Raw genomic sequence first — 139233 nt, forward strand, 5'->3', positions numbered from 1 at the left:
CCCCTTGTCCTGAGAGAGGAGTTCTCCCCGTGAACTGAGAGGGGAGTTCTCCCCGTTTCCTGAGAGGGGATTTCTCCCCGTGTCCAGAAAGGGGAGTTCTCCCCGTGTCCTGAGAGTGGAGTTCTCCCCGATGTCCTGAGAGGGGAATTCTCCCCGGTGTCCTGAGAGGGGAGTTCTCCCCGTGTCCTGAGAGGTGAGTTCTCCCCCGTGTCCTGAGAGGGGAGTTCTCCCCCGTGTCCTGAGAGAGGAGTTCTCCCCGTGTCCTGAGAGGGGATTTCTCCCTGTGTCCTGAAAGGGGAGTTCTCCCCTGTCCTGAGAGGGGAGTTCTCCCCGTGTCCTGAGAGGGGAGTTCTTCCATTGTCCTGAGAGGGGAGTTCTCCCCGTGTCCTGAGAGGGGAGTTCTCCCCGGTGTCTTGAGAGGGGAGTACTCCCCGGTGTCCTGAGAGGGGAGTTCTCCCCGTGTCCTGAGAGGGGAGTTCCGATGTGTCCTGAGAGGGGAGTTCTCCCCGTGTCCTGAGAGAGGAGTTCTCCCCGTGTCCTGAGAGGTGAGTTCTCCCCTTGTCCTGAGAGGGGAGTTCCCCCGTGTCCTGAGAGGGGAGTTCTCCCCGTGTCCTGAGAGGGGAGATCTCCCCGTGTGCTGTGAGGGGAGATCGCCCCGTGTCCTGAGAGGTGAGTTCTCCCCATGTCCGTAGAGGGGAGTTATCACCGTGTCCTGAGAGGGGAGTTATCCCCGGTGTCCTGAGAGGGGAATTCTGCCCGTGTCCTGAGAGGGGAGTTCTCCCCGTGTCCTGAGAGGGGAGTACTCCCCTTGTCCTTGAGAGGGGAGTTCTCCCCGTGTCCTGAGAGGGGAGTTCTCCCCGTGTCCTGAGAGGGGAGTTCTCCGCCTGTCCTGAGAGGGGAGTTCTCCCCGTGTCCTGAGAGGGGAGTTCTCCCCGTGTCCTGAGAGGGGAGTTCTCCCCGTGTCCTGAGAGGGGAGATCTCCCCGTGTCCTGAGAGGGGAGTTCTCCTCGTGTCCTGAGATGGGAGATCTCCCCATGGTTTCCTGAGAGTGGAGTTCTCCAGGTGTCCTGAGAGGGTAGTTCTCCCAGTGTCCTGAGAGGGGAATTCTCCCCCGTTTCCTGAGAGGGGAGTTCTCCCCGTGTCCTGAGAGGGGAGTTCACCCTGTGTCCTGAGAGGGGAGTTCTCCCTGGTGACCTGAGAGGGGAGTTCTCCCCATGTCCTGAGAGGGGAGTTCTCCCCGTGTCCTGAGAGGGGAGTTATCCACCTGTCCTGAGAGGGGATTTCTCCGCCGTGTCCTGAGAGTGGAGTTCTCCCCCGTGTCCTGAGATGGGAGTTCTCCCTGTGTCCTGTGAGGGGAGTTCTCCCCCTGTCCTGAGAGAGGAGTTCTCCCCCGTGTCCTGAGAGGGGAGATCTCCCCGTGTCCTGAGAGGGGAGTTCTCCCCGTGCCCTGAGAGGGGAGTTCTCATCGTGTCCTGAGAGGGGAGTTCTCCGCATGTCCTGAGATGGGAGTTCTCCCAGTGTCCTGAGAGAGGAGTTCTCCCCCATTTCCTGAGACGGGAGTTCTCCACCGTGTCCTGAAAGGGGAGTTCTCCCCGTGTCCTGAGAGAGGAATTCTCCCCGTGTCCTGAGAGGGGAGTTCACACCGTATCCTAAGAGGGGAGTTCTCCCCGTCTCCTGAGAGGGGAGTTCACCCCGTGTCCGGAGAGGGGAGTTCTCCCCGGTGACCTGAGAGGGGAGTTCTCCCCGTGTCCTGAGAGTGGAGTTCTCCCCGTGTCCTGAGAGGGGAGTTATCCCCCTGTCCTGTGAAGGGATTTCTCCGCCGTGTCCTGAGAGTGGAGTTCTCCCCCGTGTCCTGAGAGGAGAGTTCTCCCTGTGTCCTGAGAGGGGAGTTCTCCCCCTGTCCTGAGAGAGGAGTTCTCCCCCGTGTCCTGAGAGGGGAGTTCTCCCCGTGTCCTGAGAGGGGAGTTCTCCCCGTGCCATGAGAGGTGAGTTCTCCCCCTGTCCTGAGAGGGGAGTTCTCCCCGTGACCTGAGAGTGGAGTTCTCGCCGTGTCCTGAGAGGAGAGTTCTCCCCGTCTCCTGAGAGGGGAGTTCTCCACTTCTCCTGAGAGGGGAGATCTCCCCATGGTTTCCAGAGGGTGGAGTTCTCCCGGTCTCCTGAGAGGGGAGTTCTCCCCGTGTCCTGAGAGGGGAGTTCTTCCCCGTTTCCTGAGAGGGGAGTTCTCCCCGTGTCCTGAGAGGGGAGTTCACCCTGTGTCCTGAGAGGGGAGTTCTCCCCGGTGACCTGAGAGGGGAGTTCTCCCCGTGTCCTGAGAGGCGAGTTCTCCCCGTGTCCTGAGAGGGGAGTTATCCCCCTGTCCTGAGAGGGGGCTTCTCCGCCGTGTCCTGAGAGTGGAGTTCTCCCCCGTGTCCTGAGAGGGGAGTTCTCCCCGTGTCCTGAGAGGGAAGTTCTCCCCCTGTCCTGAGATAGGAGTTCTCCCACGTGTCCTGAGAGGGGAGTTCTCCCCTTGTCCTGAGAGGGGAGTTCTCCCCGTGTCCTGAGAGGGGAGTTCTCCCCGTGTCCTGAGAGGGGAGTTCTCCCCGTGTCCTGAGAGGGGAGTTCTCCACGTGTCTTGAGAGGGGAGTTCTCATCATTTCCTGAGAGGGGAGCTCTCCGCGTGTCCTGAGATGGGAGTTCTCCCAGTGTCCTGAGAGGGGAGTTCTCCCCCATGTCCTGAGAGGGGAGTTCTCCCCCGTCTCCTGAGAGGGGATTTCTCCCCGTGTCCTGAGAGAGGAATTCTCTCCGTGTCCTGAGAGGGGAGTTCTCCCCGTGTCCCGAAAGGGGAGATCTCCCCGTGTCCTGAGAGGGGAGTACTCTCCTTGTCCTGAGACGGGAGTTCTCCCCGTGTCCTGAGAGGGAAGATCTCCCCGTGTCCTGAGAGGGGAGTTCTGCCCGTGTCCTGTGAGGGGAGTTCTCCCCGTGTCCTGAGAGGGGAGTTCTCACCGTGTCCTGAGAGGGGAGTTCTCCCCGTGTCCTGAGAGGGGAGTTCTGCCCGTGTCCTGAGATGAGAGTTCTCCCCGTGTCCTAAGAGAGGGGATTTCTCCCCTTGTCCTGAGAGAGGAGTTCTCCCCGTGTACTGAGAGGGGAGTCCTCCCCGTTTCCTGAGATGGGATTTCTCCCCGTGTCCAGAGAGGGGAGTTCTCCCCGTGTCCTGAGAGTGGAGTTCTCCCCGATGTCCTGAGAGGGGAATTCTCCCCGGTGTCCTGAGAGGGGAGTTCTCCCCTTGTCCTTGAGAGGGGACTTCTCCCCGTGTCCTGAGAGGGGAGTTCTCCCCGTGTCCTGAGAGGGGAGTTCTCCGCCTGTACTGAGAGGGGAGTTCTCCCCGTGTCCTGAGAGGGGAGTTCTCCCCGTGTCCTGAGAGGGGAGTTCTCCCCGTGTCCTGAGAAGGGAGTTCTCCCCGTGTCCTGAGAGGGGAGTTCTCCCCGTGTCCTGAGAGGGGAGCTCTCCACGTGTCCTGAGAGGGGAGTGCTCCCTTTGTCCTGAGAGGGGCGTTCTCCCCGTGACCTGAGAGCGGAGTTCTCGCCGTGTCCTGAGAGGAGAGTTCTCCCCGTCTCCTGAGAGGGGAGTTCTCCCCTTCTCCTGAGAGGGGAGATCTCCCCATGGTTTCCTGAGAGTGGAGTTCCCCCAGTGTCCTGAGAGGGGTGTTCTCCCAGTGTCCTGAGAGGGGAGTACTCCCCCGTTTCCTGAGAGGGGAGTTCTCCCCGTCTCCTGAGAGGGGAGTTCACCCCGTGTCCTGAGAGGGGAGTTCTCCCCGGTGACCTGAGAGGGGAGTTCTCCCCGTGTCCTGAGAGTGGAGTTCTCCCCGTGTCCTGAGAGGGGAGTTATCCCCCTGTCCTGTAAAGGGATTTCTCCGCCGTGTCCTGAGAGTGGAGTTCTGCCCCGTGTCCTGAGAGGAGAGTTCTCCCTGTGTCCTGAGAGGGGAGTTCTCCCCCTGTCCTGAGAGAGGAGTTCTCCCCCGTGTCCTGAGAGGGGAGTTCTCCCCGTGTCCTGAGAGGGGAGTTCTCCCCGTGCCATGAGAGGTGAGTTCTCCCCCTGTCCTGAGAGGGGAGTTCTCCCCGTGACCTGAGAGTGGAGTTCTCGCCGTGTCCTGAGAGGGGAGTTCTCCCCGTGTCCTGAGAGAGGAGTTCTCCCCGTGTCCTGAGAGGGGAGTTCTCCCCGTGTCCTGAGATGTGAGTTCTCCCCTTGTCCTGAGAGGGGAGTTCCCCCGTGTCCTGAGAGGGGAGTTCTCCCCGTGTCCTGAGAGGGGAGATCTCCCCGTGTGCTGTGAGGGGAGTTCGCCCCGTGTCCTGAGAGGTGAGTTCTCCCCATGTCCGTAGAGGGGAGTTATCACCGTGTCCTGAGAGGGGAGTTATCCCCGGTGTCCTGAGAGGGGAATTCTGCCCGTGTCCTGAGAGGGGAGTTCTCCCCGTGTCCTGAGACGGGAGTACTCCCCTTGTCCTTGAGAGGGGAGTTCTCCCCGTGTCCTGAGAGGGGAGTTCTCCCCGTGTCCTGAGAGGGGAGTTCTCCGCCTGTCCTGAGAGGGGTGTTCTCCCCGTGTCCTGAGAGGGGAGTTCTCCCCGTGTCCCGAGAGGGGAGTTCTCCCCGTGTCCTGAGAGGGGAGTTCTCCCCGTGTCCTGAGAGGGGAGATCTCCCCGTGTCCTGAGAGGGGAGTTCTCCTCGTGTCCTGAGATGGGAGATCTCCCCATGTTTTCCTGAGAGTGGAGTTCTCCCGGTATCCTGAGAGGGTAGTTCTCCCAGTGTCCTGAGAGGGGAATTCTCCCCGTTTCCTGAGAGGGGAGTTCTCCCTGTGTCCTGAGAGGGGAGTTCACCCCGTGTCCTGAGAGGGGAGTTCTCCCTGGTGACCTGAGAGGGGAGTTCTCCCCATGTCCTGAGAGGGGAGTTCTCCCCGTGTCCTGAGAGGGGAGTTATCCACCTGTCCTGAGAGGGGATTTCTCCGCCGTGTCCTGAGAGTGGAGTTCTCCCCCGTGTCCTGAGATGGGAGTTCTCCCTGTGTCCTGTGAGGGGAGTTCTCCCCCTGTCCTGAGAGAGGAGTTCTCCCCCGTGTCCTGAGAGGGGAGATCTCCCCATGTCCTGAGAGGGGAGTTCTCCCCGTGCCCTGAGAGGGGAGTTCTCGTCGTGTCCTGAGAGGGGAGTTCTCCGCGTGTCCTGAGATGGGAGTTCTGCCAGTGTCCTGAGAGAGGAGTTCTCCCCCATTTCCTGAGAGGGGAGTTCTCCACCGTGTCCTGAAAGGGGAGTTCTCCCCGTGTCCTGAGAGAGGAATTCTCCCCGTGTCCTGAGAGGGGAGTTCACCCCGTATCCTAAGAGGGGAGTTCTCCCCGTCTCCTGAGAGGGGAGTTCACCCCGTGTCCTGAGAGGGGAGTTCTCCCCGGTGACCTGAGAGGTGAGTTCTCCCCGTGTCCTGAGAGTGGAGTTCTCCCCGTGTCCTGAGAGGGGAGTTATCCCCCTGTCCTGTGAAGGGATTTCTCCGCCGTGTCCTGAGAGTGGAGTTCTCCCCCGTGTCCTGAGAGGAGAGTTCTCCCCATGTCCTGAGAGGGGAGTTCTCCCCCTGTCCTGAGAGAGGAGTTCTCCCCCGTGTCCTGAGAGGGGAGTTCTCCCCGTGTCCTGAGAGGGGAGTTCTCCCCGTGCCATGAGAGGTGAGTTCTCCCCCTGTCCTGAGAGGGGAGTTCTCCCCGTGACCTGAGAGTGGAGTTCTCGCCGTGTCCTGAGAGGAGAGTTCTCCCCGTCTCCTGAGAGGGGAGTTCTCCACTTCTCCTGAGAGGGGAGATCTCCCCATGGTTTCCAGAGGGTGGAGTTCTCCCGGTCTCCTGAGAGGGGAGTTCTCCCCATGTCCTGAGAGGGGAGTTCTTCCCCGTTTCCTGAGAGGGGAGTTCTCCCCGTGCCCTGAGAGGGGAGTTCACCCTGTGTCCTGAGAGGGGAGTTCTCCCCGGTGACCTGAGAGGGGAGTTCTCCCCGTGTCCTGAGAGGGGAGTTCTCCCCGTGTCCTGAGAGGGGAGTTATCCCCCTGTCCTGAGAGGGGGCTTCTCCGCCGTGTCCTGAGAGTGGAGTTCTCCCCCGTGTCCTGAGAGGGGTGTTCTCCCCGTGTCCTGAGAGGGGAGTTCTCCCCCTGTCCTGAGATAGGATTTCTCCCACGTGTCCTGAGAGGGGAGTTCTCCCCGTGTCCTGAGAGGGGAGTTCTCCCCGTGTCCTGAGAGGGGAGTTCTCCCCGTGTCCTGAGAGGGGAGTTCTCCACGTGTCTTGAGAGGGGAGTTCTCATCATTTCCTGAGAGGGGAGGTCTCCGCGTGTCCTGAGATGGGAGTTCTCCCAGTGTCCTGAGAGGGGAGTTCTCCCCCATGTCCTGAGAGGGGAGTTCTCCCCCGTCTCCTGAGAGGGGATTTCTCCCCGTGTCCTGAGAGAGGAATTCTCTCCGTGTCCTGAGAGGGAGTTCTCCCCGTGTCCTGAAAGGGGAGATCTCCCCGTGTCCTGAGAGGGGAGTACTCTCCTTGTCCTGAGACGGGAGTTCTCCCCGTGTCCTGAGAGGGAAGATCTCCCCGTGTCCTGAGAGGGGAGTTCTGCCCGTGTCCTGTGAGGGGAGTTCTCCCCGTGTCCTGAGAGGGGAGTTCTCACCGTGTCCTGAGAGGGGAGTTCTCCCCGTGTCCTGAGAGGGGAGTTCTCCCCGTTGTCCTGAGAGGGGAGTTCTGCCCGGTGTCCTGAGAGGGGAGTTCTGCCCGTGTCCTGAGATGAGAGTTCTCCCCGTGTCCTGAGAGGGGATTTCTCCCCTTGTCCTGAGAGAGGAGTTCTCCCCGTGTACTGAGAGGGGAGTTCTCCCCGTTTCCTGAGAGGGGATTTCTCCCCGTGTCCAGAGAGGGGAGTTCTCCCCGTGTCCTGAGAGTGGAGTTCTCCCAGATGTCCTGAGAGGGGAATTCTCCCCGGTGTCCTGAGAGGGGAGTTCTCCCCTTGTCCTTGAGAGGGGACTTCTCCCCGTGTCCTGAGAGGGGAGTTCTCCCCGTGTCCTGAGAGGGGAGTTCTCCGCCTGTACTGAGAGGGGAGTTCTCCCCGTGTCCTGAGAGTGGAGTTCTCCCCGTGTCCTGAGAGGGGAGTTCTCCCCGTGTCCTGAGAAGGGAGTTCTCCCCGTGTCCTGAGAGGGGAGTTCTCCCCGTGTCCTGAGAGGGGAGCTCTCCACGTGTCCTGAGAGGGGAGTGCTCCCTTTGTCCTGAGAGGGGCGTTCTCCCCGTGACCAAAGAGCGGAGTTCTCGCCGTGTCCTGAGAGGAGAGTTCTCCCCGTCTCCTGAGAGGGGAGTTCTCCCCTTCTCCTGAGAGGGGAGATCTCCCCATGGTTTCCTGAGAGTGGAGTTCCCCCAGTGTCCTGAGAGGGGTGTTCTCCCAGTGTCCTGAGAGGGGAGTACTCCCCCGTTTCCTGAGAGGGGAGTTCTCCCCGTCTCCTGAGAGGGGAGTTCACCCCGTGTCCTGAGAGGGGAGTTCTCCCCGGTGACCTGAGAGGGGAGTTCTCCCCGTGTCCAGAGAGTGGAGTTCTCCCCGTGTCCTGAGAGGGGAGTTATCCCCCTGTCCTGTGAAGGGATTTCTCCGCCGTGTCCTGAGAGTGGAGTTCTCCCCCGTGTCCTGAGAGGAGAGTTCTCCCTGTGTCCTGAGAGGGGAGTTCTCCCCCTGTCCTGAGAGAGGAGTTCTCCCCCGTGTCCTGAGAGGGGAGTTCTCCCCGTGTCCTGAGAGGGGAGTTCTCCCCGTGCCATGAGAGGTGAGTTCTCCCCCTGTCCTGAGAGGGGAGTTCTCCCCGTGACCTGAGAGTGGAGTTCTCGCCGTGTCCTGAGAGGAGAGTTCTCCCCGTCTCCTGAGAGGGGAGTTCTCCCCTTCTCCTGAGAGGGGAGATCTCCCCATGGTTTCCAGAGGGTGGAGTTCTCCCGGTCTCCTGAGAGGGGAGTTCTCCCCGTGTCCTGAGAGGGGAGTTCTTCCCCGTTTCCTGAGAGGGGAGTTCTCCCCGTGTCCTGAGAGGGGAGTTCACCCTGTGTCCTGAGAGGGGAGTTCTCCCCGGTGACCTGAGAGGGGAGTTCTCCCCGTGTCCTGAGAGGGGAGTTCTCCGCGTGTCCTGAGAGGGGAGTTATCCCCCTGTCCTGAGAGGGGGCTTCTCCGCCGTGTCCTGAGAGTGGAGTTCTCCCCCGTGTCCTGAGAGGGGAGTTCTCCCCGTGTCCTGAGAGGGGAGTTCTCCCCCTGTCCTGAGATAGGAGTTCTCCCACGTATCCTGAGAGGGGAGTTCTCCCCGTGTCCTGAGAGGGGAGTTCTCCCCGTGTCCTGAGAGGGGAGTTCTCCCCGTGTCCTGAGAGGGGAGTTCTCCACGTGTCTTGAGAGGGGAGTTCTCATCATTTCCTGAGAGGGGAGTTCTCCGCGTGTCCTGAGAGGGGAGTTCCGATGTGTCCTGAGAGGGGAGTTCTCCCCGTGTCCTGAGAGAGGAGTTCTCCCCGTGTCCTGAGAGGGGAGTTCTCCCCGTGTCCTGAGAGGGGAGTTCTCCCCGTGTCCTGAGAGGGGAGTTCTTCCATTGTCCTGAGAGGGGAGTTCTCCCCGTGTCCTGAGAGGGGAGTTCTCCCCGGTGTCCTGAGAGGGGAGTACTCCCCGGTGTCCTGAGAGGGGAGTTCTCCCCGTGTCCTGAGAGGGGAGTTCCGATGTGTCCTGAGAGGGGAGTTCTCCCCGTGTCCTGAGAGAGGAGTTCTCCCCGTGTCCTGAGAGGGGAGTTCTCCCCGTGTCCTGAGAGGGGAGTTCTCCCCGTGTCCTGAGAGGTGAGTTCTCCCCTTGTCCTGAGAGGGGAGTTCCCCCGTGTCCTGAGAGGGGAGTTCTCCCCGTGTCCTGAGAGGGGAGATCTCCCCGTGTGCTGTGAGGGGAGTTCGCCCCGTGTCCTGAGAGGTGAGTTCTCCCCATGTCCGTAGAGGGGAGTTATCACCGTGTCCTGAGAGGGGACTTATCCCCGGTGTCCTGAGAGGGGAATTCTGCCCGTGTCCTGAGAGGGGAGTTCTCCCCGTGTCCTGAGAGGGGAGTACTCCCCTTGTCCTTGAGAGGGGAGTTCTCCCCGTGTCCTGAGAGGGGAGTTCTCCCCGTGTCCTGAGAGGGGAGTTCTCCGCCTGTCCTGAGAGGGGAGTTCTCCCCGTGTCCTGAGAGGGGAGTTCTCACCGTGTCCTGAGAGGGGAGTTCTCCCCGTGTCCTGAGAGGGGAGTTCTCCCCGTGTCCTGAGAGGGGAGATCTCCCCGTGTCCTGAGAGGGGAGTTCTCCTCGTGTCCTGAGATGGGAGATCTCCCCATGGTTTCCTGAGAGTGGAGTTCTCCCGGTGTCCTGAGAGGGTAGTTCTCCCAGTGTCCTGAGAGGGGAATTCTCCCCCGTTTCCTGAGTGGGGAGTTCTCCCCGTGTCCTGAGAGGGGAGTTCACCCCGTGTCCTGAGAGGGGAGTTCTCCCTGGTGACCTGAGAGGGGAGTTCTCCCCATGTCCTGAGAGGGGAGTTCTCCCCGTGTCCTGAGAGGGGAGTTATCCACCTGTCCTGAGAGGGGATTTCTCCGCCGTGTCCTGAGAGTGGAGTTCTCCCCCGTGTCCTGAGTTGGGAGTTCTCCCTGTGTCCTGTGAGGGGAGTTCTCCCCCTGTCCTGAGAGAGGAGTTCTCCCCCGTGTCCTGAGAGGGGAGATCTCCCCGTGTCCTGAGAGGGGAGTTCTCCCCGTGCCCTGAGAGGGGAGTTCTCATCGTGTCCTGAGAGGGGAGTTCCCCGCGTGTCCTGAGATGGGAGTTCTCCCAGTGTCCTGAGAGAGGAGTTCTCCCCCATTTCCTGAGAGGGGAGTTCTCCACCGTGTCCTGAAAGGGGAGTTCTCCCCGTGTCCTGAGAGAGGAAATCTCCCCGTGTCCTGAGAGGGGAGTTCACCCCGTATCCTAAGAGGGGAGTTCTCCCCGTCTCCTGAGAGGGGAGTTCACCCCGTGTCCTGAGAGGGGAGTTCTCCCCGGTGACCTGAGAGGGGAGTTCTCCCCGTGTCCTGAGAGTGGAGTTCTCCCCATGTCCTGAGAGGGGAGTTATCCCCCTGTCCTGTGAAGGGATTTCTCCGCCGTGTCCTGAGAGTGGAGGTCTCCCCCGTGTCCTGAGAGGAGAGTTCTCCCTGTGTCCTGAGAGGGGAGTTCTCCCCCTGTCCTGAGAGAGGAGTTCTCCCCCGTGTCCTGAGAGGGGAGTTCTCCCCGTGTCCTGAGAAGGGAGTTCTCCCCGTGCCATGAGAGGTGAGTTCTCCCCCTGTCCTGAGAGGGGAGTTCTCCCCGTGACCTGAGAGTGGAGTTCTCGCCGTGTCCTGAGAGGAGAGTTCTCCCCGTCTCCTGAGAGGGGAGTTCTCCCCTTCTCCTGAGAGGGGAGATCTCCCCATGGTTTCCAGAGGGTGGAGTTCTCCCGGTCTCCTGAGAGGGGAGTTCTCCCCGTGTCCTGAGAGGGGAGTTCTTCCCCGTTTCCTGAGAGGGGAGTTCTCCCCGTGTCCTGAGAGGGGAGTTCACCCTGTGTCCTGAGAGGGGAGTTCTCCCCGGTGACCTGAGAGGGGAGTTCTCCCCGTGTCCTGAGAGGGGAGTTCTCCCCGTGTCCTGAGAGGGGAGTTATCCCCATATCCTGAGAGGGGGCTTCTCCGCCGTGTCCTGAGAGTGGAGTTCTCCCCCGTGTCCAGAGAGGGGAGTTCTCCCCGTGTCCTGAGAGGGGAGTTCTCCCCCTGTCCTGAGATAGGAGGTCTCCCACGTGTCCTGAGAGGGGAGTTCTCCCCGTGTCCTGAGAGGGGAGTTCTCCCCGTGTCCTGAGAGGGGAGTTCTCCACGTGTCTTGAGAGGGGAGTTCTCATCATTTCCTGAGAGGGGAGTTCTCCGCGTGTCCTGAGATGGGAGTTCTCCCAGTGTCCTGAGAGGGGAGTTCTCCCCCATGTCCTGAGAGGGGAGTTCTCCCTCGTCTCCTGAGAGGGGATTTCTCCCCGTGTCCTGAGAGAGGAATTCTCTCCGTGTCCTGAGAGGGGAGTTCTCCCCGTGTCCTGAAAGGGGAGATCTCCCCGTGTCCTGAGAGGGGAGTACTCTCCTTGTCCTGAGACGGGAGTTCTCCCCGTGTCCTGAGAGGGAAGATCTCCCCGTGTCCTGAGAGGGGAGTTCTGCCCGTGTCCTGTGAGGAGAGTTCTCCCCGTGTCCTGAGAGGGGAGTTCTCACCGTGTCCTGAGAGGGGAGTTCTCCCCGTGTCCTGAGAGGGGAGTTCTCCCCGGTGTCCTGAGAGGGGAGTTCTGCCCGGTGTCCTGAGAGGGGAGTTCTGCCCGTGTCCTGAGATGAGAGTTCTCCCCGTGTCCTGAGAGAGGAGTTCTCCCCGTGTACTGAGAGGGGAGTTCTCCCCGTTTCCTGAGAGGGGATTTCTCCCCGTGTCCAGAGAGGGGAGTTCTCCCCGTGTCCTGAGATTGGAGTTCTCCCCGATGTCCTGAGAGGGGAATTCTCCCCGGTGTCCTGAGAGGGGAGTTCTCCCCTTGTCCTTGAGAGGGGACTTCTCCCCGTGTCCTGAGAGGGGAGTTCTCCCCGTGTCCTGAGAGGGGAGTTCTCCGCCTGTACTGAGAGGGGAGTTCTCCCCGTGTCCTGAGAGGGGAGTTCTCCCCGTGTCCTGAGAGGGGAGTTCTCCCCGTGTCCTGAGAAGGGAGTTCTCCCCGTGTCCTGAGAGGGGAGTTCTCCCCGTGTCCTGAGAGGGGAGCTCTCCACGTGTCCTGAGAGGGGAGTGCTCCTTTTGTCCTGAGAGGGGCGTTCTCCCCGTGACCTGAGAGCGGAGTTCTCGCCGTGTCCTGAGAGGAGAGTTCTCCCCGTCTCCTGAGAGGGGAGTTCTCCCCTTCTCCTGAGAGGGGAGATCTCCCCATGGTTTCCTGAGAGTGGAGTTCCCCCAGTGTCCTGAGAGGGGTGTTCTCCCAGTGTCCTGAGAGGGGAGTACTCCCCCGTTTCCTGAGAGGGGAGTACTCCCCGTCTCCTGAGAGGGGAGTTCACCCCGTGTCCTGAGAGGGGAGTTCTCCCCGGTGACCTGAGAGGGGAGTTCTCCCCGTGTCCTGAGAGTGGAGTTCTCCCCGTGTCCTGAGAGGGGAGTTATCCCCCTGTCCTGTGAAGGGATTTCTCCGCCGTGTCCTGAGAGTGGAGTTCTCCCCCGTGTCCTGAGAGGAGAGTTCTCCCTGTGTCCTGAGAGGGGAGTTCTCCCCCTGTCCTGAGAGAGGAGTTCTCCCCCATGTCCTGAGAGGGGAGTTCTCCCCGTGTCCTGAGAGGGGAGTTCTCCCCGTGCCATGAGAGGTGAGTTCTCCCACTGTCCTGAGAGGGGAGTTCTCCCCGTGACCTGAGAGTGGAGTTCTCGCCGTGTCCTGAGAGGAGAGTTCTCCCCGTCTCCTGAGAGGGGAGTTCTCCCCTTCTCCTGAGAGGGGAGATCTCCCCATGGTTTCCAGAGGGTGGAGTTCTCCCGGTCTCCTGAGAGGGGAGTTTTCCCCGTGTCCTGAGAGGAGAGTTCTTCCCCGTTTCCTGAGAGGGGAGTTCTCCCCGTGTCCTGAGAGGGGTGTTCACCCTGTGTCCTGAGAGGGGAGTTCTCCCCGGTGACCTGAGAGGGGAGTTCGCCCCGTGTCCTGAGAGGGGAGTTCTCCCCGTGTCCTGAGAGGGGAGTTATCCCCCTGTCCTGAGAGGGGGCTTCTCCGCCGTGTCCTGAGAGTGGAGTTCTCCCCCGTGTCCTGAGAGGGGAGTTCTCCCCGTGTCCTGAGAGGGGAGTTCTCCCCCTGTCCTGAGATAGGAGTTCTCCCACGTGTCCTGAGAGGGGAGTTCTCCCCGTGTCCTGAGAGGGGAGTTCTCCCCCGTCTCCTGAGAGGGGATTTCTCCCCGTGTCCTGAGAGAGGAATTCTCTCCGTGTCCTGAGAGGGGAGTTCTCCCCGTGTCCTGAAAGGGGAGATCTCCCCGTGTCCTGAGAGGGGAGTACTCTCCTTGTCCTGAGACGGGAGTTCTCCCCGTGTCCTGAGAGGGAAGATCTCCCCGTGTCCTGAGAGGGGAGTTCTGCCCGTGTCCTGTGAGGGGAGTTCTCCCCGTGACCTGAGAGTGGAGTTCTCGCCGTGTCCTGAGAGGAGAGTTCTCCCCGTCTCCTGAGAGGGGAGTTCTCCCCTTCTCCTGAGAGGGGAGATCTCCCCATGGTTTCCAGAGGCTGGAGTTCTCCCGGTCTCCTGAGAGGGGAGTTCTCCCCGTGTCCTGAGAGGGGAGTTCTTCCCCGTTTCCTGAGAGGGGAGTTCTCCCCGTGTCCTGAGAGGGGAGTTCACCCTGTGTCCTGAGAGGGGAGTTCTCCCCGGTGACCTGAGAGGGGAGTTCTCCCCGTGTCCTGAGAGGGGAGTTCTCCGCGTGTCCTGAGAGGGGAGTTATCCCCCTGTCCTGAGAGGGGGCTTCTCCGCCGTGTCCTGAGAGTGGAGTTCTCCCCCGTGTCCTGAGAGGGGAGTTCTCCCCGTGTCCTGAGAGGGGAGTTCTCCCCCTGTCCTGAGATAGGAGTTCTCCCACGTGTCCTGAGAGGGGAGTTCTCCCCGTGTCCTGAGAGGGGAGTTCTCCCCGTGTCCTGAGAGGGGAGTTCTCCCCGTGTCCTGAGAGGGGAGTTCTCCACGTGTCTTGAGAGGGGAGTTCTCATCATTTCCTGAGAGGGGAGTTCTCCGCGTGTCCTGAGAGGGGAGTTCCGATGTGTCCTGAGAGGGGAGTTCTCCCCGTGTCCTGAGAGAGGAGTTCTCCCCGTGTCCTGAGAGGGGAGTTCTCCCCGTGTCCTGAGAGGGGAGTTCTCCCCGTGTCCTGAGAGGGGAGTTCTTCCATTGTCCTGAGAGGGGAGTTCTCCCCGTGTCCTGAGAGGGGAGTTCTCCCCGGTGTCCTGAGAGGGGAGTACTCCCCGGTGTCCTGAGAGGGGAGTTCTCCCCGTGTCCTGAGAGGGGAGTTCCGATGTGTCCTGAGAGGGGAGTTCTCCCCGTGTCCTGAGAGAGGAGTTCTCCCCGTGTCCTGAGAGGGGAGTTCTCCCCGTGTCCTGAGAGGGGAGTTCTCCCCGTGTCCTGAGAGGTGAGTTCTCCCCTTGTCCTGAGAGGGGAGTTCCCCCGTGTCCTGAGAGGGGAGTTCTCCCCGTGTCCTGAGAGGGGAGATCTCCCCGTGTGCTGTGAGGGGAGTTCGCCCCGTGTCCTGAGAGGTGAGTTCTCCCCATGTCCGTAGAGGGGAGTTATCACCGTGTCCTGAGAGGGGACTTATCCCCGGTGTCCTGAGAGGGGAATTCTGCCCGTGTCCTGAGAGGGGAGTTCTCCCCGTGTCCTGAGAGGGGAGTACTCCCCTTGTCCTTGAGAGGGGAGTTCTCCCCGTGTCCTGAGAGGGGAGTTCTCCCCGTGTCCTGAGAGGGGAGTTCTCCGCCTGTCCTGAGAGGGGAGTTCTCCCCGTGTCCTGAGAGGGGAGTTCTCACCGTGTCCTGAGAGGGGAGTTCTCCCCGTGTCCTGAGAGGGGAGTTCTCCCCGTGTCCTGAGAGGGGAGATCTCCCCGTGTCCTGAGAGGGGAGTTCTCCTCGTGTCCTGAGATGGGAGATCTCCCCATGGTTTCCTGAGAGTGGAGTTCTCCCGGTGTCCTGAGAGGGTAGTTCTCCCAGTGTCCTGAGAGGGGAATTCTCCCCGTTTCCTGAGTGGGGAGTTCTCCCCGTGTCCTGAGAGGGGAGTTCACCCCGTGTCCTGAGAGGGGAGTTCTCCCTGGTGACCTGAGAGGGGAGTTCTCCCCATGTCCTGAGAGGGGAGTTCTCCCCGTGTCCTGAGAGGGGAGTTATCCACCTGTCCTGAGAGGGGATTTCTCCGCCGTGTCCTGAGAGTGGAGTTCTCCCCCGTGTCCTGAGTTGGGAGTTCTCCCTGTGTCCTGTGAGGGGAGTTCTCCCCCTGTCCTGAGAGAGGAGTTCTCCCCCGTGTCCTGAGAGGGGAGATCTCCCCGTGTCCTGAGAGGGGAGTTCTCCCCGTGCCCTGAGAGGGGAGTTCTCATCGTGTCCTGAGAGGGGAGTTCTCCGCGTGTCCTGAGATGGGAGTTCTCCCAGTGTCCTGAGAGAGGAGTTCTCCCCCATTTCCTGAGAGGGGAGTTCTCCACCGTGTCCTGAAAGGGGAGTTCTCCCCGTGTCCTGAGAGAGGAAATCTCCCCGTGTCCTGAGAGGGGAGTTCACCCCGTATCCTAAGAGGGGAGTTCTCCCCGTCTCCTGAGAGGGGAGTTCACCCCGTGTCCTGAGAGGGGAGTTCTCCCCGGTGACCTGAGAGGGGAGTTCTCCCCGTGTCCTGAGAGTGGAGTTCTCCCCATGTCCTGAGAGGGGAGTTATCCCCCTGTCCTGTGAAGGGATTTCTCCGCCGTGTCCTGAGAGTGGAGGTCTCCCCCGTGTCCTGAGAGGAGAGTTCTCCCTGTGTCCTGAGAGGGGAGTTCTCCCCCTGTCCTGAGAGAGGAGTTCTCCCCCGTGTCCTGAGAGGGGAGTTCTCCCCGTGTCCTGAGAAGGGAGTTCTCCCCGTGCCATGAGAGGTGAGTTCTCCCCCTGTCCTGAGAGGGGAGTTCTCCCCGTGACCTGAGAGTGGAGTTCTCGCCGTGTCCTGAGAGGAGAGTTCTCCCCGTCTCCTGAGAGGGGAGTTCTCCCCTTCTCCTGAGAGGGGAGATCTCCCCATGGTTTCCAGAGGGTGGAGTTCTCCCGGTCTCCTGAGAGGGGAGTTCTCCCCGTGTCCTGAGAGGGGAGTTCTTCCCCGTTTCCTGAGAGGGGAGTTCTCCCCGTGTCCTGAGAGGGGAGTTCACCCTGTGTCCTGAGAGGGGAGTTCTCCCCGGTGACCTGAGAGGGGAGTTCTCCCCGTGTCCTGAGAGGGGAGTTCTCCCCGTGTCCTGAGAGGGGAGTTATCCCCATATCCTGAGAGGGGGCTTCTCCGCCGTGTCCTGAGAGTGGAGTTCTCCCCCGTGTCCTGAGAGGGGAGTTCTCCCCGTGTCCTGAGAGGGGAGTTCTCCCCCTGTCCTGAGATAGGAGTTCTCCCACGTGTCCTGAGAGGGGAGTTCTCCCCGTGTCCTGAGAGGGGAGTTCTCCCCGTGTCCTGAGAGGGGAGTTCTCCACGTGTCTTGAGAGGGGAGTTCTCATCATTTCCTGAGAGGGGAGTTCTCCGCGTGTCCTGAGATGGGAGTTCTCCCAGTGTCCTGAGAGGGGAGTTCTCCCCCATGTCCTGAGAGGGGAGTTCTCCCTCGTCTCCTGAGAGGGGATTTCTCCCCGTGTCCTGAGAGAGGAATTCTCTCCGTGTCCTGAGAGGGGAGTTCTCCCCGTGTCCTGAAAGGGGAGATCTCCCCGTGTCCTGAGAGGGGAGTACTCTCCTTGTCCTGAGACGGGAGTTCTCCCCGTGTCCTGAGAGGGAAGATCTCCCCGTGTCCTGAGAGGGGAGTTCTGCCCGTGTCCTGTGAGGAGAGTTCTCCCCGTGTCCTGAGAGGGGAGTTCTCACCGTGTCCTGAGAGGGGAGTTCTCCCCGTGTCCTGAGAGGGGAGTTCTCCCCGGTGTCCTGAGAGGGGAGTTCTGCCCGGTGTCCTGAGAGGGGAGTTCTGCCCGTGTCCTGAGATGAGAGTTCTCCCCGTGTCCTGAGAGAGGAGTTCTCCCCGTGTACTGAGAGGGGAGTTCTCCCCGTTTCCTGAGAGGGGATTTCTCCCCGTGTCCAGAGAGGGGAGTTCTCCCCGTGTCCTGAGAGTGGAGTTCTCCCCGATGTCCTGAGAGGGGAATTCTCCCCGGTGTCCTGAGAGGGGAGTTCTCCCCTTGTCCTTGAGAGGGGACTTCTCCCCGTGTCCTGAGAGGGGAGTTCTCCCCGTGTCCTGAGAGGGGAGTTCTCCGCCTGTACTGAGAGGGGAGTTCTCCCCGTGTCCTGAGAGGGGAGTTCTCCCCGTGTCCTGAGAGGGGAGTTCTCCCCGTGTCCTGAGAAGGGAGTTCTCCCCGTGTCCTGAGAGGGGAGTTCTCCCCGTGTCCTGAGAGGGGAGCTCTCCACGTGTCCTGAGAGGGGAGTGCTCCTTTTGTCCTGAGAGGGGCGTTCTCCCCGTGACCTGAGAGCGGAGTTCTCGCCGTGTCCTGAGAGGAGAGTTCTCCCCGTCTCCTGAGAGGGGAGTTCTCCCCTTCTCCTGAGAGGGGAGATCTCCCCATGGTTTCCTGAGAGTGGAGTTCCCCCAGTGTCCTGAGAGGGGTGTTCTCCCAGTGTCCTGAGAGGGGAGTACTCCCCCGTTTCCTGAGAGGGGAGTACTCCCCGTCTCCTGAGAGGGGAGTTCACCCCGTGTCCTGAGAGGGGAGTTCTCCCCGGTGACCTGAGAGGGGAGTTCTCCCCGTGTCCTGAGAGTGGAGTTCTCCCCGTGTCCTGAGAGGGGAGTTATCCCCCTGTCCTGTGAAGGGATTTCTCCGCCGTGTCCTGAGAGTGGAGTTCTCCCCCGTGTCCTGAGAGGAGAGTTCTCCCTGTGTCCTGAGAGGGGAGTTCTCCCCCTGTCCTGAGAGAGGAGTTCTCCCCCATGTCCTGAGAGGGGAGTTCTCCCCGTGTCCTGAGAGGGGAGTTCTCCCCGTGCCATGAGAGGTGAGTTCTCCCCTGTCCTGAGAGGGGAGTTCTCCCCGTGACCTGAGAGTGGAGTTCTCGCCGTGTCCTGAGAGGAGAGTTCTCCCCGTCTCCTGAGAGGGGAGTTCTCCCCTTCTCCTGAGAGGGGAGATCTCCCCATGGTTTCCAGAGGGTGGAGTTCTCCCGGTCTCCTGAGAGGGGAGTTCTCCCCGTGTCCTGAGAGGGGAGTTCTTCCCCGTTTCCTGAGAGGGGAGTTCTCCCCGTGTCCTGAGAGGGGTGTTCACCCTGTGTCCTGAGAGGGGAGTTCTCCCCGGTGACCTGAGAGGGGAGTTCGCCCCGTGTCCTGAGAGGGGAGTTCTCCCCGTGTCCTGAGAGGGGAGTTATCCCCCTGTCCTGAGAGGGGGCTTCTCCGCCGTGTCCTGAGAGTGGAGTTCTCCCCCGTGTCCTGAGAGGGGAGTTCTCCCCGTGTCCTGAGAGGGGAGTTCTCCCCCTGTCCTGAGATAGGAGTTCTCCCACGTGTCCTGAGAGGGGAGTTCTCCCCGTGTCCTGAGAGGGGAGTTCTCCCCCTTCTCCTGAGAGGGGATTTCTCCCCGTGTCCTGAGAGAGGAATTCTCTCCGTGTCCTGAGAGGGGAGTTCTCCCCGTGTCCTGAAAGGGGAGATCTCCCCGTGTCCTGAGAGGGGAGTACTCTCCTTGTCCTGAGACGGGAGTTCTCCCCGTGTCCTGAGAGGGAAGATCTCCCCGTGTCCTGAGAGGGGAGTTCTGCCCGTGTCCTGTGAGGGGAGTTCTCCCCGTGTCCTGAGAGGGGAGTTCTCACCGTGTCCTGAGAGGGGAGTTCTCCCCGTGTCCTGAGAGGGGAGTTCTCCCCGGTGTCCTGAGAGGGGAGTTCTGCCCGGTGTCCTGAGAGGGGAGTTCTGCCCGTGTCCTGAGATGAGAGTTCTCCCCGTGTCCTGAGAGGGGATTTCTCCCCCTGTCCTGAGAGAGGAGTTCTCCCCGTGTACTGAGAGGGGAGTTCTCCCCGTTTCCTGAGAGGGGATTTCTCCCCGTGTCCAGAGAGGGGAGTTCTCCCCGTGTCCCGAGAGTGGAGTTCTCCCCGATGTCCTGAGAGGGGAATTCTCCCCGGTGTCCTGAGAGGGGAGTTCTCCCCGTGTCCTGAGAGGTGAGTTCTCCCCCGTGTCCTGAGAGGGGAGTTCTCCCCCGTGTCCTGAGAGAGGAGTTCTCCCCGTGTCCTGAGAGGGGATTTCTCCCTGTGTCCTGAAAGGGGAGTTCTCCCCTGTCCTGAGAGGGGAGTTCTCCCCGTGTCCTGAGAGGGGAGTTCTTCCATTGTCCTGAGAGGGGAGTTCTCCCCGTGTCCTGAGAGGGGAGTTCTCCCCGGTGTCCTGAGAGGGGAGTACTCCCCGGTGTCCTGAGAGGGGAGTTCTCCCCGTGTCCTGAGAGGGGAGTTCCGATGTGTCCTGAGAGGGGAGTTCTCCCCGTGTCCTGAGAGAGGAGTTCTCCCCGTGTCCTGAGAGGGGAGTTCTCCCCGTGTCCTGAGAGGGGAGTTCTCCCCGTGTCCTGAGAGGTGAGTTCTCCCCTTGTCCTGAGAGGGGAGTTCCCCCGTGTCCTGAGAGGGGAGTTCTCCCCGTGTCCTGAGAGGGGAGATCTCCCCGTGTGCTGTGAGGGGAGTTCGCCCCGTGTCCTGAGAGGTGAGTTCTCCCCATGTCCGTAGAGGGGAGTTATCACCGTGTCCTGAGAGGGGAGTTATCCCCGGTGTCCTGAGAGGGGAATTCTGCCCGTGTCCTGAGAGGGGAGTTCTCCCCGTGTCCTGAGAGGGGAGTACTCCCCTTGTCCTTGAGAGGGGAGTTCTCCCCGTGTCCTGAGAGGGGAGTTCTCCCCGTGTCCTGAGAGGGGAGTTCTCCGCCTGTCCTGAGAGGGGAGTTCTCCCCGTGTCCTGAGAGGGGAGTTCTCCCCGTGTCCTGAGAGGGGAGTTCTCCCCGTGTCCTGAGAGGGGAGATCTCCCCGTGTCCTTAGAGGGGAGTTCTCCTCGTGTCCTGAGATGGGAGATCTCCCCATGGTTTCCTGAGAGTGGAGTTCTCCCAGTGTCCTGAGAGGGGAATTCTCCCCCGTTTCCTGAGAGGGGAGTTCTCCCCGTGTCCTGAGAGGGGAGTTCACCCCGTGTCCTGAGAGGGGAGTTCTCCCTGGTGACCTGAGAGGGGAGTTCTCCCCATGTCCTGAGAGGGGAGTTCACCCCGTTTCCTGAGAGGGGAGTTATCCACCTGTCCTGAGAGGGGATTTCTCCGCCGTGTCCTGAGAGTGGAGTTCTCCCCCGTGTCCTGAGATGGGAGTTCTCCCTGTGTCCTGTGAGGGGAGTTCTCCCCCTGTCCTGAGAGAGGAGTTCTCCCCCGTGTCCTGAGAGGGGAGTTCTCCCCGTGTCCTGAGAGGGGAGTTCTCCCCGTGCCCTGAGAGGGGAGTTCTCATCGTGTCCTGAGAGGGGAGTTCTCCGCGTGTCCTGAAATGGGAGTTCTCCCAGTGTCCTGAGAGAGGAGTTCTCCCCCATTTCCTGAGAGGGGAGTTCTCCACCGTGTCCTGAAAGGGGAGTTCTCCCCGTGTCCTGAGAGAGGAAATCTCCCCGTGTCCTGAGAGGGGTGTTCACCCCGTATCCTAAGAGGGGAGTTCTCCCCGTGTCCTGAGAGGGGAGTCCTCCCCGTGTCCTGAGAGAGGAGAACTCTCCTTGTCCTGAGAGGGGAGTTCTCCCCGTGTCCTGAGAGGGAAGTTCTCCCCGTATCCTGAGAGGGGAGTTCTCCCCGTGTCCTGAGAGGGGAGTTCTCCCCATGTCCTGAGAGGGGTGTTCTCCCCGGTGTCCTGAGAGGGGAGTTCTCCCCGGTGTCCTGAGAGGGGAGTTCTGCCCATGTCCTGAGAGGGGAGTTCTCCCCGTCTCCTGAGAGGGGAGTTCTCCCCTTGTCCTGAGAGTGGAGTTCTCCCCGTGTCCTGAGAGGGGAGTTCTCCTAGTGTCCTGAGAGGGGAGTTCTCCCCCGTTTCCTGAGAGGGGAGTTCTCCCCATGTCCTGAGAGGGGAGTTCTCCCCGTGTCCTGAGAGGGGAGTTATCCCCCTGTCCTGAAAGGGGATTTCTCCGCCGTGTCCTGAGAGTGGAGTTCTCCCCTGTGTCCTGAGATGGGACTTCTCCCTGTGTCCTGAGAGGGGAGTTCTTCCCCCTGTCCTGAGAGAGGAGTTCTCCCCCGTGTCCTGAGAGGGGAGATCTCCCCGTGTCCTGAGAGGGGAGTTCTCCCCGTGTCCTGAGAGGGGAGTTCTCATCGTGTCCTGAGAGGGGAGTTCTCCGCGTGTCCTGAGATGGTAGTTCTCCCAGTGTCCTGAGAGGGGAGTTCTCCCCCATGCCCTGAGAGGGGAGTTCTCCCCCGTGTCCTGAAAGGGGAGTTCTCCCCGTGTCCTGAGAGAGGAATTCTCCCCGTGTCCTGAGAGGGGAGTTCGCCCCGTATCCTAAGAGGGGAGTTCTCCCCGTGTCCTGAGAGGGGAGTTCTCCCCGTGTCCTGAGAGAGGAGTACTCTCCTTGTCCTGAGAGGGGAGTTCTCCCCGTGTCCTGAGAGGGAAGTTCTCCCCGTGTCCTGAGAGGGGAGTTCTCCCCGTGTCCTGTGAGCGGAGTTCTCCCCGTGTCCTGAGAGGGGAGTTCTCCCCGTGTCCTGAGAGGGGAGTTCTCCCCGTGTCCTGAGAGGGGAGTTCTCCCCGGTGTCCTGAGAGGGGAGTTCTCCCCGGTGTCCTGAGAGGGGAGTTCTGCCCATGTCCTGAGAGGGGAGTTCTCCCCGTCTCCTGAGAGGGGAGTTCTCCCCTGTCCTGAGAGGGGAGTTCTACCCGTCTCCTGAGAGGGGAGTTCTCCCCGTGTCCTGAGAGGGGAGTTCTCCCCGGTGTCCTGAGAGGGGAGTTCTCCCCGGTGTCCTGAGAGGGGAGTTCTCCCCGTGTCCTGAGAGGGGAGTTCTCCCCCATGTCCTAAGAGGGGAGTTCTCCCCCGTGTCCTGAGAGGGGAGTTCTCCCCCGTGTCCTGAGAGGTGAGTTCTCCCCGTGTCCTGAGAGAGGAATTCTCCCCGTGTCCTGAGAGCGGAGATCTCCCCGTGTCCTGAGAGGGGAGTACTCTCCTTGTCCTGAGACGGGAGTTCTCCCCGTGTCCTGAGAGGGAAGTTCTCCCCGTGTCCTGAGAGGGGAGTTCTCCCCGTGTCCTGTAAGGGGAGTTCTCCCCATGTTCTGAGAGGTGAGTTCTGCCCGGTGTCGTGAGAGGGGAGTTCTGCCCGTGTCCTGAGAGGGGAGTTCTCCCCGTGTCCTGAGAGGGGAGTTCTCCCCTTGTCCTGAGAGAGGAGTTCTCCCCGTGTCCTGAGTGGGGAGTTCTCCCCGTTTCCTGAGAGGGGAGTTCTCCCCGTGTCCAGAGAGGGGAGTTCTCCCCGTGCCCTGAGAGCGGAGTTCTCCCCTGTGTCCTGAGAGGGGAATTCTCCCCGGTGTCCTGAGAGGGGAGATCTCCCCGTGTCCTGAGAGGTGAGTTCTCCTCCGTGTCCTGAGAGGGGAGTTCTCCCCCGTGTCCTGAGAGAGGAGTTCTCCCCGTGTCCTGAGAGGGGATTGCTGCTGTGTCCTGAGAGGGGAGTTCACCCCTGTCCTGAGAGGGGAGTTCTCCCCGTGTCCTGAGAGGGGAGTTCTTCCCGTATCCTGAGAGGGGAGTTCTACCCGTGTCCTGAGAGGGGAGTTCTCCCCGGTGTCCTGAGAGGGGATTACTCACCGATGTCCTGAGAGGGGAGTTCCCCCGTGTCGTGAGAGGGGAGTTCTCCCAGTGTCCTGAGAGAGGTGTTCTCCCCGTGTCCTGAGAGGAGAGTTCTCCCCGTGTCCTGAGAGGGGAGTTCTCCCCGTGCCATGAGAGGGGAGTTCTCCCCTTGTCCTGAGAGGGGGGTTCCCCCGTGTCCTGAGAGGGGAGTTCTCCCCGTGTCCTGAGAGGGGAGTTCTCCCCGTGTACTGTGAGGGGAGTTCGCCCCGTGTCCTGAGAGGGTAGTTCTCCCCGTGTCCGTAGAGTGGATTTATCCCCGTGTCCTGAGAGGGGAGTTCTCCCCGTGTCCTGAGAGGGGAGTTCTCCCCGTGTCCTGAGAGGGGAGTTCTCCCCGGTGTACTGAGAGGGGAGTTCTCCCCGGTGTCCTGAGAGGGGAGTTCTGCCCATGTCCTGAGAGGGGAGTTCTCCCCGTCTCCTGAGAGTGGAGGTCTCCCCTTGTCCTGAGAGAGGAGTTCTCCCCGTGTTCTGAGAGGGGAGTTCTCCCCGTGTCCTGAGAGGGGAGTTCTCCCCGTGTCCTGAGAGGGGAGTTCCCCCCGGTGTCCTGAGAGGGGAGTTCTCCCCGGTGTCCTGAGAGGGGAGTTCTCCCCGTGTCCTGAGAGGGGAGTTCTCCCCCATGTCCTGAGAGGGGAGTTCTCCCCCGTGTCCTGAGAGGGGAGTTCTCCCCCGTGTCCTGAGAGGGGAGTTCTCCCCGTGTCCTGAGAGAGGAATGCTCCCCGTGTCCTGAGAGGGGAGTTCTCCCCGTGTCCTGAGAGGGGAGATCTCCCCGTGTCCTGAGAGGGGAGTACTCTCCTTGTCCTGAGACGGGAGTTCTCCCCGTGTCCTGAGAGGGAAGTTCTCCCCGTGTCCTGAGAGGGGAGTTCTCCCCGTGTCCTGTAAGGGGAGTTCTCCCCGTGTCCTGAGAGGGGAATTCTCCCCGTGTCCTGAGAGGGGAGTTCTCCCCGTGTCCTGAGAGGGGAGTTCTCCCCTGTGTCCTGAGAGGTGAGTTCTGCCCGGTGTCCTGAGAGGGGAGTTCTGCCCGTGTCCTGAGAGGGGAGTTCTCCCCGTGTCCTGAGAGGGGAGTTCTCCCCTTGTCCTGAGAGAGGAGTTCTCCCCGTGTCCTGAGAGGGGGGTTCTCCCCATTTCCTGAGAGGGGATTTCTCCCCGTGTGCAGAGAGGGGAGTTCTCCCCGTGTCCTGAGAGCGGAGTTCTCCCCTGTGTCCTGAGAGGGGAATTCTCCCCGGTGTCCTGAGAGGGGAGTTCTCCCCGTGTCCTGAGAGGTGAGCTTTCCCCCGTGTCCTGAGAGGGGAGTTCTCCCCCGTGTCCTGAGAGGGGATTGCTCCCTGTGTCCTGAGAGGGGTTATCTCCCCTATCCTGAGAGGGGAGTTCTCCCCGTGTCCTGAGAGGGGAGCTCTTCCCGTGTCCTGAGAGGGGAGTTCTCCCCGTTTCCTGAGAGGGGAGTTCTCCCCGTTGTCCTAAGAGGGGAGTACTCACCGGTGTCCTGAGAGGGGAGTTCTCCCCGTGTCCTGAGAGGGGGGTTCCCCCGTGTCCTGAGAGGGGAGTTCTCCCCGTGTCCTGAGAGAGGAGTTCTCCCCGTGTCCTGAGAGGGGAGCTCTCCCCGTGTCCTGAGAGGGGAGTTCTCCCCATGCCATGAGAGGGCAGTTCTCCCCTTGTCCTGAGAGGGGAGTTCCCCCGTGTCCTGAGAGGGGAGTTCTCCCCGTGTCCTGAGAGGGGAGTTCTCCCCGTGTACTGTGAGGGGAGTTATCCCGGTGTCCTGAGAGGGGAGTTCTCCCCGGTGTCCTGAGAGGGGAGTTCTGCCCATGTCCTGAGAGGGGAGTTCTCCCCGTGTCCTGAGAGGGGAGTTCTCCCCTTGTCCTTGAGAGGGGACTTCTCCCCGTGTCCTGAGAGGGGAGTTCTCCCCGTGTCCTGAGAGGGGAGTTCTCCACCTGTACTGAGAGGGGAGTTCTCCCCGTGTCCTGAGAGGGGAGTTCTCCCCGGTGTTCTGAGAGGTGAGTTCTGCCCGGTGTCCTGAGAGGGGAGTTCTGCCCGTGTCCTGAGAGGGGAGTTCTCCCCGTGTCCTGAGAGGGGAGTTCTCCCCTTGTCCTGAGAGAGGAGTTCTCCCCGTGTCCTGAGAGGGGAGTTCTCCCCGTTTCCTGAGAGGGGATTTCTCCCCGTGTCCAGAGAGGGGAGTTCTCCCCGTGTCCTGAGAGCGGAGTTCTCCCCTGTGTCCTGAGAGGGGAATTCTCCCCGGTGTCCTGAGAGGGGAGTTCTCCCCGTGTCCTGAGAGGTGAGTTCTCCCCCGTGTCCTGAGAGGGGAGTTCTCCCCCGTGTCCTGAGAGAGGAGTTCTCCCCGTGTCCTGAGAGGGGATTGCTCCCTGTGTCCTGAGAGGGGAGTTCTCCCCTATCCTGAGAGGGGAGTTCTCCCCGTGTCCTGAGAGGGGAGCTCTTCCCGTGTCCTGAGAGGGGAGTTCTCCCCGTGTCCTGAGAGGGGAGTTCTCCCCGGTGTCCTGAGAGGGGAGTACTCACCGGTGTCCTGAGAGGGGAGTACTCCCCGTGACCTGAGAGGGGGGATCCCCCGTGTCCTGAGAGGGGAGTTCTCCCCGTGTCCTGAGAGAGGAGTTCTCCCCGTGTCCTGAGAGGGGAGTTCTCCCCGTGTCCTGAGAGGGGAGTTCTCCCCGTGCCATGAGAGGGGAGTTCTACCCTTGTCCTGAGAGGGGAGTTCTCCCCGGTGTCCTGAGAGGTGAGTTCTGCCCGGTGTCCTGAGAGGGGAGTTCTGCCCGTGTCCTGAGAGCGGAGTTCTCCCCGTGTCCTGAGAGGGGAGTTCTCCCCTTGTCCTGAGAGAGGAGTTCTCCCCGTGTCCTGAGAGGGGAGTTCTTCCCATTTCCTGAGAGGGGATTTCTCCCCGTGTGCAGAGAGGGGAGTTCTCCCCGTGTCCTGAGAGCGGAGTTCTCCCCTGTGTCCTGAGAGGGGAATTCTCCCCGGTGTCCTGAGAGGGGAGTTCTCCCCGTGTCCTGAGAGGTGAGCTCTCCCCCGTGTCCTGAGAGGGGAGTTCTCCCCCGTGTCCTGAGAGGGGATTGCTCCCTGTGTCCTGAGAGGGGTGTTCTCCCCTATCCTGAGCGGGGAGTTCTCCCCGTGTCCTGAGAGGGGAGCTCTTCCCGTGTCCTGAGAGGGGAGTTCTCCGCGTGTCCTGAGAGGGGAGTTCTCCCCGTTGTCCTGAGAGGGGAGTACTCACCGGTGTCCTGAGAGGGGAGTTCTCCCCGTGACTTGAGAGGGGGGTTCCCCCGTGTCCTGAGAGGGGAGTTCTCCCCGTGTCCTGAGAGAGGAGTTCTCCCCGTGTCCTGAGAGGGGAGCTCTCCCCGTGTCCTGAGAGGGGAGTTCTCCCCATGCCATGAGAGGGGAGTTCGCCCCTTGTCCTGAGAGGGGAGTTCCCCCGTGTCCTGAGAGGGGAGTTCTCCCCGTGTCCTGAGAGGGGAGTTCTCCCCGTGTACTGTGAGGGGAGTTATCCCCGTGTCCTGAGAGGGGAGTTCTCCCCGGTGTCCTGAGAGGGGAGTTCTGCCCATGTCCTGAGAGGGGAGTTCTCCCCGTGTCCTGAGAGGGGAGTTCTCCCCTTGTCCTTGAGAGGGGACTTCTCCCCGTGTCCTGAGAGGGGAGTTCTCCCCGTGTCCTGAGAGGGGAGTTCTCCACCTGTACTGAGAGGGGAGTTCTCCCCGTGTCCTGAGAGGGGAGTTCTCCCCGGTGTCCTGAGAGGTGAGTTCTGCCCGTGTCCTGAGAGGGGAGTTCTCCCCGTGTCCTGAGAGGGGAGTTCTCCCCTTGTCCTGAGAGAGGAGTTCTCCCCGTGTCCTGAGAGGGGAGTTCTCCCCGTTTCCTGAGAGGGGATTTCTCCCCGTGTCCAGAGAGGGGAGTTCTCCCCGTGTCCTGAGAGCGGAGTTCTCCCCTGTGTCCTGAGAGGGGAATTCTCCCCGGTGTCCTGAGAGGGGAGTTCTCCCCGTGTCCTGAGAGGTGAGTTCTCCCCCGTGTCCTGAGAGGGGAGTTCTCCCCCGTGTCCTGAGAGAGGAGTTCTCCCCGTGTCCTGAGAGGGGATTGCTCCCTGTGTCCTGAGAGGGGAGTTCTCCCCTATCCTGAGAGGGGAGTTCTCCCCGTGTCCTGAGAGGGGAGCTCTTCCCGTGTCCTGAGAGGGGAGTTCTCCCCGTGTCCTGAGAGGGGAGTTCTCCCCGGTGTCCTGAGAGGGGAGTACTCACCGGTGTCCTGAGAGGGGAGTACTCCCCGTGACCTGAGAGGGGGGTTCCCCCGTGTCCTGAGAGGGGAGTTCTCCCCGTGTCCTGAGAGAGGAGTTCTCCCCGTGTCCTGAGAGGGGAGTTCTCCTCGTGTCCTGAGAGGGGAGTTCTCCCCGTGCCATGAGAGGGGAGTTCTACCCTTGTCCTGAGAGGGGACTTCCCCCGTGTCCTGAGAGGGGAGTTCTCCCCGTGTCCTGAGAGGGGAGTTCTCCCCGTGTACTGTGAGGGGAGTTCGCCCCGTGTCCTGTGAGGGGAGTTCTCCCCGTGTCCGTAGAGGGGAGTTATCCCCGTGTCCTGAGAGGGGAGTTGTCCCCGGTGTCCTGAGAGGGGAGTTCTGCCCGTGTCCTGAGAGGGGAGTTCTCCCCGTGTCCTGAGAGGGGAGTTCTCCCCTTGTCCTTGAGAGGGGACTTCTCCCCGTGTCCTGAGAGGGGAGTTCTCCCCGTGTCCTGAGAGGGGAGTTCTCCGCCTGTACTGAGAGGGGAGTTCTCCCAGTGTCCTGAGAGGGGAGTTCTCCCCGTGTCCTGAGAGGGGAGTTCTCCCCGTGTCCTGAGAGGGGAGTTCTCCCCGTGACCTGAGAGCGGAGTTCTCGCCGTGTCCTGAGAGGAGAGTTCTCCCCGTCTCCTGAGAGGGGAGTTCTCCCCTTCTCCTGAGAGGGGAGATCTCCCCATGGTTTCCTGAGAGTGGAGTTCCCCCGGTGTCCTGAGAGGGGTGTTCTCCCAGTGTCCTGAGAGGGGAGTACTCCCCCATTTCCTGAGAGGGGAGTTCTCCCCGTCTCCTGAGAGGGGAGTTCACCCCGTGTCCTGAGAGGGGAGTTCTCCCCGGTGACCTGAGAGGGGAGTTCTCCCCGTGTCCTGAGAGTGGAGTTCTCCCCGTGTCCTGAGAGGGGAGTTATCCCCCTGTCCTGTGAAGGGATTTCTCCGCCGTGTCCTGAGAGTGGAGTTCTCCCCCGTGTCCTGAGAGGGGAGTTCTCCCTGTGTCCTGAGAGGGGAGTTCTCCCCCTGTCCTGAGAGAGGAGTTCTCCCCCGTGTCCTGAGAGGGGAGTTCTCCCCGTGTCCTGAGAGGGGAGTTCTCCCCGTGCCAAGAGAGGTGAGTTCTCCCCCTGTCCTGAGAGGGGAGTTCTCCCCGTGACCTGAGAGTGGAGTTCTCGCCGTGTCCTGAGAGGAGAGTTCTCCCCGTCTCCTGAGAGGGGAGTTCTCCCCTTCTCCTGAGAGGGGAGATCTCCCCATGGTTTCCGAAGGATGGAGTTCTCCCGGTCTCCTGAGAGGGGAGTTCTCCCCGTGTCCTGAGAGGTGAGTTCTTCCCCGTTTCCTGAGAGGGGAGTTCTCCCCGTGTCCTGAGAGGGGAGTTCACCCTGTGTCCTGAGAGGGGAGTTCACCCCGGTGACCTGAGAGGGGAGTTCTCCCCGTGTCCTGAGAGGGGAGTTCTCCCCGTGTCCTGAGAGGGGAGTTATCCCCCTGTCCTGAGAGGGGGTTTCTCCGCCGTGTCCTGAGAGTGGAGTTCTCCCCCGTGTCCTGAGAGGGGAGTTCTCCCCGTGTCCTGAGAGGGTAGTTCTCCCCCTGTCCTGAGATAGGAGTTCTCCCACGTGTCCTGAGAGGGGAGTTCTCCCCGTGTCCTGAGAGGGGAGTTCTCCCCGTGTCCTGAGAGGGGAGTTCTCCCCGTGTCCTGAGAGGGGAGTTCTCCACGTGTCTTGAGAGGGGAGTTCTCATCATTTCCTGAGAGGGGAGTTCTCCGCGTGTCCTGAGATGGGAGTTCTCCCAGTGTCCTGAGAGGGGAGTTCTCCCCCATGTCCTGAGAGGGGAGTTCTCCCCCGTCTCCTGAGAGGGGATTTCTCCCCGTGTCCTGAGAGAGGAATTCTCTCCGTGTCCTGAGAGGGGAGTTCTCCCCGTGTCCTGAAAAGGGAGATCTCCCCGTGTCCTGAGAGGGGAGTACTCTCCTTGTCCTGAGACGGGAGTTCTCCCCGTGTCCTGAGAGGGAAGATCTCCCCGTGTCCTGAGAGGGGAGTTCTGCCCGTGTCCTGTGAGGGGAGTTCTCCCCGTGTCCTGAGAGGGGAGTTCTCCCCGTGTCCTGAGAGGGGAGTTCTCCCCGTGTCCTGAGAGGGGAGTTCTCCCCGGTGTCCTGAGAGAGGAGTTCTGCCCGGTGTCCTGAGAGGGGAGTTCTGCCCGTGTCCTGAGATGGGAGTTCTCCCCGTGTCCTGAGAGGGGATTTCTCCCCTTGTCCTGAGAGAGGAGTTCTCCCCGTGTACTGAGAGGGGAGTTCTCCCCGTTTCCATGTGAGGGGATTTCTCCCCGTGTCCAGAGAGGGAAGTTCTCCCCGTGTCCTGACAGTGGAGTTCTCCCCGATGTCCTGAGAGGGGAATTCTCCCCGGTGTCCTGAGAGGGGAGTTCTCCCCGTGTCCTGAGAGGTGAGTTCTCCCCCGTGTCCTGAGAGGGGAGTTCTCCCCCGTGTCCTGAGAGAGGAGTTCTCCCCGTGTCCTGAGAGGGGATTTCTCCCTGTGTCCTGAAAGGGGAGTTCTCCCCTGTCCTGAGAGGGGAGTTCTCCCCGTGTCCTGAGAGGGGAGTTCTTCCATTGTCCTGAGAGGGGAGTTCTCCCCGTGTCCTGAGAGGGGAGTTCTCCCCGGTGTCCTGAGAGGGGAGTACTCCCCGGTGTCCTTGAGAGGGGAGTTCTCCCCGTGTCCTGAGAGGGGAGTTCCGCCGTGTCCTGAGAGGGGAGTTCTCCCCGTGTCCTGAGAGAGGAGTTCTCCCCGTGTCCTGAGAGGGGAGTTCTCCCCGTGTCCTGAGAGGGGAGTTCTCCCCGTGTCCTGAGAGGGGAGTTCTCCCCTTGTCCTTGAGAGGGGACTTCTCCCCGTGTCCTGAGAGGGGAGTTCTCCCCGTGTCCTGAGAGGGGAGTTCTCCACCTGTACTGAGAGGGGAGTTCTCCCCGTGTCCTGAGAGGGGAGTTCTCCCCGTGTCCTGAGAGGGGAGTTCTCCCCGTGTCCTGAGAAGGGAGTTCTCCCCGTGTCCTGAGAGGGGAGTTCTCCCCGTGTCCTGACAGGGGAGTTCGCCCCGTGTCCTGAGAGGGGAGTTCTCCCCGTGTCCTGAGAGGGAAGTTCTCCCCGTGTCCTGAGAGGGGAGTTCTCCCCGTATCCTGTGAGGGGAGTTCTCCCCGTGTCGTGAGAGGGGAGTTCTCTCCATGTCCTGAGAGGGGAGTTCTCCCCGTGTCCTGAGAGGGAGTTCTCCCCGGTGTCCTGAGAGGGGAGTTCTCCCCGGTGTCCTGCGAGGGGAGTTCTGCCCATGTCCTGAGAGGGGAGTTCTCCCCGTCTCCTGAGAGGGGAGTTCTCCCCGTGTCCTGAGAGAGGAGTTCTCCCCGTGTCCTGAGAGGGGAGTTCTCCCCGTGTCCTGAGAGGGGAGTTCTCCCGGTGTCCTGAGAGGGGAGTCCTCCCCCATGTCCTGAGAGGGGAGTTCTCCCCCGTGTCCTGAAAGGGGTATTCTCCCCGTGTCCTGAGAGGGGAGTTCTCCCCGTGTTCTGAGAGGGGAGTTCTCCCCTTGTCCTGAGAGGGAAGTACTCTCCTTGTCCTGGGACAGGAGTTCTCCCCGTGTCCTGAGAGGGAAGTTCTCCCCGTGTCCTGAGAGGGGAGTTCTCCCCGTGTCCTGTAAGGGGAGTTCTCCCCGTTTCCTGAGAGGGGAGTTCTCCCCGTGTCCTGAGAGGGGAGTTCTCCCCGTGTCCTGAGAGGGGAGTTCTCCCCGGTGTCCTGAGAGGTGAGTTCTGCCCGGTGTCCTGAGAGGGGAGTTCTGCCCATGTCCTGAGAGGGGAGTTCTCCCCGTGTCCTGAGAGGGGAGTTCTCCCCTTGTCCTGAGAGGGGAGTACTCTCCTTGTCCTGAGACGGGAGTTCTCCCCGTGTCCTGAGAGGGAAGTTCTCCCCGTGTCCTGACAGGGGAGTTCCCCCGTTTCCTGAGAGGGGAGTTCTCCCCATGTCCAGAGAGGGGAGTTCTCCCCGTGTCCTGAGAGCGGAGTTCTCCCCGGTGTCCTGGGAGGGGAAATCTCCCCGGTGTCCTGAGAGGGGAGTTCTCCCCGTGTCCTGAGAGGTGAGTTCTCCCCCGTGTCCTGAGAGGGGAGTTCTCCCCCGTGTCCTGAGAGAGGAGTTCTCCCCGTGTCCTGAGAGGGGATTGCTCCCCTGTCCTGAGAGGGGAGTTCTCCCCGTGTCCTGAGAGGGGAGTTCTTCCCGTGTCCTGAGAGGGGAGTTCTCCCCGTGTCCTGAGAGGGGAGTTCTCCCCGGTGTCCTGAGAGGGGAGTCCTCACCGGTGTCCTGAGAGGGGAGTTCTCCCCGTGTCCTGAGGGGGGAGTTCCCCCGTGTCCTGAGAGGGGACTTCTCCCCGTGTCCTGAGAGAGGAGTTCTCCCCGTGTCCTGAGAGGGGCGTTCTCCCCGTGCCCTGAGAGGGGAGTTCTCCCCATGCCATGAGAGGGGAGTTCTCCCCTTGTCCTGAGAGGGGAGTTCCCCCGTGTCCTGAGAGAGGAGTTCCCCCCGTGTCCTGAAAGGGGAGTTCTCCCCGTGTACTGTGAGGGGAGTTCGCCCCGTATCCTGAGAGGGGAGTTCTCCCCGTGTCCGTAGAGGGGAGTTATCTCCGTGTCCTGAGAGGGGAATTCTCCCCGGTATCCTGAGAGGGGAGTTCTGCCCGTGTCCTGAGAGGGGAGTTCTCCCCGTGTCCTGAGAGGGGAGTTCTGCCCGTGTCCTGAGAGTGGAGTTCTCCCCGTGTCATGAGAGGGGTGTTCTCCCCGCGTCCTGAGAGGGGAGTTCTCCCCGTGTCCTGAGAGGGGAGTTCTCCCCGTGTCCTGAGAGGGGAGTTCTCCCCTTGTCCTGAGAGGGGAGTTCTCCCCGTGTCCTGAGAGGGGAGTTCTCCCCGTGTCCAGAGAGGGTAGTTCTCCCTGTGTCCTGAGAGGGAAGTTCTCCCCGTGTCCTGAGAGGGGAGTTCTCCCCGTGTCCTGAGAGGGGAGTTCTCCCCTTCTCCTGAGAGGGGAGTTCTCCCCCGTGTCCTGAGAGGGGAGTTCTCCGCGTGTCCTGAGAGGGGAGTTCTCCCCGTGTCCTGAGAGTGGAGTTCTCCCCGTGTTCTGAGAGGGGAGTTCTCCCCTTCTCCTGAGAGGGGAGTTCTCCCCCGTGCCCTGAGAGGGGAGTTCTCCGCCTGTCCTGAGAGGGGAGTTCTCCCCGTGTCCTGAGAGTGGAGTTCTCCCCGTGCCCTGAGAGGGGAGTTCGCCCCGTGTCCTGAGAGGGGAGTTCTCCCCGTCTCCTGAGAGGGGAGTTCTCCCCCATGTCCTGAGGGGGGAGTTCTCCGCGTGTCCTGAGAGGGGAGTTCTCCGCGTGTCCTGAGATGGGAGTTCTCCCAGTGTCCTGAAAGGGGAGTTCTCCCCCGTGTCCTGAGAGAGGAGTTCTCCCCGTGTCCTGAGAGGGGAGTTCTCCCCGTGTCCTGAGAGGGGAGTTCTCCCCCGTGTCCTGAGAAGGGAGTTCTCCCCGTGTCCTGAGAGGTGAGTTCTCCCCCGTGTCCTGAGAGGGCAGTTCTCCCCCGTGTCCTGAGAGGGGAGTTCTCCCCGTGTCCTGAGAGGGGAGTTCTCACCGTGTCCTGAGAAAGGAGTTCTCCCCGTGTCCTTAGAGGGGAGTTCTCCCCATGTCCTGAGAGGGGAGTTCTCCCCGTGTCCTGAAAGGGGAGTTCTCCCCGGTGTCCTGAGAGGGGAGTTCTGCCCGTGTCCTGAGAGGGGAGTTCTCCCCGTGTCCTGAGAGGGGAGTTCTCCCCTTGTCCTTGAGAGGGGACTTCTCCCCGTGTCCTGAGAGGGGAGTTCTCCCCGTGTCCTGAGTGGGGAGTTCTCCACCTGTACTGAGAGGGGAGTTCTCCCCGTGTCCTGAGAGGTGAGTTCTCCCCGTGTCCTTAGAGGGGAGTTCTCCCCGTGTCCTGAGAAGGGAGTTCTCCCCGTGTCCTGAGAGGGGAGTTCTCCCCGTGTCCTGACAGGGGAGTTCGCCCCGTGTCCTGAGAGGGGAGTTCTCCCCGTGTCCTGAGAGGGAAGTTCTCCCCGTGTCCTGAGAGGGGAGTTCTCCCCGTATCCTGTGAGGGGAGTTCTCCCCGTGTCGTGAGAGGGGAGTTCTCTCCATGTCCTGAGAGGGGAGTTCTCCCCGTGTCCTGAGAGGGAGTTCTCCCCGGTGTCCTGAGAGGGGAGTTCTCCCCGGTGTCCTGCGAGGGGAGTTCTGCCCATGTCCTGAGAGGGGAGTTCTCCCCGTCTCCTGAGAGGGGTGTTCTCCCCGTGTCCTGAGAGAGGAGTTCTCCCTGTGTCCTGAGAGGGGAGTTCTCCCCGTGTCCTGAGAGGGGAGTTCTCCCGGTGTCCTGAGAGGGGAGTCCTCCCCCATGTCCTGAGAGAGGAGTTCTCCCCCGTGTCCTGAAAGGGGTATTCTCCCCGTGTCCTGAGAGGGGAGTTCTCCCCGTGTTCTGAGAGGGGAGTTCTCCCCGTGTCCTGAGAGGGAAGTACTCTCCTTGTCCTGGGACAGGAGTTCTCCCCGTGTCCTGAGAGGGAAGTTCTCCCCGTGTCCTGAAAGGGGAGTTCTCCCCGTGTCCTGTAAGGGGAGTTCTCCCCGTTTCCTGAGAGGGGAGTTCTCCCCGTGTCCTGAGAGGGGAGTTCTCCCCGTGTCCTGAGAGGGGAGTTCTCCCCGGTGTCCTGAGAGGTGAGTTCTGGCCGGTGTCCTGAGAGGGGAGTTCTGCCCATGTCCTGAGAGGGGAGTTCTCCCCGTGTCCTGAGAGGGGAGTTCTCCCCTTGTCCTGAGAGGGGAGTACTCTCCTTGTCCTGAGACGGGAGTTCTCCCCGTGTCCTGAGAGGGAAGTTCTCCCCGTGTCCTGACAGGGGAGTTCCCTCGTTTCCTGAGAGGGGAGTTCTCCCCATGTCCAGAGAGGGGAGTTCTCCCCGTGTCCTGAGAGCGGAGTTCTCCCCGGTGTCCTGGGAGGGGAATTCTCCCCGGTGTCCTGAGAGGGGAGTTCTCCCCGTGTCCTGAGAGGTGAGTTCTCCCCCGTGTCCTGAGAGGGGAGTTCTCCCCCGTGTCCTGAGAGAGGACTTCTCCCCGTGTCCTGAGAGGGGATTGCTCCCTGTGTCCTGAGAGGGGAGTTCTCCCCTGTCCTGAGAGGGGAGTTCTCCCCGTGTCCTGAGAGGGGAGTTCTTCCCGTGTCCTGAGAGGGGAGTTCTCCCCGTGTCCTGAGAGGGGAGTTCTCCCCGGTGTCCTGAGAGGGGAGTACTCACCGGTGTCCTGAGAGGGGAGTTCTCCCCGTGTCCTGAGGGGGGAGTTCCCCCGTTTCCTGAGAGGGGACTTCTCCCCGTGTCCTGAGAGAGGAGTTCTCCCCGTGTCCTGAGAGGGGCGTTCTCCCCGTGCCCTGAGAGGGGAGTTCTCCCCGTGCCATGAGAGGGGAGTTCTCCCCTTGTCCTGAGAGGGGAGTTCCCCCGTGTCCTGAGAGAGGAGTTCCCCCCGTGTCCTGAGAGGGGAGTTCTCCCCGTGTACTGTGAGGGGAGTTCGCCCCGTATCCTGAGAGGGGAGTTCTCCCCGTGTCCGTAGAGGGGAGTTATCTCCGTGTCCTGAGAGGGGAGTTCTCCCCGGTGTCCTGAGAGGGGAGTTCTGCCCGTGTCCTGAGAGGGGAGTTCTCCCCGTGTCCTGAGAGGGGAGTTCTCCCCGTGTCCTGAGAGTGGAGTTCTCCCCGTGTCATGAGAGGGGTGTTCTCCCCGCGTCCTGAGAGGGGAGTTCTCCCCGTGTCCTGAGAGGGGAGTTCTCCCCGTGTCCTGAGAGGGGAGTTCTCCCCTTGTCCTGAGAGGGGAGTTCTCCCCGTGTCCTGAGAGGGGAGTTCTCCCCGTGTCCAGAGAGGGGAGTTCTCCCCGTGTCCTGAGAGGGAAGTTCTCCCCGTGTCCTGAGAGGGGAGTTCTCCCCTTCTCCTGAGAGGGGAGTTCTCCCCCATGTCCTGAGAGGGGAGTTCTCCGCGTGTCCTGAGAGGGGAGTTCTCCCCGTGTCCTGAGAGTGGAGTTCTCCCCGTGTCCTGAGAGGGGAGTTCTCCGCGTGTCCTGAGAGGGGAGTTCTCCACGTGTCCTGAGAGTGGACTTCTCCCCGTGTCCTGAGAGGGGAGTTCTGCCCGTGTCCTGAGAGTGGAGTTCTCCCCGTGTCCTGAGAGGGGAGTTCTCCCCTTCTCCTGAGAGGGGAGTTCTCCTCCGTGCCCTGAGAGGGGAGTTCTCCGCATGTCCTGAGAGGGGAGTTCTCCCGTGTCCTGAGAGTGGAGTTCTCCCCGTGTCCTGAGAGGGGAGTTCTCCCCGTGTCCTGAGAGGGGAGTTCTCCCCGTGTCCTGAGTGGGGAGTTCTCCCCCATGTCCTGAGTGGGGAGTTCTCCCCCATGTCCTGAGGTGGGAGTTCTCCGCGTGTCCTGAGAGGGGAGTTCTCCGCGTGTCCTGAGATGGGAGTTCTCCCAGTGTCCTGAAAGGGGAGTTCTCCCCCGTGTCCTGAGAGAGGAGTTCTCCCCGTGTCCTGAGAGGGGAGTTCTCCCCGTGTCCTGAGAGGGGAGTTCTCCCCCGTGTCCTGAGAGGGGAGTTCTCCCCTGTGTCCTGAGAGGGGAGTTCTCCCCCGTGTCCTGAGAGGGGATTTCTCCCCGTGTCCTGAGAGGGGATTTCTCCCCGTGTCCTGAGAAAGGAGTTCTCCCCGTGTCCTGAGAGGGGAGTTCTCCCCGTGTCCTGAGAGGGGAGTTCTCCCCGTGTCCTGAGAGGGGAGTTCTCCCCGTGTCCTGAGAGGCGATTTCTCCCCGTGTCCTGAGAGGGGAGTTCTCCCCTTCTCCTGAGAGGGGAGTTCTCCCCCGTTTCCTGAGAGGGGAGTTCTCCGCGTGTCCTGAGAGGGGAGTTCTCCACGTGTCCTGAGAGTGGACTTCTCCCCGTGTCCTGAGAGGGGAGTTCTGCCCGTGTCCTGAGAGGGGAGTTCCCCCCGTGTCCTGAGAGGGGAGTTCTCCCTTTCTCCTGAGAGGGGAGTTCTCCCCCGTGTCCTGAGAGGGGAGTTCTCTGCGTGTTCTGAGAGGGGAGTTCTCCCCGTGTCCTGAGAGTGGAGTTCTCCCCGTGTCCTGAGAGGGGAGTTCTCCCCGTGTCCTGAGAGGGGAGTTCTCCCTGTGTCCTGAGAGGGGAGTTCTCCCCGTGTCCTTAGAGTGGACTGCTCCCCGTGTCCTGAGAGGGGAGTTCTGCCCGTGTCCTGAGAGGGGAGTTCTCCCCGTGTCCTGAGAGGGGATTGCTCCCTGTGTCCTGAGAGGGGAGTTCTCCCCTGTCCTGAGAGGGGATTGCTCCCTGTGTCCTGAGAGGGGAGTTCTCCCCTGTCCTGAGAGGGGAGTTCTCCCCGTGTCCTGAGAGGGGAGTTCTTCCCGTGTCCTGAGAGGGGAGTTCTCCCCGTGTCCTGAGAGGGGAGTTCTCCCCGGTGTCCTGAGAGGGGAGTACTCACCGGTGTCCTGAGAGGGGAGTTCTCCCCGTGTCCTGAGGGGGGAGTTCCCCCGTGTCCTGAGAGGGGACTTCTCCCCGTGTCCTGAGAGAGGAGTTCTCCCCGTGTCCTGAGAGGGGCGTTCTCCCCGTGCCCTGAGAGGGGAGTTCTCCCCGTGCCATGAGAGGGGAGTTCTCCCCTTGCCCTGAGAGGGGAGTTCCCCCGTGTCCTGAGAGAGGAGATCCCCCCGTGTCCTGAGAGGGGAGTTCTCCCCGTGTACTGTGAGGGGAGTTCGCCCCGTATCCTGTGAGGGGAGTTCTCCCCGTGTCCGTAGAGGGGAGTTATCTCCGTGTCCTGAGAGGGGAGTTTTCCCCGGTATCCTGAGAGGGGAGTTCTGCCCGTGTCCTGAGAGGGGAGTTCTACCCGTGTCCTGAGAGGGGAGTTCTCCCCGTGTCCTGAGAGTGGAGTTCTCCCCGTGTCATGAGAGGGGTGTTCTCCCCGCGTCCTGAGAGGGGAGTTCTCCCCGTGTCCTGAGAGGGGAGTTCTCCCCGTGTCCTGAGAGGGGAGTTCTCCCCTTGTCCTGAGAGGGGAGTTCTCCCCGTGTCCTGAGAGGGGAGTTCTCCCCGTGTCCAGAGAGGGTAGTTCTCCCTGTGTCCTGAGAGGGAAGTTCTCCCCGTGTCCTGAGAGGGGAGTTCTCCCCGTGTCCTGAGAGGGGAGTTCTCCACTTCTCCTGAGAGGGGAGTTCTCCCCCGTGTCCTGAGAGGGGAGTTCTCCGCGTGTCCTGAGAGGGGAGTTCTCCCCGTGTCCTGAGAGTGGAGTTCTCCCCGTGTCCTGAGAGGGGAGTTCTCCCCTTCTCCTGAGAGGGGAGTTCTCCCCCGTGCCCTGAGAGGGGAGTTCTCCGCCTGTCCTGAGAGTGGAGTTCTCCCCGTGTCCTGAGAGTGGAGTTCTCCCCGTGCCCTGAGAGGGGAGTTCTCCCCGTGTCCTGAGAGTGGAGTTCTCCCCGTCTCCTGAGAGGGGAGTTCTCCCCCATGTCCTGAGGGGGGAGTTCTCCGCGTGTCCTGAGAGGGGAGTTCTCCGCGTGTCCTGAGATGGGAGTTCCCCCAGTGTCCTGAAAGGGGAGTTCTCCCCCGTGTCCTGAGAGAGGAGTTCTCCCCGTGTCCTGAGAGGGGAGTTCTCCCCGTGTCCTGAGAGGGGAGTTCTCCCCCGTGTCCTGAGAAGGGAGTTCTCCCCGTGTCCTGAGAGGTGAGTTCTCCCCCGTGTCCTGAGAGGGGAGTTCTCCCCCGTGTCCTGAGAGGGGAGTTCTCCCCGTGTCCTGAGAGGGGAGTTCTCCCCGTGTCCTGAGAAAGGAGTTCTCCCAGTGTCCTTAGAGGGGAGTTCTCCCCGTGTCCTGAGAGGGGAGTTCTCCCCGTGTCCTGAAAGGGGAGTTCTCCCCGGTGTCCTGAGAGGGGAGTTCTGCCCGTGTCCTGAGAGGGGAGATCTCCCCGTGTCCAGAGAGGGGAGTTCTCCCCTTGTCCTTGAGAGGGGACTTCTCCCCGTGTCCTGAGAGGGGAGTTCTCCCCGTGTCCTGAGAGGGGAGTTCTCCACCTGTACTGAGAGGGGAGTTCTCCCCGTGTCCTGAGAGGGGAGTTCTCCCCGTGTCCTGAGAGGGGAGTTCTCCCCGTGTCCTGAGAAGGGAGTTCTCCCCGTGTCCTGAGAGGGGAGTTCTCCCCTTGTCCTGACAGGGGAGTTCGCCCCGTGTCCTGAGAGGGGAGTTCTCCCCGTGTCCTGAGAGGGAAGTTCTCCCCGTGTCCTGAGAGGGGAGTTCTCCCCGTATCCTGTGAGGGGAGTTCTCCCCGTGTCGTGAGAGGGGAGTTCTCTCCATGTCCTGAGAGGGGAGTTCTCCCCGTGTCCTGAGAGGGAGTTCTCCCCGGTGTCCTGAGAGGGGAGTTCTCCCCGGTGTCCTGCGAGGGGAGTTCTGCCCATGTCCTGAGAGGGGAGTTCTCCCCGTCTCCTGAGAGGGGAGTTCTCCCCGTGTCCTGAGAGAGGAGTTCTCCCCGTGTCCTGAGAGGGGAGTTCTCCCCGTGTCCTGAGAGGGGAGTTCTCCCGGTGTCCTGAGAGGGGAGTCCTCCCCCATGTCCTGAGAGGGGAGTTCTGCCCCGTGTCCTGAAAGGGGTATTCTCCCCGTGTCCTGAGAGGGGAGTTCTCCCCGTGTTCTGAGAGGGGAGTTCTCCCCGTGTCCTGAGAGGGAAGTACTCTCCTTGTCCTGGGACAGGAGTTCTCCCCGTGTCCTGAGAGGGGAGTTCTCCCCGTGTCCTGAGAGGGGAGTTCTCCCGGTGTCCTGAGAGGGGAGTCCTCCCCCATGTCCTGAGAGGGGAGTTCTCCCCCGTGTCCTGAAAGGGGTATTCTCCCCGTGTCCTGAGAGGGGAGTTCTCCCCGTGTCCTGAGAGGGAAGTTCTCCCCGTGTCCTGAGAGAGGAGTTCTCCCCGTGTCCTGTAAGGGGAGTTCTCCCCGTTTCCTGAGAGGGGAGTTCTCCCCGTGTCCTGAGAGGGGAGTTCTCCCCGTGTCCTGAGAGGGGAGTTCTCCCCGGTGTCCTGAGAGGTGAGTCCTGCCCGGTGTCCTGAGAGGGGAGTTCTGCCCGTGTCCTGAGAGGGGAGTTCTCCCCTTGTCCTGAGAGGGGAGTACTTTCCTTGTCCTGAGACGGGAGTTCTCCCCGTGTCCTGAGAGGGAAGTTCTCCCCGTGTCCTGACAGGGGAGTTCCCCCGTTTCCTGAGAGGGGAGTTCTCCCCATGTCCAGAGAGGGTAGTTCTCCCCGTGTCCTGAGAGCGGAGTTCTCCCCGGTCTCCTGGGAGGGGAATTCTCCCCGGTGTCCTGAGAGGGGAGTTCTCCCCGTGTCCTGAGAGGTGAGTTCTCCCCCGTGTCCTGAGAGGGGAGTTCTCCCCCGTGTCCTGAGAGAGGAGTTCTCCCCGTGTCCTGAGAGGGGATTGCTCCCTGTGTCCTGAGAGGGGAGTTCCCCCGTGTCCTGAGAGGGGACTTCTCCCCGTGTCCTGAGAGAGGAGTTCTCCCCGTGTCCTGAGAGGGGCGTTCTCCCCGTGCCCTGAGAGGGGAGTTCTCCCCGTGCCATGAGAGGGGAGTTCTCCCCTTGTCCTGAGAGGGGAGTTCCCCCGTGTCCTGAGAGAGGAGTTCCCCCCGTGTCCTGAGAGGGGAGTTCTCCCCGTGTACTGTGAGGGGAGGTCGCCCCGTATCCTGAGAGGGGAGTTCTCCCCGTGTCCGTAGAGGGGAGTTATCTCCGTGTCCTGAGAGGGGAGTTCTCCCCGGTGTCCTGAGAGGGGAGTTCTGCCCGTGTCCTGAGAGGGGAGTTCTCCCCGTGTCCTGAGAGGGGAGTTCTCCCCGTGTCCTGAGAGTGGAGTTCTCCCCGTGTCATGAGAGGGGTGTTCTCCCCGCGTCCTGAGAGGGGAGTTCTCCCCGTGTCCTGAGAGGGGAGTTCTCCCCGTGTCCTGAGAGGGGAGTTCTCCCCTTGTCCTGAGAGGGGAGTTCTCCCCGTGTCCTGAGAGGGGAGTTCTCCCCGTGTCCAGAGAGGGGAGTTCTCCCTGTGTCCTGAGAGGGAAGTTCTCCCCGTGTCCTGAGAGGGGAGTTCTCCCCGTGTCCTGAGAGGGGAGTTCTCCCCTTCTCCTGAGAGGGGAGTTCTCCCCCGTGTCCTGAGAGGGGAGTTCTCCGCGTGTCCTGAGAGGGGAGTTCTCCCCGTGTCCTGAGAGTGGAGTTCTCCCCGTGTCCTGAGAGGGGAGTTCTCCCCTTCTCCTGAGAGGGGAGTTCTCCCCGTGTCCTGAGAGGGGAGTTCTCCCCGGTGTCCTGAGAGGGGAGTACTCCCCGGTGTCCTTGAGAGGGGAGTTCTCCCCGTGTCCTGAGAGGGGAGTTCCGCCGTGTCCTGAGAGGGGAGTTCTCCCCGTGTCCTGAGAGAGGAGTTCTCCCCGTGTCCTGAGAGGGGAGTTCTCCCCGTGTCCTGAGAGGGGAGTTCTCCCCGTGTCCTGAGAGGGGAGTTCTCCCCTTGTCCTTGAGAGGGGACTTCTCCCCGTGTCCTGAGAGGGGAGTTCTCCCCGTGTCCTGAGAGGGGAGTTCTCCACCTGTACTGAGAGGGGAGTTCTCCCCGTGTCCTGAGAGGGGAGTTCTCCCCGTGTCCTGAGAGGGGAGTTCTCCCCGTGTCCTGAGAAGGGAGTTCTCCCCGTGTCCTGAGAGGGGAGTTCTCCCCGTGTCCTGACAGGGGAGTTCGCCCCGTGTCCTGAGAGGGGAGTTCTCCCCGTGTCCTGAGAGGGAAGTTCTCCCCGTGTCCTGAGAGGGGAGTTCTCCCCGTATCCTGTGAGGGGAGTTCTCCCCGTGTCGTGAGAGGGGAGTTCTCTCCATGTCCTGAGAGGGGAGTTCTCCCCGTGTCCTGAGAGGGAGTTCTCCCCGGTGTCCTGAGAGGGGAGTTCTCCCCGGTGTCCTGCGAGGGGAGTTCTGCCCATGTCCTGAGAGGGGAGTTCTCCCCGTCTCCTGAGAGGGGAGTTCTCCCCGTGTCCTGAGAGAGGAGTTCTCCCCGTGTCCTGAGAGGGGAGTTCTCCCCGTGTCCTGAGAGGGGAGTTCTCCCGGTGTCCTGAGAGGGGAGTCCTCCCCCATGTCCTGAGAGGGGAGTTCTCCCCCGTGTCCTGAAAGGGGTATTCTCCCCGTGTCCTGAGAGGGGAGTTCTCCCCGTGTTCTGAGAGGGGAGTTCTCCCCTTGTCCTGAGAGGGAAGTACTCTCCTTGTCCTGGGACAGGAGTTCTCCCCGTGTCCTGAGAGGGAAGTTCTCCCCGTGTCCTGAGAGGGGAGTTCTCCCCGTGTCCTGTAAGGGGAGTTCTCCCCGTTTCCTGAGAGGGGAGTTCTCCCCGTGTCCTGAGAGGGGAGTTCTCCCCGTGTCCTGAGAGGGGAGTTCTCCCCGGTGTCCTGAGAGGTGAGTTCTGCCCGGTGTCCTGAGAGGGGAGTTCTGCCCATGTCCTGAGAGGGGAGTTCTCCCCGTGTCCTGAGAGGGGAGTTCTCCCCTTGTCCTGAGAGGGGAGTACTCTCCTTGTCCTGAGACGGGAGTTCTCCCCGTGTCCTGAGAGGGAAGTTCTCCCCGTGTCCTGACAGGGGAGTTCCCCCGTTTCCTGAGAGGGGAGTTCTCCCCATGTCCAGAGAGGGGAGTTCTCCCCGTGTCCTGAGAGCGGAGTTCTCCCCGGTGTCCTGGGAGGGGAAATCTCCCCGGTGTCCTGAGAGGGGAGTTCTCCCCGTGTCCTGAGAGGTGAGTTCTCCCCCGTGTCCTGAGAGGGGAGTTCTCCCCCGTGTCCTGAGAGAGGAGTTCTCCCCGTGTCCTGAGAGGGGATTGCTCCCCTGTCCTGAGAGGGGAGTTCTCCCCGTGTCCTGAGAGGGGAGTTCTTCCCGTGTCCTGAGAGGGGAGTTCTCCCCGTGTCCTGAGAGGGGAGTTCTCCCCGGTGTCCTGAGAGGGGAGTCCTCACCGGTGTCCTGAGAGGGGAGTTCTCCCCGTGTCCTGAGGGGGGAGTTCCCCCGTGTCCTGAGAGGGGACTTCTCCCCGTGTCCTGAGAGAGGAGTTCTCCCCGTGTCCTGAGAGGGGCGTTCTCCCCGTGCCCTGAGAGGGGAGTTCTCCCCATGCCATGAGAGGGGAGTTCTCCCCTTGTCCTGAGAGGGGAGTTCCCCCGTGTCCTGAGAGAGGAGTTCCCCCCGTGTCCTGAAAGGGGAGTTCTCCCCGTGTACTGTGAGGGGAGTTCGCCCCGTATCCTGAGAGGGGAGTTCTCCCCGTGTCCGTAGAGGGGAGTTATCTCCGTGTCCTGAGAGGGGAATTCTCCCCGGTATCCTGAGAGGGGAGTTCTGCCCGTGTCCTGAGAGGGGAGTTCTCCCCGTGTCCTGAGAGGGGAGTTCTGCCCGTGTCCTGAGAGTGGAGTTCTCCCCGTGTCATGAGAGGGGTGTTCTCCCCGCGTCCTGAGAGGGGAGTTCTCCCCGTGTCCTGAGAGGGGAGTTCTCCCCGTGTCCTGAGAGGGGAGTTCTCCCCTTGTCCTGAGAGGGGAGTTCTCCCCGTGTCCTGAGAGGGGAGTTCTCCCCGTGTCCAGAGAGGGTAGTTCTCCCTGTGTCCTGAGAGGGAAGTTCTCCCCGTGTCCTGAGAGGGGAGTTCTCCCCGTGTCCTGAGAGGGGAGTTCTCCCCTTCTCCTGAGAGGGGAGTTCTCCCCCGTGTCCTGAGAGGGGAGTTCTCCGCGTGTCCTGAGAGGGGAGTTCTCCCCGTGTCCTGAGAGTGGAGTTCTCCCCGTGTTCTGAGAGGGGAGTTCTCCCCTTCTCCTGAGAGGGGAGTTCTCCCCCGTGCCCTGAGAGGGGAGTTCTCCGCCTGTCCTGAGAGGGGAGTTCTCCCCGTGTCCTGAGAGTGGAGTTCTCCCCGTGCCCTGAGAGGGGAGTTCGCCCCGTGTCCTGAGAGGGGAGTTCTCCCCGTCTCCTGAGAGGGGAGTTCTCCCCCATGTCCTGAGGGGGGAGTTCTCCGCGTGTCCTGAGAGGGGAGTTCTCCGCGTGTCCTGAGATGGGAGTTCTCCCAGTGTCCTGAAAGGGGAGTTCTCCCCCGTGTCCTGAGAGAGGAGTTCTCCCCGTGTCCTGAGAGGGGAGTTCTCCCCGTGTCCTGAGAGGGGAGTTCTCCCCCGTGTCCTGAGAAGGGAGTTCTCCCCGTGTCCTGAGAGGTGAGTTCTCCCCCGTGTCCTGAGAGGGCAGTTCTCCCCCGTGTCCTGAGAGGGGAGTTCTCCCCGTGTCCTGAGAGGGGAGTTCTCACCGTGTCCTGAGAAAGGAGTTCTCCCCGTGTCCTTAGAGGGGAGTTCTCCCCATGTCCTGAGAGGGGAGTTCTCCCCGTGTCCTGAAAGGGGAGTTCTCCCCGGTGTCCTGAGAGGGGAGTTCTGCCCGTGTCCTGAGAGGGGAGTTCTCCCCGTGTCCTGAGAGGGGAGTTCTCCCCTTGTCCTTGAGAGGGGACTTCTCCCCGTGTCCTGAGAGGGGAGTTCTCCCCGTGTCCTGAGTGGGGAGTTCTCCACCTGTACTGAGAGGGGAGTTCTCCCCGTGTCCTGAGAGGTGAGTTCTCCCCGTGTCCTTAGAGGGGAGTTCTCCCCGTGTCCTGAGAAGGGAGTTCTCCCCGTGTCCTGAGAGGGGAGTTCTCCCCGTGTCCTGACAGGGGAGTTCGCCCCGTGTCCTGAGAGGGGAGTTCTCCCCGTGTCCTGAGAGGGAAGTTCTCCCCGTGTCCTGAGAGGGGAGTTCTCCCCGTATCCTGTGAGGGGAGTTCTCCCCGTGTCGTGAGAGGGGAGTTCTCTCCATGTCCTGAGAGGGGAGTTCTCCCCGTGTCCTGAGAGGGAGTTCTCCCCGGTGTCCTGAGAGGGGAGTTCTCCCCGGTGTCCTGCGAGGGGAGTTCTGCCCATGTCCTGAGAGGGGAGTTCTCCCCGTCTCCTGAGAGGGGTGTTCTCCCCGTGTCCTGAGAGAGGAGTTCTCCCTGTGTCCTGAGAGGGGAGTTCTCCCCGTGTCCTGAGAGGGGAGTTCTCCCGGTGTCCTGAGAGGGGAGTCCTCCCCCATGTCCTGAGAGAGGAGTTCTCCCCCGTGTCCTGAAAGGGGTATTCTCCCCGTGTCCTGAGAGGGGAGTTCTCCCCGTGTTCTGAGAGGGGAGTTCTCCCCGTGTCCTGAGAGGGAAGTACTCTCCTTGTCCTGGGACAGGAGTTCTCCCCGTGTCCTGAGAGGGAAGTTCTCCCCGTGTCCTGAAAGGGGAGTTCTCCCCGTGTCCTGTAAGGGGAGTTCTCCCCGTTTCCTGAGAGGGGAGTTCTCCCCGTGTCCTGAGAGGGGAGTTCTCCCCGTGTCCTGAGAGGGGAGTTCTCCCCGGTGTCCTGAGAGGTGAGTTCTGGCCGGTGTCCTGAGAGGGGAGTTCTGCCCATGTCCTGAGAGGGGAGTTCTCCCCGTGTCCTGAGAGGGGAGTTCTCCCCTTGTCCTGAGAGGGGAGTACTCTCCTTGTCCTGAGACGGGAGTTCTCCCCGTGTCCTGAGAGGGAAGTTCTCCCCGTGTCCTGACAGGGGAGTTCCCTCGTTTCCTGAGAGGGGAGTTCTCCCCATGTCCAGAGAGGGGAGTTCTCCCCGTGTCCTGAGAGCGGAGTTCTCCCCGGTGTCCTGGGAGGGGAATTCTCCCCGGTGTCCTGAGAGGGGAGTTCTCCCCGTGTCCTGAGAGGTGAGTTCTCCCCCGTGTCCTGAGAGGGGAGTTCTCCCCCGTGTCCTGAGAGAGGACTTCTCCCCGTGTCCTGAGAGGGGATTGCTCCCTGTGTCCTGAGAGGGGAGTTCTCCCCTGTCCTGAGAGGGGAGTTCTCCCCGTGTCCTGAGAGGGGAGTTCTTCCCGTGTCCTGAGAGGGGAGTTCTCCCCGTGTCCTGAGAGGGGAGTTCTCCCCGGTGTCCTGAGAGGGGAGTACTCACCGGTGTCCTGAGAGGGGAGTTCTCCCCGTGTCCTGAGGGGGGAGTTCCCCCGTTTCCTGAGAGGGGACTTCTCCCCGTGTCCTGAGAGAGGAGTTCTCCCCGTGTCCTGAGAGGGGCGTTCTCCCCGTGCCCTGAGAGGGGAGTTCTCCCCGTGCCATGAGAGGGGAGTTCTCCCCTTGTCCTGAGAGGGGAGTTCCCCCGTGTCCTGAGAGAGGAGTTCCCCCCGTGTCCTGAGAGGGGAGTTCTCCCCGTGTACTGTGAGGGGAGTTCGCCCCGTATCCTGAGAGGGGAGTTCTCCCCGTGTCCGTAGAGGGGAGTTATCTCCGTGTCCTGAGAGGGGAGTTCTCCCCGGTGTCCTGAGAGGGGAGTTCTGCCCGTGTCCTGAGAGGGGAGTTCTCCCCGTGTCCTGAGAGGGGAGTTCTCCCCGTGTCCTGAGAGTGGAGTTCTCCCCGTGTCATGAGAGGGGTGTTCTCCCCGCGTCCTGAGAGGGGAGTTCTCCCCGTGTCCTGAGAGGGGAGTTCTCCCCGTGTCCTGAGAGGGGAGTTCTCCCCTTGTCCTGAGAGGGGAGTTCTCCCCGTGTCCTGAGAGGGGAGTTCTCCCCGTGTCCAGAGAGGGGAGTTCTCCCCGTGTCCTGAGAGGGAAGTTCTCCCCGTGTCCTGAGAGGGGAGTTCTCCCCTTCTCCTGAGAGGGGAGTTCTCCCCCATGTCCTGAGAGGGGAGTTCTCCGCGTGTCCTGAGAGGGGAGTTCTCCCCGTGTCCTGAGAGTGGAGTTCTCCCCGTGTCCTGAGAGGGGAGTTCTCCCCTTCTCCTGAGAGGGGAGTTCTCCTCCGTGCCCTGAGAGGGGAGTTCTCCGCATGTCCTGAGAGGGGAGTTCTCCCGTGTCCTGAGAGTGGAGTTCTCCCCGTGTCCTGAGAGGGGAGTTCTCCCCGTGTCCTGAGAGGGGAGTTCTCCCCGTGTCCTGAGTGGGGAGTTCTCCCCCATGTCCTGAGTGGGGAGTTCTCCCCCATGTCCTGAGGTGGGAGTTCTCCGCGTGTCCTGAGAGGGGAGTTCTCCGCGTGTCCTGAGATGGGAGTTCTCCCAGTGTCCTGAAAGGGGAGTTCTCCCCCGTGTCCTGAGAGAGGAGTTCTCCCCGTGTCCTGAGAGGGGAGTTCTCCCCGTGTCCTGAGAGGGGAGTTCTCCCCCGTGTCCTGAGAGGGGAGTTCTCCCCTGTGTCCTGAGAGGGGAGTTCTCCCCCGTGTCCTGAGAGGGGATTTCTCCCCGTGTCCTGAGAGGGGATTTCTCCCCGTGTCCTGAGAAAGGAGTTCTCCCCGTGTCCTGAGAGGGGAGTTCTCCCCGTGTCCTGAGAGGGGAGTTCTCCCCGTGTCCTGAGAGGGGAGTTCTCCCCGTGTCCTGAGAGGCGATTTCTCCCCGTGTCCTGAGAGGGGAGTTCTCCCCTTCTCCTGAGAGGGGAGTTCTCCCCCGTTTCCTGAGAGGGGAGTTCTCCGCGTGTCCTGAGAGGGGAGTTCTCCACGTGTCCTGAGAGTGGACTTCTCCCCGTGTCCTGAGAGGGGAGTTCTGCCCGTGTCCTGAGAGGGGAGTTCCCCCCGTGTCCTGAGAGGGGAGTTCTCCCTTTCTCCTGAGAGGGGAGTTCTCCCCCGTGTCCTGAGAGGGGAGTTCTCTGCGTGTTCTGAGAGGGGAGTTCTCCACGTGTCCTGAGAGTGGAGTTCTCCCCGTGTCCTGAGAGGGGAGTTCTCCCCGTGTCCTGAGAGGGGAGTTCTCCCTGTGTCCTGAGAGGGGAGTTCTCCCCGTGTCCTTAGAGTGGACTGCTCCCCGTGTCCTGAGAGGGGAGTTCTGCCCGTGTCCTGAGAGGGGAGTTCTCCCCGTGTCCTGAGAGGGGATTGCTCCCTGTGTCCTGAGAGGGGAGTTCTCCCCTGTCCTGAGAGGGGATTGCTCCCTGTGTCCTGAGAGGGGAGTTCTCCCCTGTCCTGAGAGGGGAGTTCTCCCCGTGTCCTGAGAGGGGAGTTCTTCCCGTGTCCTGAGAGGGGAGTTCTCCCCGTGTCCTGAGAGGGGAGTTCTCCCCGGTGTCCTGAGAGGGGAGTACTCACCGGTGTCCTGAGAGGGGAGTTCTCCCCGTGTCCTGAGGGGGGAGTTCCCCCGTGTCCTGAGAGGGGACTTCTCCCCGTGTCCTGAGAGAGGAGTTCTCCCCGTGTCCTGAGAGGGGCGTTCTCCCCGTGCCCTGAGAGGGGAGTTCTCCCCGTGCCATGAGAGGGGAGTTCTCCCCTTGCCCTGAGAGGGGAGTTCCCCCGTGTCCTGAGAGAGGAGATCCCCCCGTGTCCTGAGAGGGGAGTTCTCCCCGTGTACTGTGAGGGGAGTTCGCCCCGTATCCTGTGAGGGGAGTTCTCCCCGTGTCCGTAGAGGGGAGTTATCTCCGTGTCCTGAGAGGGGAGTTTTCCCCGGTATCCTGAGAGGGGAGTTCTGCCCGTGTCCTGAGAGGGGAGTTCTACCCGTGTCCTGAGAGGGGAGTTCTCCCCGTGTCCTGAGAGTGGAGTTCTCCCCGTGTCATGAGAGGGGTGTTCTCCCCGCGTCCTGAGAGGGGAGTTCTCCCCGTGTCCTGAGAGGGGAGTTCTCCCCGTGTCCTGAGAGGGGAGTTCTCCCCTTGTCCTGAGAGGGGAGTTCTCCCCGTGTCCTGAGAGGGGAGTTCTCCCCGTGTCCAGAGAGGGTAGTTCTCCCTGTGTCCTGAGAGGGAAGTTCTCCCCGTGTCCTGAGAGGGGAGTTCTCCCCGTGTCCTGAGAGGGGAGTTCTCCACTTCTCCTGAGAGGGGAGTTCTCCCCCGTGTCCTGAGAGGGGAGTTCTCCGCGTGTCCTGAGAGGGGAGTTCTCCCCGTGTCCTGAGAGTGGAGTTCTCCCCGTGTCCTGAGAGGGGAGTTCTCCCCTTCTCCTGAGAGGGGAGTTCTCCCCCGTGCCCTGAGAGGGGAGTTCTCCGCCTGTCCTGAGAGTGGAGTTCTCCCCGTGTCCTGAGAGTGGAGTTCTCCCCGTGCCCTGAGAGGGGAGTTCTCCCCGTGTCCTGAGAGGGGAGTTCTCCCCGTCTCCTGAGAGGGGAGTTCTCCCCCATGTCCTGAGGGGGGAGTTCTCCGCGTGTCCTGAGAGGGGAGTTCTCCGCGTGTCCTGAGATGGGAGTTCCCCCAGTGTCCTGAAAGGGGAGTTCTCCCCCGTGTCCTGAGAGAGGAGTTCTCCCCGTGTCCTGAGAGGGGAGTTCTCCCCGTGTCCTGAGAGGGGAGTTCTCCCCCGTGTCCTGAGAAGGGAGTTCTCCCCGTGTCCTGAGAGGTGAGTTCTCCCCCGTGTCCTGAGAGGGGAGTTCTCCCCCGTGTCCTGAGAGGGGAGTTCTCCCCGTGTCCTGAGAGGGGAGTTCTCCCCGTGTCCTGAGAAAGGAGTTCTCCCCGTGTCCTTAGAGGGGAGTTCTCCCCGTGTCCTGAGAGGGGAGTTCTCCCCGTGTCCTGAAAGGGGAGTTCTCCCCGGTGTCCTGAGAGGGGAGTTCTGCCCGTGTCCTGAGAGGGGAGATCTCCCCGTGTCCAGAGAGGGGAGTTCTCCCCTTGTCCTTGAGAGGGGACTTCTCCCCGTGTCCTGAGAGGGGAGTTCTCCCCGTGTCCTGAGAGGGGAGTTCTCCACCTGTACTGAGAGGGGAGTTCTCCCCGTGTCCTGAGAGGGGAGTTCTCCCCGTGTCCTGAGAGGGGAGTTCTCCCCGTGTCCTGAGAAGGGAGTTCTCCCCGTGTCCTGAGAGGGGAGTTCTCCCCTTGTCCTGACAGGGGAGTTCGCCCCGTGTCCTGAGAGGGGAGTTCTCCCCGTGTCCTGAGAGGGAAGTTCTCCCCGTGTCCTGAGAGGGGAGTTCTCCCCGTATCCTGTGAGGGGAGTTCTCCCCGTGTCGTGAGAGGGGAGTTCTCTCCATGTCCTGAGAGGGGAGTTCTCCCCGTGTCCTGAGAGGGAGTTCTCCCCGGTGTCCTGAGAGGGGAGTTCTCCCCGGTGTCCTGCGAGGGGAGTTCTGCCCATGTCCTGAGAGGGGAGTTCTCCCCGTCTCCTGAGAGGGGAGTTCTCCCCGTGTCCTGAGAGAGGAGTTCTCCCCGTGTCCTGAGAGGGGAGTTCTCCCCGTGTCCTGAGAGGGGAGTTCTCCCGGTGTCCTGAGAGGGGAGTCCTCCCCCATGTCCTGAGAGGGGAGTTCTGCCCCGTGTCCTGAAAGGGGTATTCTCCCCGTGTCCTGAGAGGGGAGTTCTCCCCGTGTTCTGAGAGGGGAGTTCTCCCCGTGTCCTGAGAGGGAAGTACTCTCCTTGTCCTGGGACAGGAGTTCTCCCCGTGTCCTGAGAGGGGAGTTCTCCCCGTGTCCTGAGAGGGGAGTTCTCCCGGTGTCCTGAGAGGGGAGTCCTCCCCCATGTCCTGAGAGGGGAGTTCTCCCCCGTGTCCTGAAAGGGGTATTCTCCCCGTGTCCTGAGAGGGGAGTTCTCCCCGTGTCCTGAGAGGGAAGTTCTCCCCGTGTCCTGAGAGAGGAGTTCTCCCCGTGTCCTGTAAGGGGAGTTCTCCCCGTTTCCTGAGAGGGGAGTTCTCCCCGTGTCCTGAGAGGGGAGTTCTCCCCGTGTCCTGAGAGGGGAGTTCTCCCCGGTGTCCTGAGAGGTGAGTCCTGCCCGGTGTCCTGAGAGGGGAGTTCTGCCCGTGTCCTGAGAGGGGAGTTCTCCCCTTGTCCTGAGAGGGGAGTACTTTCCTTGTCCTGAGACGGGAGTTCTCCCCGTGTCCTGAGAGGGAAGTTCTCCCCGTGTCCTGACAGGGGAGTTCCCCCGTTTCCTGAGAGGGGAGTTCTCCCCATGTCCAGAGAGGGTAGTTCTCCCCGTGTCCTGAGAGCGGAGTTCTCCCCGGTCTCCTGGGAGGGGAATTCTCCCCGGTGTCCTGAGAGGGGAGTTCTCCCCGTGTCCTGAGAGGTGAGTTCTCCCCCGTGTCCTGAGAGGGGAGTTCTCCCCCGTGTCCTGAGAGAGGAGTTCTCCCCGTGTCCTGAGAGGGGATTGCTCCCTGTGTCCTGAGAGGGGAGTTCCCCCGTGTCCTGAGAGGGGACTTCTCCCCGTGTCCTGAGAGAGGAGTTCTCCCCGTGTCCTGAGAGGGGCGTTCTCCCCGTGCCCTGAGAGGGGAGTTCTCCCCGTGCCATGAGAGGGGAGTTCTCCCCTTGTCCTGAGAGGGGAGTTCCCCCGTGTCCTGAGAGAGGAGTTCCCCCCGTGTCCTGAGAGGGGAGTTCTCCCCGTGTACTGTGAGGGGAGGTCGCCCCGTATCCTGAGAGGGGAGTTCTCCCCGTGTCCGTAGAGGGGAGTTATCTCCGTGTCCTGAGAGGGGAGTTCTCCCCGGTGTCCTGAGAGGGGAGTTCTGCCCGTGTCCTGAGAGGGGAGTTCTCCCCGTGTCCTGAGAGGGGAGTTCTCCCCGTGTCCTGAGAGTGGAGTTCTCCCCGTGTCATGAGAGGGGTGTTCTCCCCGCGTCCTGAGAGGGGAGTTCTCCCCGTGTCCTGAGAGGGGAGTTCTCCCCGTGTCCTGAGAGGGGAGTTCTCCCCTTGTCCTGAGAGGGGAGTTCTCCCCGTGTCCTGAGAGGGGAGTTCTCCCCGTGTCCAGAGAGGGGAGTTCTCCCTGTGTCCTGAGAGGGAAGTTCTCCCCGTGTCCTGAGAGGGGAGTTCTCCCCGTGTCCTGAGAGGGGAGTTCTCCCCTTCTCCTGAGAGGGGAGTTCTCCCCCGTGTCCTGAGAGGGGAGTTCTCCGCGTGTCCTGAGAGGGGAGTTCTCCCCGTGTCCTGAGAGTGGAGTTCTCCCCGTGTCCTGAGAGGGGAGTTCTCCCCTTCTCCTGAGAGGGGAGTTCTCCCCCGTGCCCTGAGAGGGGAGTTCTCCGCGTGTCCTGAGAGGGGAGTTCTCCCCGTGTCCTGAGAGTGGAGTTCTCCCCGTGTCCTGAGAGGGGAGTTCTCCCCGTGTCCTGAGAGGGGAGTTCTCCCCGTGTCCTGAGTGGGGAGTTCTCCCCCATGTCCTGAGGTGGGAGTTCTCCGCGTGTCCTGAGAGGGGAGTTCTCCGCGTGTCCTGAGATGGGAGTTCTCCCAGTGTCCTGAAAGGGGAGTTCTCCCCCGTGTCCTGAGAGAGGAGTTCTCCCCGTGTCCTGAGAGGGGAGTTCTCCCCGTGTCCTGAGAGGGGAGTTCTCCCCCGTGTCCTGAGAGGGGAGTTCTCCCCGTGTCCTGAGAGGGGAGTTCTCCCCCGTGTCCTGAGAGGGGAGTTCTCCCCCGTGTCCTGAGAGGGGAGTTCTCCCCGTGTCCTGAGAGGGGATTTCTCCCCGTGTCCTGAGAAAGGAGTTCTCCCCGTGTCCTGAGAGGGGAGTTCTCCCCGTGTCCTGAGAGGGGAGTTCTCCCCGTGTCCTGAGAGGGGAGTTCTCCCCGTGTCCTGAGAGGCGATTTCTCCCCGTGTCCTGAGAGGGGAGTTCTCCCCTTCTCCTGAGAGGGGAGTTCACCCCCGTTTCCTGAGAGGGTAGTTCTCCGCGTGTCCTGAGAGGGGAGTTCTCCACGTGTCCTGAGAGTGGACTTCTCCCCGTGTCCTGAGAGGGGAGTTCTGCCCGTGTCCTGAGAGGGGAGTTCCCCCCGTGTCCTGAGAGGGGAGTTCTCCCTTTCTCCTGAGAGGGGAGTTCTCCCCCGTGTCCTGAGAGGGGAGTTCTCCCTGTGTCCTGAGAGTGGACTTCTCCCCGTGTCCTGAGAGGGGAGTACTCCCCCGTGTCCTGAGAGGGGAGTTCTCCAAGTGTCCTGAGAGTGGACTTCTCCCCGTGTCCTGAGAGGGGAGTTCTGCCCGTGTTCTGAGAGGGGAGTTCTCCCCGTGTCCTGAGAGTGGAGTTCTCCCCGTGTCCTGAGAGGGGAGTTCTCCCCGTGTCCTGAGAGGGGAGTTCTCCCTGTGTCCTGAGAGGGGAGTTCTCCCCGTGTCCTTAGAGTGGACTGCTCCCCGTGTCCTGAGAGGGGAGTTCTGCCCGGGTCCTGAGAGGGGAGTTCTCCCCGTGTCCTGAGAGGGGAGTTCTCCCCTTCTCCTGAGAGGGGAGTTCTCCCCCGTGTCCTGAGAGGGGAGTTCTCCACGTGTTCTGAGAGGGGAGTTCTCCCCGTGTCCTGAGAGTGGAGTTCTCCCCGTGTCCTGAGAGGGGAGTTCTCCCCGTATCCTGAGAGGGGAGTTCTTCCCGTGTCCTGAGAGGGGAGTTCTCCCCGTGTCCAGAGAGGGGAGTTCTCCACGTGTCCTGAGAGGGGAGTTCCCCCCGTGTCCTGAGAGGGGAGTTCTCCCCGTGTCCTGAGAGTGGAGTTCTCCCCGTGTCATGAGAGGGGAGTTCTCCCCGCGTCCTGAGAGGGGAGTTCACCCCGTGTCCTGAGAGGGGAGTTCTCCCCGTGTCCTGAGAGGGGAGTTCTCCCCGTGTCCTGAGAGGGGAGTTCTCCCCGTGTCCAGAGAGGGGAGTTCTCCCCGTGTCCTGAGAGGGAAGTTCTCCCCATGTCCTGAGAGGGGAATTCTCCCCGTGTCCTGAGAGGGGAGTTCTCCCCTTCTCCTGAGAGGGGAGTTCTCCCCCGTGTCCTGAGAGGGGAGTTCTCCGTGTGTCCTGAGAGGGGAGTTCTCCCCGTGTCCTGAGAGTGGCGTTCTCCCCGTGTCCTGAGAGGGGAGTTCTCCCCTTCTCCTGAGAGGGGAGTTCTCCCCCGTGTCCTGAGAAGGGTGTTCTCCCCCGTGTCCTGAGAGTGGAGTCCTTCCCGTGTCCTGAGAGGCGATTTCTCCCCGTGTCCTGAGAGGGGATTTCTCCCCGTGTCCTGAGAGGGGAGTTCTCCCCGTGTCCTGAGAGTGGAGTTCTCCCTCGTGTCCTGAGAGGGGAGTTCTCCCCGTGTCCTTAGAGGGGAGTTCTCCCCGTGTCCTGAGAGGGGAGTTCTCCCCGTGCCCTGAGAGGGGAGTTCTCCCCATGTACTGAGAGGCGAATTCTCCCCGTGACCTGAGAGGGGAGTTCTCCCCGTGTCCTGAGAGGAGAGATCTCCCCTTGTCCTGAGAGGTGAGTTCTCCCCGTTTCCTTAGAGAGGAGTTCTCCCCGTGTCCTGAGAGAGGAATTCTCCCCGTGTCCTGAGAGGGGAGTTCTCCCCGTGTCCTGAGAGGGGAGTTCTCCCCATGTCCTGAGAGGGGAGTTCTCCCCGCGTCCTGAGAGGGGAGTTCTCCCCGTGAACTGAGAGGGGAGTTCTCCCCGTGTCCTGGGAGGGGAGTTCTCCCCCATGTCCTGAGGGGGGAGTTCTCCGCGTGTCCTGAGAGGGGAGTTCTCCGCGTGTCCTGAGATGGGAGTTCTCCCAGTGTCCTGAAAGTGGAGTTCTCCCCCGTGTCCTGAGAGAGGAGTTCTCCCCGTGTCCTAAGAGGGGAGTTCTCCCCGTGTCCTGAGAGGGGAGTTCTCCCCGTGTCCTGAGAGGGGAGTTCTCCCCGTGTCCTGAGAGGGGAGTTCTCCCCGTGTCCTGAGAGGGGAGTTCTCCCCGTGTCCTTAGAGTGGACTTCTCCCCGTGTCCTGAGAGGGGCGTTCTGCCCGTGTCCTGAGAGGGGAGTTCTCCCCGTGTCCTGAGAGGGGAGTTCTCCCCTTCTCCTGAGAGGGGAGTTCTCCCCCGTGTCCTGAGAGGGGAGTTCTCCGCGTGTTCTGAGAGGGGAGTTCTCCCCGTGTCCTGAGAGTGGAGTTCTCCCTGTGTCCTGAGAGGGGAGTTCTCCCCGTGTCCTGAGAGGGGAGTTCTCCCCGTGTCCTGAGAGGGGAGTTCTCCGCGTGTCTTGAGAGGGGAGTTCTCCCCGTGTCCTGAGAGGGGAGTTCTCCCCCTGTCCTGAGAGTGGAGTTCTCCCCGTGTCATGAGAGGGGAGTTCTCCCCGCGTCCTGAGAGGGGAGTTCTCCGCGTGTCCTGAGAGGGGAGTTCTCCCCGTCTCCTGAGAGGGGAGTTCTCCCCGTGTCCTGAGAGGGGAGTTCTCCCCGTGTCCAGAGAGGGGGGTTCTCCCCGTGTCCTGAGAGGGAAGTTCTCCCCATGTCCTGAGAGGGGAGTTCTGCCCGTGTCCTGAGAGGGGAGTTCTCCCCTTCTCCTGAGAGGGGAGTTCTCCCCCGTGTCCTGAGAGGGGAGTTCTCCGTGTGTCCTGAGAGGGGAGTTCTCCCCGTGTCCTGAGAGTGGCGTTCTCCCCGTGTCCTGAGAGGGGAGTTTTCCCCTTCTCCTGAGAGGGGAGTTCTCCCCCGTGTCCTGAGAGGGGTGTTCTCCCCCGTGTCCTGAGATTGGAGTTCTCCCCGTGTCCTGAGAGGTGATTTCTCCCCGTGTCCTGAGAGGGGATTTCTCCCCGTGTCCTGAGAGGGGAGTTCTCCCCGTGTCCTGAGAGTGGAGTTCTCCCTCGTGTCCTGAGAGGGGAGTTCTCCCCGTGTCCTTAGAGGGGTGCTCTCCCCGTGTTCTGAGAGTGGAGTTCTCCCCGTGTCCTGAGAGTGGAGTTCTCCACGTGTCCTGAGAGGGGAGTTCCCCCCGTGTACTGAGAGGGGAGTTCTCCCCGTGTCCTGAGAGAGGAGTTCTCCCCGTCACCTGAGTGAGGAGTTCTCGCCGTGTTCTGAGAGGGGAGTTCTCCCAGTGTCCTGAGAGGGGAGTTCTCCCCGTGTCCTGAGAGGGGAGTTCTCCCCGTGTCCTCAGAGGGGAGTTCTCCCCGTGTCCTGAGAGGGGATTTCTCCCCGTTTCCTGAGATGGGGAAGTGCAGAGGGACCTGGGTGTTCTTGTGCACCAGTCACTGAAGGAGAGCATGCAGGTGCAACAGGCGATTAAGAAGGCAAATGGTATGTTGGCCTTCATATCAAGGGGGTTCGAGCATAGGAATAGGGATACCTTGCTACAGCTGTACAAGGTGCTGGTGAGACCGCATCTGGAGTATTGTGTACAGTTTTGGTCGCCCCATCTGCGGAAGGATGTTCTTGCCATGGAAAGAGTGCAGCGGCGATTCACCAGGCTGATACCTGGAATGGCGGGAATGACCTACGAGGAGAGATTGAATAGTTTGGGCTTGTACTCACTGGAGTTTAGAAGATTGAGAGGGGATCTCATCGAAACATATAAAATTATGGCAGGCCTGGACAGGCTGAATTCAGAGAGAATGTTTCCAATGGCAGGGGAGCACAGAACCAGGGGCCACAGTCTAAAAATAGCGGGCAAATCATTTAAAACAGAGATGAGGAAGAATTTCTTCACTCAAAGAGTGGTGAGCCTGTGGAATTCCCTGCCACAGAGGGCTGTGAAGGCTAATTCAATAAATATTTTCAAGAGAGAATTGGATATATTTCTGAAGGCTAAGGGGATTAAGGGTTACGGAGAAAAGGCGGGGACGGGGTACTGAACTGGTAAGATCAGCTATGATCTCAGACGAAGATCAGCAATGATCTCATTGAATGGCGGAGCAGGCTCGAAGGGCCGAATGGCCTACTCCTGTTCCTATCTCTATGAATCTCCCCGTGTCCTGAGAGGGGAGTTCTCCCCGTGTCCTGACAGGGGAGTTCTCCCCGTGTCCTGGGATGGGAGTTCTCCCCGTGTCCTGAGAGGGGAGTTCTCCCCGTGTCCTGAGAGGGGAGTTCTCCGCGTGTCCTGAGAGGGGAGTTCTCCCCGTGTCCTGAGAGTGGAGTTCTCCCCGTGTCCTGAGAGGGGAGTTCTCCCCTTCACCTGAGAGGGGAGTTCTCCCCCGTGCCCTGAGAGGGGAGTTCTCCGCGTGTCCTGAGAGGGGAGTTCTCCCCGTGTCCTGAGAGTGGAGTTCTCCCCGTGTCCTGAGAGGGGAGTTCTCCCCGTGTCCTGAGAGGGGAGTTCTCCCCGTGTCCTGAGTGGGGAGTTCTCCCCCATGTCCTGAGGTGGGAGTTCTCCGCGTGACCTGAGAGGGGAGTTCTCCGCGTGTCCTGAGATGGGAGTTCTCCCAGTGTCCTGAAAGGGGAGTTCTCCCCCGTGTCCTGAGAGAGGAGTTCTCCCCGTGTCCTGAGAGGGGAGTTCTCCCCGTGTCCTGAGAGGGGAGTTCTCCCCCGTGTCCTGAGAGGGGAGTTCTCCCCGTGTCCTGAGAGGGGAGTTCTCCCCCGTGTCCTGAGAGGGGAGTTCTCCCCCGTGTCCTGAGAGGGGAGTTCTCCCCGTGTCCTGAGAGGGGATTTCTCCCCGTGTCCTGAGAAAGGAGTTCTCCCCGTGTCCTGAGAGGGGAGTTCTCCCCGTGTCCTGAGAGGGGAGTTCTCCCCGTGTCCTGAGAGGGGAGTTCTCCCCGTGTCCTGAGAGGCGATTTCTCCCCGTGTCCTGAGAGGGGAGTTCTCCCCTTCTCCTGAGAGGGGAGTTCTCCCCCGTTTCCTGAGAGGGGAGTTCTCCGCGTGTCCTGAGAGGGGAGTTCTCCCCGTGTCCTGAGAGTGGACTTCTCCCCGTGTCCTGAGAGGGGAGTTCTGCCCGTGTCCTGAGAGGGGAGTTCCCCCCATGTCCTGAGAGGGGAGTTCTCCCTTTCTCCTGAGAGGGGAGTTCTCCCCCGTGTCCTGAGAGGGGAGTTCTCTGCGTATTCTGAGGGGAGTTCTCCCCATGTCCTGAGAGTGGAGTTCTCCCCGTGTCCTGAGAGGGGAGTTCTCCCCGTGTCCTGAGAGGGGAGTTCTCCCTGTGTCCTGAGAGGGGAGTTCTCCCCGTGTCCTTAGAGTGGACTGCTCCCCGTGTCCTGAGAGGGGAGTTCTGCCCGTGTCCTGAGAGGGGAGTTCTCACCGTGTCCTGAGAGGGGAGTTCTCCCCTTCTCCTGAGAGGGGAGTTCTCCCCCGTGTCCTGAGAGGGGAGTTCTCCGCGTGTTCTGAGAGGGGAGTTCTCCCCGTGTCCTGAGAGTGGAGTTCTCCCCGTGTCCTGAGAGGGGAGTTCTCCCCGTGTCCTGAGAGGGGAGTTCTCCCCGTGTCCTGAGAGGGGAGTTCTCCCCGTGTCCTTAGAGTGGACTTCTCCCCGTGTCCTGAGAGGGGCGTTCTGCCCGTGTCCTGAGAGGGGAGTTCTCCCCGTGTCCTGAGAGGGGAGTTCTCCCCTTCTCCTGAGAGGGGAGTTCTCCCCCGTGTCCTGAGAGGGGAGTTCTCCGCGTGTTCTGAGAGGGGAGTTCTCCCCGTGTCCTGAGAGTGGAGTTCTCCCCGTGTCCTGAGAGGGGAGTTCTCCCCGTGTCCTGAGAGGGGAGTTCTCCCCGTGTCCTGAGAGGGGAGTTCTCCGCGTGTCTTGAGAGGGGAGATCTCCCCGTGTCCTGAGAGGGGAGTTCTCCCCCTGTCCTGAGAGTGGAGTTCTCCCCGTGTCATGAGAGGGGAGTTCTCCCCGCGTCCTGAGAGGGGAGTTCTCCGCGTGTCCTGAGAGGGGAGTTCTCCCCGTCTCCTGAGAGGGGAGTTCTCCCCGTGTCCTGAGAGGGGAGTTCTCCCCGTGTCCAGAGAGGGGGGTTCTCCCCGTGTCCTGAGAGGGAAGTTCTCCCCATGTCCTGAGACGGGAGTTCTGCCCGTGTCCTGAGAGGGGAGTTCTCCCCTTCTCCTGAGAGGGGAGTTCTCCCCCGTGTCCTGAGAGGGGAGTTCTCCGTGTGTCCTGAGAGGGGAGTTCTCCCCGTGTCCTGAGAGTGGCGTTCTCCCCGTGTCCTGAGAGGGGAGTTCTCCCCTTCTCCTGAGAGGGGAGTTCTCCCCCGTGTCCTGAGAGGGGTGTTCTCCCCCGTGTCCTGAGATTGGAGTTCTCCCCGTGTCCTGAGAGGTGATTTCTCCCCGTGTCCTGAGAGGGGATTTCTCCCCGTGTCCTGAGAGGGGAGTTCTCCCCGTGTCCTGAGAGTGGAGTTCTCCCTCGTGTCCTGAGAGGGGAGTTCTCCCCGTGTCCTTAGAGGGGTGCTCTCCCCGTGTTCTGAGAGGGGAGTTCTCCCCGTGTCCTGAGAGTGGAGTTCTCCCCGTGTCCTGAGAGTGGAGTTCTCCACGTGTCCTGAGAGGGGAGTTCCCCCCGTGTACTGAGAGGGGAGTTCTCCCCGTGTCCTGAGAGAGGAGTTCTCCCCGTCACCTGAGTGAGGAGTTCTCGCCGTGTTCTGAGAGGGGAGTTCTCCCAGTGTCCTGAGAGGGGAGTTCTCCCCGTGTCCTGAGAGGGGAGTTCTCCCCGTGTCCTCAGAGGGGAGTTCTCCCCGTGTCCTGAGAGGGGATTTCTCCCCGTTTCCTGAGATGGGGAAGTGCAGAGGGACCTGGGTGTTCTTGTGCACCAGTCACTGAAGGAGAGCATGCAGGTGCAACAGGCGATTAAGAAGGCAAATGGTATGTTGGCCTTCATATCAAGGGGGTTCGAGCATAGGAATAGGGATACCTTGCTACAGCTGTACAAGGTGCTGGTGAGACCGCATCTGGAGTATTGTGTACAGTTTTGGTCGCCCCATCTGCGGAAGGATGTTCTTGCCATGGAAAGAGTGCAGCGGCGATTCACCAGGCTGATACCTGGAATGGCGGGAATGACCTACGAGGAGAGATTGAATAGTTTGGGCTTGTACTCACTGGAGTTTAGAAGATTGAGAGGGGATCTCATCGAAACATATAAAATTATGGCAGGCCTGGACAGGCTGAATTCAGAGAGAATGTTTCCAATGGCAGGGGAGCACAGAACCAGGGGCCACAGTCTAAAAATAGCGGGCAAATCATTTAAAACAGAGATGAGGAAGAATTTCTTCACTCAAAGAGTGGTGAGCCTGTGGAATTCCCTGCCACAGAGGGCTGTGAAGGCTAATTCAATAAATATTTTCAAGAGAGAATTGGATATATTTCTGAAGGCTAAGGGGATTAAGGGTTACGGAGAAAAGGCGGGGACGGGGTACTGAACTGGTAAGATCAGCTATGATCTCAGACGAAGATCAGCAATGATCTCATTGAATGGCGGAGCAGGCTCGAAGGGCCGAATGGCCTACTCCTGTTCCTATCTCTATGAATCTCCCCGTGTCCTGAGAGGGGAGTTCTCCCCGTGTCCTGACAGGGGAGTTCTCCCCGTGTCCTGGGATGGGAGTTCTCCCCGTGTCCTGAGAGGGGAGTTCTCCCCGTGTCCTGAGAGGGGAGTTCTCCGCGTGTCCTGAGAGGGGAGTTCTCCCCGTGTCCTGAGAGTGGAGTTCTCCCCGTGTCCTGAGAGGGGAGTTCTCCCCTTCTCCTGAGAGGGGAGTTCTCCCCCGTGCCCTGAGAGGGGAGTTCTCCGCGTGTCCTGAGAGGGGAGTTCTCCCCGTGTCCTGAGAGTGGAGTTCTCCCCGTGTCCTGAGAGGGGAGTTCTCCCCGTGTCCTGAGAGGGGAGTTCTCCCCGTGTCCTGAGTGGGGAGTTCTCCCCCATGTCCTGAGGTGGGAGTTCTCCGCGTGACCTGAGAGGGGAGTTCTCCGCGTGTCCTGAGATGGGAGTTCTCCCAGTGTCCTGAAAGGGGAGTTCTCCCCCGTGTCCTGAGAGAGGAGTTCTCCCCGTGTCCTGAGAGGGGAGTTCTCCCCGTGTCCTGAGAGGGGAGTTCTCCCCCGTGTCCTGAGAGGGGAGTTCTCCCCGTGTCCTGAGAGGGGAGTTCTCCCCCGTGTCCTGAGAGGGGAGTTCTCCCCCGTGTCCTGAGAGGGGAGTTCTCCCCGTGTCCTGAGAGGGGATTTCTCCCCGTGTCCTGAGAAAGGAGTTCTCCCCGTGTCCTGAGAGGGGAGTTCTCCCCGTGTCCTGAGAGGGGAGTTCTCCCCGTGTCCTGAGAGGGGAGTTCTCCCCGTGTCCTGAGAGGCGATTTCTCCCCGTGTCCTGAGAGGGGAGTTCTCCCCTTCTCCTGAGAGGGGAGTTCTCCCCCGTTTCCTGAGAGGGGAGTTCTCCGCGTGTCCTGAGAGGGGAGTTCTCCCCGTGTCCTGAGAGTGGACTTCTCCCCGTGTCCTGAGAGGGGAGTTCTGCCCGTGTCCTGAGAGGGGAGTTCCCCCCATGTCCTGAGAGGGGAGTTCTCCCTTTCTCCTGAGAGGGGAGTTCTCCCCCGTGTCCTGAGAGGGGAGTTCTCTGCGTATTCTGAGGGGAGTTCTCCCCATGTCCTGAGAGTGGAGTTCTCCCCGTGTCCTGAGAGGGGAGTTCTCCCCGTGTCCTGAGAGGGGAGTTCTCCCTGTGTCCTGAGAGGGGAGTTCTCCCCGTGTCCTTAGAGTGGACTGCTCCCCGTGTCCTGAGAGGGGAGTTCTGCCCGTGTCCTGAGAGGGGAGTTCTCCCCTTCTCCTGAGAGGGGAGTTCTCCCCCGTGTCCTGAGAGGGGAGTTCTCCGCGTGTTCTGAGAGGGGAGTTCTCCCCGTGTCCTGAGAGTGGAGTTCTCCCCGTGTCCTGAGAGGGGAGTTCTCCCCGTGTCCTGAGAGGGGAGTTCTCCCCGTGTCCTGAGAGGGGAGTTCTCCCCGTGTCCTGAGAGGGGAGTTCTCCGCGTGTCCTGAGAGGGGAGTTCTCCCCGTGTCCTGAGAGGGGAGTTCTCCCCCTGTCCTGAGAGTGGAGTTCTCCCCGTGTCATGAGAGGGGAGTTCTCCCCGCGTCCTGAGAGGGGAGTTCTCCTCGTGTCCTGAGAGGGGAGTTCTCCCCGTCTCCTGAGAGGGGAGTTCTCCCCGTGTCCTGAGAGGGGAGTTCTCCCCGTGTCCAGAGAGGGGGGTTCTCCACGTGTCCTGAGAGGGAAGTTCTCCCCATGTCCTGAGAGGAGAGTTCTCCCCGTGTCCTGAGAGGGGAGTTCTCCCCTTCTCCTGAGAGGGGAGTTCTCCCCCGTGTCCTGAGAGGGGAGTTCTCCGTGTGTCCTGAGAGGGGAGTTCTCCCCGTGTCCTGAGAGTGGCGTTCTCCCCGTGTCCTGAGAGGGGAGTTCTCCCCTTCTCCTGAGAGGGGAGTTCTCCCCCGTGTCCTGAGAGGGGTGTCCTCCCCCGTGTCCTGAGAGTGGAGTTCTCCCCGTGTCCTGAGAGGTGATTTCTCCCCTTGTCCTGAGAGGGGATTTCTCCCCGTGTCCTGAGAGGGGAGTTCTCCCCGTGTCCTGAGAGTGGAGTTCTCCCTCGTGTCCTGAGAGGGGAGTTCTCCCCGTGTCCTTAGAGGGGTGCTCTCCCCGTGTTCTGAGAGGGGAGTTCTCCCCGTGTCCTGAGAGTGGAGTTCTCCCCGTGTCCTGAGAGTGGAGTTCTCCACGTGTCCTGAGAGGGGAGTTCCCCCCGTGTACTGAGAGGGGAGTTCTCCCCGTGTCCTGAGAGAGGAGTTCTCCCCGTCACCTGAGTGAGGAGTTCTCGCCGTGTTCTGAGAGGGGAGTTCTCCCAGTGTCCTGAGAGGGGAGTTCTCCCCGTGTCCTGAGAGGGGAGTTCTCCCCGTGTCCTCAGAGGGGAGTTCTCCCCGTGTCCTGAGAGGGGATTTCTCCCCGTTTCCTGAGATGGGGAAGTGCAGAGGGACCTGGGTGTTCTTGTGCACCAGTCACTGAAGGAGAGCATGCAGGTGCAACAGGCGATTAAGAAGGCAAATGGTATGTTGGCCTTCATATCAAGGGGGTTCGAGTATAGGAATAGGGATACCTTACTACAGCTGTACAAGGTGCTGGTGAGACCGCATCTGGAGTATTGTGTACAGTTTTGGTCGCCCCATCTGCGGAAGGATGTTCTTGCCATGGAAAGAGTGCAGCGGCGATTCACCAGGCTGATACCTGGAATGACGGGAATGACCTACGAGGAGAGATTGAATAGTTTGGGCTTGTACTCACTGGAGTTTAGAAGATTGAGAGGGGATCTCATCGAAACATATAAAATTATGGCAGGCCTGGACAGGCTGAATTCAGAGAGAATGTTTCCAATGGCAGGGGAGCACAGAACCAGGGGCCACAGTCTAAAAATAGCGGGCAAATCATTTAAAACAGAGATGAGGAAGAATTTCTTCACTCAAAGAGTGGTGAGCCTGTGGAATTCCCTGCCACAGAGGGCTGTGAAGGCTAATTCAATAAATATTTTCAAGAGAGAATTGGATATATTTCTGAAGGCTAAGGGGATTAAGGGTTACGGAGAAAAGGCGGGGACGGGGTACTGAACTGGTAAGATCAGCTATGATCTCAGACGAAGATCAGCCATGATCTCATTGAATGGCGGAGCAGGCTCGAAGGGCCGAATGGCCTACTCCTGTTCCTATCTCTATGAATCTCCCCGTGTCCTGAGAGGGGAGTTCTCCCCGTGTCCTGACAGGGGAGTTCTCCCCGTGTCCTGGGATGGGAGTTCTCCCCGTGTCCTGAGAGGGGAGTTCTCCCCGTGTCCTGAGAGGGGAGTTCTCCCCGTGCCCTGAGAGGGGAGTTCTCCCCGTGTCCTGAGAGGCGAGTTCTCCCCGTGACCTGAGAGGGGAGTTCTCCCCGTGTCCTGAGAGGAGAGATCTCCCCTTGTCCTGAGAGGGGAGTTCTCCCCGTTTCCTGAGAGAGGAGTTCTCCCCGTGTCCTGAGAGAGGAATTCTCCCCGTGTCCTGAGAGGGGAGTTCTCCCCGTGTCCTGAGAGGGGAGTTCTCCCCATGTCCTGAGAGGGGAGTTCTCCCCGCGTCCTGAGAGGGGAGTTCTCCCCGTGAACTGAGAGGGGAGTTCTCCGCGTGTCCTGAGATGGGAGTTCTCCCAGTGTCCTGAAAGTGGAGTTCTCCCCCGTGTCCTGAGAGAGGAGTTCTCCCCGTGTCCTGAGAGGGGAGTTCTCCCCGTGTCCTGAGAGGGGAGTTCTCCCCGTGTCCTGAGAGGGGAGTTCTCCCCCGTGTCCTGAGAGGGGAGTTCTCCCCCGTGTCCTGAGAGGGAAGTTCTCCCCGTGTCCTGAGAGGGGAGTTCTCCCCGTGTCCAGAGAGGGGAGTTCTCCCTGTGTCCTGAGAGGGAAGTTCTCCCCGTGTCCTGAGAGGGGAGTTCTCCCCGTGTCCTGAGAGGGGAGTTCTCCCTTTCTCCTGAGAGGGGAGTTCTCCCCCGTGTCCTGAGAGGGGAGTTCTCCGCCTGTCCTGAGAGGGGAGTTCTCCCCGTGTCCTGAGAGTGGAGTTCTCCCCGTGTCCTGAGAGGGGAGTTCTCCCCGTGTCCTGAGAGGGGAGTTCTCCCCGTCTCCTGAGAGGGAAGTTCGCCCCGTGTCCTGAGAGGGGAGTTCTCCCCGTGTCCTGAGAGGGGAGTTCTCCCCGTGTCCTGAGAGGGGAGCTCTCCCCCGTGTCCGGGCCAATACTTATCCCTCAATCAACATCACTAAAACTCATTATCTGGTCATTATCACATTGCTGTTTGTGGGAGCTTGCTCTGCAAAAATTAGCTACTGCGTTTTCCACATTACAACAGTGACCACAGTTCAAAAAAAGTACTTGATTGGCTGTAAAGCTCTTTGGGATGCCCTGAGTTTGTGAAAGGCGCTGTAGAAATGCTATTCTTTCTTTCTTTAGCCTCTCCCATGTAATGTATATACCTTTCAGGGGGGAACTATCTTTTACAGCTCATGTATACTGTAGTACCGGCAGTGACCACACCTGTATATAACACTTAGTCATAATCTGTACATATCAGTTCCAGTGTGAGCCACGTTTAGTAAACACCTGTCGTACCTTTTCTCCTGCGGTCTGTGTCTTATTTTACACGGACACAAAACCCCAGGAGATTGCGCGACTGGGAGGGGGTGTGGTGTTTGATGGTGTATGTGGGCAGTGCCATGTCAGGAGTGGGCAGGCTTTGGTGGATCAGATGGGCTCTTCTTTGCATTTCATCGGCTTGTATCAATTCACCATTTAGAATGGTAACTGGAAGCAGAACCTTTTAGTGTGTATACACAAGTGCATGACGAATAAACAAACAGATGGGGCTGAATTGTGTTGCTTTCAATCAACTGCAACTCAGTCAATGGTTGTGTTAACGGTAAAAGAGAAAGAACTTGCATCTATAAAGTTTCATTTAGGACATCGCATGGGGCTTCACAGCCAATGAATTACTTTGCTCAACCCCCCAGGGTGTAATATAGCAAAATACTGCGGATGCTGGAAATCCGAAATAACAACAGAAAATGCTGGAAAAACTCAGCAGGCCAGGCAACATCCATGGAGAGAGAAATAGAGTCAACGTTTCAGGTCGAAAACCTTCGTCAGGACTGAAAAAACACAGGAAATGAAACAGATTAAAAGGCCAGTTTGGGGTCTGGGAAATGGGGATGAAAGAACAAAAGAGAAGTGAAGAGACATTAAGAGGTATTCAAAATGAGACGATATGGTGATAGGACTAGCAAAGAGACAAAAGATGGCTCTAGATTAGGTGTGAAATGCGCTGGCAGAATGAGAGACAGCTGCCATGTGGGAGAGAAAAAAAGGGGGAAGGGCACAAAACAAAAGGTGTGGATAAAAAGAAATATATAAAAATGTAATAGGGGCCGAGGTTACGCCCCCAGGGTGTAATGTGTCAGACTCCTCCCCCCACAACATAGATAGCCTCAGATTCCGCACCCTAAATCCACATCCCCAACGTAGTTACGACTTAGCTGCAAATACTAAAGAGAGTTAAAACATACTTGTAATGTCACTATGCACAGTGACCTGGGTAAATCCTACCCCCAGGGATTTGTTTTGTGGACAGAACAGTTCACACCTTGTGCTGCCTCCAGCTCTTCCACAGTCATTTAAAAAAAACAATAAAGAGACCTTTGTTGAAAATAAGAGTTCATTATTTACTTTGCAGGCACAATGAGCCTTTTAATGCTTTGCCTCAGTGACACAAAGGTAGTAGGTATAATGTTTAATCTCCACTTCCTGTTCCTGGCACCTGCACACCTCTCTATCACTGTTTCATCATACTTGTAACTGGGAGGATTGAGCAATGACTGTTACAAGTTATCAAGTATCACATAATATTTACAGAACAGAAACAGGCCATTCGGCCCAACTGGTCTGTGCTGGTGTTTATGCTCCACACGAGCCTTCTACCACTCTACTTAATTACCCCTATCAACATATCCTTCTATTCCTTTCTCCCTCATAGCCTCTCCTTAAATGCATCTATGCTATTCACCTCAACCACGCCCTGTGGCAGCAAGTTCCACATTCTCACCACTCTCTGGGTAAAGAAGTTTCTCTTGAATTCCCGATTGGATTTAATGGCCCAGTAATTCCGGGCACAATGCGTGAGTACTCACGCGTCTGCTGGAGGAATTGCCGGTTTTCAGCATGCACAGCGCATGCGCTGAAAACCAGCATTTCCTGTCCTCTGACCCAAGGGGTTAACAGGCAGAGCGCACGCGACTGCACAGGCAGCGCGTGCGCAGTGAATTCCTTTTTTTTTTCAGAGTTGCGCGCGTGTAAAGGCCTCCGGTCTTTACGCGTGGAAAAAACAGACGTAAGTATTTAGTTTTTCAGGTAAGTGGGCTTTTAGTACAATGTAGAATTTTTTTTTCCACAGGTTTGTTATTTTTAAAGAATTTACAGTAAGGTAAGTTTAGTTTTAGACCCTATTTTTTAAAAATTTATTTTTTTCAAAAAATTGATTAATTGTTTAAAACATTAAAAAAAACTTATTTATAGTTAATATAATCAGTGGGATGTTTTTTAAAATGTTATTTAAAGTTAAAGTAGTGTTTTGGCAGCCCATACTTTTCATGAGATTGACAGCTCTTACTGTCAAACTCATGAATGAGTTTCCCCTCCCCTGATTGGCTGCACAGTGCTCACCTGATCCCAGCCAGCACATCGCACTAACTACGCCACTGGATCAGGTAAGCACATCGCGCCGACAGCTGAACCGGGCCTGTGACAGGAAATGCAAGCAGGCCCGGGCTTCAGATGTCGGCGCGCAGGGTGAGTGCAGATCGGGGGCTTGCACGCGCGGCAAGCACCCGATCCTAATTTCAGGGCCATTAGTGACTGTTTTATATTTATAGCCCCTAGTTCTGGTCTTGTCCGCAAGTGGAAATATCATTGTTCTCTTTAGAGCAGAGAAGATTAAGAGGAGATTTGATCGAGGTGTTTAAAATCATGAAGGGTTTAGATAGAGTAAATAAAGTGAAACTGTTTCCAATGGCTGAAGGGTCAATAATGAGGGGGGGCACAGATTGAAGGTGATTGGAAAAAGAACCAGAGGTGATGTAAGAAAAACCTTTTTATGCAACGAGTGGTTAGGATTTGGAATGCACTGCCTGATAGGATGGTGGATACAGATTCAATAGTAGCCTTCAAAAGGGAATTAGATAAATACTGGAAGGAGAAGAAATTGCAGGGATAATGGGGAAAGAGCGGGTGAGTGGGACTAACTGGGTTGCTCTTCGAAAGAGCCTTCTGTAAGTACTATGCTATGATCTGTACTGTAGACCTCTCTGTTTCCCCAGCGCTCCTCGCACTCTCAGCATGAGCTGGTACAAACTCTTCCTATCGCTTGACAGTTCCTCCTTTCACTTGTGTGGACAGCTTGTCCAAGTGACTGCTTCATCTGTGAAAACTTAGGCGGTGAGTGTTAGCAGGCTATTCGACTGCTAGGGTATCATTGCCAAGCCCATTCAATCCTCACCTGACATACCCTTTGGAGTGCGGTGGGGGTGGGGGCGGTTACTGGACAGTGATCCCGCCCCCCCCGCACCGCCCTCTCCCAAACTCAGAGTTGCTGAAACCGGCTGAAACACCTCTATTATTACCCCAACGGCGAGCAGTTAACTCGGCAAGAAACTGAACACGGGATCTTTTTTTTTGGACCACCAGGTGATACTTTCACTGGGGGAGGAGGAAGAAGGGAGTTGAAAAAGTTTGGTTTATCTTCCACACATGTGTGTAGGTCCCCATCAGTAACGGGCTAAGTAATTAGAAAACACATCGGGCTGGATTTTGCCAGTGTGGGCGGGCTGGGGCGTGTCAGGTGGAAATCGTGTCAGGACCGTGACTCCTAAGTGATGTGTTGAAAAAGTGCGATTTTCCCCTAATTAGCCAATTGATTTCCTGCATGTGGGAACCACTGGCCCAATGAGTCTTTTCATACAAAAAGTCGCCTCCGATGACGTCATCGATGCTGTTGGATTTAAGGCCTGCAAGCAGCCTTGATTCTTCTGGAGACTGCAAAGGCTCTGCAATTTATATGAAGGAGTTGAATTGTGGAAAATGTCAACGATCAAGCAAAAGTGTGCTCCTCGATTTGATGAGGCCTCCCTCCAAGCTCTGGTGTACGGAGCCAGCTGCAATAAAGAGGTGCTGTTCCCTTCCTTAGGGAGAAAAAAGCCACCCCAGCAGACAAAAGCTGTGTGGCTACAAGTGGCGCAGGAGGTCAACTCCATTTCGCTGAGTCGCAGAACCTGGCTGCAATGCAGGAAGAGGTTTCATGATCTTCTCCGCACAGGAAAAGTGAGTATGACTTTCCCATCACCCTCAATCTGATCCCCATCGCCTCTCCTCACCAGCACTCTGCTTTGCCAACCTCTTCCTCCACATCCCACTTGACACTTACATCCCTGCACCCTTACCCATTCCCTCTCTCTCTATGGTCACATTCGCTTAACTATTCCACCATGCAGCCCTCACACTTCCTATCACTGTGATGCCATGACAACAACTACTTACAACACACAGGGAGGGTCCTTTGTATCCTTCTAAGCATCTATGCTATGGATTCTCTACACTCACTCCTTCCATGGTCCATGGAGGAGCTTAGTCGCAAGGGTATTGAAAGCATGGTCATTGTTCAGAATAGAATGACCTCTCTTGAGGAGCGATGATCAGCTATTGGGCAAACAAAGCAGACCTTCATGCAAGTCCTCTGGAGTAGGACTTCCAGTGCAGAAATGGGTCCTCATGGCCCCCCTGCAGTGCAGCAAGGTGCTGACAAGCAACTTGCTACCTCTGAAGTGGGGCTGACCCATGAGAGGGATGTTGGTGGCAGACAACAAGGAAGTTGGGGCTCCTCTCCAAGCGCTCACATGCCACAGCAAAGCCCTCGGTCAGAGCCCCACCAGAGACCTCACCCAAATGAGATGGGCGTCTCAGCTCCTGCACAGCCGTAGGAGCAGCAGACTGTTGGCGAGCCCTCACAGCTTTGCCACCCCAGAAGATGCCCGCCAAAGGCATTGAGACAGGAGCAGCAAGAGAGCGAGGAAGGGGCCTCCACATCTGCTGAAGCCACATGGGAAGCACCACATACGAGCACACTTAAGAAGAAGATTCTTCCTTCTTCTTCTTAGGCAGTCCCTCAGAACCAAGGATGACTTGCTTCCACATTAAAAATGAGCTCGCAGGTGACTGATTAGTCCAATGCGGGACCTACAGTCTCTGTCACAGGTGGGGCGACGGTGGTTGAAGGGGCGGGTGGGTGGGGTGCTTGGGTTGACGTGCGCTCCTTGCGCTGCCTGCGCTTGGCTTCCGCTTGCTCCCGGCGAAGAGACTCGAGGTGTTCGGCGCCTTCCCGGATGCTTCTCCTCCACTTTGTGTGGTCTTGGGCCAGGGATTCCCAGGTGTCGGTGGGGATGTTACACTTTTTCAAGGAGGCTTTGAGGGTGTCCTTGAAGCGTTTCCTCTGCCCACCTGGGGCTCTCTTGCCGTGTCGGAGCTCCGAGTAGAGCGCTTGTTTTGGGATGTCTCGTATCGGGCATGCGGACAATGTGACCCGTCCATTGGAGCTGATTGAGCGTGGTCAGAGCTTCGATGCTGGGGATGTTGGCCTGAGCAAGAACACTGACGTTGGTGCGTCTATCCTGCCAATGGATTTGCAGGATCTTGCGGAGGCAGTGTTGGTGGTACCTCTCCAGCGCTTTGAGGTGCCTGCTGTACATGGTCCATGTCTCTGAGGCATACAGCAGGGCAGGTATTGTAGTGTATGTGCCTTTAAGACAGAACTACTTTTACAGCTCCTGTATACTGTAGTACCGGCAGTGACCACACCTGTATATAAGCTTTGCGCATGCCTCTGTACCCGCAGTCTTGAGACTACCCTCCTCCAGTAAATACCTGTTTATTGTTAAGTTATAGCATCCGTGTGGTGATTGAATAACAGCATACCCTCAGAATCACGGATCTAACAGGTATCACTGCTGCCCTGTAGACCATGTGCTTAGTGCCGGGTTTGAGGTCCTGGTCTTCAAACACTCTCTTCCTCAGGCGACCGAAGGCTGCACTGGCACACTAAAGGTGGTGTTGGACTTCGTCGTCGACGTCTGCCCTTGTTGACAGTAAGCTACTGAGGTATGGAAAGTGGCCCACGTTGTCCAAGGCCTTGTCGTGGATTTTGATAATCGGAGGGCAGCACTGTGTGGCGGGGGCAGGTTGGTAGAGGACCTTTGTCTTACGGATGTTTAGTGTAAGGCCCATGCTCTCGTATGCTTTGGTGAAGGTGTTTACGATGGTTTCGAGTTCGACCTCCGAGTGAGCGCAGACACAAGCATCGTCTGCATACTGTAATTCAACGACAAAGGATGGGACGACCTTGGATCTGGACTGGAGGCGACGGAGGTTGAACAGTTTCCCGTTTGTTCTGTAAATTAGCTCCACTCCAGTGGGGAGCTTACTGAGGGTGAGATGGAGCATTGCAGCAAGGAAGATTGAGAAGAGCGGTGGTGCGATGATACAGCCTTGCTTGACCCCGGTTCGTACGTGAATTGGGTCTGTGGTGGAACCGTTGGTCAGGATCACAGCTTGCATGTCATCGTGAAGCAGGCGGAGGATAGTGACAAACTTTTGAGGGCAGCCGAATTTGAGGCGGACACTCCATAATCCCTCACGGTAGACAGTGTCGAAGGCCTTTGTGAGATCAAAGAAGGCCATGTACAGTGGTTGGTGCTGTTCCCTGCATTTCTCTTGTAATTGACATGCGGTGAAGATCATGTCCATTGTGCCCCTTAGTGGGCGGAATCCACATTGCGACTCTGGGAGGAGCTCTTCGGCCACTGGGAGAAGGCGATTGAGGAGGATTCTTGCAATGACTTTTCCTGTGGCTGACAGCAGGGAAACTCCTCTGTAATTACCGCAATTGGACTTGTCACCTTTCTTGAAGATGGTCACAATTACTGCGTCTCTGAGATCCCCTGGTATGCTCTCCTCCTTCCAGATAAGAGAAATGAGTTCATGAATTTGCACCAGTAGTGTTTCCCTGCCATGCTTTAGTGCCTCAGCGGAGATTCCATCTGCTCCTGAGGCCTTGTTGTTCTTCAGTTGTCGGATGGCCTTTTCAACCTCATGCCGGGCTGGGGTTGTGCTGAGATGGTGGCGGGTAGCATGCTGTGGGATAGAGTTGAGGACACTCGTGTCGAAGACAGAGTCGTGGTTAAGGAGATCTTCGAAGTGCTCCTTCCAGCAGGCACTGACTGCTTCCCTGTCCTTGATGATTACCTCTCCGTTCTTGGCCCGCAGTGGGGAAGGTCCTTGGGTGCTTGGGCCGTAGATGGTCTTGACTGCGCTAAAGAATCCATACACGTTCTGGTTGTCGGCTAGCTGCTGGATCTCCTGTGCTTTCTCCACCCACCATCTGTTCTTTAGGTCACGAGTTTTTTTGTTGGACCTCGGCGTTCAGGCTTCTGAAGAGGAAGATAAAGCACAAGTAGTCACAAGGGTAGTCACTTGTGTGCTGTGTTGTTTTGTTTTTGGACCAGCCATCATTGTGATTGTATTATAAAGTGCTTTGATGGCAAACTGTTGTGTTGTGGCCTGTGTCATTTCGCAAATGGGAATTTCACATTGAGGGCTTTGGGCGCCTTGTGATTATCAGAATGGTGGTCAGAGTGATAGAATTCCGTAGGTTCTTCTCCATTGTCGATGATCTGGTACGAAGGAGCGAGACTAAAGTGTTTGATTGTGCAGGCTAAGCAAATCTGGCTAGGATAAGTGCGTCCCTTGCATCCCGGGCAGCAATATAGTGGTGCTCTGGTGCCTTCTGGCCTGTGCATCTTCAGGTGGGTGACTAGCAGCTTGGCGCTCCTGTTGATGTTCCTGCTGTTGGTGCTGCTGTTGCTCATGGTTCTGCTGCTGCCGTGGCTGGTGTTCATCCGAATCTGATGTCCAGGAGGAAAGCAATTAAATGGTCACCATGCTTCTGGTATATGCCTCAGTTGAGGAAGCGCTTAGTCAAGGTGGGGAGAGGGGTTTCCAATGAGTCACATTGGAGATGAGTGTCAGGCTCCAAACTTCCACAACAATGAGTAGGCCTGCTAAAAGTTCCCCCAGACCTGAAACAACAAAGTTCTGCCACCTGCAAATGATCATTGGTGAAAACTCCTTTGTAATGGTGGAGCTGCAGCTGTTCGTAAGCAATCCACTTGTGAGGCCGCCAGGATTACCTGGCGTGTTCCAGAAGAGGCGTGTAAGATGGGGGAAATGTGTTAAAATCGGAAAGGCCTCTCAAAATGGGATTATAGAGGCAATTAAGTGATTGTTAAGGGCCTTAAGGGCAAGAGGCGGGATGGAAAGCGGGTCAGAAAACACGCACTTGGGAAAATTGCTCGGAGGCGGGATGGAGACGGGAACGGGCCCGCCCACCAGTTTTGGCGATTTTAACAACTCGCATGCCTCCAAACCCACCTTCTCGGGGCTGGGAAAATTGAGCCCATCATCTGGTTTGGCAGGTTCTAACATTGGCTTCGATCAGATCTGGATCTGTGACAAACCAAGTGTGGAGTCAATACCTTCTTCATAAGCTGTCAGGCAGTAAAGTATTGTGAGCTTGGCCTAGTTTCTGCCACAACTTTGAGCAATATTTCCTTTCCCTCCTTTCCAGTTTGTTATCTATATTCCTAGCACCTTCCTGGCTTAAAAGAGCAGGATGTGAGACACCTCCATGGACACCTTGCATCTCGCCTAACTTCTCTGGAGCTGTGGAAGTGCCTCAGTGGGTAGCATTCTCGCCTCTGAGCCAGGAGATCACGGGTTCAAGCTCCCACTCCAAAGACTTGAGCACAAAGTGCCACTGCTGAAGGAGTGCTGCAGTGTCAGAGGTGCCATCTTTTGGATGAGGGGTTAAACTGAGGTCCCATCTCCCCTCTCAGGTACTATTCCAAAGAATAACAGAGGAATTCTCCTGGTGTCCTGGCTAATATTTATCCCTCAACCAACATCACTAAAACAGATGGTCTGGTCATTATCACATTGTTGTTTGTGGGAGCTTGCTGTGCTCAAATTGGCTGCCACGTTTCCTACATTACAACAGTGACTACACTTCAAAAGTACTTCATTGGCGCTTTGGGACGTCCTGAGTTCGTGAAAGGTGCTATATAAATGCAAGTCTTTTTTCCTCTTACCCTCCCATTCCTTCTCAATGAAAATAAAGAGATTGCAAACAGTGAGGATGATACCAATCGACTGCAACAGGACATAGAAAGGCTAGCAGAATGGGCAGATCGATTTCATAAATAGAGAAGTTATGCTGAACCTTTAAAAAGCGCTCGTTAGGCCACAACTGGAGTATTGCGTCCAGTTCTGGTCACCATACTTTAGGAAGGATGTGAAGGCCCTTGAGAGGGTGCAGAGGAGATTTAATAGAATGGTTCCAGGGATGGGGGATCTTAGCTACAAGGACAGGTTGGGGAAGCTGGATTTGTTTTCATTAGAGTGAAGGAGATTGAAGGGTGATTTGATAGAGGTGTACAAGATTATGACGGGTTTGGATAGGCTAGACGGGGAAAGGCTGTTCCCACTAGTTGATGGTACAAGGACTAGGGACCACAGATTTAAGGTTTTGGGCAAAAGATATAGGGGGGACGTGAGGAAAAACTTCTTTATGCAGCGAATGGTGATAACCTGGAACTCACTGCCGACGGAAGTGGTGGAAGCGGAGACACTCTGTTTTCAAGGGGAGACTGGATAGGCACTTGAGGGAAATAAACTTGCAGGGCTATGGGGATAGAGCAGGGGAATGGGACTGACTGGATTGCTCTACAGGGAGCCGGCACAGACTCAATGGGCCAAATGGCCGCCTTCTGTGCCGTTATGACTCTATGGAGCAAAATTGGGTCGCACCTCCTTTGGGAGCTACTGGAAGCGTTCCTCCACCCTCTTGGGGCACTGTGAGTGAATATTACACCGGTACGTCGCGCTGCGGTACTGCAGGCCTTCCTCCCCTTATTAAAGGGGAGGGGCCTTGCGCAGCACAAACCGGGGCCCAGCTGGGCCACCAGGGATCGGAGTGCTGGCAAAAGAGCCCAGCACTCAAGAGAAGTGCCGGGCTCACGGAGCGTAGCCGGCACTCCGCGGGGGGGGGGGGGGCGGGGCGCTGCACAGAAGGCCAGGGACAGCAACGGGGGCAGGTGCTGGCAGGCAGCCAGCAACAAAAATGGCTGCCCGACACCTCCCCTTTAATTTTCACCGCCCTGGCCACAGGTAGGCCCCCCTGACCCTGTCGTACATAGAGTCTGGCGGTAAGTCAGGGGGGGAGAAATTCGGTTGTTAGCGCCACCGATTAACGCCTAAAGAGGCCGACAAGTGGGGCGCTAGCCAATTTCCGGGTGGGCGCAGGGCGCCTAGCGCCTCGCCCCATATTGAGCATGCATTTAGCGCCGGCGCTAAATCTTAGCGCCCGCTCATGGGCGCAGGCTGATTTGAGTGTGCAACGTCTTTTGGGTGCCCCCCTCCGTAGCGCCTGGCGCTAATAGTAACAGCTTACCTGGAGCCTTACCAAGTCACTCTCGGGCTGGAGGAGCGTTATTTAAAGGGGACTGGTGTGGTTTAAAAGCGGCAGCCATTTTTGGAGCACAACTTCCTCGAGAGCTACAAAGAGTTGCTGAGTTGCACACTGAGAGCCATTTGACCACTGAGCCAGCGCAGGCAGATGATCTTCAGCCTTCTGACCATCACCTTGCTGTTGGTGAGCCTTGACAACGGGGAACCTTCCTGTGGGCACTTATTATGGGGGCTGCATTGGAGGGGAACGTCCTGCTGCTGAATCATCTGGAAAGGGCACTGAGACGCTGGGAGAGGGGGGCGGGCATGGCCAGACGGAGGAGGGCCAACAGACGTCGCCACAGCAGACCTTACGCTGACAGGGTTTTCCGACAGCAGTTTTCCTACATGAACATGCCGGAGGAGCAGTGTGTCAGAAGGCTGTGATTTAGAAAGGAGGTGGTGACTGAGCTGTGCCAACTGCTTCAGCCAGATCTGCAGCCTCAGATAAGGTGCAGGACATCTCTGTCGGTGGCTGAGAAGATGCTTGCTGGCCTGAACTTCTACGCGAGCAGTTCTTCTCAGGCTGCGCGTCAGAGGCTGATCAGAAGTAGCTTCTAGGCCCCTCTCATGGAATGCTTGCTGCCATTCCAAGAACAGGAATGGAACCGGTCTGATACCCCCAAGCCTGTGAAGGGCAAGATGCATGTAAATAGTAGGCATGGCCATTGTAAATGAAGAAAGTGTTTCATTACACAAAATATGGTTCCTTCAAACATGAGAAAGCTATGGCAACAGAAAGCAAAACTAATACACTGACACATAACTGCCTCTCACACCCGGGAGACTGTCCAAAACATAAATCACATTCTGACCATCTTCCTTGGCCTTGATTCCACAGCGCCAACCAAAGCATCCAATGCCCCATCAGTGAGGCATTCCGCCCTCTACCTCACCCTTTCCATGTCTTGCTAGGCTGGTGCGCCACAGGTAGGCTCCCACTGCTTTGAAGGCAGTGAGTGTGTCGTGTGATGCCAATTGACCTGCCCCTTTAAGAGCTGGCTGGCGCCAGTGTGTCTCAGGGAAAGTGATTATTGACAGCACCGTCACTGCACCCCGCCGCCGCGAAATTGAGTTCCACTGCCGGGCTAGCGCCTGAAGAGTAGCGTGCAGCACCTGATTTAGCGCCGCAATCACCTTTAGGGGCGCTGCAACCCAATATCGCGCTAGGTGGCACTAAATTGCGCCTGGCGCTAAACTTTGCGCATCGCCAGGACTAGCGCCCCAAACGCGGCTATACCGAATTTCTAGGCCCGGGGGCGCTACTGAAGATCGCGGCCGGGGCGCTGCGCGTGGCGCAGCACCATGGGGTGCTAACGGTTACTGTCGCTGCTAACCTCCCGCTGAATTTTGCGGGAGGCGTTAGCTGCGCTGTGCCTGGGCGCTAGTTGCTTTGTGCCCCGTTAACGCTCTAGTGTGCTAACGGGAGGCGCAAATCAACCGCATTTTTCTGCCTGTGACTCTATGATTGGGTATTCCGGCTGAGGCTGGTGACACGTGTCCTTCAGGGCAAGCCCAAGTCCAAATGCCATTTCACATGGAGATTCGAGCCTGTCGTTACCGCTCTGAATATACAGTTCCAGCACTGTGGCTGCCGAGCTGTACACGCACTCAATTGCACTTTGATTTTAGGGGCAGCAGAAAAATGCTTCCTTGTCCATCCAACTGGCACGGAGTGGGTCATTATCTCCAAATGGTCTCGCCCAAGCTACTGTCCTTTGTGGGCTGTCTGATGTGTATTTTTTTTCTGTTTGTGAAACTAACAATGTGCTTTTCTCAGCATGTGGACTTTGCACCAGCACCACTAGAAAGACTCCTCCACAAGATTCACACCTACGGGGCTCATCATTCCTCATTCATCGTGCTGTGACCTTCAGACTATGCAGATACAAACAGAACTCCTTTATTATGTAGAATTTATAAAAACACGCACACAGGCAAACAACAGCAGAGTGTGTCCCACAACCTACAATTATCAGTCAACAATTTATTGCAAGCGCCCAAAAAAGCCAAAGAGGCGTTAAAAAAAAATACAACTGTCCTTTTATTTACTAAATTTGAACTTTACAATTCAGACAAAGCAAACTTTTTATATCAAATACCTTTTTTTTGCTGGAGTGTTAAGAATTCTTCCACTTTCAAAATGAAATGAAAACTCCTTTGGATAATTAAATAGGCAGGGGATGGAAATAAAATCTGTTTTTATTTGTATGAATGCAAGTTGGAGAATGTATCTCAGCATTGGTCCACCTGTTGTGAGATAATAAAGTTGGATGAAAAGAATGTTGTCTGAGAGAATGGATATAAATACTTGGAGATAAATTCAATCCCTACCCCCCTGTGCCCTGCTTATTGTAAGCTCAGGACATTCTTTTTATTACTGCTGAATTTCTCAGTCTCCTTATCAGTGTCAGTGTAGCTCAGTGGGTAGCACTCTCACCTCTGAGTCAGAATGGTTGAGGGTTCATAGTCCCACTCCGCGAGATTTGAGCATATAATCCAGGCCTACACTCCCAGTGCAGTGTGGAATTCACTGCTTAAACGGCCTGGCCCACATATAAAATGAGGCACCAACGTGCTTTACAGCCAATGAAATACTTTTGAAGTGGCTGTAATGTTGTTAATGTAGGCAAACATGACTGCCAATTTGCGCACAGTAAACTCCCACAAACAGCAATGAGATAATGACCAGCTAATCTGTTTTTTAGTGATGCTGGTTGAGGGATAAATATTGGCCAGGACACCGGGGGGTCTCCCCTGCTCTTCTTCAAAATAGTGCTGTAGTGTATGTAACCTGTACCACCTTAAGAGACTACCTTAAGGTGATGAACTACTTTCTGATGGCTCCTGTATATTGTAGTACCGGTGGTGACCACACCGGTATATAAACCCTGTGGAGCAGTTTGTATTTCAGTTCAGCCCTGACCCTCAATTACTAAAGACCTGTTTAAGTATTCTGTTGTCTGTGTTCAGTTATTCAGCATAACTACATTTGGAAAACACAGACTCAACAGTGGCGACGAGTCTGATCGTACCTAGCGGCAGTTTTGCATCCAAGGAAGCTTCGTCCTCAGAACGGGCATCGAAAAAGGGCATCCGCCCTCATCATCCTGCTGAGCACCACATCGCACGTAAGGCATCGAGAACCCGGTTTGGATTTGCTGGCCACGAAGTCCACCATCAGCAACAGGCAGTGATCATCCCTTCTACGACAGCGGCGGGTAAGCCCGATCTAGCGACACGGAGAGAAAGTCGGCCGAGTTGTCAGTGGGAGAAGGGGAGGGAAACCGAAGAAAAGGGCGGAGAACACGACCATAGCCGGTGTAAGGGGCCGGACTGCAATCGGGCAGAGACGCGCAGCAGCCAGAAAAGCGTTAATGTCCACGAGGACCGCGGGAGCGGCGGGGAACAAGAGCAGCAGCGTCGGGGGAAATAAAGGACCGCTGGGAGGCGAGAACGGCAACAGCGCAGTAATCACCATTTTAGTCGGCGAGGGAAGAAGACAAGCGTGGGAAAAGCCGCCAAGCGCGGGAAGCCGCCATTTTGGAAAATAAATAAAATAAAGGAAACTCAACAAGATGCCAAAAATGGGTAACATCACTGCTTTTGATAGCGATGTAGAGGATTGGGCCACTTATGTGGAACGCGTTGAAGTTTACTGTACAGCGAATGAGGTACCGGCGGATAAGAAAGCACTAACCATATTTAACTCGATGGGTGCGAAGACGTACGGGTTATTAAGGTACCTTGTAACACCAGATAAACCGGTAGGAAAGAGTTTCGCAGAGATTGTTACTATCCTGCAAGAGCATTTAAACCCCACGCCGCTGCTGATAGCGGAACGATTTAAATTTTACAAAAGAATTCAGCTTAAAGAGGAAAGCAACGCTGAATTCTTAATCGAACTGCGCAAGTTATCAAAGTACTGTCAGTTCGGTACAGGACTAGCAGACGCTCTGAGAGATAAGTTTGTGTGTGGGCTACTAAAGGAAGGAACCCAGAAGCGACTGCTAGAGGAAAAGGATCTTACGCTGGACAAAGCTTTCAGCATTGCAGCATCACATGAGGCAGCAGCACGAGGCACTGCGGAAATGCAGCAAAGGCCATCGGAATTCAGCACCAATGAAATGGCATTGGGTGCAGTAAAGTGTTATCGTTGCGGAAGGACAACGCATGATCAGAACCAGTGCTGGTTCAAAGATAAAGAATGCAGGAAATGTGGCAGACTTGGTCACATAGCGAAAGTATGCCGGTCAGGAAAGAAGACCAGCAACAAAAAGTCGCCACAGGAGAAGTACAAGAAAGTACACAAGGTGACAGAGAACAGTTCGGATGAACAAAAGACAGATTCAGACTCCAGCAGTAAGGAACCGGGTTGTCTAAAAATACATAATGTGGGTAACACAGCAGACCACCAAACTATTTGGGTCATGCTTCGGATAGCAGGAGTCCAAGTGAAGATGGAATTGGACACTGGATCGGCATTGACGGTCATGAATAAGCAAGATTACAAAAGGTTATTCTCACACATTCCCCTGAGGGATACGGAGATTGTATTGAAAACATACACGGGGCAAAGAGTATACCCCATCGGAAAGATAAAGGTAAAGGTGGCCTACAATAGTAAAGAAAGTCAGGGAGTGGACTTGTATGTGTTACCTGAGGGAGGTCCACCACTACTGGGACGGGAATGGATCCAGAGAATAAATATGGACTGGCATTCCTTACAAGCACTAACCGTAGATTCCTGTAAAGAGGACGACGTCAAACCTAAACGACTGTCCAAAATATTGGACGATGCTAAGGAGGTGTTCCAACAGGGACTGGGAACACTGAAAGGAATTACGGCAAACATCAAGGTTGAAGAACATGCAAACCCAAAATTTTTCAAAGCCAGACCGGTACCTTATGTGATACGACCTGCTGTGGAAGCAGAGCTGGAAGGGCTAGAATGTTCAGGAGTACTGTCAAAGGTGGACTGGAGCGAATGGGCCACGCCCATTGTTCCCGTCATGAAGCGTTCATTGAGCAACAAGCCGGGGGAACCTGGGAGGGTTCGCATCCGTGGCGATTTCAAGATCACTGTTAATCCGGTTCTTCACACGGTGCAATATCCACTTCCGCGGATTGAGGATATCTTCGCTTCGCTGTCTGGCGGGAAACACTTCACCAAGATAGACCTGGTGCAGGCGTACTTACAGATGGAAGTTGATGAAGCGTCACGCCAGTATCTCACGATCAACACACATAAGGGCTTATATCGGTATAATAGACTGGTTTTTGGAGTGGCATCGGCTCCAGCGATTTGGCAAAGGGCCATGGAGCAGGTATTACAGGGAATTCCAGGCACACAATCCTACCTGGCTGACATTCTGATTACAGGAGATGATGATAAGTGATATACCTATCAATTCGTCCAATAAAAAGCGACGAGTTAGGAACGTAACTAAAGGTTTTTATTGACTAAATAACAGAGCCCACCCTCGTGGGTGATCGGGTCCAACAAGGAGGAATACCAGCCAGTCGACTACCTTTATACCTGGGCAGGTAGGTGGAGCCATGGGCGGAGTCGGAGGTGGTCAGCCCAGGTATAACAGCGCGACAAGAGGCGACCTCGTATCGTGATACAACAGTGATAACGGTGATAACAATACAACAGTGATAACTATAGTGTAACGATAAAAGTGGTTTACCACAATAAGGAACACCTCGCGAATTTGGAGCAGGTGTTCACCAGATTGAAAGAATATGGACTCAGAGTTAATCGCCAGAAATGTGAGTTCTTTCAGAAGCGAATCTCGTACTGCGGTTACGTCATTGACCAGGAGGGGCTTCATAAGTCACCTGACAAGATCGAAGCTGTTGTGAAAGCTCCCGCTCTGGAAAATGTATCCCAGTTGAGGTCGTTCCTTGGGTTGATTAACTATTACCACAAGTTTCTTCCAAATTTATCCACGGTGTTACACCCGCTGAACACTCTTTTGCAAATGGGAGTACCATGGAAGTGGAGCGAGGACTGTAAGCGGGCTTTTCAAAAAAGCAAGGCACTGATCACCTCTAAGGAAGTGTTGGCTCACTTTAACCCAACGCTGCCTATTCGTTTAGCTTGTGATGCTTCTCCATATGGTATCGGGGCAGTGCTCTCACATAAGTTGCCAAATGGCTTGGAAAGGCCAGTCGCGTTCGCACCCAGATCATTGACCTCCGCTGAGCGCAACTATGCTCAGATAGATAGGGAGGCTCTCAGCCTCGTGTGGGGAGTTAAGACATTTAACCATTACCTGCAAGGCCAAAGGTTTACGCTGCTGACAGATCACCAGCCGTTGGTTTCCATTTTTAACCCTAAGAAGGGTGTTCCGGTTATGACGGCGCAGAGGCTTCAGAGATGGTCCCTTTTCCTAGGGGCACATCAATATGATATCGAATTCAAAGGTACAAAGCAACATGGTAAGGCTGATGGGCTGTCGCGCCTGCCGCTACCTACAGCGGAAGAGGCACCGGCAGTTGACCCTGTCGAGATATTTCACTCGACCATCATCGAATGCTTACCAGTCACCAATGCGAGTATTGAGAGAGAGACCAGAAACGACCCGACACCGTCTCGGGTCTATGAAGTGACAGTGAAGGGATGGCCAACACATGGCGAACCACTGTTACCGGCATTCTCAGCCAGACGAGAGCAGCTGTCCGCCTGTCAAGGAACATTGATGTATGGAACAAGGGTGATTATTCCTCCTAAATTAAGGGAGAGAGTTCTGAAGGAACTGCATGAAGGTCATCTGGGGGGAGTCAAGATGAAAAGCCTTGCTAGGGCTTATGTGTGGTGGCCAGGTATCGACAAACAAATAGAGGATCTGACTAAAAGCTGCTCAGGGTGCCAAAAAGTTCAAAATGCACCTCCAATTGCACCGCTGCATCCGTGGGAATGGCCTTCAACCCCATGGCAACGTGTGCATATCGACTTTGCAGGTCCATTCATGGATTCCATGTTTTTGATAGCGGTAGACGCACATTCTAAATGGCCAGAAGTGATTAAGATGTCGACCACTACCTCTGAAAAGACGATCGCAGTTCTAAGAACCATATTTGCAAGGAATGGGTTGCCGGAACAAATATGTTCAGACAACGGACCACAGTTCGTGTCAGAAGAATTCCAGAAATTCATGAAGAAGAATGGGGTGAAACACTATACATCTGCCCCATATCATCCAGCTACAAATGGGTTGGCCGAGAGATTTGTACAAACGTTCAAAAAGGCGATAAAGGCCATGAGCGAAGACCATATTCCACTACAACACAAGGTGGACAATTTCCTGATGGCATATCGAAACGCCACACATGCAGTGACAAATTAAAGCCCTGCCATAATGTTCTATAACAGGAGGTTGCGGTCCCGGTTGGATTTGTTAAAACCCAATGTGCGTAGGGAAGTCGAAAACAAACAATTCCAGCACATAAATAACAAGGGCACTCGGAGTTTCAAAATAGGACAACCAGTGTTGGCCAGGGACTATAGGAATGATAAATGGCAATCCGGAACAATTTGTGCCCGACAAGGACCCTTGATGTACACGGTAGACGTTGGTGAGAACGTAATACGACGTCATGCTGACCAACTTGTGGAATCAAGAACAAGGGTCGACCCCATGTCTACGGCAGAGACGCCAGTTGAAGAAGTTATTGAGCCTGTAGCATCTACCCCAGACTCAAACGTACATGATGATGTTCAATCCATAAGAGATCAAATGGATGAGTCACCCCAGCAACGAGAACCAGAGACCCCTGAAAGGCGTTATCCGGCCCGGATCAGGAGGCCTCCTCAGAGACTGAATCTTTGAACAGTTTTGTATGAAAGTTGTATATATGTTATCCATGTTATGTTTAAATTGGGGTGTACACTGTTAAGCTAAAAGGGGAGGAATTGTAGTGTATGCAACCTGTACCACCTTAAGAGACTACCTTAAGGTGATGAACTACTTTCTGATGGCTCCTGTATATTGTAGTACCGGTGGTGACCACACCAGTATATAAACCCTCTGGAGCAGTTTGTATTTCAGTTCAGCCCTGACCCTCAATTACTAAAGACCTGTTTAAGTATTCTGTTGTCTGTGTTCAGTTATTCAGCATAACTACATTTGGAAAACACAGACTCAACAAGTGCCATGGGATCTTTTACGTCCACCTGAGACGGGGCCTCAGTTTAACGTCTCATCCGAAAGATGGATCCTCTGACAGTGCAGCACTCCCTCAGTACTGCCCTGGATAATTGGTTTGATACTGTTAATCGCAGAGCCACTTGCTTACCTTAGCACTCAAACTCCCAGCTCAGTCTAGTAGCCTGGCTTTATCAAGTGCTAGTTGTATCTGATGAAGCCTGGTGCTTTCTTCTCCTTATGTCTAATGATGCCGGCGGGGTGGGAGGAAAGGGGAGTTTCCTCCCCTTGAACTAATTGCTCTCCTCAACATTTGAAATTGCTTCCTTTGATTATCTTCTATGTGTTTGCAAGATATTGCCACTAAACCCTTTAACCTTTTATCAAACTGTGAGGCTACTGGGAAGCAGCCCTGGCTTCCCATTCACTGTTAACCAAGCTGTTGTATTTCTAAACTCATCCGAGCTTTCTGTTTACCTTCACTGAGCCTTCAAACCCAACTGTATTCCACCAAATGCTTTTCTCAATGACAATGAGTGTTGCTGGCTAATCTTCCAAGGTTCAGCCCAGAATCGAGCCCATTGCTGTCCTTACCTGATACCCACATATACACAGTTTCCAGCAGCAACTATGGGATGACATTCAGAAAAGAAGTATAAAAGATTACACCTTCAGGACTGTGTCAATATTTTTAGGTATTCCCCAGGACTGTGTCAATATTTTCAGGGGGTTCCCCAGGACTGTGTCAATATTTTCAGGGGGTTCCCCAGGACTGTGTCAATATTTTCAGGGGGTTCCCCAGGAATGCATCAATATTTTCAGGGGGTTCCCCCAGGAATGTATCAATATTTTCAGGGGGTTCCCCAGGAATGCATCAATATTTTCAGGGGGTTCCCCCAGGAATGTATCAATATTTTCAGGGGGTTCCCCCAGGAGTGCGTCAATATTTGCGGTGCGTCTACAGAGCCAAGTTTGAGAACCACTGCAGCCAATTTGCGCACAGCAAGCTCCCACAACAGCAATGCTGAGACCTCCCCGGTCTGTATGACTTAGTTCCACAATGGACTGTGCATTGATCCCATGCTCCAGCAGGGGAGCCCACTCAAACCCTATTTAGTGAGTTGGGAATGCACTAATAGCTGAGGTCTAACACTGTCAGCCTGCTCAGCCTGCGCGCCGAACTCCCCACATTGCTGCAGCTGAGCCCAACCTTTCTCCTGGCTTTTATGTTCTCTGAGCCTAAGGAACAATGTGCACAAGGTCATGCCTACGCTCCTCCTGTGAGCCCTTCCAGTTAATTGTCGGCTTGGGAAATAACTTGGCAGTCACAGCAAGACAGTTCACTTCAACAGAAAGGAATGGTCAATTTCACACTTTGGATCTGACAGCATTTCCGCTGCGAGGCTCTGGTAGAGTGTCTTGGAACAAGAAATAAACAAACTATCTGTGGCCATTTGAGATCTAACTCCTGGGGCAAGGAATGGACAATGCTAGGTTGTATCCAGCCAGTGACTCTGCTACCAACTTTCCTGGGGACCCTCCTTTGGAACAAGGTCAGTGCCGGTACTCCAACAACAACAACAACAACTTGCATTTATATAGCACCTTGAATGTAGTAAAACGTCCCAAGGTGCTTCACAGGAGCGTTATAAAAGAAAATGTGACACCGAGCCACATAAGGAGATATTAGGGCAGGGAAGAGGTAGGTTTAAGAAGCGTCTTAAAGGAGGAGGGAGAAGTGGAGAGGTGGAGAGATTTAGGGAGAGAATTCCAGAGCTTAGGGCCTAGCTGAAAGCACAGCTGCCAATAGAGGAGCGATTAAAATCGGGGATGTTCAAGAGGCCAGGATTTGAGGAAGACAGAGATCTCGGAGGGTTGTAGGGCTGGAGGAGATTACAGAGATAGGGAGGGGTGAGGTCATGGAGGGATTTGAAAACAGGGATGAGAATTTTAAAATCAAGGTGTTGTTGGACCGGGAGCCAATGTCACAATGTCAGCGAGCACAGGGGGAGATGGGTGAACAGGACTTGGTGCGAGTTAGGATACGAGCTGCAGAGTTTTGGGTGAGTACAAGTTTACGGAGGCTGGAAGATGGGGGGGGGGGGACAGTTGTGCGGCCAGGAGTGAGTTGGAATAGTCCTGTCTAGAGGTAACAAAGGCATGGATGAGGATTTCAGCAGCAGATGAGCTGAAGCAGGGGCGGAGACGGGCAATGTTACGCAGGTGGAAATAGGCGGTCTCAGTGATGGCGCGGATCTGTGGTTGGAAGCTCATCTCGGGGTCAAATACACTGCCAAGGTTGCGAAGGGTCTGATTCAGCCTCAGACAGGTGTCAGGGAGAGGGATGGAGTCGATGTGTAGGGAACGGAGTTTGTGCCGGGGACCGAAGATAATGGCTTCGGCCTTCCCAATATTTAGTTGGAGGAACACAGACCAAGTTTAATAAGACACGCAGTGTTGGAATCTGGCCTCAGTTTCACAGCACACATGAAAGGACAAGCGAAATTGTGTTGAAACTTGAGGGTCATTCTCAGATTCGTGGCTGGCAACATCTGTCTGCTTACTTGACCCCACGTGAACATAAGAATTAGAAGCAGGAGTAGGCCATTCGGCCCCTCGAGCCTGCTCTGCCATTCAATAAGATCATGGCTGATCTTCGACCTCAACTCCACCTTCCCACCCAATCCCCATATCACTTGATTCCCCTCGAGTCCAAAATGTGCCCAGGTTTTATGCTGCTACTTTATATCAAAAAGGGAATTGGATAAATACTTGAAGGGTAATAAATTTGCAGGGCTATGGGGAAAGAGAGGGGGAGTGGGACTAATTGGAGAGCTCTTTCAAAGAGCCGGCACAGGCACGATGGGCCAAATGGCCTCCTTCTGTGCTGTAAGATTCTGGATTGTATTGTCAGCAATAGAATCACTAACACACCCAATCATTGGTTAAAGCTAAGAAATGTATAAAGCCGACCCTTCTGATTATACAAGAAACCAACAATGAACAGAGGATGGCTTGTCGTTGTGCCAGGCCCACCTTCTTGGCATTAAGCTGGCGTGGGGAGCTGTGGCTGCACGTTCCTACCTCCTCCCCTGGTGACACTACCTTGGAAGCCAGATGTCCCTCCTCTCTTAGGAAGCTCCTGCCCTTCGCTCAGTGCCTCTCCGGGTGGTCTGGCTGGACCTGGGGTATTACAGCAACAGTCCTGTTGCTCCGAAGCGCACTAGTGTGACCTAACATAGAGCAGCCCGTATACAAACATTGCTGTGTTAACTGGACTCTGGGTAAAGGACTGGCATCTCTCACTACTTCTGGCCCCAAATGCCATTCTTTTTCTATTTTCTCTAGAAAAGAGAAGAGTGAGGGGTGACCTGATAGAGGTCTTTAAGGTTATGAAAGGACGTAGAGAAGATGTTTCCCCTTGTGGGGGAGACCAGAACTAGGGGCCATAAATATACGATAGTCACTAATAAATCCAGCGAGAAATTCAGGAGAAACTTCTTTACCCTGAGAGTGGTGAGAATGTGGAACTCGCTACCACAGGGAGTGGTTGAGGTGAATAGTGATGTGCCTCAATAATCCCGAGACTCGATGTTAGCAAAACAAAACAAGGCTTTTATTAACTTAGAAGATAACACGCAGTGGAGAGAGGTATCTTCCATCTGGAGCTCTGCAGTACTGGATATGAGACCAGACTGAGCTGGCTTACATAGAGGCCAGGTATGGGCGGAGCCCTACACACAACACATTCCATACATTCCAATATACAATACAATGGTGAGGAGAAACCTGAAACCAACCACAGTCACAGGCAATACAATGGTGAGGGGAAACCTGAAACCAACCAGAGTCACAGGCAGTGATGAATGGAATATTTCATCACATTCACCCCTTCTATAGATTTAGTCTGTTCGGGGGTTTGGTAGTCCTCTGCGACTGACGTGGCTGTTGTGGTGTCGCGGGTGTCGGCTGGGTGTCCCCGGTGGCCTCCTGGGTCTCTGCCGGGGGTGCCGCCAGGGTTGTTGAAGGGGTAGTTGGTGGGGGTGCCGTTGGTCGATGTTCTTCCGGGGGTAATGAAAGAGTAGTGGGTGGGTAAGAGTTGCTGTGGTCGTTGTTGCTGCTATTGCCGTGGTTGTTGTCGTTACCGGCTGGGGCGACGTCTTTTATTGACACGGTGTCCTCCCTTCCGTCGGCGTGCCGGACATACGCGTATTGGGGGTTGGCATGGAGTAGGTGCACTGGCTCCACGAGAGGGTCCGTCTTATGGCCCCTCACATGCCTTCGCACGAATACCGGACCTGGGGTGGAGAGCCATGACGGCATGGATATGCCTGAGGTGGATTTCCGGGGAAAGCTAAACATTCGTTCATGAGGCGTGGCATTAGTGGCGGTACACTATAGCGACCGTATCGAATGGAGCACATCTGAGAGGACTTCCTGCCAGCGGGAGATAGGGAGGCCCTTGGTCCTTAGAGCTAGAGTGACTGCTTTCCATACTGTCCCGTTCTCTCGCTCCACTTGACCGTTACCCCGGGGGTTGTAGCTGGTGGTACGGCTCGTGGCGATACCCCTGGACAGCATGTACTGGCGTAGCTCTTCACTCATGAAGGACGCCCCCCTATCCGTGTGGATGTAGCTCGGCATACCGAACAGGCAGAACAGGCTGTTGAGGCATTTAATGACCGTGGCGCTGGTCATGTCTGGGCAGGGGAAGGCGAATGGGAACCGAGAGTATTCGTCCACAATGTTCAGGAAGTAAACATTGCGGTCGACGGACGGGAGGGGGCCCTTGAAATCTAAGCTGAGCCGCTCGAAGGGCCGTGTAGCTTTGATTAAGTGGGCTCTATCAGGGTGGTAGAACCGAGGCTTGCACTCAGCGCAAGTGCGGCAGTTCCTGGTCAGAGACCGAACTTCCTCAATCGAGTAGGGTAAGTTGCGGGACTTTATGAAGTGGAACAGCCGCGTGACCCCTGGGTGGCAGAGGTCGTTGTGGAGGGTCTGTAGCCGATCCCCGGTGGCGCTGGCACACATCCCTCGTGAGAGGGCATCTGGGGATTCGTTAAGGGCCCCTGGCCGGTAAATGATGTCATACTCGAAGGTGGAGAGCTCGATCCGCCACCTAAGAATCTTATCATTTTTGATCTTCCCCCTCTGTTTATTATTGAACATAAACGCTACCGACCGCTGGTCGGTAAGTAGGGTGAAGCGTTTGCCGGCTAGGTAGTGGCGCCAGTGGCGCACTGCCTCCACGATGGCTTGGGCCTCCTTTTCCACGGAGGAGTGTCTGATCTCGGGCCCTTGGAGGGTCCTCGAGAAGAAAGCTACGGGCCGCCCCGCCTGGTTGAGGGTGGCCGCCAAGGCAAAGTCAGACGCATCACTTTCCACTTGAAATGGAGTGTTCTCGTCCACTGCCTGAAGCGTGGCCCGCTCATTATCCTGCTTAATGCTTTTGAAGGCGGCGTGGGCCTCAGCAGAGAACGGAAAAGAGGATGCTTTCAAGAGGGGGCGGGCTTTGTCGGAGTAGTTGGGGACCCATTGGGAATAATAAGAAAATAACCCCAGGCACCTTTTCAGGGCTTTGGGGGTGTTGGGCAGGGGCAGCTCCCGTAGGGGGCGCAATCGGTCGGGGTCTGGTCCGATTTCCCCATTCTCCACCACGCTGCCTAGTATGCAGAGGCGCGTGGTGTTGAAAACGCACTTGTCCTCGCTGTAGGTGAGGTTGAGTTTTGGTGCGGTTTTCAGGAACCTCTCGAGGTTCGAGTCGTGATCCTGCTGGTTGTGACCGCAGATGGTGACGTTGTCGAGGTAGGGGAAGGTTGCCTGCAAGTGGTGGTCATCGACCATGCGATCCATCTCCCTCTGGAAGACCGAGACCCCATTCGTCACCCCAAAGGGGACTCTGAGGAATTGGTAGAGGCATCCGTTCACCTCGAAGGCGGTGTACGGGCGGTCCTCTGGTCTGATAGGGAGCTGGTGGTACGCTGACTTGAGGTCGATGGTGGAGAACACCCGGTATTGGGCGATTTGGTTCACCATTTCTGATATGCGGGGTAGCGGGTAGGCGTCTAGTTGGGTGTACCTGTTGATCGTTTGGCTATAGTCGATCACCATCCGTTTCTTCTCGCTACCCCTTACCACCACCACTTGGGCGCGCCACGGGCTATTGCTGCATTCAATAATGCGCTCTTTCAGGAGCCTGTCTACCTCGGTCGTGATAAACCGCCTGTCCTCCCAGCTGTGCCTCCTGCTTTTGTTCGCTATTGGCCGGCAGTTAGGGGTAAGGTTCACGAATAGCGAAGGCGGCTTTACCTTCAGGGTAGCCAGGCCGCACACTGTGAGGGGCGGCTGGGACCCACCGTACTTGAGCGTGATGCTTTGGTGGTTGCACTGGAAATCCAGGCCCAAGATCACGCTCGCGCATAGATTCTTCATGATTAATACTTTAAAATTATCGTATACAGTCCCGTTAACGGACAATTGTACCGTGCAGTAACCCAGAATGGTCAATGTCTGGGTTTTATCAGCCATAGAGATGGTACCCCGAGTAGGGACCACCTTTAGGGAGAGTTGTTGTGCCAGTTCAGGGTGGATAAAACTCTCCGTGCTTCCGCTGTCAATTAAACATTTAACCCGGCACCCGTTTACCTCGATGTCCACCATTGATTTGGATAGCGGGTGGGGCCTGGCCTGGTCCACTGTGACCGATGCCACTGTAGGGCCCTGATCGAGACAAGATGGCGTCCATGCTGTCTGCTCACAAGATGGCGGACCCCACGAGGTCGGGCAAGATGGCGTCCAAGATGGCCGCTCCCACGGCGCACACGCAGCGGTGGCGGGTTTTGGTTTTCCAGCGGGGTTCCCTCTGCACACCTTCCCGAAGTGCCCCTTCTTACCGCACTTAAAGCAGGTGGTGCCTTTCGCCGGGCACAGGTTTCTGGTGTGCTTTGGCTGCCCGCAGAAGTAGCAGTTGGGTCCCCGACGCATCGCGGCTGTCGTAGGGCTTCTGGGGGGAGAGCGGGGCCCCGACGGTGTCGGGCTGCCGGGCGGGGAAGATGCCTTCCAAGATGGCGGCGCCCTTGGTGCACACGTGGCGGCGTGGACGGCGCGGGCTGAAGAGTAGGCGTCCGAGTTTCTCTGGGCCACATCCAGGGATCGCGCGGTGTCCGCAGCCTGTTTCAGGTCCAATCCCGTTTTTTCCAGCAGTCTCTGCCGGATGTAAGTGGAGCTGAGGCCTGTGATAAAGGCATCGTGAACAAGCTCGTCGGTGTACACTGCGGCTTTTACATCTCGGCACTTGCAGTCTTTGCCAAGCATTTTCAGGGTGCCTAGGAACTCCTCCACCGATTCCCCAGGTCGCTGTGCGCGAGTGGCAAGCAGATGCCTAGCATGCACCTCATTCGTAGGCTGCTGGTAATGCGCCTTTAAGATGTCGCAGGCGGCCAGGTACGTGTCGGCGTCTTGGATGAGGGGGTAAACCCGGTGGCTTACCCAATTCCGCAGAATTCCGAGTTTCATACTCGCAGCGTCCGTAGCGTCTTTGACGGCTGCGGAATTGTCCAGGAAGAATTCCATACACATAAACCAGTCTCCGAAGCGTGCTGATGCGTCCGGAGCATGCTGATCCAAATCCAAACGTTCGGGTTTCAGGAGTTGATCCATTGTGTTGAAAAATAAGTTAATAAAATTAATGTGCCTCAATAATCCCGAGACTCGATGTTAGCGGAACAAAACAAGGCTTTTATTAACTTAGAAGATAACACGCAGTGGAGAGAGGTATCTTCCATCTGGAGCTCTGCAGTACTGGATATGAGGCCAGACTGAGCTGGCTTACATAGAGGCCAGGTATGGGCGGAGCCCTACACACAACACATTCCATACATTCCAATATACAATACAATGGTGAGGAGAAACCTGAAACCAACCACAGTCACAGGCAATACAATGGTGAGGGGAAACCTGAAACCAACCACAGTCACAGGCAGTGATGAATGGAATATTTCATCACAAATAGTATAGATGCATTTCAGGGGAAGCTAGGGAAACACATGAGGGAGGAAGGAATAGAAGGATAGGCTGATAGGGTGAGATGAAGAGGGGTGGGAGGAGGCTCGTGTGGAGCAGAAACACCAGCATGGACCAGATGGGTCGAATGGCCTGTTTCTGTGCTGTAAATACTTTGTCAGCAGCAGATCCATTTTTTCCTCACAGCAAGTTTTTGCTGAAACTGACAGGAGGAATTCTCCCCTGCCCCACTTTGTTTGGTAACACTGCCACCTTGTGGACGGCGAGAATACAACCTTATTTTGCCTCGATTCATAACAATCCATTCCTGATAGTTCCGAAATGTTTCTTACGCGCTAAAAGAAAATCTGAGTTACCCAATAGATTGAATTGAACGATGTAAATAACGGCGGCTGAAAGGATTTCTATGCTGTCTGATGCCATGATATCACAGACTGTGGCCACACACGTTCATCAACTTAATTTGATGTAATCTCTGTAAACTTGATTTCATCCAAAACTCTGCTGCCCGTGTCCTAAGACACACCTAGTCCCGTTCACCCATCACCCCTGTGCTCGTGACCTACATTGGCTCCCGGTTAAGCAATGCCTCGATTTAAAAATTCTCATCCTTGTTTTCAAATCCTTCCATGGCCTCGCCCCCCCCCCCGCCATCTCTGTAATCTCCTTCAGCCCCACAACCCCCTGTGATCTCTGCACTCCTCTAATTCTGCCCTCTTGCGCATCCCTGATTTTAATCGCTCCACCATTGGTGGCTATGCCTTCAGCTGCCTGGGCCCTAAACTTTGGAATTCCCTCCCTAAACATCTTTGCCTCTCTATCCTCTCTCCTCCTTTAAGACGCTCCCTAAAACCGACCTCTTTGACCAAGCTTTTTGTCACCTGTCCTAATATCTCCTTATGTGGCTCGGTGTCACATTTTGTCTGATAACTTCCCTGTGAAGCACCTTGGGATGGTTTACTCCATTAAAGGCACTATATAAATACAAGTTGTTCACACTCGCCTGTTTTTTCTTTCAATTTGGGGGGTTGGAATGATGGTGATGTCTTTGCAGTCGCTGATGTTGAGAGAATCTAGCTAGAATCGATCACTACCTCCCCGCCACATCCGTACTTTAAGAATTGAAATCGCTGAGTGCCTGATACTGCTGTAAGGTTAGGTTTATAGGCAGCTTGATCATCCACAAAGCAGCAAGACATTGCGATGCTCCCTGTGTGGCGTCAGTAGGAGGGGTTTCCATAGGTGCTGACTTCCTTGGTGAACAAAGTGTCTGGAAAAAAAGGGGTATCGCCTGATATCAAATTCCAGATAGAATTACGTAAGTGAATCGAGATAGTTTCCTAACACTGAGTCACCCACACAGACCTTATCCAGGGTCGGCCAAAGTGCAAAGTGAGTCAGTAGGTCTCAGCTGAAAAGCTGGAGCTTGAACTTTAAGATAACTGGGGAAAATCCACCTCCCCATGGACATCTGTGTGTCAATATTAATGGCCCAGAACTTCAGGTCTCCACGGGTGAGTACGCACGGGGTACTCACCCGTAGGCCCAATGGAAGTGCCGATTCCCTGCATGCACTGCGCATGCGTGGGAAACCGGCACTTCCGGTCCCCTGAAAGCAGGGGTTAAGAGGTCGAACGCGTGCACGGGAGAGGCTGCGCGTGCGCATCGAACTTACATTTTTTTGCAGGCTTTCCCGGTAGGGTAAGTCTCCAGAAGTTACACATTTAAAAAGCAGGCGTAAGGCCTGCTTTTTACAAGGTAAGTGGCGAATTAATTAAAATTAAAACATTTTTCCACAGGTTTATTATTTTTAAATACTTTAAAGCAAGGTAAGTTTATTTTTAGCCCCGTTAGAAAATAAAATTATTTTTTTCAAAAATTTAAACTATTGTTTAAAATATTTATTTCATGTAATTTATAGTTTATTTTTAAAATGTGAAAAACTTATGAATGGAGCATTCCCTGCTCCGATTGGCTCCCCATGGCCCACGTGATCCCAGGGGACGCATCGAACTAACTGCGCCCCTGGGATACGCAAGCACTACGCGCCGGCAGCTGGAGCAGGCCCAGGATCGGAATTCCACGCGGGTCCACAGCTCAACGGCCAGTGCGCAAGGTAAGTGCAGGTCAGGGGCTTGCACCCGCTGGAAGCCCCCGACCCGAATTTCTGGGCCATTGTCTTCCACATGTCGAGGCCAAGCCATACTGTAGGGTGCATCATGGATTCTGGCAACAAGGGGAGCTATATCAAAGTTGCACCCAATCAGTATCATTAGGATGCAGACACCACATCATTAACTGACAGCTGGTCTGCACAGAACCATGTTAGAGACAGTGGTGACCAATCACGTTCGATCTCCATCCCATCTCATCCTGTCCCATCCTCATCCCCATCCCCATCCCATCTCATCCCGTCCCATCCCCATCCCATCTCATCCCATCCCCATCCCATCCTCATCCCCATCTCTATCCCATTCCCATCCCCATCTCCATCCCATCCCCATCCTCATCCCATCACCATCCCCATCCCGATCCCATCTCATCCCATCCCATCCCATCTCATTCTATCCCATCCCATCTCACTCATCCCATTCCCATCCCATCCCACTCATCTCAGCCCCATCTCATCCCATCTCATTCTATCGCATACCATCCCATACCCTCCCATTCTATCCCATCCCATTCCCAATACATTCCCATCTTTCCCACTTAGCAGCAGTGCCTCCATGGGGGTCAATTGTAACAGTTCCCACTGGGTGGGAAGTGGGTGGCAGTGAATCGCCCGGACTCTATACACCCCCGCCCTTTTTGGTGGGACCAGTTAAAACCGAGCCCCATGTCTCACAATGCTTAGTCTCTGAACTGAGTCACAAGTCTCTCAGCTTCAACCAATTCTTCAAATGTACCTACCATATTGTCACCGTACCATCATTTCCCAGGACCTCATAACTGTCCAACTCCTAATGTCCCTTAATTTTACTCCTACAACCTCCAGCATTATAAGATCCAAGTTTGGTCTCCCCTAACCACCAGCACTTGTCTTATTTTAAACATGATGTGCGGTGAGTGTAGTGTGCTCGGGAGGAACAGGTGACTGTGGACCTATGGTTCCCAAAGCTCTCCACCACTGGGGGTTTTCCTTGCCTCATGTCTGGGTCTGTTGGAGACTCACTGATAGAGATTGATTGCTGTGATTGGTCAACAACTCCATTGTCATCATATTGTGCGATTACCAGGATGGTATAACGTGAACCAGATAGACCTTGGTCTTTCTTTGTCTAGCAATCCCTATGTTCCTCGCACTGATGCACTGATATGCTGGACTTTGCACTCAATCACCTTTGGGGAGAAATTGAAGAGACTTTCTCTTGTTGAAAGTGTTCCCTACGATCGTTCACCCCTCCCAGGGGATTAAATTCGAGGAGTCCGCGATAGAGCAAGTTTTAAATTCTCTGTTCAGTATTGCCAACACTTGCAATCCACTCACGAGTCCCCCAATTTGCATAATCTTTTTTAATGCACATGTTACACCTGAGGAATTTAAACACGTGGAAAGCTACCGTCCAATTTCCTGCCTGAATCGTCACTATTCAAAAAGTAAAGTACACTGTGTGAATCAGCAGGAGCTGATTCCCACGAGCTATGTGGTCTGCTCCCAATCCATACATGATATCCAGGTGTCCATCCTGGCTAGATGTTGACAGTCGGCATCTTGGGGAATCCACCATTGGTGGTCGTGCCTTCAGCTGCCTCGGCCCTAAGCTCCGGAATTCCCTCCCTAAACCTCTCCACCTCTCTACCTCTCTCTCCTCCTTTAAGATGCTCCTTAAAACATATCTCTTTGACCAAGCTTTTGGTCATCTGTCCTAATATCTCCTTATGTGACTCGGTGTCAAATTTTGTTTGATAATCGCTCCTGTGAAGCACCTTGGGACATTTTACTACATTGGAGGCGCTGTATAAATACAAGTTGTTGTTGTTCGCTCCTAATCATTTCCACCATGGTGGTGTCCTGGACTATGGGCCTCGGCCTTTCACTTCCATTCCTCAATAAATATGGTTTTACCCTATAATTGTGCTGTGTATTTTCAATGAAAGGGGATCTCCCCAGCGCTCATGATGGCATTGTGTGAACTAACCGTATCCAATTTAATAGCTCGAAAGCTTCCTTTGATCATCAAATTCTGAAGTATTACATTACATAGAATGTACAGCACAGAAACAGGCCATTCGGCCCAACCAGTCCGTGCCGGTGTTTATGCTCCACACGAGCCTCCTCCCACCCCTCTTCATCTCACCCCATCAACATATTCTTCTTTTCCATTCTCCCTCTTGTGTTTATCCAGCTTTCCCTTAAAAGTATCTATACTATTCGCCTCAACTACTCCCTGTGGTAGTGAGTACCACATTCTCACCACTCTCTGGAGCACAGTGGCATAGTGGTTAGCACTGTTGCCTCACAGCACCAGGGATCCGGGTTCGAATCCAGCCTCGGGTGACTGTCTGTGTGGAGTTTGCACATTCTCCCCGTGTTTGCGTGGGTTTCCTCCGGGTGCTCCGGTTTCCTCCCACAGTCCAAAGATGTGCGGGTTAGGTTGATTGGCTATGATAAATTGACCCTTAGTGTTAGGGGGATTAAATACGTGGGGTTACGGGGATAGGGTGGGATATGTGTTGGTGTAGGGGTTATGGGGATCGGGTGGGATATGTGTCGGTGCAGGCTCGATGGGCCGAAATGGCCTCTATCTGCACTGTGGGGTTTCTGTGATTTCTGTGATAAAGCAGTTTCTCCCGAATTCCCGATTGGATTTAGTGGTGACTATTTTATATTTATGGCCCCTAGTTCTGGACTCCCCCCACAAGTGGAAACGTCTTCTCTACGTCTATCCTATCAAACACTTTCATAATCTTAAAGATGTCTATCAGGTCGCCCCTTAGTCTTCTCTTTTCTAGAAAAAACAACCCCAACCTGTTCAATCTTAACTGATATGTATAAACTCTCACTTCTGTATCATTCTTGTAAATCTTTTTTGCATCTTCTCCAGTGTCTCTATATCCTTTTTACAAAACGGAGACCAGAACTGTTCACAGTACTCCAAGTGTGGTCTAACCAGGGTTCTGTACAAGTTAAACATAACGGCCTAGAAATTCGGTGGGCTGCGCCACCAGTTAGCGCCTAAAGAGGGCACTCAGTGGCTTTAGCGCCACTGGCCGCGCCTCCCGCGATATTTAGCGGAGCGTTAATGGCGGCGTTAGCCTGTAGCGCTGCGCCACCACCGATGATGTCACCGGTGTGCACAGCACCCCGCTACCACCCCAATCGCGATATTTGGTCACACCCGCCTCTGTAATGCCAATCGCAAATCGCGCCCGGTTCACGGGGCCTACCTGTGGCGGTAGTGGCGCAAATTAAGGTGGAGGTGCGGGGCAGCCATTTTTTTGGTGGCCGCCTGCCAGCACCTCCATCCCCGGCCTCCTGATCCCCCCCACCCTGGGCAGTGCCGGCTGTGTCCCGAGGGCCCGGCACTTCTCCTCGGTGCCGGGCTCTTTTGCTGGCACTCGCGATCGGTCATCGTGCTGGTGCAGGCCCCTCCCCCTTAAGAAGGGGAGGAAGGCCTGCAGTACTGCAGCGCGCCATGCCGCAGCGTGTGGCGCTGCAGCACGTTGCGCTGCGATATTTAGTTTGAGCGCCCCAAGAGGGACGCGGGGCGCCTCGAGCAGCGCCCCGCATCCCTCTTGGGGCGCTCAAACTGAATTTCCGGCGGGCGCAACTGCTCCGTTCGCAGCGGTAATTCCGGCGCCCAGGCGAGCTTGGCGCCCCATTTGGGGCTCCACCGAATTTCTAGGCCAACGTCTCTTTAATGTCTCATCCGAAAGGCGGCAGCTTCACTGGTCCTTGAAGGTCTCCATCTTAAACTCAGAGTTGGACTTAAAAGCATCAGAGTCCAAACTTGGCAGGTTGGGAAAATCTACAGCTCACTTTGCGGGTTTCAAGATTAGAACTGCACTTGCACGTGTTCTGCACGTGCCCAGGTTCTGTCCCTCAGACGTTTACCTTGAGACGGCTGTTGATGACCGGTGATGAGAAATATTCCAGCTGTGGGTGGCTGTTCCTGGACATTCAGAGCTACTGAGGGAGGCACAACAGGTTCAAGGTGGGAATCCCACGGATCCTCATTATTACAAATTCTCATCCTATAAAACCTCTGTAAAACAACAACAACTTGCATTTATATCACATTTTTTAACATAGTGAAACGTCCCAAGGTGCTTCACAGGAGCGATGATCAAACAACATTTGACACCAAGCCACATAAAGGAGTTATTAGGACAGGTGACTAAAAGCTTGGCCAAAGAGGTAGGTTTTTAAGGTGCGTCTTAAAGGAGGAGAGGCGGAGAGGTTTAGGGAGGGAATTCCAGAGCTTAGGGCCCAGGCAGCTGAGGGCACGGCCACCAATGGTGGAGCGATTAAAATCAGGGATGTGTAAGAGGCCAGAATTGGAGGAACAAATTCTCTCCTTATTCTGAGCAGAAGACTTTTTTTTACACAGGATATACGGCACAGAAACAGGCCATTCGGCCCAACCAGTCCATGCCGGCATTTATGCTCCACTCGAGCCTCCTCCCATCTTTCTTCATCTAAATCTATCAGCATAACCCTCTATTCCCTTCTCCCTCATATGCTTGTCCAGCCTCCCCTTAAATGCATCTATACTATTCGCTTCAACCACTCCCTGTGGTAGCGAGTTCATCGCATTCAGTGGAGGAGTCTCAATGAAACAAATTCCTGATTAGAAAGTTCCTCCATGTTTGCAGCATCAAGGCTTGACAACATTAAGTTACTGTGGCTTATTTGATAACATTGTAGCGGTTCATGTAGATCGCCACTAAATAAGAGAGTTTGACTTCGACGAACTATAAATAAGTTGTTTATTTACAGGAACAGCCTAATTACAGCAGGTAAGATAGCAGGTAAGATGGCTGACTGTAGGAGCACCGTGGTGTAGGGCTTGTCCCAGCGGGGACTCCACGAGGACTGAGTTCGCAGTCCTGTGGGGAGCGTGATGATGTCATCGCGTTTGTGTTGTGACGTCATCACGTTGTTCGCGTTTCCTGCGCTTAGGGCGTCACGTGATGCACGTCATTGCATCGCTGGCCGTTGAGGCCGAAGACGCTAGGCCGGGCTGTGCCGGCGCACGCACATCACATTGCACGTGACGTGACGTCAGCGCGCTAGGGCGCGTCTTAAAGGGGCAATGGCCCCAACAGGTAAGTTAAAAGGGCAACGGCCCCATAAGGTAAGTTAAACATACAGTAAGGTAAGCTAAAGGGAATTATGTGTCTCAATGTAAGGGACAACCAGTGGTACCACCCCATAGGCCCCCCAGAATTCGCTTTAATGAAAGTCCAAGGATGAGATGGTCTGACGAGCTGGTGGTCACGGCGGTCGTGCTGTCTCCACTTGGTAGGCGAGGTATGAAGATGCTGCTCATGGCGAATAAAACGTATCCATCAGGCGAAGGACCGTGGAGACGTGCGAAACAGCAGGCCTTGTCAGAGTGACGGGCAGGTTGGGCAGATGCGGGCGATGTCTCCGTTGATGTTGAAACAAGTCCTTGTTCCGACGAAATCTGCAGGAACGCCGACGGGCGATCCAGGAGGACTTGACTGGTGAGGTCGGTGAACTCGCCGACAGGTGAGCGAAACCTTCGGGAGGCTGGAACACACGGAACAGTGCGTGCCATAGTGCTACGATGATAACACAACGGAGGGTGAAGAGTTGCTGCGTTGATCAGTGATCGGTGAGGCCAGCAACTTTCACGTGGCTGATCGCGGCCGCAGGATGCCCGTTGGACCCGTCCTCGATGTGTGCAGCTTCAGTAGACGTTTGCGTTTGGTAAAGGGAAAACTGGATAAAGGGCAGCAACGGTCCAGGTTGTTGTTGCTTTCGGGCGGGGTAAACTCTGCATGGAGGGCGTCAACACTTGTAACAGTTGTAGATTAAAGAGAAAACAGCCGGGAGGGCGGCACGTTTTTGTTCACGCTGAATCGTGTAGTAGGTAACACAACCAGCAGGCTGAAGGGCTGGTGCGTCGTCGGCGGAGAAGGGGTCGTCGTTTCGCATGAGGGATGGGTCGTCGTGGTTCACGAGGGATGGGTCCTCGTGCGCGAGGAGTGCGTCTTCGTGTTTCGCAGGGGTGAGTCCTCGTGGTATCCCCGCGGGGCGCGCTCCGATCTTGGGGGCCCGAACATGCTGTACCCCGCGCTTGGAGAGATGTATACTTGCTGTTGCTTTGGACGTAGAGGCGGACGATCCGTGTGGCGGTAGAAGAGTCGAATACGGAGACCGTGAGCATGTGCGTGGTCTGTGCCGCATCGATGTTCTCAGCGAACAGGGCTTCTTCCTTCATAAAGCACGAGGGAGACCGTGGCTCCCTGGATTGCGGTAGTGACAGCAGAACAGCTGATGCTTCCATAGCGTGCTTCGTTTGTGAAAGACGTTCACAAACCCACCAACTGTAGCGCTGGTGGACGATGGCTGTGAAATCGTTCGTGAAAAATGGGCTCACCTCCAAGCTGCGCTTCCATTGTGAAGACGTTCGCAAAGACGGGGTCGCTTTTGGTGGAATCGGTGTTAGGCGGTTGCTGTTCCGTGGTTGTTCGTCGGTTGTGCGTTGGTCGTCTTGTGGGATGACGAGGGTCAGGCTGCGCGGTGCTACCATGAAAATCGTTCACGATACGGGTTCACCAATTGTAGCGTTGGAATTGATGAGCTCCCGTACTCACGTCGTGGGGTCACCAATGTAGCGGTTCGTGTAGATTGCCACTAAATAAGAGAGTTTGACTTCGACGAACTATAAATAAGTTGTTTATTTACAGGAACAGGCTAATTACAGCAGGTAAGATAGCAGGTAAGATGGCTGACTGTAGGAGCACCGTGGTGTAGGTCTTGTCCCAGCGGGGACTCCACAAGGACTGAGTTCGCAGTCCTGTGGGGAGCGTGATGACGCCATCGCGTTTGTGTTGTGACGTCATCACGTTGTTCGCGTTTCCTGCGCTTAGGGCGTCACGTGATGCACGTCATTGCGTTGCTGGCCGTTGAGGCCGAAGACGCTAGGCCGGGCTGTGCCGGCGCACGCACATCACGTTGTACGTGATGTGACGTCAGCGCGCTAGGGCACGTCTTAAAGGGGCAATGGCCCCAACAGGTAATTTAAAAGGGCAACGGCCCCATAAGGTAAGTTAAACATACAGTAAGGTAAGTTAAAGGGAATTATGTGTCTCAATGTAAGGGACAACCAGTGGTACCGCCACAGCATCAGCTTTAGCTCATCAGCTCTTTGTGTGTCAGGTGCTCTGTGCTACCCTGTCAATCAAACTTTAAGTCCAGGGTATAAGCTTGTACCAGGCATGGGTGCCAGGCTCCAGATCCTCAAACGTATCATGTGTTGGGTTGAAATGGATGGCAGGGCTCAGCTAAACCAGCTGGATCAGTGGCTAGCTCAGGTTTTGGAAGCGTTGGCTCAGTGGAAACCTTAAGCTGCTTTAATATTTTACTGGGTTGTGTTTCCAGTTTGAGGAGCATGTTCTCATTATTTGTCATCGTGCTGTTTTTACACTGATTTAGGGACCCAATCTCAGCAGTGCTGTAGGTAAGGGTAGAGGGATAGGGAGAAAAGGCGGGTAAATGGACACATCAGCCATGATCTCATTGAAGGGCGGAGAGGCTCGAAGCGCTGAATGGCCTCCTCCTGTTCCTATGTTGCTAATGCTGCTGGGCACTGCTGTTAATACAACAACAACAACTTGCATTTATATAACACCTTTAACATAGTAAAACATCCCAAGGCACTGCACAGGAGCGTTATCAAACAAAGTTTGACCCCTGGTGAAAGACGTAGGTTTTAACGAGCGTCTTAAAGGAGGAAAAAGAGGCGGAGAGGTTTAGGGAGGGAATTCCAGAGCTTGGGGCCCAGGCAGCTGAAGGCACGGCTGCCAATGGTGGGACGATGGAAGTTGGGGATGCACAAGAGGCCGGAATTGGAGGAGCGCCAAGAACTCGGAGCGTTGTAGGGCTGGAGGAGGCTACAGAGATAGGGAAGGGGCAAAACCATGAAGGATGACAGTTTTAAATTTGAGGCAAGCTGGACCAGGAGCCAATGTAGATCAGCGATACAGGGGCGATGGGTGAACAGGATTTGGTGTGTGCTCGGTCAGATGGGAGCAATGGATTAAGTTGTGATTCAGGAGTGACCTTACTACCGTGTGTGTGAAGTGTGAATGTAGAAATTAATCCAATTGGATCTCCCAAACATCACTTGAGTAGGCAGCTGTGGGACACGGGATGGGATCTCAGCTGGTGACAATGAGAAACATGCGATCCAGCCACCCTTTTGAGTTTTTTTTAATGATTCGTTTCTGGGATGTGGGCGTTGCTGGCAAGGCCAGCATTTATTGCCCATCTCTAGTTGCCCTTGAGAAAGTGGTGGTGGGACGCCTTCTTGAACTGCTGCAGTCCGTGTGGTGAAGGTACTCCCGCAGTGCTGTTAGAGAGGGACTTCCAGGATTCTGACCCAGCGATGATGAAGGAACGATGATATATTTCCAAGTCAGGATGGCGCGTGACTTGGAGGGGAACTTGGAGGTGGTGGTGTTCCCATGCGCCGGCTGCCCTTGTCCTTCTAGATGGTAGAAGTCGCGGGTTTGGGAGGTGCTGCTGAAGAAGCCTTGGCGAGTTGCTGCAGTGCAGCTTGTAGATGGTACACACTGCAGCTACAGTGCACCAGTGGTGGAGGGAGTGAATGTTTAGGTGGTGGATGGGGTGCCAATCAAGCGGGCTGCTTTGTCTTGGATGGTGTCGAGCTTCTTGAGTGTTGTTGGAGCTACATTCATCCAGGTAAGTGGAGAGTATTCCATCACACTTCTGACTTGTGCCGTGTAGATGGTGGAAAGGCTTTGGGGAGTCAGGAGGTGAGACACTCGCCACAGAATACCCAGCCTCCGACCTGGTGTTTTAGCCACAGTATTTATGTGACTGGTCCAGTTAAGTTTCTGGTCAATGGTGACCCTCAGGATATTGATGGTGGGGGATTCAGCGATGGTAATGCCATTGACTGTCAAGGAACGGTGGTTAGATTCTCGCTTTTTGGAGATAGTCATTGCCTGGCATGAGTGTGGCTGAGTCCTGAAGGACATAGATGCCAGTCTGGGCCTGCGACAGGTGGTGAGAGAACCAACACAAGGGAAAAATCTACTTGACCTCATCCTCACCAGTCTACCTGTCGCAGACACATCTGTCCATGACAGCATTGGTAGCAGTGACCACCGCACAGTCACTGTGGAGACAAAGTCCCATCTTCACACTGAGGACACCTTCCATCGTGTGTTGTGGCACTACCACCGTGCTAAATGGGATAAAATCAGAACAAATCTAGCAGCTCAAAACTGGGCATCCATGAGGTGTGGGCCATCAGCAGCAGCAGAATTGTAATCCACCACAATCTGTAACCTCATGGCCCGGCATCTTCCTTTGTGCTAGGTATGACTCCAGCCAGTGGAACGTTTCCCCCCCCTGATTCCCATTGACTCTGTATTGATTTCTTTGTGGGTTCAATGACGAGACATTTATGAAAGAGAATGTCTTTTAATCTAAAGCTTGTTCAACTCTTTTAACAGCATTTACAGGAGACATCATGCTAGTGATGCATCTAGAACGAAACTGAAACTAAACCAAACTGCTTGTCTCTGTCACATGACCTCTGCTGGTCAGGCATAAGTAATCAATACATGCAAACATGCTGGTAAGGCATCATAATCAAACAGGCAAATAACATCACTATTTGCTGATATCATTACATCTCCCTTTCTTAAAACAAAAGTATTTTACTTTTAACTAACAACATGTTTTCTTTGTATTAATCTGCATTTTAATGGTAACACTTAATGAACTTACATTATCATTATCATGATCAAGGTTTTTTAACCTTGCTTTGTGTGTTCACATGAAATATGTAACTACACTAGAACTTGAAGAAAGAATAAGATAACATTACTTCCTTCTATAACAATAGTCCTTAAATTTGCTCAATGAGTCTCTCAGGAGGCTTCACGTGTCTTGAGGATTTTCTGATTGATTGTCCTTGAATCTGAGTTGTTGCCTCAGATGATGGTTTCTCAGCTGTGTGATCATGTTGTTCAACAGTATCAGTCTTCTGACTTGCTGTGGCTGGTCCCATGAGAAGATCTCGACGATTTCTTCTCAGAACAGCACCCTCATCTGTCTGAATGGTGTATGATCTTGGTTGAACTTCACTCAGGACAGTTCCCTTCTGAGTCCATATGTTTGTTTTGTCTTTGAGCCTTACTTGGTCACGAGTGTGGAGTTCAGGTAGGTTTTGCGTTCCTCTGTCATAGTACTACTTTTGCTTTTCTTTCTGTTGCTCTTTGAACTTCCTCACTTTCGCCCCCTCTTTTGTTTTCAGGAGGTTCTCCGGGATGGGTAGGTTTGACCTTAGCCGACATCCCATAAGGAGTTGGGTTGGTGACTTACCACACTCGAGCGGCGTTGTGCGGTATACAAGCATGCTCTGGTAGAAGTCAGTTCCACTGTCTTTTGCCTTGTACATCAGTCTTTTCACTGTCTGGACCGATTTTTCCACTAATCCATTGGACTGTGGATAGTGAGGACTTGACGTTGTGTGGACAAAGTCCCACTCTTTGGCAAAGTGTCGGAAACTTGCATTGTAAAACTGGGGTCCGTTGTCTGTGAAGACCTCGCTTGCCACGCCATGTCTGGAGAATATGGCTTTCATACATGTTATCACAGCATCTGCAGTGGTGGTGTGCAGTCTACAAACCTCTGGATACAGGGAGTAGTAGTCTGTGACTGCAAGATAGTCCTTCCCTTGACATACGAATAGGTCAGCGCCTACCTTCTGGTAAGGTCTGTCTGGTGCTGGGTCTAATTTTCTTAAAATCAGTCTCTGATATCACATTAACTTGTGCTCCAGTATCCAATTTAAATGGAATATGTATGTCATTCACTTTTAGTGTCAACATCCAGTCTCTTTCTTCTTTTTTGTTTTCAGACACAACATCTACATTGAACTCCTCTATCTCGCTTTCATCTACTGTATGGACCTTGCTTTGTTGCGCTTGGTTCTTACAGCAACGGGCATAATGGTTGTTTTTGTTGCAATTATTGCATGTTTTACCATATGCTGGACACTTTTTTGGTGTATGCTGTGTACCGCATCGACTACATGACTTTCGATTGTCCCTTTCATTTTCGTTCGCTGGCCATGCCTCTTTTTTCACATTGGCGCTCGTTTTGTTAAACGGTTTGTATCCGTTCTTTCTCACTGCATCCACGTTGCAGCTATTGTCACTGAACAGCTCCTTTGCCTGCAACTTCACAGTCTCTGTAGCCCTACACAGTGCTATGGCTTTTCCCAGGTCTAGATCTTGCTCTCTTAGCAGTCTTTCCCTTAGACCATTATCCGGAATACCACACACCAGTCTGTCTTTTATCAGTGAGTCTGTCAGTCCCCCAAATTCACATGTTTTGCTTCGGTTTCTCAGTTCAGTCACATACTGATCAATAGTCTCACCCGTTTGCTGTACACATGTGAAAAATCTGTGCCTCTCAAACGTCACATTACATTTAGGTATGCAGTAGGCCTCAAACTGTTCCATTATTTTATCTAGCTTCATTTTGTCTCCATCAGCAGCGAATGTGAAGTTATTATACACCTCCAGCGCTTCATCACCCACGACATGTAAGAACAGTGACAATTTCCTTTTATTACTTTTCTCGTCAGCTCCGATTGCTGATAAATACAATTCCAAACGTTGTTTGAATCTCCTCCAATTTTCAGCCACATTACCTGTCAACTGAAGCTTCGCCGGTGGGTGTAAACCTTCCATTTTTCACTTTGTTTGCTATTCTCCAATGGTAAGCAACGATGTTCTCTTTTGGCTTGCTAATTTGTGGAGAGCTGATTTAACTTCAGATTTTTTCTCTTCATCTCTTTCAGCCACTTCTGACACCATGTATTGATTTCTTTGTGGGTTCAATGACGAGACATTTATGAAAGAGAATGTCTTTTAATCTAAAGCTTGTTCAACTCTTTATACAGCATTTATGCTAGTGATGCATCTAGAATGAAACTGAAACTAAACCAAACTGCTTGTCTCTGTCACATGACCTCTGCTGGTCAGGCATAAGTAATTAATACATGCAAACATGCTGGTAAGGCATCATAATCAAACAGGCAAATAACATCACTATTTGCTGATATTATTACAGACTCCACACTCGGTCAAATGCTGCCTTGATGTCAAGGGCAGTCACTCTCACCTCATCTCTGGAATTCAGCTCTTTTGTCCATGTTTGGACCAAGGCTGTGATGAGGTCTGGAGCGGAGTGGCCCTGGCGGGACCCAAACTGGGCATCAGTGAGTAGGTTATTGGTGAGTAAGTGCTGCTTGATAGCACTGTCGATGACACCTTCCATCACTTTGCTGCTGATTGAGAGTAGACTGATGGGGCGATAATTGGCCAGATTGGATTTGTCCTGCTTTTTGTGGACAAGACACACCTGGTCAGTTTTCTACATTGTCAGATAGATGCCAGTGTTTTAGCTGTACTGGAACAGCTTGGCTAGAGACACGGCTAGTTCTGGAGCACAAGTCTTCAGCATGATAACCGGGATGTTGTTGGGGCCCACAGCCTTTGCTGTATCCAGTGCGCTCAGCCATTTCTTGATATCACGTGGAGTGAATCGAATTGGCTGAAGACTGGCTTCTGTGATGGTGGGGACCTCAGGAGTAGGCCGATATGGATCATCCACTCGGCACTTCTGGCTGAAGATGGTTGCAAACGCTTCAGTCTTGTCTTTTGCACTCGCGTGCGGGGCTCCACCATCATTGAGGATGGGAATATTCATGGAGCCTCCTCATCCTGTTAGTTGTTTAATTGTCCACCACCATTCACGATTGGATGTGGCAGGACTGCAGAGCTTTGATCTGATCCGTTGATTGTGGGATCACTTAGCTCTGTCTATAGCATGCTGCTTCTGCTGTTTAGCATGCATGTAGTCCTGTGCTGCAGCTTTGTGCGGGGTGGGGGAAGCGGGTTATACCTTCCCATTGCTCAGTGAATGAATTTTTGTATCTCACTGCTCCCTGTTGGTAACTCTACACCTCTCCAATAAAAGGGAAAAAAAACTTTTGACAGGACTGTATTGAAACACTCCTCACACCAGGTCAGTGACCCAGCACAGCTCCACCCACCCACTCCTGCAATTGTCTTTCAATAACTTCTACATTTTGTCAAGATTCCATCAGGATTTATTATTCTCGCTGAGAACGACATTCGGGTGTTGTTTTTTATTAGGTTTATTTTGCAGTATAATCAGAAAGGTGGCCTCATTAACTCCTTCCTCGCTCAGGCCCCTGTGGAGAAAGGCAGACTTGCATTTCACAACCTCAGGACGTCCCAAAGTGCTTTACAGCCAATGAAGTACTTTTGAAGTGTAGTCACTGTTGTAATGTAGGAAATGTGGCAAGCAATTTGTGCACAGCAAGCGCCAACAAACAGTAATATGATAATGACCTGATCATCTGTTTTAGTGATGTTAGTTGAGGGATAAATATTGGCCAGTACACCGGGGAGAACTCACCTGCTCTTCAAAATAGTGCCACGGGATCTTTTACGTCCACCTGAGAGGGCAGATGGGGCCTCAGTTTAACGTCTCATCCGAAAGACGACACCTCCGACAGTGCAGCACTCCCTCAGCGCTGCACTGGGAGTGTCGGCCTAGATTATATACTCAAGTCCCACTTGACTTGAACCTGCGACATTCTGAATCAGAGGCGAGAGTGCTGCCGACTGAGCCACGGAGAGTAAAGATGCTGCTACACTGCTGGAGTGCAACACAGTCATTCCTCCACTAGCCGCACCCCATAGTGAGCTCAGCTGATCGACAGTTGGCCAACAGCATTCCGGACTCATGGAAGTCCAGGCATACGAACGTGATTTCGGGTTATAACAGGAGTTTGATTCAAACAAATAGAGGGGGCTGGTCTTGTGGGTATGGGCTCTGGGACTCTGCATTAACAGCAGAGTCCAGCAGAGCCACTGGGGTCGGTTGTATGAACAACCTCCCTACCTCTCTGTCCTCCTAGACTACCCTCCTTAAAACCTGACCTCTTTGACCCAGCTTTTGGTCATCTGCCCTAATATCTCCTTATGTGGCTTGGTGTCAGATTTTGTCTAATAACACTCCTGTGAAGCACCCTGGGACACTTCACTACGCTAAAAGTGTTATATAAATACAAGTTGTTGTTGTTTTTCCTTAATGTTTTTGTTACTTGTTGCATCCATTGCAGTCTGGTTTACTTTGCCACTTAATGCTGCTCATTGTCCACTGCAGGGCTGTCCAGCAAGCCTATAGCAATGTGACAGGAGGATCACAGTAGATACCAGGGGCTGAAAGGGGTCAATTATCACAGCTGGTTGCATAGACTAGGCTTGTATTCCCTGGAGTATAGAAGATTAAGGGGTGATTTCATGGAAATGTTTAAGATGATTAATGGAGTTGATTAAATAGATAGGGAGAAACTATTTCCTCTGGTGGGGGAGTTCAGAACAAGGGGGCATAATCTTAAAATTAGAGCCAGGCCGTTCAGAGGTGATGTCAGGAAGCACTTCATCACACAAAGGCTAGTGAAAATCTGGAACTTTCTCCCAAAAAGCTGTTGAGGCTGGGGGCCAATTGAAAATTTCAAATCTGAGATCGATAGATTTCTGTGAGGCAAGGGTATTAAGGATTACAGAACCAAGCGAGCAGATGGAGTTAAGATACAGATCAGCTATGATCTGATTGAATGATGGAACAAGCTCGAGGGGCTGAATGGCCTCCTGTCCCTATGTTCCTAGATCTCCCACCTGCATTGCTTCAGCACTGCAGAAGAGCAGACGTTGGTTGAGACAGCGGGCTGCATTTTGTCAATGGGGACGTGATGGAGGCGGGACTCCCACTTTTTGGGTTATAGTCCCGCCTCCATCGACTTGTGGCCAACCCACACTATTTTCCCTTGATTGACCTTGTTAAGCCCGCCCATTAAGGGACACCTGGTTACTGGTGATGTCAGTGATTGACATTTCATCAGATGAAAAATCAGTGTTTGACAGCTCTGTGAAGCTTTCAAACACTGACAATCTGTCTTCTAGCTTGAGTCCTTCTACTCAGACTCAGTTAGAGATCACTCCAGACCAGAAAGCAGAGGCTGCAGCTTTTGACAGTTCAGCGGCCATTCTGCTTTCTGTGCCGGTGAACTGAGGGACTCCCGAGAACTGAAGGAAGGAAGCCTGCAGGAGAAAGTAAAGGTAAGTAAAACTTATTAAAACACTTTACACTTAGCTCACACACTTACCTCTGCACACATGCACCCATCACTCACCTGCACAACGGACATCTCGACCTCTCCAACCCCTTCAGACCGACGGCCCGCCTCGCTAACTTGGCGTGGTTTGGAGCCATTGGGAAGCCCACACTTCAGGGTTAAAAATAGGGATTAGGCAAAAAACTGCCTGTTAACAGGCAGTTAATTGGCACTAATCCCCTTCCCGCCTTGGGGAGGCGGCTCCCAGCACAGGTCGGATACCCGCCTCCTGGGACATTGGCACGGAGGCGGGTTGGGGGCGGGATGGGTTCCTGCCCCCCGATTCTGCAATTTTCCCACCACTCCCGTCACCAAACCCGCCTCCACACGGGGCTTGGAAATTCGAGCCCAGCGAGTCTGAAAACAAGGAAGAGCAACTGGATGGAAGTGTGTGCTCTGTAGAAACTGTCTGGCTGGGTTGTTTAACACTTAACAGGCTCGGACGGTAGATTAGACAGGTAGGTTGGTAGCGCTGTCAGAGCAGGTGGAGTCTCGTATAGGGTCCATGGATACTGAGTGGAGATGGAGAAGGGGAGCAGTTCAGAAGGCATTTTATGAACTGACAGTCCCAGTACCAGTACTGAGGGAGTGCTGCGCTGTGGGAGGTGCCGTCTTTCAGATGAGACATTAAACCGAGACTCCCTCTGCCCTCTTGGGTGGAGGTAAAAGATCCCACGGCACTATTTCGAAGAGCAGGGGAGTTCTCCCTGGTGTCCTGGCCAATATTTATCCCTCAACCAACATCACTAAAAAACAGTATCTGGCCACTATTGCATTTCTGTTTGTGGGAGCTTGCTGTGCACCGTGTTTCCTACATTACAACAGTGACTACACTTCAAAAGTACTTCATTGGCTGTAAAGTGCTTTGGCATATAAAAAAAAAAGACTTGCATTTCTATTGCACCTTTCACAACCTCAGGGCGCCCCAAAGCGCTTTACAGCCAATGAAGTACTTTTGAAGTGTAGTCACTGTTGTAATGTAGGAAACGTGGCAGACGATTTGCGCACAGCAAGCTTCCACAAACAGCTGTGAGATAAATGACCTGATAATCAGCTTTTGGTGGTATGGTTGAGGGATAAATGTCGGCCAGGGCACCAGGAGAACATTCAACTGAACCAAGGCAGGTTTAGGGCAAGCGCACTTTGCAGGGATTTCAAAACAATTCTTTTAAATCAAAAGTCTGAGTTTATCCTTATAGCCTAAATAAAATCATAGAATCATAGAATGGTTACAGCACAGCAGGAGGCCATTTGGCCCATCGAGCCCATGCCGGCTCTCTGCGAGAGCCCTTCAGCTAGTCTCACACCCCCGCCCTTTCCCCGTAGCCCAGCAAGATTTCTTTTCCTTCAGATACTTACCCAATTCCCTTTTAAAAGCCGCGATTGAATCTGCCTCCACCACCCTTTCAGGCAGTGCATTCCAGATCCTAACCACTCGCTGTTTAAAAAAGTTTTTCCTCACATTGTCTTTGTTTTTTTTGCCAGTCACCTTAAATCTGTGTCCTCTGGTTCTCGACCCTTCCGCCAATGGGAACAGTTTCTCTCTATCTACTCTGTCTAGACCCCTCATGATTTTGAACACCTTTATCAAATCTTCTCTCAACATTCTCTGCTCTATGGAGAACAACCCCAGCTTCTCCAGTGTATCAATGTAACTGAAGTCCCTCATCCCTGGAACCATTCTTGTAAATTTTTTCTGCACCCTCTCTAAGGCCTTCAAATCTTTCCTAAAGTGCGGTGCCCAGAATTGGACACAATGCTCCAGTTGAGGCCGAACCAGTGTTTATAAAGGTTCATCATAACTTCCTTGCTTTTTGTACTCTGCCTCTATTTAGGAAGCCCAGGATCCCGTAAGCTTTTTTAACCACTTTCTCAACCTGCCCTGCCACCGTCAACGATTTGTGCATATATACCCCCAGGTCTCTGTTTTGCACCCCCTTTAGGATTGTACCCTTTAGTTTATATTGCCTCTCCTCATTCTTCCTGCCAAAATGTATCACTTTGCACTTTTCTGCGTTAATTTCATCTGCCAAGTGTCCGCCCATTCCACCAGCCTGTCTATGTCCTCTTGAAGTCTATCACTCTCCTCCTCACTGTTCACTATACTTCCAGGTTTTGTGTCATCCGCAAATTTTGAAATTGTGCCCTGTACACCCAAGTCCAAGTCATTAATACATATCGAGAAAAGTAGTGGTCCTAGAACCAACCCCTGGGGAACACCACTGTATACCTTCCTCTAATCCGAAAAACAACCGTTCACCACCACTCTCTGTTTCCTGTCACTTAGCCAATTCCGTATCCATGCTGCCACTGTCCCTTTTATTCCATGGGCTTCCTATTATGTGGCCCTTTATCAAACGCATTTTGGAAATCCATGTACACTACGCCAACCACATTGCCCTCATCAACCCTCTCTGTTACCTCATCAAAAAACTCAATCAAGTTAGTTAAATGTGATTTGTCTTTAACAAATCCGTGCTGGCTTCCCTTAATTAATCCACACTTGTCCAAGTGGCTGTTAATTTTGTCCCTGATTATTGTTTCTAACAGCTTCCCCACTACCGAGGTTAAACTGACTGGCCTATAGTTGCTGGGTTTATCCTTATACCCTTTTACAGTACAGAAAGAGGCCATTCGGCCCATCGTGTCTGTGCCAGCCGAAAAAGAGCTATCCAGCCTAATCCCACTTTCCAGCACTTGGTCCGTAGCTTTGTAGGTTATAGTGCATATTCAAGTACTGTACTTTTTAAATGCGATGAGGGTTTCTGCCTGTACCACCCTTTCAGGCAGTGAGTTCCAGACCCCCACCACCCTCTGGGTGAAATAATTTCCCTTCAACACCCTCTAATCCTTCTACCAATTATGTTAAATCTGTGCCCCCAGGTTATTGACCACTCTGCTAAGGGAAATAGGTCCTTCCTATCCACTCAATCATGCCCCTCATAATTTTATACACCTCAATCAAGTCTCCCCTCAGCCTCTTCCGTTCCAAGGTAAAGAACCCCAGCCGATTCAATCTTTCCTCATAGCTAAAATTCTCCAGTCCTGGCAACATCCTCATAAATCTCCTCTGTACCCTCTCGAGTGCAATCACACCCTTCCTGTAATGTGGTGACCAGAACTGTACACAGTATGCTAGCTATGGCCTAACTAATGTTTTATACAGTTCAAGCATAACCCCCTGCTCTTGTATTCTATGCCACTGCTAATAAAGGAAAGTATCCCATATGCCTTTCTTAACCACCTTATCTACCTGTCCTGCTACCTTCAGGGATCTGTGGACATGCACTCCAAGGTCCCTCTGTTCCTCTACACTTCTCAGTATCCTACCATTTATTGTTGTTAGCCCTCCCCAAATGCATTACCTCACACATCTCTGGATTGAATTCCATTTGCCACTTTTCTGCCCACCTGACCAGTCCATTGATATCTTCCTGCAGTCTACAGCTTCCTTCTTCATTATCAACCACACGGCCAATTTTTGTATCATCTGCAAACTTCCTAATCATACCCCCTATATTCAAGTCTAGATCATTGATATATACCACAAAAAGCAAAGGACCCAGTACTGAGCCCCGTGGGACCCCACTGGTAACAGCCTTCCAGTCACAAAAACACCCGTCGACCATTACCCTTTGCTTTCTGCTACTGAGCCACTTTTGAATCCAACTTGCCACTTTCCCTTGGACCCCATGGGCTTTTACTTTTCTGACAATTATGCCACGTGGGACCTTGTCAAAAGCCTTGCTAAAGTCCATGTAAACTACATCAAACACGCGAACCTCATCAACCCTCCTTGTTACCTCCTCAAAAAATTCAATCAGGTTAGTCTGATACAACATTCCCTGAACACACTGATATCTGTCTTTCACATCACAGAATGAAGATTGTTGTGTATGTAACCTGTTCCACCTTAAGAGAGCTTAAGCCTGTTCCACCTTAAGAGATGTACTACTTTCTCAGGCTGCTGTAGACGTAATACCGGGGGTGAACACACCGGTATATAAGCACTGTGCAGTAATCTTGTATTCAGTATAGTCCCTACCTCCAACCAGTAAAGACCTGTTTTTATTGTTACTCATTAGTCTGTTTTAATTAACTAAATAATTCACAGACTTAACACTGGCGACGAGGATGAAGATGAGTCAATTTATTTAAAGTATGTATCAAGAGATATGTGGTAGTTGATTGAGAACATTCCAGTAAATCATACTGCAGCCTAAAACACTGTCTGGAGGAATGCTGAAAGATTTGGCGATTCTGAAGATAAATCTAGGGGGGGACATTTATTCAATTACTTCCTCCCACACCCAACCAGTTATAGTAAAAAAAAAGACAAATAGATAAAAATTTTGGTTGATTGTAAAAAGATCTTCTGATGTTATCCCATGAATCCCAGAGTGAATCCTGCTGTGTGTCAAATTCTGTCTGATAATTGCTCCTGTGAAGCACCTTGGGACGTTTTACTATGTTAAAGGCACTGTATAAATGCAAGTTATTGTTGTTGAATACAATGGAGGCCCTAACTTTGGACTGCCCAAACCACTAAGCTGGAGTCACATGATACCAGAGAGCCATATTATTGACTGGGGATGCAGTGGAGTGGCCTACCAAAGTGGCACACCTCCCTCCAGGCAAGACAACCAGAGGGTGAATTTTCGGGGCTGAATTGGTTAGCATCACGCAACTGGCCGGGTCATGAACATAAGCCAGGAGGCGGATGGAGCAGGCCATCTGCTGAGGGCCTCAGGTGAAGTGGAGGCAGGTCAGATCATGAGCATCACTGCCCTGAACTAAAGGGGCTGTTAGATTTGAACAGGATTGCTCTGCTCCTCCCTCCCCCCCCGAATCACTTCTTTGCAAAAGCACACTTGCTCAGTGATTGCAAAGCAAATAAGGTATCGTTGAGGAAACTAAGTTTGCGATTGAGCAGTGATGAAAGATGGTTGAATGGGTAAATCAATTAGCAATCAAATAACCCTAAAACTATTTATATAATCAACACAGAGCACTTGTGAACATTTGACTGGGTTAATTGTGCATTTGAAACACAATAGGTCTGTTCAACTTACACTCAGTTACAAGAGACAGAACAGGAGACAGCACCACCGGGGCCCCCACTCACTCCAAAGGCAAATAGTGATTAAATGGCGCCATCCTGATTGAAGACTGCAAATAAATTTACCTTTGATAAGACGAATTTGATCAGAAATCACACAAGATATCGCCAATTGGGTGTTGCTTATATAAATTCAATTTCCACCCCTTGTCTAGTTCAGATTAGGGTCAAGATGATTCGAGGTAATCCATTGATTAGAGTTAACTCATTAATTAGAATTAGCCCATTCCATAACACTTCCTTTAGCCCATTTACAACATTTAATCATTTTACATCCACACACAGTCTGTGTAGGGCAGGGGCTCCCACAGTGCTGTCGGGCACTCAGAATACTTAACAAGGTAGAACATGGACAACATGCACATGTTGGAGAGACGGGGGCTGGGGCATGAGGGGGGAGGGAGAACATTGACAGCACAGATAATGAGAAGGTTTTTTTTAAAAAGGCTTTCAAAAGCAAGGAGGGAGTTGGCAAGACAAACTGTTTTTGTGTGGGAATTCCTGTGGCTAGGATTGTAGCGACTGAATGGTGGAGTGGGAAAGAGCCTTGAATCAGAGGGAGCGGAGAGAGTGGGCGGGGAGGTGCAGCTGAAGAAGTGGTGGGATTTGAAGACAAGGGCGTAGATCGTGGAGTTGATTCACAGGGGTGCGAGGAGCCATTGGAGCTTGGGAAGGAAGGATGGGTGGTGGGTGGTTGAGGCGGGTGGGGAGGGGGTGAGGCGAGGGGGTGAGGTGGGCGGGGAGGGGGTGAGGCGGTGAGGTGGGCGGGGAGGGGGTGAGGTGGGTGGGGAGGGGGTGAGGCGGGCGGGAAGGGGGTGAGGCGGGCGGGGAGGGGGTGGGGAGGGGGTGAGACGGGCGGGGAGGGGGTGAGGTGGGTGGGGAGGGGGGAGTAGCAGGTGAGAAGGGGGTGAGGCGGGCGGGGAGGGGGTGGGGAGGGCGGGGAGGGGGTGAGGCGGGTGGGGAGGGGGTGAGGCGGGCGGGGAGGGTGGGGGGGTGAGGCGAGTGGGGAGGGGGGTAATGGGTTGATGGGGAGGGGGGAGCAGCGGGTTGATGGGGAGGGGGTAGTAGCAGGTTGATGGGGAGGGGGGAGTAGTGGGTTGATGGGGAGGGGGTGGTGAGGCGGGTGAGGCGGGTGGGGAGGCGGGCGGGGAGGGGGTAGTGGGGGAGTGGGATTGTACATGGAGAGGATTGCTAGTTGCAGTGTGGATGCGGCGATCCCAGCGAGGAGTGTGTTGTGGGAGTCAGCCCTTGAGGTGTTTAGAGTATGGAGCTGATCCCAAACCATCCAGTGATTCAGCTTCCAGTTTTGGGCACAAGTGAGCTATTAGGCAGGGTTATTGCTTGTGTTTGGATCCTTAGCCTGCACAGCCTCTTATTACTGCATGATTATGAAACCACACACCGCACAGAGGGTGTAGTTTTCTCCGAGCTTGAAGTGGAATGATGCAAAGAGGCAGTGTGTGAAACATCTTAACCCCTGGCTCATGCACTAAAGATACGAACATCGAATAGTTGTGGAATATCTATGCTCCCATTGAGTTTACTAACTTTAACTGGAGATTACTCAGGACATTGCTTCGCCCTGTTGTCAGTTTATAAATATAAAGTGTGAGGCAAACAAAAAAATCTACTGCTGAGTATCTGACGGCGATTGGCTGAGGAGTTGGCGCAGTGTTGATCGCTGGTACAACAACAACTGACATTCGGAAAGTGCCCTGAACATAATACAATGTCTAGGTTGCTTTGCATAGGAGAGACACAGAACAAGTGGAAGGTGATTTAGGAGCAAGTGAGAGATCAAGAGGGAAGGGATTTAGGAAAGTGAGAGAGAGAGAGATGAATTAAAAAGTAGAGGATTTTGGAGAGAGAGAGATAAAGCAGGAGAGGAGTTAGAGAAACTGGCTGAAATCATAGTCAGAAAGGCAGGTTTTCAGATGTTTAAAGGCGGGGAGGGAAGCTCTGAGAGCAGGACTAAAATGACTGAAAGCTGTGTCACCACATGATCCAGAGGACCTGAGTTGGGCGTCCAGTTGGAGTGGAGATACAGAGTTGTGGGGGTGGCAGGATTTATAAACAAGGGCGATGATTTTGAACTCGGTGTGCTGGTTGACAGGGAGCTGGTGGAGTTCAGTGAGGATAGAGGTGATGGGCCGGCAACACCTGGAGGGGGACAGTATGCAGGTGATCGAGGCTTGGGCAAGTTGGGATTTGTGTTTGGAGGGATTCGGAGGCCTGGGGTGGGGGAGAGGGAACATGGAGAAGTGGAGTATTGAGAGATTCAGATAATAGTTTTGGTGGTGAAGTGGGCTGAGATAGTGGCAGGGACAACAATATTGCGGGGGTGGAAGTATTGCTGATATATGTTAATTCTTGAAAATAAATGAGAGGCTATCAGGATTTTTTAATAGCCTGGAATTTCGGGTCAGCGGCAAAGCAAAGACATTCGCCCCTGGCCCCGAAGTAAGCCTCCCACAAAGATCTTGCGATCTCGGTGTCGAGAAGTTTGGGTTTTCCGACGCGTCGTTCAAATCGATGGAGTATAGTGGGGATTCCATAGCGCGAGCTGCTGCGACGTCAACAGGCTGTCTAAGCAGCCAATCAAAAGGCAGAATTCTCACAGACAGCAAACCAGGAAGTGAATAAACTCTTAAAATTCGAACTTTTTATAAATGTTCGAGAGAGCAAAACAAAGATTGGGGCTCACACACGGGGAAAAGGCAAACCTGAAATAAAGAGGGACAAACTTAAATTTTTTTTAAAGTTTGTTAAAAATTAAATTTTTCACTAAAATGGATAAATTTGATACTGCAAAAATTAAACTTCGTTTTCCAGGCCCCTAACCTTTCTTTAGCAGTCAATACGCTGTTAAACCTCAGTTGCATCTAATCCCCTTGGGTCTAACTTTTAGTGGGGAATTTAACAGCGTAGTTACTGAGGAAGAGCCTAAGTTTTCGTCAGTTTCCCTGATTTGAGAGATTTCGCTGATTACCGGCTGTGTGTAGGGGCGGGAGCAGTGGGCGGGGGGAGGGGGGAGCAGTGGGCGGGGGGAGCAGTGGGCGGGGGGGAGGGGGGAGCAGTGGGCGGGGGGGAGGGGGGAGCAGTGGGCGGGGGGAGCAGTGGGCAGGGGGGAGGGGGAGCAGTGGGCGGGGGGGAGGGAGGAGCAGTGGGCGGGGGGGAGGGGGGAGCAGTGGGCGGGGGGAGCAGTGGGCGGGGGGGAGGGGGAGCAGTGGGCGGGGGGGAGGGAGGAGCAGTGGGCGGGGGGGAGGGGGGAGCTGGGGGCGAGGGAGCAGTGGGCGGGGGGAGGGGGGAGCAGTGGGCGGGGGGGAGGGGGGAGCTGGGGGCGAGGGAGCAGTGGGCGGGGGGGAGGGGGGAGCAGTGGGCGGGGGGGAGCAGTGGGCGGGGGGGAGGGGGGAGCTGGGGGCGAGGGAGCAGTGGGCGGGGGGAGGGGGGAGCAGGGGGGCAGGGGAGCAGTTGGCGGGGGGAGGGGGGAGCAGTGGGAGGGGGGAGCAGGGGGCGGGGTGAGGCGGGAGCAGTGGGCAGGGGGAGGGGAGCAGTGGGTGGGGGGAGCAGGGGGCGGGGCCAGGGGGCAGGGGGGAGGGGGAGCAGTGGGTGGGGGAGCAGGGGGGAGCAGTGGGCGGGGGGAGCAGTGGGCAGGGGGGGGAGGGGGGAGCAGTGGGCAGGGGGAGTAGTGGGCGGGGGGGAGGGGGAGCAGTGGGCGGGGGGGAGGGGGAGCAGTGGGCGGGGGGGAGGGAGGAGCAGTGGGCCGGGGGGGGAGGGGGGAGCAGTGGGCAGGGGGAGGGGGAGCAGTGGGCAGGGGGAGGGGAGCAGTGGGTGGGGGGAGCAGGGGGCGGGGCCAGGGGGGCAGGGGGGAGGGGGAGCAGTGGGCGGGGGGAGGGGGGAGCAGTGGGCGGGGGGAGCAGTGGGCGGGGGGAGGGGGAGCAGTGGGCGGGGGAGGGGGAGCAGTGGGCGGGGGGGAGGGAGGAGCAGTGGGCGGGGGGAAGCAGTGGGCGGGGGGAGGGGAGCAGTGGGCGGGGGGAGGGGGAGAAGTGGGCGGGGGGAGGGGGAGAAGTGGGCGGGGGGGAAGGAGGAGCAGTGGGCGGGGGGGAGGGGAAGCAGTGGGCGGGGGGAGCAGGGGGGCGGGGTGAGGAGGGAGCAGCAGGCGGGGGGAGGGGGAGCAGCGGGCGGGGGGAGGGGGAGCAGCGGGCGGGGGGAGGGGGGAGCAGTGGGCGGGGGGAGGGGGGAGCAGTGGGCGGGGGGGAGCAGGGGGGCGGGGTGAGGGGGAGCAGTGGGCGAGGGGGAGCAGGGGGGCGGTGTGAGGGGGGAGCAGTGGTCGGGGGGGTCGGGGAGCAGTGGGCAGGGGGAGGGGAGCAGTGGGTGGGGGGAGTAGGGGGACGGGGCCAGGGGGGCAGGGGGGAGGGGGAGCAGTGGGTGGGGGAGCAGTGGGCGGGTGGAGCAGTGGGCAGGGGGGGAGGGGGGAGCAGTGGGCGGGGGGAGGGGGGAGCAGTGGGTGGGGGGAGCAGTGGGCAGGGGGGGAGGGGGGAGCAGTGGGTGGGGGGAGGGGGAGCAGTGGGTGGGGGGAGGGGCAGCAGTGGGTGGGGGGAGGGGGGAGCAGTGGGTGGGGGGAGCAGTGGGCGGGGGTAGGGGGGAGCAGTGGGGGGGAGCAGTGGGCGGGGGGAGGGGGGATCAGTGGGTGGGGGAGGGGGGAGCAGTGGGCGGGGGGAGGGGGGAACAGTGGGTGGGGTGGAGGGGGGAGCAGTGGGCGGGGCGGAGGGGGTAGCAGAGGGCGGGGGGAGGGGGAGCAGTGGGCGGGGGGAGCAGGGGGGAGGGGGAGCGGGGGAGGAGTGGGCGGGGGAGGGGGGAGCAGTAGGCGGGGGGAGGGGAGAGCAGTGGGCGGGGGGAGGGGGAGCGGGGCGGGGGGAGCTGGGGGGAGGGGGAGCAGTGGGCGGGGGGGGCAGTAGAGGGGTGCCAGGCGTACAGCGCAGCCTGTGGAGGACAGACCACAGTTGCAGGATTTCCGCATTTGGTTGCACCAAATCCTGGAGATGCTGCCTGTTTGAAAGGCGGAATGACGATGATCACTGCCAGTTTGCCATCATCCCCACCGCAAATTCCAAGCCATCATATACATTAAAGTTGTCACATTGACACGGTCTGTCATGTCTAACATCATACTGCCACCTACTGCTCAGAGAATAAATTGCTGGCAATACCGCACACTATTCTGAGAGAACAACAGAAAATGCTGGAAAAACTCAGCAAGCCAGGCAACATCCGTGGAGAGAAAATAGAGTCAACGTTTCGGGTCAAACCCTTTGTCAAGACTATTCTGAGAGCTTCACTTTGAATTCACTAACACCACATTTTCTGATGGATAAAAGTATTGATTTCAACGCCTTTTTCAAAATAACTTGGCCAAAAAATTTCCCTCATTCTGCATTTCCCTCCTGAGAAAGTACCAGACATGTTCTGATTTCTTTAAGTAGAGAGTGGGTGATGCAATAATACTTAAGAGTTGGATTTATGACTTTGAATTGTGTATTTATACTCAAATGTAACAAGTTTTCATGAAGCTTTTTTTTCCCTGAAGACAGTGTACCTTTGAGGCCTTGCTGTTAGAGTAAGAAATCACTGAACCATTAAGGCCAATCAGCCCATCCTCCCATCAGCAATGTACAGTACACTCACCAACCCTACCCCACATATGCAGTCCCTTGCATTTGCCTGGGCTGCTTTCAGTTGCGAGTGTGGTTATGTTTGATCAGAAGTGTCAGAGGCTGACTAGACAGTTGTTTTTTCTCACAGTTAATGCTCATGCCTCAACATTTTTAAACATCTCTCCACTGACAACTCGGTCTGTTGAAGTGCAGTCACTGTTGTAATGTGGGAAACACGGCAGCCAATTTACGCACAGCAAGCTCCCACAAACAGCAATGTGATAATGACCAGATCAACTACTTTCGTGATGTTGATTGAGGGATAAATATTGGCCAGGTCACCGGGGAGAACTCCCCTGCTCTTCTTCAAAATAGTACTGTGGGATCTTTCCCGTCCACCTGAGAGGGCAGACGGGGCCTCGGTTTAATGTCTCATCCAAAAGACGGCACTTCCGGCAGTGCAGCACTCCCTCAGTACTGCACTGGGAGTGTCAGCCTGGATTTTGTGTTCAAGTCCCTGGAGTGGGATTTGGAACCCACAACCTTCTGACTCCGAGGCGAGAGTGCTACCACTGAGCCACGACTGGTTGGGCTGGGGATGGTCTAACGGCAATTGAAGTTTTCTTCTGGCTTGTGGGATTGTTTTATGCACCTCTGTAAACCAATGTAAGTGGGCCCATTATTATTATAACAAGCTCCACCCAATACATACCCGTAATGTCCGTGTGTAATTGAGACACGGACTGCAGAAGTTGGTTATAACAGGTGTTTACTGAATGGAGACAAAACTGGAACTACTGCACAAAGTTACTACACAGGCTTATATACAGGGGTGGTCACTACTGGTACTGCAGTATACAGGGGCTGCAGCATATAGTTCCTTCTTCAAGGTACATACACTACAATTCCTCCCCTTTTAGCTAAACAGTACATAACATTCGATTAATAATTAAATAACATATTTACAATTACAGTTGCTATATACATTAGCTGAAGTTAATCAATTATAAATTCAGTCTTTGAGGAGGCTTCCTGATTCTGTCCGGATAACGCCTCTTTGGGGTATCAGGTTCTTCTGGCAAAGTTGATTCGGGATCAACGTCGTTGTTTGGTTCGTCTGCTTCCAATATCACCGATTCTGAGGTAGATGCAATTGGTACTTCGGTTTCATCACCAGGTGTATAGGATCGTGGTGTAGATTTGACGTTTTCCAGTGACTCTAGAATCTGGTCAGCATGGCATCTTACAATGCTCTCTCCAACGTCCACGGTATACATTAGAGGTCCTTGCCATGTGCAGATCGTTCCTGGCTGCCATTTCTCTGTGCGGTAGTCCCGGGCCAAAACTGGTTGACCTATCTTGAAACTCCTGGTTGGCCTTTCATTCATATTCTGAAACTGCCTGTTCTCCACATCTCTTCTGATGTTTGGCTTAACCAAATCCAAGCGGCATCTTAGTTTTCGATTGAAGAACATCATGGCTGGAGTTTGGTTGGTAACCGCATGTGTCGCATTCCGGTAGGCAAACAAGAAGTTATCCACCTTGTGTTGTAGGGGTATGTCTTCATTACACATTGCCTTGATAGCCTTCTTGAATGTTTGAACGAACCTCTCAGCCAATCCATTGGTGGCTGGATGATATGGGGCGGATGTGTAATGCTTAACACCATTGTTCTTTAAGAACCTCCGGAACTCTTCAGACACAAACTGTGGTCCATTGTCGGAGCAAATCTGTTCAGGCAGCCCATTTCTGGCGAATATGGTTCGTAAGACTGTGATAGTTTTTTCTGTGGTGGTTGAGGACATTTTTATTACCTCTGGCCACTTTGAATGTGCATCCACCGCAATTAAAAACATCGAGTCCATAAATGGACCAGCAAAATCAATGTGTACCCTTTGCCATGGAGATGAGGGCCACTCCCATGGATGTAGAGGGGTTTGTGGTGGGGCGTTTTGGACCTTCTGGCATCCTGTACAGCTCTTGGTCATCTCTTCGATTTCTCTATCGATTCCCGGCCACCACACAAATGCTTTGGCTAAGTTCTTCATTTTTACCCCTCCCAGATGACCCTCATGAAGCTCATTGAGCACTCTATCCTTCAATTTGGGTGGAATTACTACTCTGGATCCACACATCAAGGTTCCTCGGCACACTGACAGCTGTTCTCTTCTCGGCGAGAATGCTGGCAACAGTGGTTCGCCATGTGCTGGCCATCCCTTCACCGTTAAATCATAGACCCTGGAGAGTGTCGGGTCATTTCGTGTTTCCTTTTCTATGTTTGCATTCGTCACAGGTAGACATTCGACTATGGTTGAGTGGAATATCTCCACAGGATCCACTGCAGGTGCTTCTTCCACCGTCGGCAACGGTAGGCGCGACAGTCCATCAGCATTCCCATGCTGTTTAGTTCCTTTGTACTCTATGTCATATTGGTGTGCCCCTAGGAAAAGGACCACCTCTGTAGCCGTTGTGCTGTCATTATTGGGACGCCCTTCTTAGGGTTGAAAATGGAGACAAGAGGTTGATGATCAGTTAGTAGAGTAAATTTCTGTCCGTGCAGGTAGTGATTGAACTTCTTCACCCCCCACACCAGGGTGAGGGCCTCTCTGTCAATCTGGGCGTAGTTACGCTCGGCTGAAGTTAACGAGCGTGACGCAAAAGCTATCGGCCTCTCTGAACCATCAAGGAATTTATGTGACAGTACCGCTCCAACGCCGTAGGGAGACACATCACACGCCAGTCTTATCGGTAGTGATGGGTTGTAGTGAGCCAATACTTCTCTTGAAGTGATCAGGCCTTTACAATTCTGAAAGGCCCGCTTACATTCATCGCTCCATTTCCATGCTACTCCAGTTTGTAGCAGGGCGTTCAGTGGGTGCAGAATTATGGACAAATTCGGCAAAAACTTATGGTAGTAATTCACCAATCCGAGGAATGACCTCAGTTGCGACACATTTTCAGACGCTGGAGCCTTAACTACCACTTCAATTTTGTCAGGGGACTTATGTAACCCCTCTTCATCAATCACGTGGCCACAATACGATATTTGTTTCTGAAAAAACTCGCACTTGGGGCGATTGGCTCGTAGCCCATGTTCTCTTAGTCTAGTGAGCACCTGCTCTAGGTTGGCAAGGTGTTCACTGTCATTTTCACCTGTCACTAGGATGTCGTCCAAGTAACACTGAGTCCCCGGAATCCCTTGCAGGACTTGTTCCATCGCTCTTTGCCACATAGCCAGAGCTGATGCTACTCCGAATACCAGTCGATTATACTGGTAAAGACCTTTGTGAGTGTTTATCGTGAGATATTTCCTAGAGGATTCTTCAACCTCCATCTGCAAATATGCTTGCGCTAGGTCAATTTTTGTAAAACGTTTCCCTCCAGATAGTGAGGCGAAAATATCTTCTATCCTCGGAAGAGGATACTGTACTGTGTGAAGGACTGGGTTCACAGTCACCTTGAAGTCCCCACAGATGGGAACCTTCCTTGGCTCCTCAGACTTATTGTTTAACATTTTCTTCATGACAGGAATGATGGGTGTCGCCCACTCGCTCCAGTCTACCTTAGATAACATGCCTGCATTCTCCAGATTCTCCAGCTCTGTCTCGACGGCTGGGCGAATTGCATGCAGTACCGGTCTTGCTTTGAAAAACTTGGGAATTGCATTCTCTTCTATTTTTATCAAGGCGGTTACGCCTTTAAGAGTTCCCAGTCCTTGTTGAAATACCTCTTTTGCGTTAGCTAAGATTTTTGACAATCGTCCAAGTGTGACTTCGTCATCCTTTTTACCAGCCACAGTCAGTGCCTGAATGGAGTGCCAGTCTAAACTTATCTTTCTGATCCATTCACGTCCCAATAACGGTGGCCCACCATCTTGCAGTATGTACAGATACAATTTCTGTATTTCCTTGCCGTTGTATTCGACAGGCACCCTTATTTTCCCTCTGGGGTATACTTTCTGCCCCGTATACGTCTTCAAGACAATGGATGTGTCTTTCAAGGGTATGTGTGAGAATAGCCGCTCATAGTCTCGTCGATTCATGATGGTCAGGGCTGATCCTGTATCCAATTCCATTTTGACTTGGGACCCTGCTATCGTGAGGGTGACCTAAATGGTTCGGTGATCCTCTTTTGCGATTACATTGGGCCAGAAATTGCTGAACGGGGCTTGCAGCCCCGTTTTTGCACTTACCCCACGCTCCTGCCGATCAGCTCCAGGGACGCCTGCACTTGCTGAAACAGAAAGAAGAATCCCGGGCAGCGTATGACGTCACGCCGCCCAGGAGTGCAGCCAGCGCGAAGCCAGGAGCGTGCAGTGCAAGTGAGACACGCCCCTTGAGGTCTCAGTTTCACTGGACACGCCCCCAATGTTTCTGTCAAGCTGCTAAGCATTTTTACATGCAAAGCAGCAGTTTAAATAGGTTTTTGGAAGTTTTTTGAAGATTTTGGTAACTTTTATAAACTTTTTTAAATGTTTACATTATTTTGAGTAATCTGAAGTAGTTTTAAAGAGAATTAAAGCAATTTAAAGACTTTTAAAAGCCCTAAAAGAATTTTTTTAATTCCATTTATTTATTTAGCAATGTCGTCGTCATACGTGTCTTCACACTGTTCCCTTTGGGGAACTGTATGAAGTGGTGGAAGGATTTATGGCCATGATTAACGCTCATTCCGTGACCGTAACCATCTTTGAACCAGCCATTAGGGCGGTTAGTCCTATGGCGGGAGGGTTTTACGGGCTCCCACAAGCTATACAAGGAGGGGGGGCCACCCACACCCATGGACGCAAATATCCCACTGGATGTCAACCCAGAATTTAGAGCCGGAGCTCCGACTCCACTTGCCGGGACTGTCTGGAGCGGGGTTCGAAACCCTACCCTGATCTGGCCCAGCGGCGGGGATCCTACCGCTATGACAAAGGCCCAATCCGATTAGCAACGTGAAATGGCAGCATAGGGCTCCAGTCACGGGGAGGGAAAAGGCGCAGGAAACGTATGGGTGTCACCTTTTGTGCGGAGTGGGCCTTTTGCGTAGCAGTAAGCATCCCCGCCGCTGGGCCAGAAGGAGTAGGGTTTTGAACCCCACTCCAGACAGTCCCAGCAAGTGGAGTCGGAGCTCCAACTTTAAACTCTGGGTGGACATCCAGCGGGATACTTGCGTCCGTGGGTGTTGGTGGCCCCCCCCCACTCAGATGGGTTGTGGGAGCCTGTAAAACCCTCCCGCCATAGGACTAACCACCCTAATGGCTGGTTCAAAGATGGTTACGGTCACGGAATGAGCATTAATCACGGCCATAAATCCTTCCACCACTTCATACAGTTCCCCAAAGGGAACAGTGTGAGGATACGTACGATGATGACCTCTTGCGCAATGCACCTCCTTGGACCCTCAGTCGCAGATGCGAGGGGGCAAGTCGTGCAATTGTTAAATTTTTCATTTTATTGACATGTAAAATGTTGGCCCAGTAATTCCCTTCTAAATGCGCGAGTACGGTCGGGGTACTTCCGCATCTGGCTGGATGAAATGCCGGTTTTCAGCATGCACAGTGCATGTGGGGAAAACCGGCATTTCCTGTCCTCTGAACGAAGGGGTTCAGAGGCAGAACGCGTGCGACTGCACAGGCAGCGCGTGCGCAGTATAATTCGCCGCTTTCATTAATGCTTTCAGTGAGGTCAAGTCATTACAACTTACACATGAAAAAAGCATGGGTACAGTTGCTCCAGAGGCTGCGGAGGAAGATATTTATTATCGTGGAGCTTCTGAAAGTATGTATGTCTGTATATATTGCTTTGCGTGTTATGTATATATTCCTTTACTTATGTGTATGAATGTATTATTTAATTATGACTTTCAGAGAAAGTAACTTATTGGAAAATCATAATTAAAAACATACATTCATACACATTAGTAAAGGAATATAAAACATACATACATATACGTAAAGGAATATATGTGGACATACATACATAACTCATTCTCACATTCCATTCACACAGCCACAATTGCTCCTTCTACCTACCGTTCTGAAAATCCTTTAAAAAAAAAAAAATTTTAACTTTAAAACTTACTTAAAATTTCTTAAAATAACTTCCCTCCCTTTCCCAAACAAAAATATTGCATTTCAGAAGCTCCACGATAAAATATATCTTCCTCCGCAGCCAATGAACAACTTTACACTTGCTTTTTTCAAGTGTAACTTCTAAGGACTTACCCTCACTGAATCCATCATTGAAATCCACAAAGTTCACTGTGCAAGTGCTGCCTGTGCAGTCGCACGCGCTGTGAATAGACCTCGGGTCTGGAAATGCCGGCTTTCCCCGCATGCGCTGTTCCTGCTGAACGCCGGCATTTCCAACGGCCAGATGCGTGAGTACCCCGACCGTACTCACGCTTCTGGCTGCGAATTTCTGGCCTGTTGTGTAGTTTGAGACAGCTTAGTCTCTTGTTCCCGGATTCACTATCGCTCTTCTGGTCTTCGGAACTACTGTCCGTCATCTTTTGTACTTTCCTGTACTTTTCCTTAGTAGCCTTTTTGTTGTCATTAGTCTTCTTCCCGGACCTGCAAACTCGTGCAATGTGTCCCATCTTTCCGCATTGCCTGCATGTTTTGTCCTTGAACCAGCATTCCTTCTGGTCATGGGTTGTTCTGCCACAGCGATAACATTTTTCAAATCCCCGTGTCATTTCATGGGTGCCGTATTCCTGTGGCTTTTGCTGTATTTCCGCAGCTCCCCTTGCTGCTGCTTCGTACGATACTGCCACGCTGAAAGCCTTATCTAGCGTCAGCTCTTTCTCTGAGAGTAACCTCTTCTGGGTTCCTTCACTCAGAAGTCCACAGACAAATTTGTCCCGTAGGGTATCTGCCAGTCCTGCTCCGAACTGGCAGTGCTTTGATAGCTTGCGTAGTTCCGTAAGGTAATCAGCATTGCTCTCATCTTTATGCTGATTTCTCTTGTGGAATTTAAATCTTTCTGCTATCAGCAGCGGTGTAGGATTTAGGTGTCCCTGTAGGATATCAACAATTTCGTTCAAACTCTTCTCCATCGGTTTGACTGGAGTGATCAGGTTCCGCAATAGGCCGTACGTTCTTGCGCCCATTAAGTTTAGTAGTACCGATGCCTTTTTCTCATCGGCTACTTCATTTGACTTGCAATATACTTCAACTCTTTCCACATACGTGGTCCAGTCATCTATTTCATTATCGAAGGCAGTGATATTGCCAGTCTTCGGCATCTTGGAGATCTAAGATGGCACCTCCCGCGCTTTGCCATCTTCCCCGATTGAACAAAATGGCGCCTCCCGCGCTTTTCCTTCTACCCTGCTGGATTAAGATGGCGCCTCCCGCGCTTTCTGTCTTTTCCGCTGCTGTCAACGCTGTTGCTGGCGTTTTTATGCCTTGATGGCGACGCCCTATGGTCTTCGCGCGCTTTCCCCCACGCTGCTGCCAACGCCGCTCTCCGCGGTCCCCGTGGCAAACTGCAGCTCCTCGCGGCTTTCTGCGCTTCTAATTTCTTTTTCTTTTATTTTAATTACTGTTCCTGTCATCAGAGCAGACCCTATGGGACACTCTCCTCCCTCTTCTGGGGTCTGTACGCTGCCTGGCTTCATAGCACTAGCCACGCCCTGTGTGCTCCACCCTCTCTCTCTCTCTCCTCTTCCTGACAATGCTGCTCGGCCCCGTTGAAAAGCCATCCGATCGAGCTCTAGCCCGCCGCAGCCCAGGAAGGATCAGTGTACTACCTGCCACCAGCCCGATTAGCTGGAACACCATAGACTGGAGAACCAAGCCCAGCTTTTGACAGCCTCTCCTGCAAATCTTCGAATTCGATGAATCAGAGGGCGGTTGCCCACGGTCGACGCCCGTTTCTTCTGTTTGTTTTTTTGGGGATTTCTTCCTTCTGGCTTCGACCTCTAATAACTTCACTTCAGGGATGGATTCCCGTGAGGTGGTGCAGAACTGTAGGTAAGTTCGGATCTGTTCGTCGCCAATGTAATGTCCGTGTGTAATTGAGACACGGACTGCTGAAGTTGGTTATAACAGGTGTTTACTGAATGGAGACAAAACTGGAACTACTACACAAAGTTACTACACAGGCTTATATACAGGGGTGGTCACTACTGGTACTGCAGTATACAGGGGCTGCAGAATATAGTTCCTTCTTCAAGGCACATACACTACAATACCCTCTGGCTATTGCCTGCATTTTTCAACCCAACAGGTGCACCCCACTGTCCCAATAGGATATCAGCAGCCAATAATTGGCATATTGGAGATTAGAAAAAGCGTTCCAAGAAAGCTCCTTTAAATACACAAGAGTATCGTGAAACAATTTTGAACTGGGCCAATATTTACCAGGGCTGGGCAGCAGCGAGTGGATGTCTTGGTCTGAGGTGTAGACTGATGACTCTGCTTCCCCTTCCTGTGGTATTACTTCAATGGCCAGCCTTTGCCATTCTTACCAAGTTGAACAGATAGAATACACACAGATGCAGAATCGCTTTCATCGAATCACCGTCTACTTAATAATTGCTTCGGTCAGTTTGAAAAGCTCATGAGACATTAGTTGAATCGAGCAAAATGAAAAAATATCTTTGATTGTGTTTAAATTCAACACGTCTGTCGTGGATAGTTAAAGCACCAGAGGATTGCTGGTGCCAACCCTAACCTACTCTTGTAATGTCGGAAACGCTGCAGCCAATTTGCGCACAGCAAGGTTCCACAAACAGCAATGTGATAATGACTGGATAATCTGTTTTTGTCATGCTGATCGAGGAATAAATATTGGCCAGGACACCAGGGAGAACTCCCCTGCTCTTCTTCGAAATAGTGGCCGTGGGATCTTTTACGTCCACCTGGGAGGGCAGACGCCAGGACAGACCTATGTAAGACATAAGGGCTGAGCTAGGGGTTAAAACCCTGGGGAAAGTGGGCGAAACTCGTGCTGATTGGGCCTCACCTGGAGTGGGCCACCTATTGGGAAATTGTGGATACTTTTCCCACAACTGTCCGCTCACCAACAGTAATAGGAGGAAAGTTGCAGGTTAAAAAAAATAGTGATTTTCCGATTCATCATCAGACAGTGCTTTGGTGCCAAGATCTTTTCCTCCAAGTATCTTTACCCATCCCTGCAGGCAACGATAGAACTTGTAGAACATGTCAGGCAAAAACAGGAAATAATATATTGGCAGGTACCAAAGGTGTCCAACTGCCTAGATGTGTCTGCAGTGTTGAGGAGCAGTTGTACAGCCTATTTGCTAAATAAGCATATTGTTGGAGATCACAGATTCCCTGGGATAAGACCCCATCCTGGGCCAAGTGGGGTGTTTAATACTTACAACATACTTGAAGGATTATGTGATGAACTACACTGAATTACATGGAGTGCACAGCACAGAAACAAGCCATTCGACCCCACTGATCCGTACCGGGGTTTATGCTCCACACCAGACTCCTACCACCCTATATCATCTCACCCTATTAGCATATCCTTCGATTCCTTTCTCCCTCATGTACTTATCCAGCTTCCCCTTAAATGCATCAATGACGATGATAAAATAAATGATTAAGCAATTAGACTGTTTGATATAAAGTTTTGACATATGACATTGTGACTGGTATTTAAGTCCCAGGTCTATACGTTCGGCAGTTCAGTTTAATTTTCAATGAACAATTAATTTTTATAAGGACAGGAGGGATGTTGTGGTTGATTCTAACCATATAATGCAATTACCTATGTATCCAGCAGAGGGAGTCATGTCTTGGAGGTCATCATTCATTTAGGAACATAGGAACAGGAGGAGGCCATTGAGCCCCTCGAGCCTGCTCCACTATTAGATCTTGGCTGATCTGTACCTCAACCCCATTTACCCACCTTTGATCCGTATCCCTTGATACCCTTACCCAACGACAATCTATTGCCCTCAGTCTTGGAAGACGTAAGCTTCTAGCTAGAAAGCAGAGGATCAACAAGTTAGAACATTGATGCTGAATAAAGACACAGACCAAAAAGATTGATTTCTCTTCAATAATATTCAAACCCAGTTTAACACCCGCAACAAAGAGACTATCGTTAAAGACACGAGGATTGGTAGAACCACGAAAGGCATGTACTATTTTCGTCTTGCCGGACTGCTGGTACAAGTGACACAATAATGCGTTATATGTCATTGATACAACAACAACTTGCATTTATATACCACCTTTAAGATAGTAAAACGTCCCAAGGCGTTTGATGTCACCACGTTGTAAGTAAATGAAAAAGAAAATGGCAAACCATTTTTTTTAACGGAGACAACATCCCTTTAAGATCTACAGCTGCCCCCAGAATGCTTTTGTGTGGTTTCCACAATTATACTGCGCTGGGTGAGGAAGAATGGCCTGATGCCAGAACATGTAAATTCTCCAATAGTTCATAGAATCACAGAATGATACAGCACAGAAGGAGGCTGTTTAGCCCTGTGCCTCTTTGGTAGAGCTATCCAATTAATCCCACTCCTCTGCTCTTTCCCCATAGCCATGTCACTTTTTTCTCCTTCAAACATTGTTACTATTGAATCTGCTTCCACCGCCCTTTCAGGCAGTGAATTCCAGATCACAACTTGCTGTGTAAAAATGTTTCCTCATGTCGCCTCTGGTTCTTTTGCCAATCACCTTAAATCTGTGTCCCCTGGTTACCGACCCTCCTGCCACAACTATCAAAGCCATTCATGATTTTGAACGCCTCTGTCAAATCTCTTCTTAACCTCTCTGCTCTAAAGGAGAGGAACCCCAGCTCCTTCAGTCTCTCCACATAACTGAAGTCTCTCCTTAATTAAAAAAAATTAATTTCTGATTCTTTACATCCTTTTAAAAAAAATTTTCAAGTCATGCTTTTTAAAATCAGGAACAGGCACTATTGGGAATCCATTGTGATACTAATGCATAAATCATTTAACATCTTGTACTGAAACAAGAACACAAATTGGAAGATTTTTGTAATTGGTTAAATCAGGAAAACAATTCGTATCTTACAAGTTTTTTGATGCCATCGTAGAATTATTTCTGTTGTGTCTCAAGGGGTTTTATATCCTTACCTATATAACAATTAAGAAGGACTCCGGGGTGGAGAGTTTAGTTAACGGCCATTTTATTTACAATGTGCTTCTTCACTCAATGCACTACATTTCCCATAGTGCATTGCAAATCACCACTATGGTATCCCATGTGGGACAATTCTAATACACATTCAAAATACACAACATATTTCCTCCCCTTTAAAATAGAATGTCCACAAAACAGAATAACTGAAAATGACTATAACTTTGGAAGAGAGGGTAGACTGCCTCTACATTCCGCTAACCCTGGGGATCATTCTGCCCCATGCACACAGGTTAGCACTAACTGTAACTAAGGCGCTCTGGAGGCTGCCTTTCTCTTTGGGGGCAACGCCTAGTCTCAGGAGCAGGCTCTGGCTGGCTCTCCGTGACCCTGCAGGCATGGCTTCCTCCCTCGATGGCACAAGAGTGGATGGTGCCACCGTCTCAGGGTCGGACGACCAGTCCCTGCAGGAGCCCCCAGCAGGTCCTTGATCCTCTGTTTCTTGGGTTACCTGTGGTGACTGTCTTGGCAGTAACTGGTCTACATGCCGTCTCCATGTTCGGTCGTCTCTGGTGCGGACTCGGTATGAAACGGGGCCTGTCGTTTGAATGGCCATATTCGGGACCCACTGCTCCGGGGTGGTGTAGTTACGCGCGAGGACTTTGCCCCCCACCACAAAGTGTTATTCTTTGGACCTCTCATCTCGTCTGCTGACTTGATTCTGCTGATTGGCGTGCACCACTGCTTCTGTGGACGTTGGCCTCAGCAGGTCAAGGCGTGTCCGTAGCTGCCTTCCCATGAGTAGGTAAGCAGGAGATGCTCCAGTCATAGCATGAGACGTGTTTCGGTATTTCAGCAAGAAAGCATTCAGGCGCTGCTTTAGAGGAGCATCACTTCTTGCCGCTTTCAACGCGCGTTTCAGCGTTCTGACAAATCTCTCCGCCAATCCATTCATGGATGGATGATAAGGCGTGGAGAACGTGTGCTGGATTCCATTGCTCTTGAGGAACTCCTCCATCTCCTGGGATGTGAACTGTGTTCCATTGTCGGTTACGATCTGCTCCGGCAGACCAAATCACCCGAACATCTCTCTCAGAGTCTCGATGGTTTTCTCCATAGTGGTAGTGGACATTACTGCAACATCCGGCCATTTGGAATGGGAGTCCACCGCGACCAGGAACATCGCTCCTTCCACTGGTCCCGCGAAGTCCAGATGGATCCGTTGCCACGGTGTCACTGGCGATTCCCATGGATGCAGTGGCGCTGCTCTTGGCATATCCCTGGTTGTCTCGCATGATGGGCATGATTTCGCTTCAACTTCAATTTCATGATCCAGACCGGGCCACCAGAAGTAGCTTCGTGCCAGCTCCTTCATCCGGACAATACCACAATGTCCTGAGTGCAGCTCATTGAGGACATGTTTCCGCAGCTTTGGTGGTATGATCACTCGCATGCCCCAAAGGAGGCATCCTGACGTGACAGACAACTCCTTCCCTCTTGACAGGTAAGGTAGGAGCTCAGGTGGTGCGTCTGACACCCGTGATCCATCTCCTCGCATCACCTGATCCAGCACCTTGGATAGCGTAGGGTCCACTCTGGTCTCTTTCTTGACCTGCCGGGCAGTGACAGGAGCATTGCTCACCATGTCAAAGTAGAAAATCTTCTGCTCACAGCCTTCAGAGGGCACAGGCAGCGAAAGACTTGACAATCAGTCCGCATTGCCATGTGCTGCTGACCTCCGGTATTTGATGTTGTAATTGTGAGCGCATAACATCAGCGCCCAGCGCTGCATCCTGCATGCTGCTAGGGTGGGTATTCCTGTGTGTGGACCAAAGATTGAGGTCAGAGGACGATGATCCGTCAGCATGGTGAATTTCCTTCCGAACAAGTAGTGATGGAACTTTTTGATTCCAAAGATGATGCCCAAAGCCTCTTTTTCGATCTGCGGGTATTTCACCTCCACCTTGCTCAGGGACCTTGACGTGAATGCAATCGGCTTCTCTTCACCTGAGGGAAAGATGTGGGACACGACCGCGCTGACGCCATAAGGCGACGCGTCACAGGCCAGCTGAATCTGCAGCGACGGGTCAAAGTGCGTCAACACTCTGGGGTCAGTCAAAGCTGCTTTGGCTTTCTTGAATGCAGCTTCGCACTCCTTCGTCCACGCCCAGGCCTTGCCCTGACACAGCAACTCATGTAATGGCTTCAACAGTGATGCCAGCTGTGGAATAAACTTTCCGTAATAGTTCAGGAGACCTAAGAATGACCGCAGCTGGCTGACATTTGTAGGTGCAGGAGCATCGGCAATGGCTTTCACTTTCGACGGTGCTGTGTGTAGGCCATCCGCGTCGATTACATGGCCTAGGTCCTCCACTGATGGCTTGAAAAATTCGCATTTGTCCTTGCGAACGCGTAAGCCATATTCTTCAAGTCTTCCCAGTGTCTTCGTCAGGTTCTGCAGATGCTCGTTGTCGTCCTTTCCTGTGACAAGGATATCGTCGAGCTAACATTGTACCCCTGGAATGCCGCTTAAGATCTGGTCCATAGCCCGCTGAAACAATGCTGGTGCTGACGTTATACCAAAGGGTAGGCGGCAGTACCTGTAGAGGCCCTTGTGGGTGGTGATGGTTAGGTACTTCTGTGAGTCCTCTTCTACATGCATCTGCAAGTAGGCTTGGCATAGATCAATCTTGCTAAACTTCTGACCGCCTGCTAGACCCGCGAAAAGATCTTCAATGATGGGGAGGGGGTACTGTTCAGCTGAGAGCACAGGATTCACTGTTACTTTGAAATCTCCACATAAGCAAACCGCTGCGTCACTCTTCATCACTGGTACCACGGGCGTGGCCCACTCACTGTGCGAAACCGTCACCAGGACCCCTAACTTGACCAGACGCTCCAGGTCAGCCTCCACCTTTGGTCTGCAGGCGTAGGGAACGTTTCTGGCCTTCAGGAATCGTGGCTGGCTGTTGTAATGATATCAGCAAATAGTGATGTTATTTGCCTGTTTGATTATCATGTCTTACCAGCATAGTTGCCTGATTGATTACTTATGCCTGACCAGCAGAGGTCATGTGACAGAGACAAGCAGTTTGGTTTAGTTTCAGCTTTGTTCTAGATGCATCACTAGCATGATGTCTCCTGTAAATGCTGTATAAAGAGTTGAACAGACTTTAGATTAAAAGACATTCTCTTTCATAAATGTCTCGTCATAGAACCCACAAAGAAACCAATACATGGTGTCAGAAGTGATTGAAAGAGATGAAGAGAAAAAATCTGAAGTTAAATCAGCTCTCCACAAATTAGCAAGCCAAAAGAGAACATCGTTGCTTACCATTGGAGAATAGCTAACGAAGTAAAAAATGGAAGGTTTACACCCACCGGCGACACTTCAGTTGACAGGTAATGTGGCTGAAAATTGGAGGAGGTTCAAACAACGTGTGGGGTTGTATTTAGCGGCAATTGGAGCTGACGAGAAAAGTAATAAAAAGAAAGCGTCACTGTTCTTACATGTCGTGGGTGATGAAGCGCTGGAAGTGTATAATAACTTCACATTCGCTGCTGATGGAGACAAAATGAAGCTAGATAAAATAATGGAACAGTTTGAGGCCTACTGCATACCTAAACATAACATGACGTTTGAGAGGCACAGATTTTTCACATGTGTACAGAAAACGGGAGAGACTATTGATCAGTATGTGACTGAACTGAGAAACCGAAGCAAAACATGTGAATTTGGGGGACTGACAGACTCGCTGATAAAAGACAGACTGGTGTGTTGTATTCCAGATAATGGTCTAAGGGAAAGACTGCTAAGAGAGCTAGATCTAGACCTGGGAAAAGCCATAGCACTGTGTAAGGCTACAGAGACTGTGAAGTCGCAGGCAAAGGAGCTGTTCAGTGACAGTAGCTGCAACGTGGATGCAGTGAGTAAGAATGGACACAAACCGTTTAACAAAACGAGCGCCAATGTGAAAAAAGAGGCGTGGCCAGCGAACGAAAATGAAAGGGACAATCAAAAGTCATGTAGTCGATGCGGTACACAGCATCCACCAAGAAAGTGTCCAGCATATGGTAAAACATGCAATAGTTGCAACAAGAACAACCATTATGCCCGTTGCTGTAAGAACCAAATGCAACAAAGCAAGGTCCATGCAGTAGATGAAAGCGACATAGAGGAGTTCTATGTAGATGTTGTGTCTGAAAACAAAAAAGAAGAAAGAGACTGGATGTTGACACTAAAAGTGAATGACATACACATTCCATTTAAATTGGATACTGGAGCACAAGTTAACGTGATATCAGAGACTGATTTTAAGAAAATTAGACCCAGACCAAAGATACATGGAATAAAAGTGAAAGTGACAGGATACTCAGGTACTGATATACCCGTGAAAGGAAGATGCATTGTCAAAGTAACACACAAGGACAGAGAGCACACGCTAGCATTAATCGTGGTGCCAAAGGATGTGCAAGCCATACTAGGTTTAAAAGCCTGTGAGAGACTGAACCTGGTAAAGAGAGTCCTCGTTGTGGAAAGCGAAGGAGTGACAGTCTATGATGAACTGAATGCTGCGTACACACCGGGTAAGCTGATGTATACAGCAGACACGTTGTCCAGAGCTGTTGACCCAGGAGAGCCTGCAAACACAGTGAAAAGACTGATGTACAAGGCAAAAGACAGTGGAACTGACTTCTGCCAAAGCATGCTTGTATACCGCACAACGCCGCTCGAGTGTGGTAAGTCACCAGCCCAACTCCTGATGGGACATCGGCTAAGGTCAAACCTACCCATCCCGGAGGACCTCCTGAAAACAAAAGAGGGGGAGAAAGTGAGGAAGTTCAAAGAACAACAGAAAGAAAAGCAAAAGTACTACTATGACAGAGGAACACAAAACCTACCTGAACTCCACACTGGTGACCAAGTAAGGTTCAAAGACAAAACAAACATATGGACTCAGAAGGGAACTGTCCTGAGTGAAGTTCAACCAAGATCATACACCATTCAGACAGATGAGGGTGCTGTTCTGAGAAGAAATCGTCGAGATCTTCTCATGGGACCAGACACAGCAGCTCGAAAGACTGATACTGTTGAACAACCTGATCACACAGCTGAGAAATCATCATCTGAGGCAACAACTCAGATTCAAGGACAATCAATCAGAAAATCCTCAAGACACGTGAAGCCTCCTGAGAGACTCATTGAGCAAATTGAAGGACTATTGTTATAGAAGGAAGTAATGTTATTTTATTCTTTCTTCAAGTTCTAGTGAATTGATATATTTCATGTGAACGCACAAAGCAAGGTTAAAAAACCTTGATCATGATAATGATAATGTAAGTTCATTAAGTGTTACAGTTAAAATGCAGATTAATACAAAGAAAACATGTTGTTAGTTAAAAGTAAAATACTTTTGTTTTCAGAAAAGGAGATGTAATGATATCAGCAAATAGTGATGTTATTTGCCTGTTTGATATATCATGTCTTACCAGCATAGTTGCCTGATTGATTACTTATGCCTGACCAGCAGAGGTCATGTGACAGAGACAAACAGTTTGGTTTAGTTTCAGTTTCGTTCTAGATGCATCACTAGCATGATGTCTCCTGTAAATGCTGTATAAAGAGTTGAACAGACTTTAGATTAAAAGACATTGGCCTAGAAATTCAGTGCCCTTAGCGCCGATTTTGTGGCGCTAGAGGGCCTAGCGCTGCAATTGGCGCCGGCGCCTAAATTGCCTGGGGCCCTTCCGCCGCGGTAGACCGGTAGCGCTGCGCCGGCACCGATGACGTCATCGGTGTGCGCAGCGTCCCGGTTGCCATGGTAACCCGCCCGAACTGGGAAATTGACTTGCGGCCGCCTCGCCCGTGGCAGCCGCAAGCAACGTTCTGGCAGAGGTGCCTTGCACAAGTTTGCGCCGGCGCATTAAAGGCCCCGCGGCGGCCGGCCGCTTTCCCGCCGCCCGCCTGGCCACAGCTCCCTCCCCGGACTTCCCCCCCCCCCCCCCCGAACAGAAGCAAGCCCGGCACTTGTCCGAGGTGCCGGGCTCATTTTTAATAAGATTATCGCGGGCCGCGGCCGGGTGCAGGCAGGTCCTCCTTAAGGGAAGGTGGAGGCCTGCACTTCCCGAACCTGCCGCACCGCAGCGGGCGCCGCAGCGCCGGAATAGCGCCGAAATTCAGCGCATAGCGCCAGTTTTCAGGCGCTAACAGCTTTCAGCAGCGCCGGCAGCCGTTTGGGCGCAGAAGTAGTGAATTTTTGGCCCGACCAGCGCGACTTAGCTCCGGCACTAACTTCCGGCGCTAAAGCCGTTGCTGCGCCAAAACCCAATTTCTAGGCCATTCTCTTTCATAAATGTCTCGTCATTGAACCCACAAAGAAATCAATACAGCTGTCAGGCTTCACCTTGAGTTTGACCGTAATCCCCTTCATACTCCCCAATTCTCCGTCAAAGACAGCCGCATGCTTTGTCAACACTGCCGCTAGCCCCGCCTCTTCGACTGACACCGCATTCACTTTTTTCCAATCCAGATGAATTTTCTCCAACCATGGCCTGCCCATCAGGGATGGATAGTCACCCTTGACCACGTAAACTGGCAGCATTACGGTTTGTACATTAAGCCCCACATTGACCTCCCTCTTACCCAGCATTGGGACTGTTTCCCCAGTGTAGGTCTTTAAGATGAGCTTGGCTGGCGTCAGTGATAGGTGCTTCAGTTTTTCTTTGAATAGCTTCCCTGAAATCAAGGAGACAGTGGCCCTCGTATCCAGCTCCATTTTGACCGGTATTCCCTCTAGTAGTGGAGTGATTCCATAGCCCGATGAACCTCCATTCACCGTTAACACATGGAGATTCCACTCCCCATCAGAGTCTGTGTCACTGTCTTCCTGTTCTTGTTTCACCATGTGTAGGTTTTTCTTTTTAGAACGTCAGTTGGATGTGTTTCCTTGTTTGTTTTTGTGTGTCTCTGTGTAGGATTGTTTGCTTTGCCCTTTACACACACGTTCAATGTGTCCTTTCTTTTCACATTTCCGACAGGTCAGGTCTTTACACCAGCAGTCAGATGGCTGATGACCTGACCTTCCACATCTGTAACACTCTCTGGCACCCCTTGCATGCTTATCCAGTGTAGCTGCTACCCTGTGCACTCTTGTTGCAGCCCCCAACAGCTGTGCATCTTTAGCTGCTAACTCCATGGACACAGTGAGCTCCTCTGCTGATTTAAGCGTCAGTTTGTCAGTCGTGAGCAAGCGCTTCTGTGTTGCTTCACATCTTAATCCACACACAAACCTATCACGGACAGTGTCATTTAGAGTTTCACCAAACTCACAATGTTCAGTTAGCTTCTTTAGCACTGCAACATATTCGGCTATGGACTCACCCTCCCCTTGGTTTCGTTTGTGAAACCTGAACCTCTCGGCAATCAGCAGCGTCTTGGGTGCGAAATGTGTTTCCAAAACTTCCACAATCTGATCATATATCTTAGTGCCGGGCTTATCCGGGTGCATCAAACTCCGTAACAAGCCAAATGTTTTTGCTCCGATCACATTGAGGAACGTCGCCACTTTCACGTCATCCTTAATGCCATTTGCAGTCACAAAAAATCCGAAACGCACTGTATAAGCACTCCATTGCTCCGCCGTTTCATCAAATGGTCAAAACGCTCCAGTTAGCATAGCCATTTTGTTATCTTTACAGTCCTTTTCTGTTAGATCCGTGATTCTGAGAGTATGATGTTTTTCAATAACCACACGGATGCTGTAACTTAACAATCAACAGGTGTTTACTGGAGGAGGGTAGTCTCAAGACTGGGGTACAGAGGCATGCGCAAGGCTTATATACAGGTGTGGTCACTGCCGGTACTACAGTATACAGGAGCTGTAAAAGTAGTTCTCTCTTAAAGGTACATACACTACATTTTCCTCCACTTTTTATTTAATTTTTACAGTCCTTTTCTTCCACTTCGTTTCATTCTATCGTTACTCTCCCCCTTCTTATTTTTGTAACACACGAACCGCCACCTTTACGAGGCGATTGCATCAGCACTAAACTGCGGGCGTGCCATTAAGAAAAGACAGGAACTTCTTACTTTAAACATCGCTGATTCCAGTGCAAAGTGATGTGCAAGTCCATCGTCCTCGTCGCCAGTTTTGTTGTGTCTCAAGGGGTTTTATACCCTTACCTATATAACAATTAAGAAGGACTCCGGGGTGGAGAGTTTAGTTAACGGCCATTTAATTTACAATGTGCTTCTTCACTCAATGCACTACATTTCCCATAGTGCATTGCAAATCACCACTACGGTATCCCATGTGGGACAATTCTAATACACATTCAAAATACACAACATATTTCCTCCCCCTTAAAATAGAATGTCCACAAAACAGAATAACTGAAAATGACTATAACTTTGGAAGAGAGGGTAGACTGCCTCTACATTCCGCTAACCATGGGGATTATTCTGCCCCATGCACACCGGTTAGCACTAACTGTAACTAAGGTGCTCTGGAGGCTGCCTTTCTCTTTGGGAGTAACGCCTAGTCTCAGGAGCAGGCTCTGGCTGGCTCTCCCGTGACCCTGCAGGCATGGCTTCCTCCCTCGATGGCACAAGAGTGGATGGTGCCACCATCTCAGGGTCGGACGACCAGTCCCTGCAGGAGCCCCCAGCAGGTCCTTGATCCTCTGTTTCTTGGGTTACCTGTGGCAACTGTCTTGGCAGTAACTGGTCTACATGCCGTCTCCATGTTCGGTCGTCTCCGGTGCGGACTCGGTATGAAACGGGGCCCGTCTTTTGAATGACCATATTCAGGACCCACCACTCTGGGGTGGTGTAGGTACGTGCGAGGACTTTTCCCCCCACCACAAAGTGTCGTTCTTTGGACCTCTGAGCTCGTCTGCTGACTTGATTCTGCTGATTGGCGTGCACCACTGCTTCTGTGGACGTTGGCCTCAGCAGGTCAAGGCGTGTCTGTAGCTGCCTTCCCATGAGTAGGTAAGCAGGAGATGCTCCAGTCGTAGCATGAGACGTGTTTCGGTATTTCAGCAAGAAAGCATTCAGGCGCTGCTTTAGAGGAGCATCACTTCTTGCCGCTTTCAACGCGCGTTTCAGCGTTCTGACAAATCTCTCCGCCAATCCATTCGTGGATGGATGATAAGGCGCAGAGAATGTGTGCTGGATTCCATTGCTCTTGAGGAACTCCTCCATCTCCTGGGATGTGAACTGTTTTCCATTGTCGGTTACGATCTGCTCCGGCAGACCAATTCTCCCGAACATCTCTCTCAGAGCCTCGATGGTTTTCTCCGTAGTGGTAGTGGACATTACTCAACCTCCGGCCATTTGGAATGGGAGTCCACCGCGACCAGGAACATCGCTCCTTCCACTGGTCCCGCGAAGTCCAGATGGATCCGTTGCCACGGTGTTGCTGGCGATTCCCATGGCTGCAGTGGTGCTGCTCTTAGCATATCCCTGGCTGTCTCGCATGATGGGCATGATTTCGCATTAACTTCAATTTCATGGTCCAGACCGGGCCACCAGAAGTAGCTTTATGCCAGCTCCTTCATCCAGACAATACCACAATGTCCTGAGTGCAGCTCATTGAGGACATGTTTCCGCAGCTTTGGTGGTATGATCACTCGCATGCCCCAAAGGAGGTATCCTGATGTGACAGACAACTCCTTCCCTCTTGACAGGTAAGGTAGGAGCTCAGGTGGTGCGTCTGGCACCCGTGATCTGTCTCCTCGCATCACCCGATCCAGCACCTTGGATAGCGTAGGGTCCACTCTGGTCTCTTTCTTGACCTGCCGGGCCATGACAGGGGCATTGCTCACCATGTCAAAGTAGAAAATCTTCTGCTCACAGCCGTCAGAGGGCACAGGCAGCAGAAGTCTTGACAATCATTCCGCATTGCCATGTGCTGCTGACCTCCGGTATTTGATGTTGTAATTGTGAGCGCTTAACATCAGCGCCCAGCGCTGCATCCTGCACGCTGCCAGGGTGGGTATTCCTGTGTGTGGACCAAAGATCGAGGTCAGAGGTGAATTTCCTTCCAAACAAGTAGTGATGGAACTTTTTGATTCCAAAGATGATGCCCAAAGCCTCTTTTTCGATCTGTGGGTATTTCACCTCCACCTTGCTCAGGGACCTTGACGTGAATGCAATTGGCTTCTCTTTGCCTGAGGGAAAGATGTGGGACACGACCGCGCCGACACCTTAAGGCGACGTGTCACAGGCCAGCTGAATCTGCAGCGACGGGTCAAAGTGCGTCAACACTCTGGGGTCAGTCAAAGCTGCTTTGGCTTTCTTGAATTTAGCTTCGCACTACTTCGTCCACGCCCAGGCCTTGCCCTGACACAGCAACTCATGTAATGGCTTCAACAGTGATGCCAGCTGTGGATTAAACTTTCCGTAATAGTTCAGGAGACCTAAGAATGACCGCAGCTGGCTGACATTTGTAGGTGCAGGAGCATCAGCAATGGCTTTCACTTTCGACGGTGCTGTGTGTAGGCCGTCCGCATCGATTACATGGCCTAGGTACTCCACTGATGGCTTGAAAAATTCGCATTTGTCCTTGCGAACGCGTAAGCCATATTCTTCAAGTCTTCCCAGTGTCTTCATCAGGTTCTGCAGATGCTCGTTGTCGTCCTTTCCTGTGACAAGGATATCGTCGAGCTAACATTGTACCCCTGGAATGCCGCTTAAGATCTTGTCCATAGCCCGCTGAAACAATGCT

Source organism: Somniosus microcephalus, chromosome 11 (genome assembly GCF_052327205.1).
Source record: "Somniosus microcephalus isolate GS21.2 chromosome 11, FLI_Smic_1.0, whole genome shotgun sequence".
NCBI classification, from domain to species: Eukaryota; Metazoa; Chordata; class Chondrichthyes; order Squaliformes; family Somniosidae; genus Somniosus; species Somniosus microcephalus.